At 47.3% G+C, this 141,109-nt stretch overlaps 5 protein-coding genes and 1 long non-coding RNA gene across 13 annotated transcripts; 2 read left to right on the top strand and 4 right to left on the bottom strand.

Annotated features, from left to right (window-relative positions):
- Positions 1–19,543: 19,543 nt before the first annotated feature.
- On the bottom strand, positions 19,544–64,045 carry Cdc5l (cell division cycle 5 like). Its single transcript, XM_004846443.4, has 16 exons — positions 63,846–64,045; positions 61,557–61,660; positions 60,003–60,164; positions 58,196–58,323; positions 56,575–56,674; positions 53,036–53,254; positions 50,576–50,720; positions 48,858–49,046; positions 47,539–47,687; positions 45,790–45,952; positions 44,273–44,437; positions 42,878–42,958; positions 41,962–42,204; positions 38,511–38,708; positions 26,025–26,237; positions 19,544–25,330 (listed from the first exon to the last, which is right to left on the bottom strand). The coding sequence occupies exons 1-16, from the start codon at positions 63,888–63,890 to the stop codon at positions 25,226–25,228; spliced, it is 2,409 nt and encodes an 802-aa protein (XP_004846500.1). The 5' UTR covers positions 63,891–64,045; the 3' UTR covers positions 19,544–25,225.
- Positions 64,046–66,176: 2,131 nt separating this feature from the next.
- Positions 66,177–89,013, bottom strand: Spats1 (spermatogenesis associated serine rich 1). Of its 2 annotated transcripts, XM_087184631.1 has the most exons (8): positions 88,827–89,013; positions 88,436–88,538; positions 83,715–83,862; positions 81,951–82,090; positions 79,542–79,703; positions 70,993–71,113; positions 69,956–70,018; positions 66,177–66,750 (listed from the first exon to the last, which is right to left on the bottom strand). In XM_087184631.1, the coding sequence occupies exons 1-8, from the start codon at positions 88,827–88,829 to the stop codon at positions 66,600–66,602; spliced, it is 891 nt and encodes a 296-aa protein (XP_087040757.1). In that variant the 5' UTR covers positions 88,830–89,013; the 3' UTR covers positions 66,177–66,599. The 2 variants fall into 2 exon arrangements, 1 of the variants encoding a protein (XP_087040757.1); XR_015440264.1 differs by lacking the exons at positions 66,177–66,750; positions 69,956–70,018; positions 70,993–71,113; ... (1 more) ...; positions 88,436–88,538; positions 88,827–89,013 and adding an exon at positions 79,782–80,148 and having other exon boundaries at positions 83,715–83,736.
- A 15,320-nt stretch (positions 89,014–104,333) lies between these two features.
- On the bottom strand, positions 104,334–110,388 carry LOC147825538 (uncharacterized). The gene is made up of 3 exons (XR_015440263.1): positions 110,233–110,388; positions 109,320–109,435; positions 104,334–105,789 (listed from the first exon to the last, which is right to left on the bottom strand). It is a non-coding gene; the product is annotated as an uncharacterized LOC147825538 (long non-coding RNA).
- On the top strand, positions 110,237–119,912 carry Aars2 (alanyl-tRNA synthetase 2, mitochondrial). Of its 5 annotated transcripts, XM_004846445.3 has the most exons (22): positions 110,238–110,537; positions 111,349–111,540; positions 111,957–112,102; positions 112,320–112,487; positions 113,191–113,335; positions 114,305–114,450; positions 114,569–114,677; positions 114,987–115,025; positions 115,107–115,218; positions 115,559–115,692; positions 115,962–116,106; positions 116,243–116,415; positions 116,525–116,638; positions 116,728–116,868; positions 117,403–117,540; positions 117,641–117,750; positions 117,877–117,985; positions 118,273–118,395; positions 118,489–118,599; positions 119,021–119,104; positions 119,195–119,305; positions 119,530–119,912. In XM_004846445.3, the coding sequence occupies exons 1-22, from the start codon at positions 110,295–110,297 to the stop codon at positions 119,692–119,694; spliced, it is 2,958 nt and encodes a 985-aa protein (XP_004846502.2). In that variant the 5' UTR covers positions 110,238–110,294; the 3' UTR covers positions 119,695–119,912. The 5 variants fall into 5 exon arrangements, with proteins under 5 accessions (XP_004846501.2, XP_004846503.2, XP_004846502.2 ...); XM_004846444.3 differs by having other exon boundaries at positions 110,237–110,537; positions 114,987–115,218; XM_087184624.1 differs by having other exon boundaries at positions 110,286–110,464; positions 114,987–115,218.
- A 1,271-nt stretch (positions 119,913–121,183) lies between these two features.
- On the top strand, positions 121,184–132,814 carry Drc5 (dynein regulatory complex subunit 5). Of its 2 annotated transcripts, XM_004846454.4 has the most exons (5): positions 121,184–121,395; positions 125,570–125,892; positions 126,706–127,277; positions 130,062–130,511; positions 131,923–132,814. In XM_004846454.4, exons 2-5 carry the CDS (start codon positions 125,655–125,657, stop codon positions 132,130–132,132), a joined length of 1,470 nt encoding a protein of 489 aa, XP_004846511.1. In that variant the 5' UTR covers positions 121,184–121,395; positions 125,570–125,654; the 3' UTR covers positions 132,133–132,814. The 2 variants fall into 2 exon arrangements, with proteins under 2 accessions (XP_004846511.1, XP_012928291.1); XM_013072837.3 differs by lacking the exon at positions 121,184–121,395 and having other exon boundaries at positions 125,470–125,892.
- On the bottom strand, positions 132,808–139,898 carry Tmem151b (transmembrane protein 151B). Of its 2 annotated transcripts, XM_004846453.4 has the most exons (3): positions 139,679–139,898; positions 137,447–137,887; positions 132,808–136,330 (listed from the first exon to the last, which is right to left on the bottom strand). In XM_004846453.4, the coding sequence occupies exons 1-3, from the start codon at positions 139,790–139,792 to the stop codon at positions 135,239–135,241; spliced, it is 1,647 nt and encodes a 548-aa protein (XP_004846510.1). In that variant the 5' UTR covers positions 139,793–139,898; the 3' UTR covers positions 132,808–135,238. The 2 variants fall into 2 exon arrangements, with proteins under 2 accessions (XP_004846510.1, XP_004846509.2); XM_004846452.4 differs by lacking the exon at positions 139,679–139,898 and having other exon boundaries at positions 137,447–138,444.
- Between the last annotated feature and the right edge of the window lie 1,211 nt (positions 139,899–141,109).

Raw genomic sequence — 141,109 nt, 5'->3', positions numbered from 1 at the left:
TGTTTTAAATCTTACTAAAATGATCAGTCCAAAATGAAACTGCCGGATGACCTTGTGATGTTACCACCAGTGAGTTTATCCAGGAGAAATAACACATCCAGAAAGCCACGCCTCCCTCTTCCATGGCTCCAACCTCCCAGGACCAAGACAAGGAGCCTGGGGACAGCGTGCCGCTCAAACTCAGCTCCCGGAGGGAGAGTGGCTGCTTGTGGGAGACTGATTTCCAAGGAAAGCGGCCCCCCTGGGCAACATCTGTCCCCAGTCAGAGGCAGGGAGCAAAGCTACCTGACATGCAGTCATCTTGAGTACAGTATTTCTGGACCACTTGGGCGGCTAGGAGCCCTGACACCCACCTCATACCTAGCAGCTGGTAGGGTTCATGTCAGGGTGGGGGACACCAGGCAAGAGCTACTGAAGGCTCAAGGGCACCAAAGACAAGCACCATACCGGGGAGCCAAGAGGCAGCCCCGGGGGATGAGGGCAGCCCCAGGCCCCTCTTCCTCTGCTTAGTGATACCCCAAAGTCAGCTCTGAACTCATCAAAGAAGTGGAATGTGTTAGTCAGCCTTCTGTTACTATGACAAATACCTGAGCTAAATCAACATGAAAAGGGTGTTATGGTTTAGTTCTGGGGTGTCTCCCAAAATCTGCATGTATGGAAGGTGATTGGATCACAGGGCCAATATAACTGACTTGCTGCTAGGAGGCGGGGCCTGGTTGGAGGTCGGGTACTGGGTGCTTTTCCTGGAAGAGTATCATCTCCCTCCCCAGCTCCTCCCTTCTTTCTCTGCTTTCTGTCCACCATGCCCTGAGCAGCTTTCCTCCACCCAGACCCTTCCGCCATGCCACTTCTGTGTGCAAGCCTGCTGAACAAGGACTCAAACTTCTGACACTGTGACCCAAAATAAACTGCTCCTCCTCTAAATTGCAGGGGTCCAATATGTTTTCCCAGTGACAAGAAAAGATGGTTAAGGCAAAGAGAAAAGTTTTCTTTGGGCTCATGGTTTTGAAGGTCTCAGTCCATGGTCAATTGGTCCTGTGGTGAGGGAGTACATCATGGCAGGGGTCCATGGCAGAGCAGAACTGCTCACCTCGTGACCGTGAAGAGCAAGAGAGAGAGACCAGGGTTCCATGTTTCCTTCCAACGCACTTCAATGATCAGAAGGCCTCCTACCAGGCCCCACCTCTTAAATTGCTGCCACCTCCCAAGAGCACCTTGCTGGCCCTTGGCCCTTTGACACATGGGCCTTTGGGAACATTTGAGACCAGGAGCAGAGAGACCAGAGGGTTCCCAAATCACACCACCAATGTGCCCCACCCACACCCAAATGAGGGGGTCGGGGAAGAGTTAGTGGCACCAAGCCAGAAAGCCAATGTGGAGACTTCGATGTCCACCAATGGCCTGGCACACAGTGGCTGCCAGGAAACAGCAGTGCACCCCCTTCCTCCTGCTGCCCCGAGATGATGCCTCCCTCCTACGTGTCAGTGCTGGGTGTGGACTCAAGCCCAGGGGTGGGAGAGCCCCTATCTCTCTGCCCAAAAGGCAGGTACAAGGGGCCCCTTCAAAGTCGTGGCCACATTCTCTACCTCATGCAGGCTGGCAGACAAAGTGGAAAATGATAAAATTATTCATTCACTGTTCACCTGAAGTTCATATGTAACTAGGCATCCTGTTCGGATGGATTTGTTTCATTTTGCTTATTTGTTTGGTTGGTTTTGCCACAGCTGGCTGATCTGACCTCAGAATGATCTAGGAGCAGAGGGCAGAGATGTCACCATCCCTCCCCTAGAAGGAGCACTCTGCTTACTTCCCAGAGCTGGAGAGGGAGAGCCAGGCACTGAGGGCCTCAGATTTCCAGATGGTCCTTTGCTCCCACACCAGTCACACCCCATCTGCCCCAGCGGCTCCTGGGGAGCTTTAAAGAGTACAAATGAGACTGGAGAGAAAGATGTGCAAGGACACGCTCCAGATGGATGGATGGGACTTCTCTAGTAGACTATGCTAGGAGGGGAAACTGAGGGCTGTGAGCTTCTGTCTCATGCTCCTTCCTATGCACTGCTTTTCTGATCCTAAAACTTAAAAAAAATGTACAAATGCAAGGAGGGGGCAGTGGGTACACTGGGGGAGTGGAATCCAACACAGGAAATGAGCTCCAGTCTACGGAGGGTCTCAGCCACCCACCCCAGGACCCCACAGTAGGGAAGTAACCAGACCTGCAAGTGGATTCCCTTCTGCACAGCCTGCACCAGCCACCCTCAGCAACAGCAGTGACACGGGGCAACTTGGACACAGGACACAGAGAAGGGAGAGGACCCCGAACTGAGCAGCGGTGCTCAGCCAGACACAAACTCCTGTGTAGTAAGGACTGGAGGAGACTGCACAATAGCACTCGATGGGACGTCTGCTGCCATCAAAGGACAGCGCGACCGGGGTCTCCTTAATCTTCTCAATGAATGCACAGAGCGAAGAGCTTTTGAAATCAAAGTGAAGATACATGAGTCTCACCCCAGTGGGCTAAGCCAGGATCAGGGGAGGTTAGGAAAGTTAGGAATCAGTGCTTTCAAAAGTCTGGGACCTTTCCTGCCCCTGTGGGGTTGCCCTCTGCTGGCTCCAAGAGAGGCTGGGAGGCTGAAGGAGTCCAAGCCCCCAGAGCACTGCCAGACAAATGCCCCTGGCCTGGGACTTCCTGCAACTAGAAAGAAACCATCCCCCTGGCTCCAGGGAAATCATTTTGCAAATGAAATGAAAAACAGGGCCGTGAGGATAAGACAACCCCAGGACCTGGGGACAGTTATCGCCACACAGGTGGCCACCGGGTGTAACCCAGGACAAGCAGCAAAAGCATCACCTGTCACTCTGCTGGGGAATGTGCAGCCCAGAAGGCCCTGGGCTGCCATGGAGACAGGTGTGGGGCCGCACCAGACCCGTCTGGTGACAGCAATGGTGACTTGGCTTTGTCACCTCAGTCAGGGCTCTGGTGGTGGCCAACATAGTGAGAGGCAGGACAGGTGAACCAGAAGGGCCCAAGTTGACCCCCAGGCCTCCCCCCCCACCTCATTCCCCCTCCTATACTGTCTGCGCAGCCTGAGGCCCCACAGGTCCGCTGGGCTGAAAAGAAATTTGGTTGGGGGACGGTATCGCTAAATCTCTAATTTCCCCAGACTGGGCTCAAACTTGCAATCCTCCTGCCTCAGTCTCCTGTGGTGCTGGGATGATAGGCATCCGCTCCCACAGCCAGTTTGAAATTCCTTCTGGATCAGTCAGTCCTTTTGTCCAAAGTGCTAGCCCTCAATGAGAAGGGCTCAACTATAGATTACACAGGAAGAATGATCAGAGTAATTCACACTATGATGTGAATGACTGATGAACAAGCCCTGTAAGCCACCGGAAATGGGCCAGCCGGGAGCCCCCTTGGGTATGAGGACTGCTAGGTACTGAGAGGTGTGGAAGGTGGCTAGGTGGCTCTGGACAGCCTCAGCCACGGGGCCAGAAGGCTCCTTCCCAGACCTCCCCATCGAAGGGCAATTACATCCCCACAGCGCGCCTTTGTCTCAAGCTCGGGCTGACTTCCCATGAGCAACTGAAATAAATTAAAGCGTTTTCAACGAGGGCGGTTGAAAGCAGCCCTCTTGGAAAAATCTCACCAGCTGCTCTTTATTGGATTATAACTAAGAGCAAAACACCCCAAACCACACAATCGCCAGCAAAGGGGAAAACTCAAATCAAATACAACATTGCTGCAGGCCCTGGAAAATGTTACCCCGGGAAGCCCAGCCCGGGGCCCTGGTCAATGTCCTCCAGCTCGGCGGCCTGAGAAATCTGCGGGCCACTCACTCAGAGGCAGGGGCAGTTTGTCTACACAGCAGGCAGGGCCCCGGCGTGGACTCAAGCAGGCTGCGCCAGGATGCGCGGGGCTGGGGAAGCAGGCTCTCTGCCGAGAAGGCCCCCAAACTGGGGGAGCCCACCCTGCCCACAGGGGTGAGAATGTGATGCCACCTGAGCCTCCAGTTCTGCAGGTGACAGAGAGAGCTGGGGACCAGAGACCGGGATGGTTCCAGGGACCACCTCTGCCATGGGAGTCTCAGTTCTCCAGCATCCTCACACTGGCCTCCCCTGTCCAAGGTGGAGGTGTCCAGAAGCCTCGAGCGAGAGGCCAAGGAGATGGGAGTCCAACCAGAGCTGTCAGCAGGGCACAGGGCGGCCCGGGCAGGGGCAGAGAGCTCTCTAGGCTGACCAGAGTGTGCCGGGTCTGGGCTGGGCAGGGGCAAGTATGTATCTGTCAAAACACCAAACCTACCTAGCCAGGTGTGGTAGTGCATGCCTGTAATCCTAGCACTCGGCGGGGCGGGGCGGGGGGGCGCCAGAAGCAGGAGAATGCAAGTTCAAGCCCATGCTGGGCAACATAGGAATGTGACAAGACCCTGTCTTTAAAATTTTAAGGTGCTAGAGATGTAGCTCTGTGTGAAGGCCCTGGATTCAATCCCCAGTACCACATTCAAAAAAAAAAAAAAGGAAAATTTACCAAACTACATTTCAGGTCAATGCATTCTAATATATGTAAATTATACCCCAGCTTTTAAAAGCGAGAGGCAAAATTAAAGTGCTGAACCAGCGCAGAGGCGGCTCTGGCTCCGTGAGAGGGGCTTTCTTGACCACCAAGAACAGGACACTCACGAGTCAATAAAGTCTCACTTCACCTCAGGGAGGAGATTATTTTGAAGTTCAGGTTCAATAGTTTCAGAAAACACATATGTTTGTGTCTAGTTCAAGCTGGTCGGGTAGGTATTTAAGAAAAAAACATTAGTTCAATTCAGAGTTCAGTCGAAAATAATAATATTTGGATTCGGTTTCGGGTTCAGTGAATTGGGGCAGTGTTTTCCAATTTGGGGGTCATGGTTCGGTTCAGCTCAAGTTCTTGTTAGAACAGCCCAGCGTAGGGGTGGCCTGGGATGCCGATTGCACAATGCCCACCCCCCTTCCTGCCAGCAGCTGCCCAGGCCCCGAAATTTCGAAGAAAGCAGAACTTAAGAGGAAAGGATAGGAGTTCAAGGCTTGTCCAACCTCCATTAAACCGAGATCCACGCATAGCCCGTGCAGGCAAGGGGCGGGATTTGTGCCCACGATGCTGGCACCTACCAGGCCAAAGGCAAATGATGGTGCCCTTGGGGACTCTGTGCCCTGGGCCCTGGGGAACGGGGGTGCCCGTCTTCAGGGTGACAGCCTCCCAGGGCTCCCCAGGCAGTGCCCGGGCAGGGGTCCTCCCAGCCCACCCAAGCACAAGACTTGCTCCTCTCCAGCCCTCAGCACCCTCTGTCTCCCAAACCCTGTGGAGCTGTGACTTCCTTTTCCAGCCCTGGTGCCCTGGCTTGAGGGTGAGACTCCAAGATTCCCAGCAGGCTGGAACAATGGGCTGAAGGCAGCTCGGACTTGTTTTGTCATGGTACTGAGGATTGAACCCAAGACCCTTCCCACTGAGCTGCATCCCCGGCCCTTTTTTATTTTTTATTTTGAGACAGGGTTTCATTAAGTCATTAAATTGTCCAGGCTGGGCTTGGGTTTGAGATCCTCCTGTCTCAGCCTCTCAGAGTGCTGGGATCACAGGCGTGCACCAGTATTGGTGAAGATTCTAGGAAGATCACTGGTACGGTGTGGGAATAAACCCCCTGGGGAACCTACAGAAGAGAAGGGACACTCCCTGCACCCTGTCCTCCTGAGTACCCTCCAGGGGCTGCTGGCAAAGCCAGGCTCTATGTGCAGAGGGAGACTGGGTAAGCCCCACCCCAGCTGCGGATCCTTCTGCCTCTCTCTTGTGCCCACTCAGGCCTGGTGCCCACCACCTTTCACTGATAGCCCTTCTGTCCCCAGGGCTATCAGTGCTTTCTGGACTCAGCCTCTGACAGCAGAACTGCCATATACAGTTGTGCATTTCATGCACTGCACAAATACGCCCAGCTAGGAGGTCATGGGGCTGAATGCCATTTGCTGAGGGCTGTGCCCAGTGAGCTGATTCCACCTGCTGAGCCTCAGGCCCTAAGTCCCTGCACCTTGGTGTCCATCGCAGCACAGTCAGCACCATGTCTTGAGCTGTGGAGGTCCCCAGGACCGTCCCTACCTTCCCCATATGGAGACCAACGATGGGCACCAGGTTCTGCCTCCCTCTGCTTCCCAGCTGCCAGCCCAGCGGTACCCTCTCTCCCACGCACCCACCCAGGGACCCGGGCTGCAGGCCTAGGGCTGGCTGCTTGTGTTGAAGGCCTGGGCTGGGGAGGGGCTGTCACCCCCACCGGCCTGGTCAGTCCGACCCACAAGGGTCCTCAAGTCCACTCTGCTCGTCCCCTCTCCCCACTGCCACCCCCAGAGGCTCCTGGGCTGCTGCTGCCCCAGCTCAGGCGGCCACCACAGCACGCGTCCCAAGTGTCCCTGCCCTGACCCATGGCGGCCTCCGTCCGGGTGAAGATCCGCAGGAGACTGCAGAGAGAACAAGGGGTGGCGGGTGGTCCGCCCTGGGGCTTGGGCAGCTGTCGGCCTTTCTGACCCCTGGTCTCTTCTTCCGTTCCGTGGGGTGCAGCACCCTCAGTGAGGTCACAGGATCAGGTCTGGTCCCCTGGACGGTGTCCCCTCGAAGGTGTCCCCTCCACCCCTCCACAGCCCCACCCCACCCCCACCCCCCGGCAGTACCGGACCCGGGCTCCGTGGCGCCGAGCCCTGGACGGCAGCGACCCCTGCCGGCCGCCGGGGATCCTGCAGGCGGTGCAGGCCGGGGCTATGGAGCTGCGAGGATAGTGGAGGAACCTGGACTGCGCTGGGGGGCAAGCATCGGGCACAGCCCCACCTTGTTCCCCTGAGAACTCGTCTATAAACGTCTCTGCCCTAAGACCCATCGCCCCTGCAGTAAATTCCCTTCGGGGTACCTCCCAGGCCCATCATTCCAGCAGCTGCTAAGGTGATGGGGGGCAGGGAAGGATACCACAAAGCCACCAGCAGGGAGGACGCTGTTGCTGCCTCTCTGTCCCCCAGCCCCGGCCCTGCGACCCTCACGAGGTCTCTACAGGCCCCAGGTCACAGGTGAGGCCGCCCAGCGGCACAAGCCAGGGTGTAAAAGAGAAGGGACCCAAGCTTAAGGAGGGATGACTGGGGGAGCCAACTAGAAAAATAACTCACACCCACCCAGTGAGACTGCTCTGATCTTGGAAAACAGCAAATAGAACTGGAGCCCAGCACTCGGGAGGCTGAGGCAGGAGGATCCTGAGGAGTTTGAGGCCAGGCTGGGCTACATAGGGAGTTCTAGGCCAGTCTAATTTCAAAGCAAAACTCTGGGGTTTCCAGCTCATCTCCAAAAAGAAAAAGAAAAAGCAGATACATCATATTTCATATGTAGCATAGTAATTATTAGACGCAGATTATGAAACAATCTGTTACTGTTCAAGGGGCTGAGAAGCTTGGGGTGGGGAGATTTAAGGAGAGTTTACCAAGGCAGTTTATGGATAGGCTTGGAGGAAATCCACAGGAGGGTGACGCCCTGGCCAGTGCCCACTCAGGGCGGAAGGGTCAGGGGACAAAGCTGAGGGGCCCCCGGAGAGGCCAGCATGAGGAGCTGGGAGCCTGAAGCTCAGCCCCGCTTGGCCCAGCCCCACAGGGTAAGTGCGCTCGGCGGTGTCTGAAAGGCGGAAACAGCCGCAGAGGGGAAGAGCTGCTGGACGTGGGGAGCTGTGTGCAGGGTGCTGTGGGGGACATAGGGGTCTGCAGCCCAGCTGTCCCCCTCAGCCCCTCCCTGACAAGCACCCGAGCCTGCTCCAGGAGGAAGGACCGGCCAGGTGTCTCACCAGGGGTCGCCTGCAACATAAGTCAAAGCACAAGCAGACCAGGGTGCGGGAGTGAGGCCCGGATCCCCGCACCTTTTCTTTGCATTATTTGAAAACAGCGGGTGAAAAGAGCGGCCGCCTCCCTCATTTCCTGCCCGCTCCCCTTGGCTGGGCAGCGACGCTGGCTCTGGGTCTCAGACTCGGTTTCTGTCTGGGGTGGGCGACCAGGCGTTCGGCCCCCGGAGGAGTCTGTACCGCTGGGAAGCACAGCCCAGTGCTTCCAGCTGCCGTCTAGGACCGAGCTGTCATCCCAGAGTCCCACGTGGTGACTCTGTTCACAGTGCCCAACAAGCAAATCCGCAAAACCCGAAAACGGAGGAGGCCCCGGCTGAACCGAAACGTTTTTCAAAGAAACACTTTGCATCTGAGGACGGCAATATCCTGGCGTGCTGCCGGCCTTCCTGCAATTAACTGCAATACCACCCAACGGCGATTTTGTTGGACCCCATTTCCCAGGGAAATACCTCAAATGCTTTTCCTCCTGGTGGGTCAGCAACCAGAGACCTGGAAGCCCACAGCAGCTCTCAAATGGGATCTTTGTCTCTTTCCTGTTCCCACCGCAGAGGGGCAGCCAGGACCAGCGGCCCTCGCTCCACCACCCTCCACGGCCGGGCGCCTCGGGGAAAGGGCAAGGGACCTGCTACAGGGTGGGCTCCGGGGCCAGGGGCCCTGGGCCAGGAGGGATGCAGGGATGAAGGGTGCTGACCAGCCCACAGTGCACCCCAGCGCAGACAGAGAGCCTCTGGCTCCACGAACTTGACCACCTTCCCATCCCCCAGCCTCCACTTCCCTACCTGTTAAGCGGGGAAGCAAAGCCTCGCACGGTCCTCTAGAGTCAGTAAGAGCTGGGAGCAGCAGCCTATAATGCCAGCTATGCAGGAGGTCGAGGCAGGAGGATGGCAAGCTCAAGGCCAGCCTGGACCGCATAGTGAGACCCTGTCTCAGAATAAATAACAAGGGCTGGGGCACAGCGCGGTGGTAGAGCCCCTGAGTCTGATCCTCAGTATCAAAAGAGAAAGCCGACAAGGTGAAGCTCACGCACGCTCGACTACGCACGTACGCTGCTCACCAGGGCGACGTTCGAGTTTGACTCCTCGGGCTAAGGTGTCATGGCTTCTGCTGCTCCACAGTGCTCGGGAGGGAGGGAGGGAGAGCCTTCGGGGTCCCCAGGAGCAGTGGGAAGAGAAAAGGAGGTGGCAGGGCTGGGCAGAGGGCCCTGAGAGCAGAGGTCAAAAACCCCGAGCTGGAAAGCAGCAGAGCAGTCCCATGGGGCCAATGCTAGGGACGTCCCCAACGCCCCACCCGGGAACCTGCAAAATGTGGCCTCTGACACCAGGGCTGTCACCAGTTTCCCCACCAGCAGGCTCCAGCAAGGGACCGGGCACGCAGGACCCGTCCCTCTGGCGTCAGGCCCCTTCCACCCGTACCCGCTGCTCTGCCAGCTGCCTTCCATCCACCTAGCCTCCTCCACCCGGCGAAGCCGCCAGCCCTGGTGACGTGAGCAGCCCGGTGTCAAATGCGCCACCCTAAAACCATCCAAACCAGGAGGAGAGGAGGCGAGGAATGAAAGGAAAAAGCAGAGGGAAGGGGGCTGTGGTGTCATGCATGGGGGGAGCGGGGGAGCAGAGACAGAGGCGCGAGACTGTGGCCTGAGGGCGAGCTTGGGTCGTTCCTCTTGGATACCTCACTTGGGGTTGTTGCCCTGGATCCTTTCTGGACTAGGCCAATGTAAAAATAGGAGATTTAATATCAAGCTAGGTGTGTTAAATCTAAACATGCTGTTTAGTCAGAAAATAATAACAAATTTGCTCTTTGAACTTTATTTTTATCTTTGGATGGAAAGCAGGGCTAGAAGTTGTAATTTTTGGTAAATCCAGCATTTTTACTTTCGTATGTTTTTAAAAATCAATTAAAATCAAAATAAAAGAAGAAACCTATGTTCTTACAGAACAGAACTCTAGAAGGTCGTGTCCTTTGGATGACTTCAAAGAAAGAATACTTCTGATTCCCAGCGCAAAAATAAAACAGGTGAGGGGGACACAGGGTGGCTTGAGAGGCAGAACACTCGTCTAGCATGCTCAAGTCCAGCACTATAAAAAGAGAAAATACTTTGCAGGGGATGGTGCCACACACCTTTAATCCCAGCATTTTCTCTCTCAAAAAAAAATGTCATTACAACTTAAAAGGTGGGGGGGGGGGGTTGTTTTGTTTTTTAGTTTTGTGAGACAGGGTCTTGACATGTAGTTCAGGCTGGCCTTGAACTCACTAAGTAGCCCAAGCTGGCCTCAAACTTATGGCAATCCTCCTGCGTCAGCCTCCCAAGTGCTGGGATTACAGGTGTGCACATATGCTAGCTTTTTTTTTTTTTTTTGGTACTGGGGATCGAACTCAGGACCTTGCGCTTGCCAGGCAGGCGGCAGAACCACTGAGCTAAATCCCTGGGCCCCTAACTTTTTTAATATCATACAGTTGAATCTTTTAAAAAATGCTTAGTCTAATCCAAGTTTTTTCTCTGAGACTTTTTTAAAGTTCAAGAGCATATAAAGAATAACAACAGTCACTCGTATGATGCCACACAGATTGGTTTTTCACTGGGACATTACTGGGACAGATGGGCTGCAATCATCATACCTATTTCACTTGCATCATACTCCATGGCACGGGAGCTGTGGGTGGACAGTACCCAGCTCTAGCAGTCTGCATAACCTTGAAGCTCTTATGGACTGGTGGGTGAAAAACTCTCAACACCGGGATCCTGCCCCAGGACCCTTGCACCTGAACAATCCAGCAACCTAGGAGTTTAACAGCTAGAAGGGCAGGGCCTCAGGGACCCAGGTTACTACCCTAGAGGTGCCAGGATGCCCTGGCTGGGGACTGCCTGCCCTTGGGGATCACCTTCCTTCCTGCCTGCCTCTCTGGCCATGTGTTGGCATCCTGCCACAGAAGTGACCGTTCCCCACACTACACCCCAGCCTGCAGCTGCCGGCTGACAGCACCGCCCTGGCGTCGCCTCCACCTGGCCACATGTGGAACTGCAGCCTCCAAACTGGGAGAGGAGGAAGAGCGGAGGATGCCGGGTCCACAGGGACAGCCAGAGTCTAGAAGCCCCAGGCGTGGGTGCTTCCTTCCTCAGTCCAAACCAGCCAGTCCAAAGACAGAGCCCTGGCGTTGAACCTTCCTCACGCCCATGGGAAGTGTAGACTTGATCTAATTCAACACAACTGCATGTCCAGGACTGAGTGTCAGTGATTTCACCCATCACACGGGTGCGGGCATGAATCCCAGTGAGGCCTGGAGGATGTTTCACTTAGTTGCAGTTAGTTTAGCAGAAGCTGGAAACAACCCTACACACGGTACCACTGATGTGCAGAAAGGCTTTCCACCTGTCCCAGACACAGTCACCTAAGGACCATGACTCACTAGAGGCACAGTGGGGTTGGGGTTAGGGTTAGGGTTAGGGTTCCTCCCCTCTGTCTGGCCTCGTGCCTCACCAACAGCTCCCAAAAATCAACAATTTGAGACCTGTGAGATTTGATGAGCCCTTCCTACTGCAGCTTAGAGACTGAAAGAGGATATGATGTATTTTAAGGATGCACTGACTGGATTCTGTGGTTCCCATCATCATTCAGTTAAACACTTGTGGGTTGATTCCTATCCCTACCCGCCCAGTAGCCAAGTGTTTCCTGTGAGTGACATTTCCATAACCCTATCAGCTGGATCCCCTTTTTCCTCAGTGGCCCCAGCATGCGCCCGCCTCAGCTGCACAGGCCCAGGGTCTCCCAGGTGTGGATGGTGACATGGAGCTGCTGCTCCCACTGCTCTCTGCAGCCGCCTCAATACTTGATATTGCTGGACTTCAGTTTTTGAATGAAAATGGTGTCTCACTGCTTTGATTTTTATTTCCCTGGTTACTGGTGCAGATCAGCATCTTTCCACATGAATTAACCTGAGGCTTCCTCATCTGCAGATTGCCTGCTCATCTTTTTGCTGTTAGGTTTTCTGTCTTTCTATTTTTATGCACTACCTTTTGCCACCCTTCAAATGAAAGCAGGTGTATTGTTCTTTCCATTTGTGGTTGGGGTGGGGGTGGTAATCTTATATAAGAACACTTCTCTCCCTCACCTGAGATCTTAAAGATGGTTTGCTTTTTTTTTGGTAATAGTTTCAGGATTTGCTTTGTATGTTAAGTTCTTGAAGCAGCTGGAATTTATTCTTGTGTACGGTGTAAGGCAGGGAAACAAGGAGACACAGAACCAAACGTGAGGTGAGAAGAAAGCCATTGAGACTAGTGCTGTAGAAAAGATTACCGACATGAAAATATTTACTGTTTACAGTGGTGCCTCAGTTTATGAACTTAATTCAAAATTCTGCAGGGGCCAGGGATTTAGCTCAGTGGTTCTGTCACCAGCCCCACAAGAGCAAGGACCTGAGTTCAATGCCCGGTACCAAAAAAAAAAAAAAAAAGAAATTCTGCAACCAGAATTATGGAAAGAATTAAGTTCATGAACCAGTGTACCACCATATTGCCACATTTTTTAAAATCAATTATGAAATTGCATGTCCATTGCTAATGCATTTTTATTAAGCATGTGTACATATTTTCAAAGGCTATATCCAGGCTGTATTTTGACTCCTCCTCCCTGTGATCTTCTACATCCAGAGCTTCTTTCAGAACAGAGCTTTTCTAGTCTCTGAAAAGGGAAGAACTCTGCCCAGGAGTCATCTTGCTTAGTGCTGGGATATCCCAGTTTGCTTGTGATACCCCAATTTTCCCAGATTTCCCATGTATTACCGACACTACTAATGATAGAGGGCACTAAGTATTCCAAATAATGTAAATAATCCAAACAAGGGAAATATTATAACACTCAACTGCTAGGTATTCAAAACGCTGAGTTTGTGTTCTCTAAAATCAAAGAATGAATTCTAGGAACAACAGAGGTTAAGAGTAGGAAGAAATTTACTGAGAAAGGTAGCTTCTGTCTAATAGAGACAGAAGGGGTACGGGAAAGTGGGTTGCCAGGGACCATTTCCCAGGGGGCTTTATGGAGCAAAGCCATAAGGCAAGGTGGGTACAAAATGGGACAAAACTATAGCCAACTAATAAGAGCCAATAAAATATCATCACAAGGTAGGACAAAACCATCATCAACCAATAAGATTGTAAGTACAGTCACCCAGGTAATATTGATTAAATGGGGATCAAAAGGGAAAACAAGTGGAGTAGCAAGTGTACACAGAATGAACAAGGAGTTTCCAGAAAGGAAAGGCTCAGGGAGATTTTAGCCCCCACTTAAGGTGATTGAATATTTAGAATATCAATCACTGCTATTTATCTCTAGGGGAATTATGTGGGTGTAGTATTTTTCTCTTTTTATAATGCTGACCCTTAGTGACTGTGTCTCGTATTGACTCCTTGAGGTCTGGTCGACAAGATGTCTGATTAACCTAGCCATCTACAATACTACAACCTCCTACTGACCCTGCATGATACCCTGAGCAAATCACATTTTGATACATCCCACTTTTTACATATTAAAAAAACCAATTAAGGGCCTGACCTGCTGGTGCACTACTGTAATCCCAGCACTCGGGAGGCTGAGACAGCACGATCACCACAAGTGCAAGTTGGAGACCAGCCTGGGCTCAGGCCCAGCCTGAAGTACATAACTAGACCCCATCTCAAAAAACCAACCGAACAAACAAAAACTAAAAAATCAATTGAGCTAAAGTTTGCTATTATCAAATAAAAATATTCCAACTTATCAGCTCCACTGTTTCCTAAAATTCTGAAAACAAAAATTCCAAGTGGTGGGCCGGGGATTTAGCTCAGTGGTTCCCGGTTCCACCGCCTGCCCTGCAAGCACGAGGACCCGAGTTCGATCCCGGGTACCAAAAAAAAAAAAATTCCAAGTGGTCACATCAAGCAGTAATTAAAGTAGCTCAAGCTGTGTTTTCCTCTTGACAAGACAAGGTGGTGGTATTTATTTCTGAATCTCACCCTTCAACCTGGGAATATCCTTGCCCCAGCTAGCGGCCTGGGAAGAGTTCAGAGCTTGATCTCCTGCCAGGTGTGAAACTAAGTCTCCTCCAAGCTGCCTTCCGTGTCCTGAGGTCACAGCACACAGCGGCCAGAGGAAGGGGGCAGCGGGAGAAGGGGGCTCCTCTCCTCTCAAAAACCTGCCTTTCACATCCGATTCTGCCTCTGCCCCATCAGGCCAGGACTTAGGCATAGCTCTTTTTACATGGGTTTTGCATACTGACTATTAAGAGCTCTCAGAACCTTCACTGGGAGCGGAAGTTGTTTTGAAAAAATACAAAGCAGGACTAGAAGCCAGGCTTGAGTAGGAAGTTTGAGGCTTGTAACTATGGATTCCTTTCCCTTCCTAAAACAAGTGGGGATTATTTATAAATAAGTGTATCGGTTGGGATTATGTTCAACTGTAAGAGAAAACTCCAAAGTAACCATTGTTTGGTTCTGCTTTTCATTTCTGAATGCACTAACAATGACCACGCCCTCCACTGGTGGGAGGCCTGCAGTGCACCCGGCAAGGCCTGGGTGCCTAGCATTTCATCCTGGCTAGACCTGCACAAGGGGCCGCATCCCAGAGAGGGGAGGTGACTTCTCCAAGGTCACTAAGCCTCTTTGAGGCAGAGCCGGCACGAAGCCATATTCTTTCCACTCCAATGACTGTTCCCGGGGGACTACACGGGGCACTGTCCCTCTTCTGAGCCAGCACTAGGGGAGGAAGGACACGTGCCAGCTACTGGACAGGCAAGGAACGTGCCGTCCCAGGCTGAGTCCTCTCTTCATCCACCAGTACCACCTTTGGGCCCAAGTGACCAGAACAGAGGTTCCTCAGTGGTTTTCTCTATGGGCTTTGCCCCTGAACCGCAGAGGTCAGAGGGAGGCAGGTAATGAGCTTCTAAGTGTGGTGCCCAGGTCACCAACCTGCCCTTGATAAGAGCTGTGACAGAAGTTTCATACTGGAAGGTCAGCCCCAAGTCACACAGCCTCAAAGTAACAGGCAGCACTCGCACCCAGAACTTTTGCCTCAGAGCCACATGCTCTTTTCCCAGGAGCTCCTCCCCAGGGCCTCCCCTCTTCCTGGAGCTGCACAGCAACTGTCGCGAACAGAGTTAAGGGTCATCCCCCGGGGTGGGTGCCAGGGATTCAGACTCAGAGGTGTCCAGAGATGAGAGGGAGAGGAGGAGGAGACACAGCAGGTGAGCGGTGCTCTTTCTGGGCAAGTGCTCAGGAGACATGGTTCTGAGGAAGCTGACCACCCAGGCACAATGCCACATGCCTGCAGGCCCAGCTACAAGGCAGGCTGAGGCAGGAAGATCACTTGAACCTAGAAGTTCAAGACCTGAGGGTGGAGGGCTAGACTCTGTGGCATGAGCTTGTCTCACTGGTAGACACTGGACCAACCCAGTCCTCCCCACCACGATGCTACCTCAATTTCCCTTGCGGTGCCAGTCCACCCGTGGGAGAATCCTACAGGCAGAGCTGCTCACACACGGTGTGTCCTCGATGTCACAAGTGCATTCTGTTCCACAGGATTTCACCTTCTCGGGGCTGGGGATTTAGCTCAGTGGTTTCGCCGCCTGCTGTGCAAGCGCAAGGAACCGAGTTCGATCCCCGGTACCAAAAAAAAAAAAGAAAGGATTTCACCTTCTCCATCCCAGGGCAGACCAGAGCTGCTCTCCTGCGTCTCGGTGGCTCAGCAAGGCAGTGACCTGTGCCCTGGTCATGGACATGAAGAAACATAGTGACATCCAGATGTGCAAGCTCATGCCAACCTCTCCAGACACACGGAGAGCAGTCTCTCTCTGGAGCTGTGGGTGAGTGTCCTGATGCATCGTTTCCGGGGGCCGTTTGACATTGTATGGGTAGGACACTGTGCCCCAGAAGGAACTGCCACGTCCTCGGGCCCTAAAGGTGAAGCTGGAGCAAGACAGAATTGGCAGTCACAGGCCCAGGCTGACCACGTGTGGCGTCCCATCTACTCTTGGACTGTTGACTTAAGTGTCCCTCAGCCAGCATACCCGCTAAGACATCACACCTGGGCTGACACAGCAGCAGTGATGCGTGGCCTCAACTGGGTTTGAAGAATACTGCAATATGCTTTCAAGGAACAATGCAAACACAGAGACTTAACTCCAAGGTGTGGCTGTCCCTGTGCCAGGACAACCAATCCTAGTGAGTCCAAAGGAAAATGACTGTACCCACTGACACAGAAAACACTGTGGGGACTGGTGCTTTGAATTAGGCGGGAAACAGACATATTTAATATATGCAAACCCTTCTTTGCCTAAAATGTGGAGCGAGGCAAGAATGCAAATTAACTTTGTGTTTAAAACTTCATTTTGTAGAGCTGCCAAACTAAGATTTCCTTAGGGAAAACAGCCTGCATTAGAGCTAGTTCCAAACCAGTTATAATTAAGTCTCAAAGGCCCCATTAACCTGGCAGCAGCTCATATTCTACCACGGTTACACACAAAACGCACCTCTGCCACCTCAAGCCAGAATTTCTCCAAGAGGGTCCTTCCTGCTGTTGTTTCATTTCCTTGCTGCTGTTTTATGTAACCAAATGAGGATTCCTAAAGGTTTTCATCTTTTAAGCCTCGCCTGCTGCACCTTCTCACCGGTCCCTCAGCCCCTGCCATTGTGACAGCCATCACGGTGCATAACGGACCAAGTGCTGCAGTTCTCTAGCACAACTCAGGGCTGACAAGGCTAGGTCTGCTGGCTGGGAGCTCCACACAGGGCCACAGCGCCTAGGCAGCGGCTGTGGCCACCAACTCTTCTCAAAGTATCACAGAGGGGAGCACCGTTCCCACATGAGCCTAGGGAGGACCAGCAGACCTCGGGCCCCCCTCTAGGCATAAACTGCCACAACTCAGGAGGCAATGTGTCCCACAGCCCACGACATTCCATAACCGCACTGTCCACAGGACTTTCTGTGATGGAGAAACAGGTGTTGAATTTTTTTAACAGCTGCACACAGCTAGTGGTTACCATATTGGGCACCACTGTTCTGGAAGAACCAGCACCTTTCTGACTTTCTCTCCTTGGTGTAAGCACAAAAGTGGGAACTCTGGCCACAGCAGAGTCCTGTACCCCCAAGCCCTCAGTTCCCTGCCTTCTCCCACCCCCTCCACCCAAATTCTCTAATTTCCTAAGGCCAAATACTCCCTCTAATAACAGCGCTTTCTCATTCTAGTTATAATCACAAACCCCTCTGGGGAGAAAGTGTTAGAGTACAACAAATGGCCTATCCAAAGCTTCAGAAAATCACTCTTTAAATGCTTTGAAGTGGAGATGCAGGGAAATTAAATAAGTATCGGGTGGTTTGCGTAAGTTAGCACGTTGGCCCCAGGAGTTCTGGGGTGTGTTTGGAGAGGCTTTTTCACTGGTTCCAAATAACAGACAAATTGTACATAATGAGTGACCGAGGGAAGGGGAGCTGCAGGCTTCGGAGCAGGAAAGCCTGTGCAGGGGTGAGAATATTATTCAAGACTTCTCAAGCACAGTGGCCCGAGGAAAACAAGCCGCTTCTTCATGCACAAGGCAGCTCCCCAGCTCAATGTGCATACACTGCACACCCTCCCCAGGGAATCCTGTGAAAGGCAGGTTCCCATCCCAGAGTGGTGGTACTGGCTCTGCTGGTTTTGCTGCTGCTTCCGGTCTCCTTGCCTCTCCCCACCTCTTACCTGGCCTCCAGCAGACCTTTGTACCAGGCCAAATTTCCACAAGAAGGGAGTCTATAGTGCAAACAAGCTCAGGCAGACCCAGAGCCAGGCATGGTGTCTGCATTGCCGGGAGTGACAGCGATACAACCATACAGAATCAGCCTTCCCCACTGGGGGACAATGGGGCTCGTGATTCCTTGGATGGTGGCTGCTGTCTCAAACTGTGCAGCTCCTGCTGAGCTTGAAAAGCAGACATGACATGACCCTTGCACCCAAGCTACCGAACAGATGTGTCTGCAAGAACTGAAGTCTTCACAGCAGGAAGCCACACGCGTGCCCCAAAGCTTACAAAAGACTCCAGATCCACGCGAGACCTCAGAGCCACGTCACAGTCCTGCATGGCCTCAAACACATCCACCATGTAAGCGGAGGGTGCAGCTGTCACCAAGGCGAAGCCCCAACCTTGACAGGCTCAGTCCACTGAAACCCAGGGAAGCTCCAGGTGAGATGAGCACCTGTTCCTCAGCAAGCACCTGTTTGCCTTAGGTTTGGCCCCCACATATTTGCCATGGTTTTGCCATCATGCAAAATCACTGCCTTTATTATCTACTAGGCATTCTGGACCTAATATTGTTTTGGCATTCATCTAGCTCAAAATGGAGTTTTCAATAAAGTTATTTTGCTTGAAAATAGTAGTGATAACTGAAAATGAATATGCTTTACTTCTCAGATTTGAAAGTTGAAAGGTCTTCCTCCAGTTGCTAAAAGCAACTCCTCCCCTAACCACAAGATGGGACTACTGCTGTGGTGCGCTGAGCCCAGGGAGTCCCTATCAGGGAGATGAAGAATTTGGAAAACGTGCGCACTCCCTAACCAGCTGTGTTAGTTACTTTCATCTCACTGCTGAGACAAAATACCCAACACCCAAAGTTAGAAGGGAAGGGGTTTATTTGGCTCACAGTTCGTAGAGGTTTCAGTCCATAGTTGGGTGGCTCCAAGACAGGGACACCAAACAGACACTGAAGAGGAGAAACCACATGACGCAAACAAGGTAGCAAAGGCAACTAGGGATTTTAACAGCATCTCCTGGCTCCCTTTACCTCATCCAGACTGCTGGGATGAGAGAAGGGCTCTACCACTCACTCACGTGTAGTGGTTTAGTAATCACACATCCTTAATCCCAGCATCACACACTCCAGATTCAGCTACCTCTAACCGAATGAGGCTTTGGGGGGACATCCAGACCCAAATCGTAACCCCAGCCATGCATGCAGGCTGGTTATCACCAAAGCAGTGGTGGAAATGAAACCAAATAGGCGACCGGGGAAATAATCATTCTGTCTGTGGTTCCACAGGAGTCCACCTCCAGGGGCACCCCACACATGCACCAGGAAAGTGGCAGCTCCCACCGGACACCTAAGTGCCCATGCCCACTATGGGGTCCTGCGGCTAAGATGCCACCTTCCCTTCAAGCTCAGCTATCTCCAGACCTCAAATGTCCATAGCTCATCAGACGACCCAAGACATCATAACCTTTAATGTGTATGATGACAAGACAAAGCTTCTAACATGAAGCAAAACCTGAGAGGCTGAGGCACAGGCTAATGCACAACCATAGGAAGTCTCAACAGACTCCAAGCGTGGAGCAGAACACAAGGAGAGAAATGGCAGGCCAGGAAAGAGCTGAATGCTATCAGCAAGCTGACCTTGCTGGCACACAGAGAACGCAACAGCCTGGGAAATATACTTTGTTTTCAAGTGGACAAGAAGAGTTTCCAAGACAGTCCATATGGGGGACTGTAAAACAAAGATTCAATAAATTTAAAGACTGAATCATCTAAGGTATATTCCCCAGCCAAAGCAGAATTAGAAATCAATTTTTAAAAATGGAACAGTGGAATGCAACAGAAACAGAACTCAAGCCACATACACAATTTTAAATTTTCATTTTCCACTAGTCACAAAGGTTTTGGAAACAAGTGGGCTTCATTTCAATTATTTTTTATTTAGCCATACACCCAAAATACTCATTTCAACATGAAGCAACATTAAAAAATGAGCTATTTACATTCTTTTTTTTTCCATGTCAAGTCTTCAAACTCCAGTATTTTACAGTTACAGCACATCTCAGTTTCAGCCAGGCCTGTTTCAAGTGTCAACAGTGATACCCAGCCGGTGCCTGCCACACTGGACCCCACAGTTCTACATGGCAAACAAACATGTCATTGTGCTTTCAATATTAATCCTTTACTGTTAGTTTTCTCAAATAAAAAAAAAATCACATTGAGATAGAACTAGACTTCAGAAATATTCAATTCTACCTAAAAGAAAAAAAGAGGAAAAAAGGACATTAATTCATTAAGTGGAGGCTGCTAACTTGTCTCCAAACCCTTGCTCCCTTCATTCACCCACGTCCAGAGGGTGCAAAACACCTGTCTCTGCTCCTGTTCTCAAGTGGGTTCTCGCTTTCCACAAGAGCCACTGGTACTTCAAAGTCCGACATCACTGCTTCTCTCTGCTTCCCTGCAGATGCCAAGAAATGCACAGGTCTTGCGCCTGCTGGAGTTCATGGGGGATCTTGTCACCCAGTTATGCTACTAATGTTATCCAAGGGCTTTTGGTTGCTATTTTTATGAAGAGTAAAAATAGGGGCCGGGGATTTAGCTCAGTGGCACCATTCCTGCCTCGAAAGTGCAAGGTCCTGAGTTTGATCCCCGGTACCAAAAAAAAACAAAGTAAAAACATACCCAAGAAATCCAAAACAAAGAAAACCCAAAAAGCCCAAAAACACACTAGCCATCACCATTTTCCCAGAATCTGACTTTGTAAAACGTATGCATTACTGATGAAAATAAAGTTTTAAAGAGAGATACTATTTTCTGAATGCCCTTCCTTGGCCTTATATCCGAACACAATGTGGAATAAAGGTGACCCAAAGAAATAATGAAGAATAAGGAACCAAGCAAGTACTTCGGACAAATAATCCAAACCTAGGAGGCCAGGCAGATGGAAAAAGTGGATCCCAACCCAGACTGGCCACCAGGGACAACACTCAGATGAAAAACACAGCCCGGAACAAGTGAAATAGGGTGCACATCCTGGAGGCTCCCCAGAGGCACATGAAATAATCCCTGACCAGGCACACAGGAGCTATAATCACAGATAACTGCTGCATTCTTACAAGTTAATAAAACGGTAGCCTTGAGTGTGACGTTGCAAAACAATGGCAGCTCCAAAATTACAAAATTATCACAAAAATCACAAACTGCCGAAACAATGGCAATCAGAATCAATGGTCTGCTCCAAAATCACCCTTTTTCCCTGCTTTGGGAAACTGGAGTTGGACCTTAGAAACCCTTCTGCTCTGTTACATGCTTACCTGTGTTGTGCTGCTCTAATGGAATAACTGACGTGGAATAATTTACAAAGAACAGAAAGTTACTTCCTGTGGTTCTGGAGGCCACGGCCAGATCGAGGCCCATATCCAGCACAAGCGTCCCTGCTGGTCATCTCAGGACAGAGGTGAGGGCAAGCAACATATGCAGAGGAACAGGGGGCCCAACCTGTCCTGCTACCACCCCCACTCCCTTGATAATAACTGACGCATTCACAAGGGCGGCTCTGAGCTCCTCTTACAGATCCCTCCTCTCAACAGTGCTGCAGTGGGAAGTCAGGTCCCCACCGCAGGATCTTGGGGACACACTCATGCTACAGCACCAGAGGACCCTGAGGAACACTGCATGATCACAGTAGATTAAGTCAGTAATTAACATAAATCCCAATGGAGTAGACTCTACTAAGATATAAGACTCTTCAAATGTGTTGAAACAAAATCTAAGATACACTGTATAAAAGACAACTAAAAATTATACTGTAAAGTTAAAAGTAAGTGTATATACAATTTTAGCAAGCAAATGTAAAACAAAAAAGAAAAACCTTTTAATAACCAAAATAAAATTCCAAAGCAAAAACATGTAGAGCAGAAAGAACAACTTGCCAGGCACAGTGGCAGATACCTAATATCCCACCTACTCAAAAAGCTGAAGCAGGAGGATTACACTTCCAGGTTAAGGCCAGCTTGGGCAACTTAGCAAGACCCTGTCTCAAAACATAAAATAAAAAGAGGTGGGAATGCAGCTCAGGAGTAGAGCACCCCTCATTCAATCCCCAGTACCACAAAAACAAAGGCAACTTTAGTCTTTCTTATGAATTCTACATAACAGATGTATTATACAGTATAAATAATAGCACCAAAATATACAAAGCAAAAGCTCTAGACAAATGAAAATGAAAGGAATAACTATAACATTTAAAATAACATTCTATAGTTTATAACCAAAAAATTAAATTTCCATAATGTAATTAAATTGGTTGATAAATACACATTTGCATCTGTCACATGCAAACTGAATAAACTTTCATTAAAACACCCACCGAACACATTTTAAAGATGTTAGGTCCCACCAGGTGTGGTGGCACAAGCCTATAATCCCAGCACTTAGGAGGCTGTGGCAAGAGGATCGCTTCAAGTTCAAGGCCAGCCTCAGCTATATAGTGAGTTCAAGGCCAGCCTGAACTACATAGCTATAGACCCTGTCTCAACAACCCCCCAAAAAATAAAAAATAAAGATGTTAGGTCCAAAAACCTCAATAAATTCTAAAAAAGCAAAAACCACAAATTCTATTTTCTTTCCACAATACAAAAATCCTACAAGTAGAAAAAAAATTTTTTTTAACCACTCAGAAATTTTTAAATATTCTTAACTGTTGAACTAAAACGTGAAAGATAATGATAAACTACTTAGAAAACAAGGATACTATACATCAAAATAGCTGGGATGTTAACATACCCCACCACTACCAGGGACTGAACTCAGGACCTTGCACTTGCGAGGCAGGCACAGCACCACTGAGCTAAATCCCTGGCCTCAATATTTTTTTAACTTTGAGATAACTCAAAAGCCTTCCACACAGTCATCTGCACATGAATCAAAAACAAGCATCACACTCAAATGTAAGAGAAAAAAATGTAAAGAAAATAACTATAAAATGAGAAATTATTATTTTAAATCACAAAAAGAATCATAACTGAAAAATCAAAACACTAGTTTTCTGATGGGAAAAAACTTATCTTTACCAAGACTAATCAAATGAAAAGTAAAAATGGTAGAACTAGGAGAAGGTAAATGTCTCAAAAGTGGCAAAAGTGGAAAGAGATTTCTACTAAAATTTTCTGTTGCAAATAAAATTGTTCAATTTCAACAAGATGAAAATTCTACTAGAAAAATATAAATTACATACTAAATATAGTAAATGAGGAATACATTTTAGAACAGAAAACCTTAAATTTAAAGTTGCTTACATTTAATAACAGATAAATCACAAAAGAACCTGACAATTCTAAAATTATTTCCAAACAGAGCGCTTAACTGTAAGGTTTTACAAGCACAATCTTTCCGTCTTCATGGAACAAACAACCCCCATGCAATAACTGCTTAGTGCACAGAAAAATGCACACAGCCATTCCATTTACTTTGTGGAGCTAGTAAAATCCCAGTGTTACAATTTGTACAATAGCCCAAAAGATTTCTCTGCTCGTGTGAAAATGTAAACTTCCACGAAACAGACAAACAAGCCAAATCCTGCACAGCAGCGGGTGGTCACGCTTGAGGACTCGGGATTCCTACAGAGGATGTGTACTGGACAGCGCAAGTCTGCAGCCACTGCAGTGCACTCTTTCTTTTATTTTATTCATTATTTCAGTATTGCCTCCAGTTTTTCCTGATCAGATTTACTTTCCGTCCCAAGTCACTAAGACGAACATGGCTTTCAGGACCAAGGTCTGAGTGCCCGACAGGAAGGCTGAAGCAGTTCCCACACAGACTGGGCTGGTGCAGGTGAGGGCCCGGCCCTCCAGGACACCCACAAAGGGTGCCGCATGTCTGTCTGCTAGTGAGTGCTGGTGCAGTGTGACAAAAGTGTAAGCAGTTCACCATGCACTGAGACTCCACTTTTAAAGCTGAAATTTTGGTGACTTTTTTTAGGTATAAGTATGAGCATTATTTCATTTTTTGAGAACAAAGTGTCTTTATTAATATTAGTAGATCAATTATTTTAAGCGTATATAATTCAAGTCTACACAAAATACAAAAATTTTAAACCCTGTAAATCTTTTATTCTAAAAAAAAAAATGAATATACCTGGTTCCAGAAGTACAGCAATGGTTTAATGCTGGAAAATCTATTAATATAAGTTACCAACACATCAACCAGGAAAAACCATATCATCATAACAGATGCCCAAAGGTATACTTGACAATATTCCAGAACCATTTCTAATTCAAACTCTTTAAAAACTAAAAACAAAGATACTACTTATCTAGATAACTAAAAACAGCCAATTTAAAAGTAAAACACAATGCACATTCCCATTAAAACCACAAACAAAACAATATCTACCATCAGCATTACCTAATATGGTCCCTGCCACAGGCCAACAAAACATGCAATGAAAATTTAATAGAACTATTAGAAGAAATATCATAAGAAATATCAATGTATTTCCTAGAAAACCCAAGAGAAATCACCAGAACCAATCGGATGCTGCATTCCTTTGTTCAGAATCTTCTCATAGGGTTCTGTCTTATGAATGCTCATTTCCAACACTAAGTGTTTGGATTTTAACTGTCATTCTCAACAGAATATAAACCCCACAAAACAGGAAGCAAGGCTACTTGATTCACTGTCCTATCTCCAAGGCTCTGGCAAAGGGTATTTATTCAACAAATACTGGTGTGTGAATGACTTAATCCCTCCTCTCTGCCTTTAGTCTCTAATATTTTGAAACCGGCCCAACTTTTTGGTAAGTCCAACACATCATTAGCCCATCATGAGCTTGCAAGCAGCTGACACGGTACTGAATCCTTTTATATGAATTATTTTAAAACTAATCTTTCCACTTCCACTCATTTTCCAAAGTTTGTACTTGTGTAATTGACTTGTTATACTAAGAAGTTTGATGGCCTTGTTGAAATAACTTTGCCTTTGTCAAAAAAGTGCTCACAAGAAATAACAGTCAAGAAAAATTATGTCTCTTAAGTTATAATTCAGAAACTATGTAAGTAGCCTGCAGAGAAAAGGCCCTTCCTAAAGTGATACCGAAAGGTCTCACAAGTGAATCTATCTTGGTGCAGAGGGATGGCTGCTCAGTGCTGAAGCCACAGGAGCCGCTAGACACTGATCAACCCTCGCTCCCCCCCAGAGTGACTCACTAAGTGACAGAGCACACAGTGCCTGGCTTGCGGGCACTCTTAAGCATCTACTTATTTCAAACAAAAGGCTACATTCTTAATTGTTATATTTTGTTTTTATTCAAGGGTTTAGTCACAGGCAGTACTTTAGAGTCAGGCTTTTTAAATTAAAGACCAAAACTAAAAAAACAATCTTGCAAATATGACACTGGTGAAAGAATGATCATCTTAATAATTTAAACCCTCATCTGTCCTTTGGAGTTAGATGTCTTCAACACAGGATGCATGTGATCAAGATCATTTAAAATAATCAAAAAACCAAAGGCAGTGGGTCAATTTATCACCAAGGTAACCATCAGCATCAGCTGTGTGAGGAAACCCTGCAGTTAATTCGCCCTGTGACAGAATAGACTGCATTTCAGAATTTTGACTCTAAAGTCTCCTTCTCCACCACCAAATCAGCGTATCTCTGCTGCAGCTCCTTTTCTCTTTCCTGTTGTCTTTGCACATCTTCTTTTAGACACTAGAAGAGACAGAAAGTCAATGATTAGTTCATATGTAAGTAAACTGAAAATTACTGCATCTTCTTTGAAACAGCTGCATTCATTCATAATTCTTGAGAGACAGATGTTCCAGAAAGAAAACAGAGCAAATGCTCCTACTGTGAAATCAGTCCTGCAGCCCCTCTCTGCTCTGCTCATACATTATCTCCTTGTAAAATCTCTGCTGCCACCTCAGACAAACAAGCCACTCCTGTCCTATCAAAACCCACAGATGCCCTAAGTGCTGATGGCCCTGTAACCAGACAGAGGCTCTCACACATACTTGGGAGAGAAATCTAACAACCTTGGCCAGAGGAGTCTGAAGTTCTGGAGTGACCAGCTAGGTTCCTGCACCCTAAGTTACCACACAAAGGTTTCCCCTCAAAGAAACATGAATGGGATGAAATTAAACTCCAGGGGGACAAATGATAAGAGCTGCCTACTCCACCACACCAGTGTACCTAGAGACAATGCAGAAAGTGGGTGCAGGGAAGGCCTGCCACCGTCATCTGTCTGTCCACCCTTGGACACACAGTGAGTTAGCCACATGCGAGGCTCTCACTGGAAAAAGCCTGCCAGACCCACTTCCAAGATGGCCTACGCAGGAGAAGAGGAAGTCTGTGCTCCTACTAGCTCTCCTGTTAAGCAAGGCTGCGGGGCAAAACTCCACATTACCTCCAACCTCCGGGGAATGGCAGAATCTTCATGCTTCTTGAGTTCTTCAAAAGTACGTAGCTCCAAGTGTGCCTGCTCAATTTGGTCCCACAGGTCATTCAGCTGCTTCATGAGCCCCATGGCACGAGACTGGTAGCCTCCCAGCAAAATTTTCATCTTCTTTTCCATCTTTGCAGCTCTCTTGGCTTCTGTTGTCATGTGACCCCTGTTTATCTGGGGAAGAAAGCAGATTATTAAATACCAGGGCTAAGGGGGTGCCTCTGGTCCATCTACCTGCCTCAAAGCAAAAACAAACCAGAACTCCTTATAGCCCAACTACCAAAACACAGTAACTTCTAAGTTGTGCTTCTAAGAAGGATTCACCCTGCATGCACTGGGCTTTTTACAGGCTAGTCTCAAATAATCTGTATAACTTCACCCATGACTCAATACCAAAGCAGGCTTGAGTTTCACAGTAAGGAAATCTTGTCTACTTTCTCAAAATAACTTCTACTACCCTTGATCTGCAGAGATTGTGGACTGGCAGCAATGCATCAGCATCATCCAGATCTCAAAAATGCACTTTCATATTCCACATCTGGTCCATTTTTAGTGAACAATAGTCCATCCGATTAATACACTATAGTTGAGACCAAACATAACCCCCTCAAACTACCAAATTACTAGATCCTAAATCTGGCATAAAACCTATAAACAGAAGAGAAAATCCATATCACATGTGGTGATCACAATGTTTTTTAAACACCAAGGAGTGAAAAGATACCATAAAATTAAGAGAAATGTGGGTTTCTTATTAAATATATACACTGAGCACAAAGCAGCTGCCTTCTCAGATCACTCTAAAATTACAGGAAAAGAATTAATAAATGTAGAAATTCTCCAAAGAACACGGGGGACAATTAACAGAAGAAAGATTTCACCAAATTCTGGCACATGTGAACTCCTGCAGCAGGACAGAGAAAGCCCCACTCAAAAGGCTAGAGGGCAGCCGAGTCCCTAAATGTGTCATTCTACTCCCCACAACACGACCTCTTCCTACTTTAGAGTGATCTAGAAAACCGTGTTCTCAACACACATTGCTTATGGTTACAGGGCCAAAGCCTTAGTTAATTATTAAATCTGTGTTAATTTCTTTGTGTCTAGAAGCACCTCCCCTCCCCCAAATTGATTCCTTCAAATGATTTCTACAAGCAACCAAAATGAGGTAGGATAATGTATACCCAAATGATACTCTATAATGTACAACAATACAAAACAATGTATCAAAGAGCACTCTATACCAAGGGAGACAGTGTGATAATATAAATACCTTTGTGTGTGTGTGTGTGCGCGCGCATGCGTGCCACACTAAATGTAGGGTCGTAGTATGTAAATAAAGAGAAATAGTACCATGGGGAAAATATTGTCAAATACAAAATGCTGACATGAAAACTATACCTAGGACGATTTGTTTATGTGTAGAAACAATATAATCACCAAAACAAATGTACAGCTTTCCATAATTCTGAAATGTCCACTTTAATGGATAACATTCAATTTCAAAACAGAGGTTAAAGCTCAACACCTATGGTTAGAATATGTAAGAATACAAAAAAAATTAAGTGTCCCTCAAAATGTAAACTACAATATACTTCTACTGGAAAAGGTGTACTTCATATGTACCCGGTTTAGTTTATTAAAAGTCAGTCACATAAGCTATGGTGCAGTGGCACTGCATATACAGTATGCGTCTTAGAAAGATGAAATGGATCTAAAATTATTTTAAAACCATTTCTTCAGCATTTTACAAAAGTTAAGCTTTTATTCTTCTGCAATTTGAAAAAATAAATCTATATAAACTCTTAATGTCCCATAAAAGTGCCATTTCCCATTACTAGGTACCAAATCAAAGTCAGGTCCATGGATCACGCATCTTCGAGGGTCAGTACAGTGCTGCAGACAGCCGCATGGCACTGAGTCTTCCTCCCTGCACACAGCACCTGACTACTCTGAGCTGATACAAGTTATTTAACCTCTGGGTCTCACTTTCTCCAACTGTAAAGACTGCAGTTTTACAGATACTGTGAGTTCAACCACTATGTTCTTTGATGACGAGGGATGAAGGGTGAGACTTTAAAAACATGGTTAAATTCCAACTTTAATAAAAGACTATGCCAACTTCTGTTGAGAATAAACCAAGGAAAAACAGCTATTCCTTTGTATAGGCCTTCTGAGAACCAGCAGATCAAATAGTTCACAGTGGCCCTCTGTCCTACAGAGTAAGATTACCAGAACACAGACTGCCGGTGTTCCTCGGCCCTACCGGAAGACTTTTTAACCCTGAAGTTCAAATGAGGCAACATACCCAAGCAATTTCTCTCCCAGTGTACACCCAAGAGAGGTGAAAACCGTCCACACAAAACTTGTAACCAATGTTTATAACACTATTTCTAACAGCCAAAAGGTGGAAACGCCCCAAACATCCATCAACTTAAATGGATAAAACAAAACATGCTACTTACTATCTACACAGTGGAATATTCCTCACCCATAAAAAGAAATTAAGTACTTACTAATACACGCTGTGTCATGGGTGAACCTTGAAAACAGTATGTTAAAGTCAAAGAAGCCAATCACAAAAGACAACACATTATGCGATTCCAGGTCTATGAAATGTCCCGAATAGGGAAATCTACACGTAGAAGAACTAGATTAATGGTTGCCTAGGGCTGGGCAGGCTGGGGGTACTAACAGTGACTGCCAACAGGTACAGAGCTCTTTCTAGAGTGACAGAAACGTTCTACAATTGATGGTAGCAATAGCTGCAGAACTCTATGACTATACTAAAACCACCAACTCCTTCATATCTCAATGAGACTTTGCGAAAACAAAGTAACCAAATGATAGATATACTACTTCCCGGAGAAAAAAGAAACAATTTTCATCATTAATTGTTCCAGATGCAAGAATGCATCCAGAATGTTTCCCCCAAAATCATACAGTATTCTCCATGTCTAAGCTTTAGAGGGTAGTAGGGAAAAGGAGCTATACTTCTTTTAAAAAGGCAAAACTTCCACCCTCATACATTTTACAGTACAATCCAGGTAAGAATACAGTAATTTGCACTCAGCCTTTCCCAATTCAAATACTCCTTTTAAACATATCTTTTAAACCAGTGGTCTTCAAGCTTGAGAATCCCTGTGGAGCTTTTAAAATCTACCAGTGCCAGTGCACTAGCCTCCTAATTCTGGTTTAAATTGTTTCAGATTTTTGTGTCTTTAAAACCCCTAATGGGGGGCCAGGGATTTAGCTCAGTGGCACTGCGCCTGCCTTGCAAGTGCAAGGTCCTGAGTTCCATCCCCAGTACCAAAAGAAAAAAAAAAAAACCCAACGGTTCTAACGGACAAGCAGGACAAGCAGGATGGAGAAATGACTCTTCCAGGCATATGCAACAGGCTGATAGCAGCTATTTTCTCAAGTACCCACCAAAAGGTCATCCTTCCCAACAAGAAATGAACTAACTCCATCAAATGACACCCCATTCTTCACCATATTCTAAGAATACTCATATTAAATATACTAATCACATGCAATTTCAAATACACATCCAAGGATCTTCAGAGCATACAATTTCAAATAAGAGTTTTTTTGAGTTAGTCATAAAATTAACATTTTCACAAGATAACTGAATTATCTTTATGGAACTCTATGGACATTCGATTTGCCATTTGGTATAACACCTTAATACCATTATTCAGAAACTCTTTAGTCATCGAAGTACATCTCATATTATTAATAGCCTGTGTTGGGAATTACCTCACCTTGTACAGTTGAGTCATTTACTATCCCCAAACCACCAGAGATTTTCAAACTCCAAAGTTGTTGCCAACAGTTACACTTCATCTAGCTCAATCCTATTAAAAGTCTTCTGGCTCAACTATACTGTGCTAGGATTCCAAGCAAACATAAAAAGCAGCTTATATAAAAATAAATTTAATTACAGGAAAAAATTAATTTCGTTAAATAACTATATAGAAAGTTGTAAGACATAATAAAAGACAGCTTTTAACATTCAATTTTAGTTATGTTATGCCTCCCATCTGATTATTAAAATGTGAAGGAAGGTCCTGGCAGGCTTTATAAAATGCTAAACCTAGGACTGCTCAATATACTTTAAAACAGGAAAAATAAAAAAAAAAAACAAAACCAGGCCATAGTGTTTGGTCTATTTCAAGCTAATAAATCTCAAGCATGAAACACACATCCATATGTGAGACAAAAATACCTTAAATCGGCCCCAAATCCCCACTATACCACACATACACATAACACATACACATGCACATACATGCAAGCACACATTGTTAAGTGCAGGAATATAAAACCTTATGGCATAAAATATGAGGAAAATCAGGCTGTTTAACCAGATTCAGATTTCTGAGTCCTTAAAAAAAATAAAAATAAAAAAACGATATTAGCAACTGCTCTAAAGGACAATATTTGTTTAAAGAGATTATACCCTATCCTACAGCTCATTTACCAAAAGTTCTCCAAAAAAAAAAAGTGCTTTCCAAACTAGTACATCTTAGAGCTTATTTATCAAAATAATTTTTTTAAATGCTACTCATCTCTGTACAGAGGATGAATCTACAGCCATACCACCCTGAAGACACCAGATCTCCTCGGCATACAGGATATTAACCTGAAACCTGAACTGCTCTAAAATTCACAATGTTTTGAGCAACTATGATCCCACAAGTGGAAAATCCCACACCTAACTTCATTTGAAAAGCTGCAGTCACAATGAACAAAATTATTTAAAATACTGTATAAAGTTATCTTCAGGTCATCTGTGTAAGATGGACATGAGATATAAATAAATCTTGTGTTTAGATTTGGGCCTCATCCAGATACTTTATCACATATCCACAAATAGTCTACAATCTAAATCTAAAACGCTTCTGATCCCAGGCTGGGAAGGTACATCTTGACTGTCAATCGGAGTGGCTGGAGAGGCACCTGGGAGAAATCAACACAATTCTAGGTGTGTCTGAGTGGCTCATGGAGGTGTGACTTGGGGACTATGTCTGGTCCCTGGCCTCCTCCTCTAGGTACACACACACACACACACACACACACACACCCCTCTCAATTTGCTTCCTGGCTGCCTGATGTAAACAGCTTTCTCTACCACGCCCTTCCACCATGATCTTTCTGCTTTGGCTCCAACTGACCACGGACTGAAACCTCTGAAATGTAAGCCAAGATAAACCTCTGCTGCTTTAATTTGTGGGTGTCAGGTATTTGGTCCCAGCAACGAGAAAGCTGACCAAAACATACGCATTTTGGATAAGGTACACTCAACCTGTGTGTACTTGTAAATATACTTCAGAGTCTCCTTAGAACAACTGACAAAGTCAGCAGCAGAGTTGGTGAGGCCAAGCACTGAGACCAGGTCTCACATAGACCCCCCTACTTAACCTCACCTGTCCCACATCCTCTGCAGTCATCAGATGAACTATGTGTCCTTCATTACTGTGAGTTTGAGAGTCAGTGAAAAGGCCTCGGGACAGCTGCCCCCCAGCAGCCTGCTCACTGGGTAATATGTCAGGAACTGATCTTTGTTCTTGAAAGCTGCAGAACTGAAAAGCATCTCCCAACCAGAGGATGAGGATCAGATCTTCTATATAAACCACACTGAAATCAGCCTCCAGGTAAGACGGACTTTGGACAAGAGTCCTCCATCTTCTCTGCCAGGTGGCTTTTCAAATAGTCACCTTTCTTCCCTCCACACTTTGTCTTTTAATTGGCCACTGGGTGCAGTGAGCACCCAGACTTGTGTCCAGTACCACTGGGATCAAATGCTCTGTTGTAATAACCAGACAAGTCTTTTAAATACAGCTACAACGGGGGAGTGTACAAGTCACTACTATGCTTTAAATACACATCAGCACAAAATTTCTAATCTTAAATAAAATAAAGTTCACTATTATTACATATATTTTAGGAATTTAAGGTAGATCAACATCTGACCCAAAATTGTCTTCATCCTATATGAAAGGGTAAAATTCAATCCAAAGCAGACAGATGAGAATATATTTAACATGTAAATATGAGGGGGGGCCAAGACGGAAAAATTTCATGCATCTTGATTTTATTTACGATGTGCTATCTGGGGTGACAGGTACAAGGGTGGCTGTGATCTGATGACTGCAGCAGCTGGGATGATACATGATGAATCATTACACTGGTCTTCATTGGGGCACGTCTGAAAATTCCTATGTTAAAATGATTTCTTCATTCAATTCCAATAACTACTCTAAAAGCTAACTATTTTATTAACTTAAGGCCATATACTATCAACCCTCAAACATCAACATAACTAACAATAATGGAGATATTAAAATTTACATGTCAACCATTTCAACACACTAAAATGTAAATAAGAAATCTTCAAATAAAATCCACAATGACATAAAAATCAATTTAAAACAGCCACAAACATTCATCAAAACTTACAGAATATAAAAATTTAGCTCATCTTTGTTCAAGTTAAAAGTATCTTCTTGATACCTCATCATATCAAAGCAAGTTTCATCCAATCATATTTAATCAGAGGGTACAGACTCTTTTTTGGGTTTTTTTTTGGTACCGGGGATCAAACTCCGGACCTTGCACTTGTGAGGCAGGCACCGGAACCACTGAGCTAAATCCCTGGCCCTCTCTCTTTTTCTTTTTTTGGTACCGGGGATCAAACTCAGGACCTTGCGCTTTCGAGGCAGGGGCGGTGTCACTGAGCTAAATCCCTAGCCCTGTTGGTGTCTCACTTAATCTTATAGGCTCTCACATCCACACATCCATTAAACAAAACCTATTACCCACCCCAAATTTACATTTGAGACCCAGAGAGGTCCACTGACTTGTCCTAGGCTACAGAGCCACTCAGTGATGATACTATGCCATCGTGTCCTGCTGTAAAGCCCACACCTCATGGCACACCTCAGCTAAAAGGAAAATGTCCTCCAGGCCCCACCCCAACATGCAAGCACAGACTGAATGGCTTAATACCACCAGGCAGCACACTGAAAAACAAATTATTCTAGACACATGCAAACAAGACCTTCATTAATGGACCTGCTCATCATTCTTTCCCTGACACAGACATTAACCTTTATGTACCCACTTATGAGAATTTCATTCCACATTTGACAAAAGCTTTTACTTTCCTCAGCTTATGCTTTAAAATTCCTAATTCTTTAATTCTTAACAAATTATAAAACTACAGGAAAACAAATATCTCCTGAAAAATTTTACAGAAAAAAAAAGTTACACTGAACAACTTTTTTTTAAAGTAGGGTAAAATATAACTAGTGTTAAAATTATGCAGAAGTTTCACCAAATCTAATCTTTGCAACGTATTAAATGAGAGCAAGGGATCAGGTTTTCTCTTTTTTTAAAAAAATTCCTATGTACAATATTATGCTGTTAAATGAAAAACAAAGTATATGATGATTCCAATTTAAACACTTTCTCCCTTCATCTACACATTGAAAGAGACAAGCCTGTGTGTACATAACACTGTTTGAGGTGACTGTATCTGGATAGCAGGTTTCTTCTATATTTTTTGTTTCTTTCAAATTTTCTACAAAGCATGACTATTATTTTTAGAAAAAGTCTACAAATGTTATTTTTTTAAATACATAGAAGAGAAACTGTCTAAAAAAGACTGGCCAGAGACCAGTGGAAAACTGATGGTCCCCAGGAGATGAATCAGTGGACCCGTAAGTGTTTCCTCGGGTCATTACAAAAGGGGGCTGTATGGGACTTATAAAAGTGTAATTGTTACTTTTAAGCTCACTGAGCTTGTTAAGGTTACTAAGCTTAAGAAATTCCAAAATAAACACAATCTCTTTGGGCCTCCAGTACTGTCTTCAGTGAGAGTCTGTTAGAGTGAAGTTCAGAAACATTAAGAGCATCCCTCACCAAAATGCGTGCTTGGGGGCCCAGAATATAATCTGAGACCACCATAAAGACAGGATTAAGACTACCCGAAATAAATACTCAGATTCAGCAGCTCCACTTCCTGGACATCCCTCAGCAACAGAACCCTTGAATAGTAAAGATGTGGTTCCATCCCCACATCTGTAAACAAGTCTGTGAGTGGCTCTCCTTTCACCTCTGCATGCCTCAGCAGCACCGAATTTCCAGTGAACTTTCTCTCCACTGAGAGCTGCAGGTCCAAGGAGGTGACTAGTGCCGGCATCTATCAGAAGAGCAGCCATCAGACTGTATCCCTGACCAGCAAGCTAACCAGCAAGGCACGCCCACTACAACCTTCCCAGGGCAGGAACACACTAAGGGAGCAGCGGAGCACTCTGCATCTGCACTGTTAGGAAGGGAAACAAACTCCCCAGAATAAGATCAGTGGAGCCCGGGAGTAACAAGTAGCCCAGGCAGCAGGGAGACCTCTGGGGTGGCTCTCAGTGTTCACTGGGGACAACTAAGAACTCTATCAATGCCTTCAAGGGTCATGGAGCGAGCAGAGCCCAGGAGAGAGCATTCTACAGACTGGGAATGTCGCCTCTGCACTGCACACCACTTCTCCCACGCCAAGGGAGCAAGAGCGGGAAGTGTGGCAACAGCGGCCAACATGGCGCCCTCCACCCACATTGTCCACCTACTTCCCCTTCACCCTCATTTCACTCTCCAACATTATGGAAATTTGTCCTTGTGTAAAAATAACCAGCTTTATAATGAAATCACTGAGAAAACGGGATCCATTGTGCAGCCAATTTTGCTGAAACATAATCCTCAGGAAAGTCAGGGGTCCTCAGAAGAGTTTTACAAAAACACTGCAAAGGATTTTAGATATGTTATCTGTGTTCTTTAAGTTACTTTATTTCCAAAAAGTCAGTGTTACATAATATTTCTTGAGTACCTTCACCAATGCCAGTAAAATTCAGGGAGATGTATTACTTCTGGACCCAGCTTCCACCTCTAAGGAAAGCTTTCCATTTTTATAGCTAACATGACAAAATCCACTTTTCAGCCAAGCTTCCTCAACACAGCAGTTTAGATACTATTTCAAATACTATTAAATTTAATGGCAGGCCTAAATTCAGACTTTTCATTTCACTTTTGCACCTACTGGAAATTATTTCACTCAAAATAATTATGTCTTCAGATGATTTCCTATTTCCACTTAAAGTGGAAACAAATTAGAACACTTCAAATTCTATTTGCACTTCCGAAATACAGAAATGACTCATTTATCTGGCATCATTAGAAAATGAAGTTCTCCACATTGGGCATTTTCCAGATAACTGCCACCCCTGAGAGCAGGAAGTGCTCTGTCCTGTCCCCAGCTACGTCCCCAGGGTCAAAAGCAGTGTCTGGTACACATCACACACTCATTAACACTCTCTGAACCTGAGTAAATAAAAGGAAAGTTCTTTTATTTTTAAACCAACTGATGAAAATTCTCCTACAAGGAGCACCCCACCCCTTTTTTGGAAGGGGTGGAGGTTGAGACAGGGTCTTGCTTTGTAGTTCAGGCTGGCCTTGAATTCCTGGCAATTCTCCTGCCTCAGCCTCCCAAGTGATCAGATTACAGGCATGCACCACTATGCTCAGCTTCTAGAAATGCCTTCTTTTAAAAAGAGGGAGAAAGGGCTGGGGATTTAGCTCAGTGGTTCTGCTCCCTGCCTTGCAACGGGCAAGGTCCCAAGTTCAATCCCCGGTACCAAAAAAATAAAAAAAATTTTAAAAAAATAAAAAGAGGGGAAAAAAGGCATTGAACAGAAATTAAGCTTTTCTTATTCCTTTGGGGATCAATAGAAACAGTGACTGCTCTACTCTCCTACTGAATACTGAATACTCTCCGTGCTCCCAGAAACCATTAAAATGCACAAGACCTTGGCTGCCATGTTCAAATGCCCTCCACGCTATACTCTCACAGCGTTCCCTTCTCCTAGATGAGCTGTCATTTCTGCTTACCGCTGCTGCCCCTGTACACACAAATGCCTGGCAAGGGTCTGAGTGAATTCTCCCTCTGAAGCAAAATAAAATGCATGGACTTGGTTACAGTTCAAAAGTCTTTTCCACTTACTTCTGACCTATGACTAGAGTATATGTTAACAGACTTCTTGTGTACATGCACGTGCATACACACATACACACACACACACTCTATGCCATTCTACATAAAATCTGAGATAGTTCTACTAGTTTTAAATGAGCATCTTAAGGATTTTCATTTAAGTACTGAGTTTCAAATATTAAATACAAGGAATGGCTCAACGACTAGCTCCAATATAAACTCCAGGGCATATTTTTTTCATCCATTTAGGAGCCATCAGCCACGACAGAGCTGGATTTCATCTTGCCTGATCAGGCCACAATTTAGAGTCACTGTTCCAAAGTTCATGGGAGCAAAAATCAAACACACTGGCAGCCACGGTGTGCTGTGCATGCCCAGAAAGGCCATCTCCCTGAACCCAAGAGTGGAAAGGATAATTTAAGTACAGCATTTGGTTTATACAATATAACTGGAGTTCCTTCCCCACAACAAACTTTGAATAATGTTTATAATTTAGCAATCAACTGAAATGATGAAAGAATTACCACAAATGAAATAAAATATTTATGTATTTCAAACCAGTAAAACTGTATCTTCAAAAGCTAAGAGAAACCTTGTTCTGAATCAGGGATGGATACAAATAAAATGGGGAATTTTGTTTATTTGGGCCTTTGAATTGCTTTTCTTCTTAAAGATTTAATGAACTTTCATTTGAAATAAGCATAGTTTACTAAATTAAAGGATCTGATTAAGTATTCCTTAAAAGTAACTAGCTGGGTAAACAATGGAGCAAGTTATCCAGGAGTCAAGAAGAGAAAAATTACTTCAGATTGTTTTATGAATATTCTTCCAAAATCCCCAATCCTTCAACAAAAATAGTTCAACGGAAGATTTCAGTTCCTGGTACTGCACTGAACAAAGAGAACCACATGTTTTTAATGGTTGCTCATAAACGACCCAAATAAATCTCCAAAAGAACAGCCGTGGTTCTTTCTGTATTTTTCCCTTCAAAACTCACAAGGCCAATTCAACACAGAAATAAAAATTACTGTACTTTATGGCACCACTCACTCTGTGACACATTTATTTGCTGTCGTGAACGTTAGTGCTTCAACAAAGTAAATAAGATTTAGAGAAAAATTTTCTTATTTGAAACAGCACAAAATATCCTTGCCATTTGTGGCAAAAAAAAAAGTTTACTCACCTCAAAGGAGAAAATATTCAAACTAAGTGAAAGACCTAAGTATTTACACATAATTGGCACAAGGAAGTTTTCCAAATAGCTTTCCAATCAATTAGGACACTGACTGAGATCAGAACTACAATTGCTAACTAGCATTTATAAGGAATGCAGCCTGCACAACACAAAGTATAACTTAAAATTTAACCACTCATTCTTTCTCCTCCCCCAGCTTTAACTCAGAATTAAACACAGAGCAACAGCACACCCTGCTGGAAGTAACTAATACAACTAGTGCAAGCAACAGCCCTGAATTTAAGATTCCACCAAGATGAGAATCATTTCGGAAGCACTGATCTCCCAATAACTGAAAACTGAGGTTCACAGGTATTAACCATCAGGTGCCTATACATGCAATCTTAAAGGTTAAATTAAGACTTAGAAAAACTCAAGTTAAAAAATACTGGTTTTTCCTGCTTGTTTCTCCTGCAGCACACAGCCCCAACCACCCCAAGTGATTTACTATATCTGGATTTAACCTAAATACAAATATTTTCAAATCTGCTTTCTCCAAAGAAAAACTGGTAAGAACATAAAAGAGGAAATTGAAGCCACTTTCTACATACAACTGTCTGAAGCCTGGCCTCAGAAATATCCCTAAAGACCACCATCAAGAATCCACAAGGCAGCCTGGTGGTCTGTGAACCGCAATTTACATGCCACTGGCAAAATGCCTACACAGATTCTGGCATTCAAAGCATGCAGACTATATTAAGAAACCACACGCCATGAAACTGCATCTAGAATGTGGCAACGTTTTCACAGACGAGGAAAATCATAGAAGCTATCGTCTGGTACTCCAGCTCTACCCTAACGCAAGCTTATTGGAGTCAGAGCACAGACCAGTATTAAAGACTTGTACGTGCACTCTCTGCCTACAGAAAGGAAACTGCTCAGTCCCACTGACCACCCTCCTTAGAGAAGAGACTGCTGTGGGTAACCAGTGTCAACTGAGAGGCCCCTTGCTCCCACATATGAAAGGTCCAACCTGCAGGGCACTCTTTGGAAGGCCAGCAATTCTGAAAGCCATCAACAAAGCCAATGAAAAGCAAGCGTTTCAGCATACTTTTCTTCAAGAACTCAAAGGCAATAAGCAGATCTATTTTACTGAAGTTGTTGCCAGTGGTATTACTTCATTCATAACTTCAATCAAGATACATGTGAATTAAAATTGTAAAGGGATACCAACCTCCAGCCTCTTTTCAAGCGATTCGATCCTGTCCTTTTTGCTAGCTAGGTTGGCCCGTGTGTAGCGGCTCTGCCCAGGAAGATATAAAACTTGACTGTAGCATTCTTCCCACACCTGGTTATAGGCTTCACTGGAGAGTTCTCCATGACTCATTCCTTGTTTGACCACTTCCATCTCCTGCACCAGAATGTCCTGGGCCTGTTCACAATAACAATTTCAGTAAGTTTAAGCACAACAAATACTTGACATCATCAAAGGGCATTAAAAGCCTAGTTTCTGTCCTCCTTGGCCAAACAGTGCTAGTTGGTTGTTTCATCTTGTTAGGGCTTCAGGGGTGGGGAGAGTTAAGTCAAATACATCTCCAAATATCATAACCATCTTATGAAGGAACCAATATGGCGACCTCATCCTAAAGCCAGTGAAACTAAGGCTCAGCAAGATTGAACAATTTATTCCAGACCACACCACTAGAATAAGTAAGCAGGTGAGACAGGACCCAAGCCCAGCAGGACCAGCGCTTGGGTGGGCTCCATCTGCTCCAGCACCCCACGCAGGACTCACAACCACATAGCATGGGCACAGGGACCCAGGCATCTTCTTGACATAAGCCTGTTTTTCACATTCTGAAGGAATGCCCCTGAGGTTGCCAGAACAGGATTAAGGGCACACACTAGATAATGATGGCTCGTATACCAGCTTTAGTTTACTCCTAAAGAAACTCAGTTCCAATCACAGCTTTACCATAGAAGTGGCTGTCTGTCTGAATGGCTTAATTTCACCGAGCCCATTTTTCAGCTGAAAAATGAGAATAACGCCTACCTGACACACTTATCATTAGGATTATGTAAATAATATACATTAAGGGCCCAGCCCAACACCAGAGTTCCATGAGAGATCACATAGCCCTCTCCCAGCCCTCACATAATGGCTCCAGAAAAACTGGCAACCACCTCAGTGGCTTAGAGAAGACTTTCAGTCTTTCTAATAACACTGGAAAATAAACATGTCAAAAATGCATAAACAAGAAAAATGACCAACAACCTAAAATGTGAATAAAATAGAAAGTCATTTTGATAGAAGATAAAGAATGGGTACTTTTTTGTTGCTGTTTTTGGTACCAGGATCTAACTCAGGACCTTGCACTTGCAAGGCAGGCGCAATGCCACTAAGCTAAATCCCCAGCCCCAAGAATGGGTACTTTTAAATAATAACTCTTAAGAGAAATAATACAAACAAACCTGTTTTAACATACTTGATGAAATTTCTGAACTCTATTAAAAGAGAAATGATATTTCATTCTAAAATTATATAGTCAAAATTTTTAAGTTCAGCTCTTGTCATTAGGAGAGAATGCAGCTAAGTTATCTTTAGAGAGTAAGAATAAAGAATCTGGGGCTGGGGATTTAGCTCAGTGGTTCTGCCACCTGCCTCAAAAGTGCAAGGACCCGAGTTTGATCCCCAGTACCAAAAGAAGAATGGGAATGGGCTGGGGATTTAGCTCAGTGGCACCGCACCTGCCTTGCAAGCACAAGGTCCTGAGTTCGATCCCCGCTACCAAAAATAAATATATAAATAAAGAATCTGCTTCGGGCCGGGGATTTAGCTCAGTGGTTTCGCCGCCTGCTCCGCAAGTGCAAGGACCCAAGTTCGATCCCCGGTACCAAAAAAAAAAAAAAAAATCTGCTTCAAATTTTTTTGGGAACAAAGAAAAATACAAAATAAAATACTGGAGAATATTTATCATTATTTGTTCCAAATAATCCCAAAGCAGTACTTAGAATTATTATCTTCAAAACCTGTATTAGAATTTCTCCCCTCAAAACCTCTAGGAGCAACAATGTGATCCTTGTTTCAGGTTGCCATACACACAATAAATTTGAGAAAATTTATTTCCTAAATTCCTTCTCCTCCTCATATTTTCACTCTAAAAAGAGGGAACTATGCAAGTATTGATTTCGGAGCCTGGCTCTCCGCTCAGTGATTAACTAGCCTGCCAGTACAGGCACTCAGCAGATGTCAGTTTCCCTGTCCCACTCACTAAAAAAGGAAGCTCAAAGGTGCCCAGAAATCCAGGGGGCGAGATGTTGAAATATAAATCTAAACTCTCCTCCCCTTTCTCCACCGTCTCAAAATCCTCTAATAAATATGAATGACGTGTGCAATAAGGAGCCCAGGAAGTGAGAATCTGAGGGAGTAGAGGGAAAGTGAGCAGGAGAGAAGACAGAAGAAGCCTGCAGTGCCTGCCAAGCGTGCAGTCTACCACCACCTCTCAGAGCCAAATACAGCAAAGGACACCACAGCATGGCAGACTTAGAAATTTACTCTTCATAGATCTGGGGACCAGGAACTTCAAGATAACAGGGTGCATTTGGTAAATACTATAGCAGAGGACATCACCCAAGAGAACTCACTCACTCCAGGGATAACACCTCTTGGAGGGGTGGAGCCTATGACCTAATCCCTTCTTAACAGTGCCTCCTCTTACTTATACTGTTACAGGGCAATTAAATGTCAACCTGAGTTTTACAAGAGACAGTCAAACCACAACAGCTTCCAACCAGGAACTGTCTTTATTTTCTTATACTACTACAGAGATTTCTACTCATAATCACAGCTACTTGCTCTGTCAAGCATAAAGAATGAAATGTATACCAAGGAAGAAGCAGGACACAGACTATACAAGAAACTTTCTTCATTATGAAAAGTGTACAGGGAAATCATGGGAGAGAAGCAAATTCTGTAAAAGTATTTCCTTTCCTTGAACTGGTGAGTGGTTTAATCTGTCAATACTTTTAATGCTGACAGTCACCAACTGATACTTTGACTTTTCGACATTACGATGGTATAAAGGTGCTATGCATCCAATATTTTGAATTCTGACCTGTTCCCAGCCTATCAACAGGCAACACAATGAACTCTCGTGAGAGGCTGAGCAAGAGCTCCTGCCAGCTGTGTAGTCCTGCAGGGTGCAGTGCTGCCATGAGGAGTGGTACGTTAAGGGTAGGAAGTGCATTTTCAAAATACTATTTTCAATTTATGATGGGTTATCAGAGCATAATTCATCATAAGTCAAAGGGTATCTGTACCCTTGGTTTTTCTTATGAGTCTAAGTAAACGAGCTTTAAGTATTAAAGGAATTCAATTCTATTCTGAAAGAGCAGAGTGGAACCACAGGAAATGGCAATCGCTGCAACTGTCAACCAAGCCAACAATGCCCATTAACCCAAAATACCTTGCCACCAAAACCAGTGTGTATCTGATAAACATGGGGCATGAAGTTATTTAAAGTCTGTCTTTTCACACACCTAATATGAACATTTATGTCTTAACCACATGCTTGAGCTGCTCCTGAGTGCCAATGTGGCAAAACACATTCATGTTTACCCATGACACACATAGCACCCAACAAATGCTTAAATCTCATGACAAAAACACTTCTGCTCAATCATACCTTCTTCAGCTCTTCTTTGGAGAACTTTTCATAGGGATTATGTTCCAGATAGGTGATGTGCTCTGAGTTATTGGTACCAAATCCTACAGTTTTTCCTTTCTTATTTCCAGAAGTTTCGTAGGGGTGATGTAAAAGGTCATAATGAAGCATTGTAATCATTTCTTTTTTGATTAATTCTTCACTTTTCTGTAAATCTGTTAGAGGTGGTTCTACATTTAACGGTCTTAGAATAGTTTCATTTACCTAAAATTTTAAAACAAGTACAATTAACAAATATACCACTGTATGCTACTGCTTTTACAGCTTGAATTAAATACCAGTTTTACATTTTCAAAAGCTATTTTATTTTCCTTCTAAAATCGTTACTGGGTTCAATACGTAACGATTACATTCACCATGAGGAGTTGGGGCATGTGTATAACACATCCTAGTTTTTTTACCCTTCCTCCCTCCATCTCTCAGTCCCTTTCCCTTTGCAAAAGATCTATCTCCCTGTTTCCTATTATCTACCTTTTTTTTCAGTGTAACATTTTAAAGACTGGATTGGGAACTACTTTCCTATATTCCAGAAGGCAGATGAACTTTTGTTTATAGTCTTTATGAGTAATATAAGAAGCATCAATCATATGAAAAGAAACTTAAAGCCTGGTGTAGTGGTGCGTGCCTAAGTGGTGCACTCTCAGAGACTGAGGCAAGAGTATCACCAGTTTGAGCCCAGCCTGGGTAACTCAGCTATTTAGGGAGAATATGTCTCAAAATACATGTCCAAAAGGGCTGGGAAGGTAGCTCAGTGCAGAGACCCTAAGTTCAATCCCTAATGCTAAATAAATGATGGAAGGAAAGAAGGAAGGAGAAGGGAGAGAGGGAGAGAAAAGAAATGAAACAAACTTTCTAAACCAGAAATTTCAATACTTACTTCAGATGGTCTTGGCAAATCTTTCTGGACAGCTTTGTGCATTCGTTTCATTTCCTTCACACGCTCTGCCTCACGTATGGCCTAAAAAATGATTTTATATCCCTTAGTGTATTTGACACTTCTCAATAAAGCTGAAAACACTTTAGTCTATCAGATCAAAAATGTTCAAAACGTAAAGCTGTAGAAATCTATGTAAGTTTATAGAAAGGTAATGTTAAGGCCACAGACATCGCTTCTCGGCCTTTTGGCTAAGATCAAATGTAATGTTAAGGCCACAGAGATCCCTCAGTCTATTTATTCTTACTACAACAGAACCTAAGAATTTCCAATGTCTACCAGAGCACTTCCCAAATGATTGGCCTCCATGCATCCAATAATCACTTTTCTGTCTAAATGGCAGTCTGAAACTCAGAGGAGACTCCTACAACACAGCCTTGCCCTTTCACCCCAAAGCTACTGACTTTTAACAGCCAGGAAATGTTTCCTGATTGTCAAGTTATGAACAGTGTGGTAGCACATTAAAATTTCCATGCCATTTCTGAGAAAGCAAATGTAATTCAAACTAGCTGAGAGCGCAAAATGCAAAAAGTACATCCATGGCTTCCCACCACAAAGCATGTTCATGTTATGTGGGTCCCTCAGACAAGGATCTCCACTGATGTCACTTACACAAGCCCCCTGAAAAAGTTAACTGAAGTCATCCTGAGTCATAATCTCACATCTAGTTCAGGAGTCAGGACTTAGCAGCCACAAGACTTGGGAAATTGAACTTAATTCATCTGAGCCTGTGTCCTCATTTCAAAAGTGGAGCTAACAATACATCACTTGGCTGTTATGTATAAATGAGAAAATAACTATAAGACATGTTAGTACAATGTGTTACTAATCTTCTTTGATACATTCTGTAGACTTCCAAATCCATGTTTTATTAATTTACACTTGACTTAAAACTACTTTACTCAAGGACCGGGGATTTAGCTGAGTGGTTCCGCCACCTGCCTCACAAGCGCAAGGTCCCAAGTTCCATCCCCGGTACCAAAAAAGAAAAAAAAATTATTTTACTCAACTAGCCCAAGATATACATGTTTTTAACATCTTTTCTTCACTAGACTGAAGCGATGCCTAAATGACTACTTACGTGTATTTTAGCAAAGCAAAATGAATTTGACAGTAAATTTCCATATACATTTCAAGAATGACTATCAAGATATTGTGAATATATTATCAATTACATCAATATATATTATTAACAATGTAATCTAATTCAGGATAATTACTTTAAATGCTGAAAACACTTCTAAGTAAAAACTGAGATATTTAACAGTGACTTTTCATTCTTCAAGCCTCCTGACACACTCAGCCAACACCCACACTTTCTTCTCCCACCTCACCCACCTGCTTTCGAGCGTCCACATCAGCAGCATCTTCAATGTACGTGTCATCCACTTCACGTTCTTCCAGCTCCTTCTCAGCATTTTCTGGCAGAACAATTTCAAAATCGTTCTTGGGTGCAGGAAGCCCCATTAATCCTAAACGAAGATGTTCACGAGATTCTCTTTCCTGTAAGAAAAAAATGGTTTTTCTCAATTCATACAAAGGAAGGGGTCAATCAGTTTTCTACAAGAGTCTCTAAAAACAATAGCCTAATATTAATTCTAGAATAATGATTTTGACTGCAGAACTATGCTTTTTTTAAAAAATGTTCTACCTGCCTATGTTCCCTACATGAAGACCAATCAAAATGTGACTTGTGATCAATGAAGACGCTCTAGGATAATCCAACAAAGTTTCGAAAGCACCTCTATAAGTGCAGAAAAAAGGCTACTTGGATTTTCATAGAAGGAATACATTTCTGACACTGAAATTTAACAGCAAATGAAAAGAACAAATAAAAGTTAACTTGTCCTTCAACTAATAAAACCAAACCTAGAAGATGCCTAAATCTGTGTGCATGTCCACTTACAATGGAAATATTAAATCACAGGTAGATGAAAGGCAAGAGTCCAAAGTTTCCCAAGAAACCACCCAAAGTTTTTGCCAATGCACCCTTGGCTTACCTCCCAGGCTTGTTTCCCAGTCCCCCTAAAAATAAAAGTCACTGAGACAATGGACATTTTTACTCAACTTCAGACCCCCTCAAGTGTCCAGGTGCATGTTTTATACCCAGTAGTTCCCACTTTCTTTATATAGCCATTCAGAGTCACCATTAGTTGATATCAATTTAGGCATTAATATAATTATAAATTAAATCCATACATTAAGTTAGAATTAAGTTATAAACTGAAGACAGGTCAGGACCATTGGAATTCATTTAAAGGAAAACTTGGCAAGGATTTTCTATGGCATCAGATAAGGTACCATAGTGAAGTAACATGGGCAGAAGCAAAAACTGTAGTTTTTAGAATTAGTTTTCCATATCACGGCAAAATATACAAAAGAAAATGTCACTGAAATCAACAAATATCAAATTAACGTGGATTTAAGATCTAGGCTGTCCTAAATACATGAAATAGAAGAACTCACGCTCAAAAATCTAATTTATGAGGCATGTAAAACTTTAGAGCATTAAAAAAATGTATATCCTTTAAAAAAGTATTAATGATAAAAGTTAAAATTATAAAAGCATTACTTTGAACATTGTTAATATTCGCAAACATACTAAGAGTGAAAAAAATGGCTAATAAACCCAAAATGTTCCCCCCTCATCTTACAAACCACTTTCCTTTGCTGGTATCAACAGATGTACAGATATGTACTGATGGGGAGAATTTTTAATTTGGTACCCATGATACACTAAAAAAAAAATTTTAGGGCTGGGGACAGAGCTCAGTGATAGAGTGCCTGCTTAGCATGTGATCTCTGGTACCACAAGAAAAAAAAATTAAGAGTATTAAAAGGAAATTGACATTTACCATCTGCTTCACATAAGAGGGATCATTGTAGTCTGCCATCCCATCCTCGGGATTAATGTTTAACTTATCTCTAAGTGGAGTTCTACCCGGGGTAGAGTTAACCACTGGTTTGGGGGTTGTTCCACTCCGGGGAGTCAGCCCTTCTGCTCCATTAGAAGGTGTCCTACAATAACAGAAATCCCAATTATATTAACTATCATTTACACTTGGATTGTGCTTTCAAATGTCTTTCACATAAATTATTTCACAGGGAATGCAGAACACAAGGAAGAAACAAAGATGCCAAAAATTCTGTCTGCCTAGTTTTAAATTAGTTCTCTAATTAAAAATAATGGTTTGAGGGCCAAGGATTTAGCTCAGTGGTTCCACCTGCCTCAAAAGCGCAAGGACCCAAGTTCAATCCCCAGTACCGCCCCCCGAAAAAATAATAATAATGGTTTGAGTTCAATCTCCAGTAATGGCAAATTAAGAATTTTTTTAAAATAAAGATTTGGTTTAGCCAACATAGTATGTACACACAATATTTTATTGACTTCTAATGGTCATTACATCTGACATCAATTTGGCTTCCTAAATAAGGTCCACCAATAATTATTTCAACCTTCCTGCTGTGTGAGGGTGGCTAAGAATGGGCAGTGGGGAGGAAGGCTGCACTCGCGCACCAGATGACTTCTGAGCTCAGTGTTCCCCTCCTATCATTCTTCTCCCTCCCTGCCAAGTGGCTGCCTATCTTGTCCAGTCATTCCTTCCACTATCATCAAAGTGCACAATCACATCTGGTATGAATAGGCTGAGGGCTAGGATACTCCAACAATAAAGTCCATAGAACAGAATTTGCAGCAACTTATACTTTAATTGGTCAAAGACTTTTTGCTACAGTTGTTGTTGTTGCTTACTTCCTATATGGTGACTATGTTCCAGACTGGTGGTGCTGCCACACAGCTGTTCCCAATAAGTAGGGTGTTATCATGAAAAACATGGTCCCTGCCCCACAGAGCATATGATTCGTTGAAGAGGGTTAGGCTCTCTTCAGCACTGCAAGAAGCATTAAATGTTCAACAAGCCAAGGCCATGGTGGTCCACACCTATAATCCCAGATGCTTGGGAGATTAACTAGGAGGACTGCAAGATCAAGGCCAGCCTGGGCAACTTGGCAAGACTCTGTCTTAAAATTTAAAAAGGCTAGGGATATAAATGGGAGTAGAGTGCTGGCTAACCATAACAAGGACTTGGATTCAACCCCCACTACCAAGAAAAATTATGTAAAGAGTGGCTGCCAGTACTGCTTGATTCTGCTGGCATGTAAAGCCTGAAGTCGGAGGGGCTTTCCATACTAGACCCGCAGGAGTATATATAGTCTTACAAAGTTAACCCCAATACCTAGCCCTTAAAAGCTAAAATTCCATTTTAACACAGGGTGCTTCTGTAACATTTATATCTTAAAGATTCTTTTTAAAAAACAGCAGCTTAAAAAACAAAAGAAATGCAAATAAATACTAAGCTCTAGTTAATGATATGCATGTAGAATGTTTAGGCATGAAAATTGGTATCTGCTAATCCTCTGAAGTGCCTTAAAAAATAAGATGATGGGTGGATAAGTGATAACATGAACACAGTACTGTTAACAATCATGGGTAGATGAATGTTCACTACCATTCTTTCAACTTTTCTGAATGTTCAAACATGCTGTGTCCAAGTCCTTGAATTCACATTTTTCTAAAACATAAAGCACGTTTATTTTTACAATACCTGAATGGGGTAGAGAGAACTGTATTTGGGGTCTGAACAACTTGCCGCTGTGGAGTCACACCTGAGAAGTCGCTCTCATGCAGGGGTGTGTTGAGTCCTCCTTTTAACGGGGTGTCCACATTGGTCAAGGCCATGAGGTTCTGGGCTTCCTGATAATCAAGAAGGCAAAGAGTTATGTTTAGCAATTTCAGACAGATTACTAGAAATCTCCTCTCCCAGTCCTATTATACAAATCCTGAAGCAGGGAGCATTCTTCACATTTTCTCATGAAAACCAAGAGAAAATGAGTACTGGGCCATGGCAGCTTTTAATACATTCATTCTTTCTCAACCTAACATTTCTGATAGGATATGTCTCAAGATCCAACTTTTTAAAAGGAGTAGGGATGCAGTTCAGTGGGAGAATGCTTGCCTAGCATGTGCAAGGCCCTGGATTCAATCCCTAATGTGAGATGAGGGGTTGCCCTAAAAACAATACAATTTCTCTTAAATGATCATTACGTTATCCAATGATGTAATTTGTTACCAAAATAAAAACAGCTTTTTTATTTTGCTTAAAACTATCAAGTGTCAATAATCACACTGCAAACATTTTCAAACAGCACTACTGAAAGAAGTAGGAGGCAAAACATTTCTCTCTGCCAAAGAGGAGATAGGCAAGGCATAGATAAATTAACCAAACCAAGAGAGTGTCATCTCTTTCTATCAGCAGGAAATGAGACATAAGGGTGTCAACTCCTCAACTCCTCCATGGCGTTTTGCAGGGTTACACAACCCCCAGCACACAGGGAGGGAGCACGGAGCTGCTCACACCCACCTGGAGGGAGGGAGATGCAGGAAGTGCACTACCACCACACTGTGTCAGGCCAAGGACAGAAATGTGAGGAAGTCTGAGAAATTGCTGACTACACGTGCTGACTTCTTTCCAGGATCACTAAGCTATGTGACACTATTGCTTTCCCAACAAGTACAAAAGGCTACTGCCAACAGAAAAGCTGACTTCAAAATGTTACAAACTAATACACTCAGAAATGAACCACTTAATTACCGAATCTGCTGATTTGGCTTCTCTACTACAGAAACGCTCTAGGAGCTGAGCAGCCTGGATTCAGTTTGACATTGGTGGCCCTAAAAAAAATACAGCCAAGGGCTGGGGATTTAGCTCAGTAGTTCTGCCGCCTGCCTCGCAAGCACAAGGTCCTGAGTTCGATCCCTGGGACCAAAAAAAAAAAATATAGCCAAGCCAGTCTGTTCTCCTTCGTGACACCTTGAAGGATAATACAGTGAAAGGTCTCTCTACCACCATATGTGATGCCACACCTGCAGGATTCTGTCCTGGGAAGCTGGAGTCCGTGGTGTTCTAAGGGCAATGCTGCTGTTGGTGACGTTGTACTCAGAAAGGAGCGTACTGGAAGCAGAGTTTGTGATGCCAGACTCCTCGGCAGTCTGCCGGGCAATTTCACTTGCTTGGCCCACTTTTACCACTTCCTGGAGTTCTGCATCTGAAATCTAAAAGAGACAATGATCATAGTAAGCACTACTTTAGTTGAGAACCAACACAGCTTCAAATTAGCATATTCCAAAAAGATGAGTCCCTGAACCAGCGTGATGGGTACACAGGGTTCACTTTCTAAGGCTCTGAAAATTTCCACAATAAAATTTCAAAAAGCCTCTCCTACATAATATGGAAAAAGAATTCATATATGATGTAAACTCAAGCTAAAATGGCTATATTTCATACTGAAATCATTTCAAACCAACACATTAAAATACAGAAGACATAAAATAGTAATTTGCACAAAACTATCAATATGGGAAGAGTGAAAACAAATTAAAACATCACTCACTCTAGAGTACACCGAGCCACAAGATCCCTAAGAAAATCTGCTGTTACCTTAGTAATTTAACAAAATAAATATCCTAAGTATTAAGAAAGAAAAAAATCACATCCAGGCATGTAAACCCAGCACTGTGGAAGACTGAGGCAGGAGGACTGCAAGTTTGAGCATAGCCTGGGCAATTCAGCAACTTAACAAGACCCTGTCTCAAAATAAAAAGTTAAAAAAGGCCCTAAGTTCAATCCCCAGCATTAAAAAAAAAAAGAAAAGAAAAGAAAACCATAAAAAAATTCAATCAAGAAATATCATTACTAGAAGTGCAGCCTATGACTACATTAATTTCCGCTCACCCACATATCTCGAGGGGATGCAACCAATGCATCCACCTGTGGAAAGCAGCTCTGCCAGTCTCCTCAGCCCTCTCCTCACTGCACTACCTGACCAGGCCTACCACACTGAACTCCTCAAAACAAGAGGGGACTTGGGCCGGGATTTAGCTCAGTGGTTCCACCACTTGCCTTGCAAGCGCAAGGACCTAAGTTTGATCTCTGGTACCAAAAAAAAACAAGAGGGGACTCAAAGTTTCCATGTTTCTGGGGCCGAGGATTTAGCTCAGTGGTTTCACCACCTGCTGCGCAAGCGCAGGGACCCGAGTTTGAACCCTGGTACCAAAAAAAAAATTAAAAAAAAAAGTTTCCATGTTTCTGACCAACTTTAACTCAAAGGACTACAGTCTGTACTAAGTTGAATGAGGTAATGTTTGCATTTCTAGTCTCCACAACTCTCACAGTGATTTTTTACAGCTGTTATCTCAAAAAGAAAAGTATGACACAACAAAGCGTTCCCTAAAAGAGAGCCATGAAAGTCCACAGAGCCAATCATACCTATCCTGGTCAGCTACAAGAGGGCAGGAGCTGAACCTGCTGACAAATCGCTGAGTGCTGACAGTGACTTACCACATGATCGTGGGCAGTGTAAGACCTGATATAATCACTCATACAGAGAAGTGGCTATATATTTTCCATACTGTATCACAAATTATATTCATGTGTGCATTTCTTAAAGTTACACAGCACAAGCCTGATCATGGCACTTCACAAACTTGCTAAATAAATGAGATAAGCATAAACAATAAACAGGAAATAAATAACAATAAACAATAAATACAAACAATAAAAGGAACTGCTTTTATCAGATTACCTGAGGAGCAGGAAGTACTAGTTTGCTTCTCTTTTTAGTAAATTCAGAAACACCACTAGTTTGGAGAATAGCTGATGGTAAATCAGATTCCTTTTTCCGTTTCAAATGCTGTTTATCTTTTTTTCTGTCTCTTCCTTCTTTTTCACTGTCATGGGCAAGGAAGAGAAGAAAAGATTTTGAAGTCACACACAGACAACAACACTAAAAGTCTATATTAAAATACACCTTAGGGACCGGAGATATAGCTCAGTGATGTGGCACCGAGTCTACCCAGCAAGAGCAAGGTCCTGAGTTCAATTCCCAGTACGAAAAAAAAAACAAATTAAAATACACCTGAACAAATAAACCCATTTCTAACAAAATAAGTTTTAAAAGACAGAAACAGCATATATTAAGCTGTTTACCATAGCATTACTTACCTACTATATTTAAGAATACAAGCTTAGAATAGCAATAGCATTAATAAAGAGAACATTATTAAATGTACCTACATTTTGTACCAATGTAGGTACAAAAGTTAAATCATATAGAGGTTATGATAAACAAAACATTGCATATAATGTCAAAAGAAAAACATAAAACAGCTCCTACCTACATTGTGATTATATATTCATATAGAAATGTGTTTGCACATAGGGAAAGGTTGAAGATGAGTATGCCAGAGAAGAAACAAATACATGAAGGAGATGGAACTAAAACACACTGTGACCTTTTAAATTTCTCCTTGAGGGCTGGGGATTTAGCTCAGTGGTTTCGCTGCCTGCTGCACAAGCTCAAGGACCCGAGTTCGGTACCCGGGACCAAAAAAAAAAAAAAAAAAAAAATTTATCCTTGAAACGGTCATTAAATTGTTAGGTCTTTTAATATTCACAAGACTTTTTGAAGGTGTTTAGTACTGACAAATGATACCCAACAGTTGTTAGGAAAGCTAAAGGCAGTCTTTCAAAGCTCTAGCAAAACCTTTTCCCCTTCTCCCTATCTTCCTTTCCCTCATCTTGTCTAGTCTTTCCAAATAATTACAAAGTGTGATTGAAAAATAGTGAATGAAGCCCAGGGATTTAGCTCAGTGGTACCACCCCTTCCTCCCAAGTACAAGGTCCTGAGTTTGATCCCTCGTATGCGGGGGGAGGGGTGTGTGAATGTTTAAATTTAAAAATCTACTATAGTAAGCAACACATTGCCCTCAATCCTGCCCCTTGCTTCAAACAGACTTATCTCACTGTTCTTGTACACTATCCCACTTCTGCAGCAGTTCTGAAGTCCTCTTTCCTGAGTGTCTTTAGTGGGTGGTACTGCCATGGCTGGTTCTATGCCATGAAATGATTCAAAACTTTTACCTTTCATGGTCATTTTGACTTTCGGTAAGACCCAGAAGTTGCACAGTGCCAGAGCCAGTGAACACAGTGCATGAAGACATGGCAAAATGTTTTTACAAGCCTATCTTTCCCTTGGATGGCACTCCACAGATGTGTTCACGTTAATTTTTTAACCTTATTTTTGATCATACCTCATAAAGACATTCACAAAAGAGGACTTCTAGAACTGCTTCAGAAAGTGGTAAGAACAATGGGGTAAGTGTGTTCGAAGCAAGAGGAGTACACTGAGGATTAATGGTGACATGTCTTTCACTATATAAACTTTTTTTTTTTTTGGTACCGGGGATTGAACTCCAGACCTTGTGCTTGCAAGGCAGACACGGGAACCACTGAGCTAAATCCCCTGCTGAACTTTTTAAAATGTAAGCATTTCACAGTACAGTTTTCCTTTTTAATCTCTATTTCTAGAGCTTACCTAAAGAAAGGACCTAATTTGAGAAATAAATGCAATGGTGTATATTTCAAGAAAATGCTGTTTTACATAGTAGCTGAAACCTATGCAGTAACTGGTATCAACATAAATGGAAGGTCAACACAGAAGCAAACTAAAAATATTTCTTAGCAACCATAACATGTTCTCCACATAATATGTAAATATAAGATTTAAAGAAACTAAAAATCTCTAAAAATAGCAAAATCCTCTGGACTCTCAGACATTAACATTCATAAATATACCTACTTTTCCTCATCAAGTAAAAACATTAAAGAATTTTTCGTTTAATTTCATTTAAATAAAAACAAGATAAAATTTTTCACTAAAAAACCCACAAAGAACCAGATTAGATTTTGACAGACTTCCTCAGAATCACCAACTTGTTCTGAGATGTACTGGAATGTGAAGATGTGCTTCAGGGAACAAAATGCCCACAAGACTGTTCTGGAGCCGTACACAGGACCAGGTGCTAAAAACACGGCACCCAGGGTCATGCGTTCTCAGGAAGGTGAACCCATTAAACAAAAGAAAATGTGAACAAGCCATGTTCAGCTGAATAATAAAAATCTGGCTCTGACAAAGGCAATACTCGACCCTTCACAGGATCCGTTCCATGCCTATCCATTTCCAAAGTCAGAAAGGCCAACTTACGATCTCAGCTCTCCATCGAGGTCCTGCTGCCTTAATTTCCTGAAATCTGCATCCAGGGCCTGGTAGTTTTCCTCAGAGGTGTCATAAAAACCAAGGGCAGGCTTCTTTTCAAATGGGATTTCAGCATTATAATCAACTCCTCTCTTCTTTTTTCTTTTCTTTTGAATTTCTATGCCAGCTGCTCGAAGTTCTCTTCGTTTTTGGAGGGCAGCAAGACGCCTGAAGAAAAGAAAATGAATGCATCATCACCTTGAAAATCATTCCCACGGGGCATGGAGGGATCATGCCAGTTAAAAGAACTATCTGGGTATATACTGGAAAGAAATATAAACCCTTCTTCACACTATTTATCAAAATGAATTCTAGTTTTCATTTAAAGGCACACAAATACACACAATAAAGCAAAATGAAAAACCAGGAGGAACTATAACTAAATTTGTGTCTTATTTCTGGATGAGATTGTACTTCTTGAATACAAATTAAATACATGGCAAAGGAAAAGATCAACAGCCTTGAGATTTAAATTTTATAACTAAAGCACTACAAAAAATAATGAAATTAGCGCAAGGACCCAAGTTCAATTCCCCGTACCAAAAAATAAAAAATAAAATAAAATAAAAAATAATGAAATGAAAAGGCAAATAACAAGAAAAACTTTTTGCAATATTACAAATGTTGTGTGTTGTTTTTTTTTTTGGTACTGGGGATCGAACTCAGGACCTTGCGCTTGCGAAGCAGGCGCCGGAACCACTGAGCTAAATCCCCACCCCTATTACAAATGTTGTCATTAAAGAATCTATGCCAAAAGGCCAGGGATTTGGCTCAGTGGTTCCCCCGCCTGCCTCACAAGCACAAGGACCCAAGTTCGATCCCCAGTACGAAAAGAAAAAAAAAAAAAAACTTTTGGGCCGGGGATTTAGCTCAGTGGTTCCGCTGCCTGCTTTGCAAGCGCAAGGTCCCAAGTTTGATTCCCAGTACCAAAAAAAAAAAAAAAATCAATGCCAAGTATGCCAAATTTTTTAAAAATTCACTCCATGGGGAAAAAAAGAACTCCAAAGGAAAATAAACAGTTCATAAAAGAAAACTATAGCCAGACACAGTGGCACATGATTGTAATCACAGCTAGGAGGGAGGCTGAGACGAGAGGATCACAAGTTCAAAGCCAACCCAGGCAACTTACCAAGACCCTGTCTCAAAAAAATAAAAAGGGCAGGGTGTAGCTCGGTGATAGAATGTTTGCCTATCATTCAGGAGGCCTTGGGTTCAATCCCCAGTATCACAATTTAAAAAAAAAATAGAGGGCCAGGGATTTAGCTCAGTGGCACCGCGCAAGGTTCTGAGTTCGATCCCCAGGACTGGGGAAAAAAAAAAAAAGAAAAAGAAGCAAATAATTAAAATTACAAAATAAAAACAATAAAAGTTTTATTTAACTGATAATTTTTAAATCACAATTTAATTACCAAGTACCATTTGTGCATTTTTAATTATCACTCTTTTGTATTCTTTTACTGGCAAAGGTGGAAAATGTGGGCAGTCTCCCACAAGAGGATAGCTTTCTCCAAAGAGAAGCTTACACGTTATACATTAAAAGGCTGAAGGGCCAGGGATTTAGCTCACTGGTTTCGCCGCCTGCTGCACAAGCGCAAGGACCCAAGTTCGATCCCCAGTATCAAAAAAAAAAAAAAAGGCTGAAGTTCCTCAAGTTTTTTTAAGCCAGAAATTTCATTCCTTAGCCTTTACCCTGAGGAAATAAATCACAACATGAGTGAAGACTGAACTTGAAGACTGTTCACCAAGCCCTGCTCTAATGCTGGGTAACTGGACACAAACTAAACATTCATTGATAAGATAATTCGTAACACAGCTGAAAGATATTATACAGCCATCTATATAACCTTTAAAAAGGCTGGAAATCTATTCTGAAGGAGGCCCAAGACACAGGGCTCTGTAAAAATGTTCAAAGTTCACATGTTAGAGTAACATATAAAAATTATACACATATGTACCCATCCATGAATTTTTAACAATGATAATCACTGTGGGGTAGAATCCCATTTACTTCTCCCTTCTTTCTTTGTAGTTTCCTATGATCCTATAATTTTCTTTTTGTTGTTTGTTTGTTTGATGCTATAATTTTAATAACTGAATAAGAAAAGTTATCAGAATATGAAGGGGAAGAAAACAAGTCACAAAACATATAAAACTTACAAAGATGTGTAGACTACACAAAAAAATCTACAAGAAATGTTAAGGTGGGCTGGGAATTTAGTTCAGTGGTTCTACCACCTGCCCTGCAAGCGCAAGGACCCAAGTTCGATCCCCAGTACCAAAAAAAAAGAAATGTTAAGGTAAATTAAAATCTGCAAAAATGTATTTAAAGCAATCAATGCTGGCCAAAATTGGGAGATTTTTCACAAATGCATCTGCTAAAGCCCTAAGCCCATCCACATGGTTAAAGGACTCTAAAAATTGAATCCCCAAACAGCTCTGGGTAAAAATGAAAGAATTACTTAACCCAGATAGAACTGAAAAGTGGCTAAGACTGGGTAGAAACTTAGCACCTCATCCTGGTTTGTGTTTGCTCTGGTAGGCCATCACCTTCCCATCAAAAGTTAACCACTTCCTCCTGCCTTGTAAAACCTAGGTCCTGAGTTTGATCCCTGGTACCAAAAAACAAACAAACAAAAAAAGTTAACCACTCCCAGCTGAGGATTGGCCAGTATGCCAACAAGCACCCTCAGACATGAAAGAATCTCCATCCAGGACCTGGCATTTCAACACTACCACTGGGGAAACCACCAACACAATGCTACACATCAGGTCAAGAAGCACTTCTCCATCAGCCAGGGACATGAAGGCTGGGGGTTTTTCCCACTGCCTGCATCCCAAAAGCTAATGAGCTGATAGTTCAGATGGTGTCATTATTAACTTCTCTAATGGTCTCTGGGCTATTAGAAGTGCTACCCCAACCATGGTGTAATCAAAAGGAAAGAAGAATAAAGCAGAAAACATCCTGGGTATAAGACAATGCCTAGTATGCATTCACTCACTTTTTAAATGAAGATTTCTATGAGACCCTAAAACTTGTTTGAAGGCTCATTAAGGCCGTCTCTGTACAGCATAGATTCCTATTACACAGCCAGCACCTGCCCAATATTAACAACAAAAAGTAACTCACTGGTTGTCACACCTTGTGTGTCTTCCAGGCATTTAACCCCAAGATGCCTCAACAGATGAAGCTCTGCTATGCTAAAAGAACAAACTCAACATATGGGGTAAGTAAGGTATGCATTACTCCTACTATGTCTTATAAAATTTTTTAGAAGATCTACTTTTTTCTGTAACTAGTACTCCAAAACGTTTAGGAGTAAAAAATACAAGATTTTTTCAGAGTAAAAAAGCTAAAGAATATAAGCAAAATGGAATTGGACAATTGAGATTTTTATTCACCAAACAGCACTGACAAATCGCACAATTTTAGTGGGCTAAAATTAGAGGATGCATCCTCTAATTGTTGAACACAGAAGGAAAAACTGTACCTTGCTTCTTCCAGCTGTTTCTCTCTTGCTTTCCTCTTGGCCTTCTTCCCCTGGGTATTAGCCAGGCGTGCTCTAGCTTCAGAAAGCATCTCAAGTTCATCTGCAAAGATAAAAAGTTCCTCTCCAACATAAGCAAGGTACATGAGTTACCCCACTGCTTAAAATGAGAGAAATACACTCATTAAATGGTGTAGCATAATGGAAATACCGTGGGTTTTGAAGTCAGAGAAACACAGATTAAAAACCAGATCCAAGGACTTAGCTCAGTGGTTCTGCCACCTGCCTCACAAGCACAAGGTCCCGAGTTCGATCCCCGGTACCCCCCCAAAAAAACACACACAAACAAAAAGACAGATCCAATGCTTTCTAGCTATCTGACCTTAGCCTTTTTTTGGGGGGGGGGGGTGGTACTGGGGATTGAACTCAGGACCTTGCGCTTGCAAGGCAGGTGGCGGAACCACTGAGCTAAATCCCTGGCCCCCTATTAGCCACTTTTTTATGCTCTTTGAGCACGCTCCCCTGTAAACTTGGGATAACAATCTCCACTTCTCAGTGATGTTGAGAAGAGCTAAGTGAAATGAAATACATAGGCATCTAGCAAGTACTCATGAAATGGAGGCTGTATTACCTCTCTCATTAACGTCAACCGACACAGTACAATTGTGAAACCCTATAAAAACTATGAAGGAATTACTAGTCTCCATCAGCTACATTCTCCCCCTCAGAACTCTTTTTCTGTGCCAACACATCATTCATGTCTCTCCAAAAGAGAATCATAAGTGTCTTTACTGATGCCTTAGGATCAATCTCTACACAAGGAGGTCCCATGAAATCACACGGGAACTTCTAACACCCTCAAGAATCCAGGATCACTGTCCTCACCTCACAGCCTCCCCTTTCCCAGCCAACAAGCATTCTTGCTCCATATCTCCTGGGGAAGCCCTGGAGTCTGTATTTAAAAATTCCCTAGGGAAAAATGGATGTGTCACAGTCTGTCTTTGGGAACTACCACCTTAAAATTTTACAATTTAAAACTCAGCAAAATTTGCTGAGAGCTTATAATAACGCTGTGAGGCAAAGTAGATACTACTCTTCATCTGGCAGGAAAGACATCAAAGCTGACACACTGTATAACTCAACTAAAGTGAGAGCACTAATAAGGACAGACCTGGGTCTGCAATCTACTTTCTCTGGCTCTTGTTTCAATGTCTCACAGAATCATCATAAGCCTCCATCACAAACTTGCAGTGCTGCCTTCAGACAAAAAGTACATGATGGCCCCCAAGTTAAAGGACTAAGGTCCAATATCCTGATTTCTAGCCTGTCTTCATGGAACAGGAATGAGAAACAGTAGCTTTCGCTTCCAGAAACCTACCCACTAGTATTCTACTACTTAATTTATATCTAAACTAAAGAAATGAGACCAAAAGATCACAATCCAAAAAGGGTAACTATTCTCTAATAGAAAACTGGACACATTTGGAGAGATACTTAACAATCGCAATAGAACTGGGTTTCGAAAATGTCAGAGTTCAAAAAAGAGCAAATAAAAGTGTGAAAGAGGCCTGAGCAGTCCAGGTAAAAAGAAACCAATTGCTCTCAAGCACCCTTGTGTGCTCACCCTCATCCATATCAATCGGATCAGGGCGTGCTGGCTTTGTCTCTGGATTTGGATCTATTTCTCCAGGTTTAAGTTTTCGTGGATCGTCTGTGGTTTCCTCTTCATTGTCTCTTTGGGCAGTTCTGTCCCTATTAAAAAAACCCAGATGAGTTAATCGCAGTATCACACCATTTATTATCAGAATTACCAAGTTTCTTAGCTGCGGCCATTTTTTTTCCCAAAAAAAACCCAAGAGATGAGTATTAACAAAGTAGCAGGGTTGAATGGAATTTCTATTGCATCATCTGGAATAGTATTAAAATTCTAATTTCACCAAGTGCTTCCACTCAGTACAAAACATGATCCAAGCAGTCCCTTAATCATAAATGCCATACAGCCATACAAATAAAAACACTACTTGTAAAGAACCAAAATATTCAAAGTTAATTCTCAACAGTGTGGATTATGGATGAATTTATTTCTTCTTATACTATTTTTTCCCAAAATTTTCTTTTTTTAAAATTTTTTATAGGACAACCTATGTGGGACCCCTTCTAACTCTCAGGAGCTATTCTTATTCCCCATTCCTGTTCCCCAATAAATTTTCCTACCCTTAACCTCCGATGTTTCTTAGAATTCATTCTTCAACTTCAGAGAACATGAACTCGGAGTATCTGACATCTAGCATGTTGGGAGTTACATCTATTCCTCCTATATCAGAACGACACAGATGTCACAAAGAGCTTGCTATTGTGGCTTTCCTCATAGTAGCCCACCCTGTATCCTACAGGATGTACTTTCATCTTGCTTTTTCCTCCTTTACTCAGCCCAAGCACGCTCTGCAGAGCCAGGGAGGGGAAGGGGATAAAATAAAATTAAATAAATAAAGATGTAACTCAGTGCAAAAGCCCTGCATTCAATCCCCAGTACTGCAAAAAAAAAGTTATATATAACAGAAGACATAATTTTAATCAGCCACATGACATATGAAATATAGAATCCAACAGCTTTAGCTCCTCTGGTTTTAGTTACATCTGTAATTAAAAGATTTTTTAATTTTTTTTAAGAGTAGGAAGATTTAGTGAGAGAAAGATAACTTTTGTCTAAAAGAGACAAACGGGACTGGAAAATGGGTTACCCACTGACCCTGCTTCTCAAAGGTGTTTTATGGGACAAAGCCATGAGGTACGGTGGGCTCAAAATGGGACAAAACTATAGTCAACTAGTAAGATTGCAAGTACAGTTGCTTAAGTAATATTGATCAAATAAGAAATCACAAGGTGGACAAAACCATGAATAACCAATAAGATTATGACAAGTATAGTCGCTTAGGTAATACTGATTAATGGGGACCCAATGGGGAAGCAAGTCACATAGCAAGCATACAAGGATTTTCAGTAAGGGTGGGTCAGGGATCTTTCCTCAAAAAGGTGGGTTAAGACCTTGGCCCCACCCAGGTGACTGATACATATTTAGAGTATTAATCACTGCTATTTCTCTTCTTTTACAATGCTGGCCTTCAGTGAATGTGTCTTGACTGTCCTCCATGTTGGCTCAATTGTCCTCCATGCTGGCTCCTTATAGGCTGGCCCTGTCTAACTGCCTACAAGATATTTAACTTACCTATCCACAATACTCCTCCCTCTGAAGAAGTATCCCTAACTGCTGTGAGGGGGCAAGGGGCAAAGACTGTTCTGGCTGAAGAGGGTTATAGTTGTGATCTGCAGTCAGAGTGTAATTCAAAGTTTAAAGACAGGAAATGCTAAATGTTTGACCAGTGTCATTAACGTATATGTCTATGAAAACCTGCTTTAGAAGATTCACTTACAGGAGAAATTCGTAGTGCTCCAAGCACTGGGCCGCTGTTCTTCCAATGATTGGACAGATGGTCCTCCACTGAGTTGGCATCAACTTAGCCATGTGCAAGAGTTTTTCTTCCTCTTCTCTGGACCATTCTGTCTTCTTAATGCTTGGATCCAGCCACTCATACCTATCAAAAGATACAAATTCATCCACTCATCAGTCACCTAGGATATCCAGCTTACACATGCTCAGATCTCTACTGTCTGAGAAGCACAGCTCTCATTCTTTAATTACTAAAGCTGCCCTTTTTGACAACAGAATATTCACTGTGAGGCTAAACTTCTGCCAGTCAATATTCTCCATCTCCCTACATGCCAATGAATTTCTATTATGCAAGATTAGCAATGCTTAAAAAAGGTAACTTGCCTGAAATATGATCATAGGTCTTCTCAATTGTTTGTTTTATTTTATACTTTACTAGAGGCTTTGAAATGCCCTAGAAAAAGACAATGCCACCTCCTCTTTTTTACGGTTTCTAGTTTTCATAGTACTATACTTTCTCCTCACAACACTTTGGTTTACTACTTTAAACATCAGACTCACACTAAATGCTTTTCAGCATTGTAAGTCTTCATTTGGTATGTTTTTGAATTTAAATAAAACTGCTGTGGCATCCTCTGTCTTTCCTAATGTCACCCCAACCCGTCTTTCCATCCAGTACTTACCTGAATAAGAGGCTAGCAAACAGGATGTGGGTAAGCCCTCATAACCATCGAGTGGGAGCTTAGCATCAGAAACATAGAAATCAGAACTACTTCTTCAGGCTGAGAACCACCTTCCTTTTTAGAGTCCAATCTCTACATGGATCCTTTCTCCTATCTAGATGCCTAAGAAATTAGGTCACTCCTGTACAATCCAAAGTATGTCCTAGCAGGAGATGGGTTTGGGCTGAGGCCAGACTGCTCATGTAAAGAAGACATGTAAATAGTTTAATGTGTCCACTACCCTGTGATTTAAAAAGTGACGCCATAGGGGTAGTGTTGGTTTATGCTATGTTTTATGGTAGCAAATACACGTTATTTCAATTTTATAAGGAATTTCAATATTGTAAGCATGCCTAAAATTTAAACCAATCTAGTCAGAGCTTGAAAAAGTTCTAAAATAACAAATTTAGGGCTGAGGATTTAGCTCAGTGGTTTCACCCCCTGCTTTGGAAGCGCAAGGTCCCGAGTTCAATCCCCGGTACAAAAAAAAATTAATTAATTAATTAAAATAGTAAATTTATAAACTTTTGGAACACAAACCATTTATAAACTGGGGCCCATCTGTCCCTGAAAGATGTTATGCTTCACAAAGCATACATCAACTCATTCAGATGGAGCCTCTCACCTCCACCAGAGCAAAGAACTATTATCCCTAATTCGGGAAACACAGGAAGCAAGTGACAGCTGAGTCTAAATCCCTCCCTACTTCCCATTATATCATGATGCCTGCTTTCTTCAAGAGGGTTTAAAGTCCTGAGGTTTCCCTCCTCATAATCAAGGTTGCTTCTGTTTTCCATTTATTAACTGGTACATACCATCTGGCTTTGCACTGCTTTGCTGATTTCCTATGCAGCAGAGAGGCAATCCTAGACCACTGGTTTTTCCCATATTTCATTACTGCTGCTTTCAGAATTTCATCCTAAATGAATTATTAAAGAAAGAGTATAGTCAATCACAAAATTCCAACTGAGAAAAGATAAAATTTAACTCTGATAGGGTTGGTGTATAGATAAAGACACACATACACAAACATACACACACATGATAGGGTTGGTGTATAGATAAAGACACACATACACAAACATACACACACACAGGTGCTAAAAAATAGTATGAAAACTTTGTTGACTATCATGATAAATAGGAAGCAAGAATCAGCAAAATGTAAAACAAAGAAATCTCTTAGACGAGTATCTAATCCTCCCTTACACATACGTCCTTCAATAAAATGGAAGCGGGAACAGCCCGAGAAACACTACTTCACGATAGAGATTAACAGAAAGTATTCTCTAATATGTACCTATGATTCTCCTCAAAAAGGTATAGCTCATTCATTTATACAGTCATTCAAAACACACTTCCTGAACACATACCTTGAACCAGGTCTTGTGTGCTTGAGGAAACAGAATCAAATGGGATACATGGAGGCCTCAAGCAGCAACCCAGGACTCTGGTTGTGCAGGGCATTTCTTCTGCAGGCCCTTAACCCCCACCACGACCCAAGAATCCACATCTCAGGTCTAACCTAAAAATTAAATATCTCTTGCCCACCCCACTAGGCAGCTCTCCCAGTCTTCCCCCAGTACCTAAATACTATTTCACCAGGGTACCCAAATAAGGTGAAATGCACCAATCCCAGGACCAACTGGCAAGCTAAGCCACACACAACTGGGAGGATGAAGTCATAGATAAATGCACTTGGGCATTTTAGTTCTAGGCTTTTTTTACACTAGACTTGTGCTACATGCCTGTAGTTGAGCCTCTCCATTCTACCCTCCTCCCATTATCAGAAATATAAATAAACAGATAAATGCAGGGCTTTAACAATTGCACAGGAATCCTCCTGTTACTTGATTCTGTACATCTGTCTTTCCATCAAATGTTCTCTCTCCTCCAGCTGCAATAGCCTGACTCTCTCACTGCAAGCTGAGGCAGTTTTCAGAGCCTTAATTGTAACTCTGTTGAAGTATGGTACCAGTCTGCTTCAACACACCTGCAGCCAGGTACACACGGCCAGTATCCACGCTACTAAATTCATTCCCAAACATCTGCCAAGCAACCTACTTCATGTCAGTTACTGTCCTAGGCTCTACCGGTACAAGACTTGGTCCTCTTGCAGTGCTGTCTGATAGGGAATAAAGCAAGCAGCACTCACTGAAAGCCTACTTGTGTGCCCAACCAACTCTGTTCCAACCATATTAACTCATGTAATCCCTCAAAAGAGGTAGGTATTATCTCCTTTAGAAAAATAAAGGAACTGAGCCTTTGAGAGATTAAGAAACTTAGACCACTGGGGGTACAACTAACTTTTACAAGGTGAATGGGCAAAGATTTCAAGGTATGTTTCTGAACTATGTTTAAAGGATGATCAGAAGAAGGCCGAGCAATAAGAAGATAATCCAAAAAGGCCTAAGATGTAAAAAGACTGAGCTTCTAAAGATAAGATAGGTCCCAGAAACTAATAATTCAGCACACTCAATACAAATGCACTAAAATCTACTTTTTATTTACTTCCTTTCGGCTACCCCATGGCATTGTCCAAGGCACTTTTAGAAGCAAACACTACTGTAAGCGGTTTGTCCTGTGTAGCCTCTGCCCAGGCAATGGCGGAGTGAAAAAGAAACAGGCTCCAGGATCTGTCGGGAGGACAGGGAGGTTATGCACTGCGAACAGTAAGCAGACGGATTCAGACATCAACCAGTTCTTCCAAGCTGTCACTCAAGCCGCTTCCCCTCTGCAAGGCACTCAAGGAAAAAGCTGTGCCTATAGCAACTTCTTGGTGGGTGGGGCGTGTCCATCCCCCAGAAAAATCAACTCCCAGGGATGTTCCTCTCCACACCACCTGGGACCTCCTCCGAGGAAGGTTGGGGCGCGTCCTCCATTCACCAATGGCCTGTCCCACCCCTGGCAGCAAGCGCAGAGCTGAGAGGCGAGACGGTGGCATCCCAAGCCCGGTCCAGAGGGGTCCAGCCCTCGGCCCGGGTCGGCCTCGCTAGTATCCACGCAAACCCCGCGAACGTCCTCCTCGCCTCTCCACCTCAGCGCGCGTGCGCATAAAACACCATGGGGGCGAAGGGCAGCGGCCGGGGGTAAAGGGGACTCACCTCCGTGTTTCTCCACACGCCTCCTTTAATCATAATTCGAGGCATCCTGGCGGCTGAGCGTCCCGGAAAGCAGCCGAGAAGAGGTTCGAAAAGTAGTAACGTCGGTTCAGTCAAGGAACCGAAGCAGAGACTTCCTCCAAGCTCAACCTTCTGCTTTGAAGAGTTCTGCGCAAGCGTGGGGGGCGGAGGAGGGAGGAGCCAAGAAGTCTCGCGAGATCAGATTGACCAAACCATCAAGCAAGCAGGCCTGACCGCCCTGCGCCACGCGCATGACCAAACCACAGTTCTCGCGAGATTCTAAAAGTGGGCGTCGGCTGGGAACGCGGTGGTGTGATTGGTGATAATATACAGCGCTTTATGAAGCGTTTCACTGACAGAATTTTTTTTTAATTTTGGGGGGGCTTTTTTGAGGGAGTGTGTCTCTTGTAGTACAGGCTGGCCTTGAACTCACTGTGTGTAACCCAGGCTGGCCTCTAACTTGGGGCGACCCTCCTGCCTCAGCCTGCAGAGTGCTGGCACTGACCTCCGACTGTGTACAAATTTATATCAGTGAGCTGGTGGGGTCGGGCCCGTCCTCCTAGAGTGCAGCACTGGAAGGACACCCGTCATCTCCCACCTTTCCTAGACCCCCTCAAAAGTACATCGCCCTAAATCTGGGACAAGCCTCAGTCCTGGAGGAGGTGTTTCTGTACTCAGATGCTTCCTCTTGATTTTCCAGCCAAAAAAGAAAACCATCTCTGGGCTTCCCCCATGAGCTTGAGGGACTCCAGGTCTAAAATGTTTCACTAAGTCAAGTTTTATTTATAAGCAGTATTACACCTGCCTAGCTTTTCAAGGCCAGATGGCTAGGAGCAAAAGAAACGGTCTAACCAAACTGCGTTCCTCTTACTGGAAATGTGAACTGTTAGTGGAATCTGCAGAATATTAATAAATGTTTGAAGTTTAATACCTACTCTCATTTGACCTAGCTATTCCTCTTCTTGGTATCTTCCCTAAAGAATTAAAAGCATCATACCACAGCAATATATGCACACCCTTGTTTATAGCGGCACAGTTTGTAATAGCTAAATCTTGGAAACAGCCCAAATGGCCATCAACCAAAGAGTGGGGTTTTTTTATACAATGGAGTACTACTCTGCCATAAACAAGGATGAGCTTCAGACATTTATAGCTAAATGGATGCACCTTGAGACCATACTCTTAAGTGAAATAAATCGGACACACATGTTTAAATACCCCATTGTTTCTCTGGTGTGAGAAACTGAAAGTGGAAATAAGGACTAAAATGTATAAAAGATATTGGGAAATGGGAAGAAAATGTTCTAATGGGAAGAGGAACAAGGGAGGAAGGAGGGAGAAAGTAAGGAAGGGACATGAAAATGGAAAAAATGGAAACAAAGCTTATGTACATAGGGAGGGGAGGGGGCTTGACGGAGGAATGGGATCAAATAAAATTCATTTAAAAAATTTAACCAATGGGGCCAGGGATTTAGCTCAGCGGTTTCACCTCCTGCCCCACAAGCACAAGGACCCAAGTTCGATCCCCAGTACCAAAAAAAAAAAAAAAGACACTTTCTTACTAAAAATTTAACCAATAATATATTCAAGGGTGATTCTGAAAAAAATACCTACTAGAAATTTAATCCCCAGTACCACAGTCAATCAGTTAACAAAATGAGAATGCTTTTACCCCCAAATAATGAAACTCACTGCTATGATCTGAATGTCTATGTCTCCCCAGCATATGTAGGCTGACAAATCAAACCCTGAGGTGATGGTATTAGGAGGGGAGGCCGTCGTAAAAGAGACCCCCGAGAGCTACTTGTCCCCGCCACCATAGGACACAGGAGAAGGCTCATCTTCTCCTGTGGATCAGACAGCGGCCCCTGCTACACGCTAAACTGTCAGCACCTTGAGTTTGGCCCTCACAGCCTCCAAAACTACAGGAAATAAATTCCTGTTGTCAATGGGCCACCCTGTTTATGGGGTTCAGTTACAGCAGAATGAGAGGACTAATTTATTCACACAATGTCTGTTTTACCACTGATTTAAAGGCATCTGGGAAAATAAAATATAACTGAGTAAAACAGAATGTGGGGTGTGAATTAGTAGGACTGCATTAATGTTAAACTCTTTGAGTCTGATATTTGTGTGTCGCTGTTGGAGAATATCCCTGACTTTAGGGAGACACGCTGAGGTTATGTAGGAGATACGGAAGTGTACAGAGGTATGATATCCACCACTCACAAATGGTTCCACAAAGCAATAATAGTAATTGTGTGTGTGTGTGTGTGTGTGTGTGTGTGTGTCTGAGAGAGAGAGGGAGGGAGGGAGGGAGAGAGAGAGAGAGAACGTAGACAGATACTAACAACTGTGGGTAAAAGGTATCAAGTATTTGTTGTATGATTCTTGTAATATTTCAGAACCTAAAATTAAATGAGACTAAGCACAGTGATTCTTCATTAGAACCCAATATCTAGTTCAGAACAGTTACACTGTCAGCCCCAGCACCGGAAGATGCTCGTCAGGGCACGGGCAGCCAGGTCTCTTCAGGTTTGCCTGGGGAAGTCCACACCTGCAGATAGAGGCACAGGGGGGTTAGTGGCGGTGTCTCCCAGCTGACTGCCGTCAGCCAGTACACGTGACCCTGAATGCACAGCCATGATGTCTGCCCCGGGGACCACTCGGGGCAGAGGACACATCTCTCCAGGTTGAAGCCTCTCAGAATCCCGCTCTTCAGGAAGTCACTAGTGTTCACACTGTTGTTTTTTGAAGGTTCTTTGACATACCGGAAGGGAATAAACCTCCCATTAAAGGTGTTGCTGGGTGCCAATTGTCCAGCTCCTCAACTTCTCTTATCTCATTCTTCAGACGGTTGGCCTTCTCCTTCACCCAGAAAGGCAAGCTGCAGGAACAAGACGGTTCCCTGAGCAGGGGCTTGTCTGGTGTAGAATTTGCAAACACTAGCTGCAGATACAGCACGATGCAAATGCAAATGAAATAAAGTAAGAATCGTGATGGGGGGGCGGGGGTTGAGATAGCGTCTCGCTATGTAGCCCAGGCTGTCCTGGAACTCTTGGTGATTCTCCTCCTGCCTCAGCCTCCTAAGCGCTGGGACCACAGGTGTGTGCCACCACGCCCAGCCAAAAATTGTAATCTTAATACCTGGCGAGTTACAATTTAGGACAGATAGCATTAAATAATAAAAATAAAGCTGGGGATTTACCTCAGTGGCACCACACCTGCCTTGCAAGAGCAAGGTCCTGAGTTCCATCCCTGGTACCAGAAAAAAAATAAATAAGAAAAAAAAAGATAATATCAGACACAATTAACAAGGATAGGGAGGAGCATACTAGTATTCTGACATTTTAACACACAAACTCTCAGCCAAGTGGACAAAAAAAGAAAATATAGGGACTAAACAACATAACCAATAAGGGCAACCTTCTGAGTCTGTATCTAAACTTTGTATCCTGATTAAATACCAGTAGAATACACTTACCCAGGCATGGCAGCACACACCTATAATCCCAGTACTCTGGGAGGCTGAGGCAGGAGGATCATAAATTAAAGTTCAAGCCCAGCCTTTCTCAAAATTTTAAAAAGGGTTGCAGGGATAAAGTTTGGTGCAAAGGCCCTGGGGTCAAGAAGAAGTGCCAAGAAGGAGAGGAAGAGGAAGAGAAGGAGGGAAAAGAAAAGAAAAAGATCAAGCCAATAATAATTTAAAATAAAAATATCTTACAAATTACAAATGACTTAACTGCCTCCTAGTGTAAAGCTTGGCACTCTTTAAAAGAAAACAAAATCCATACACTCAACAATATGAAATTGCAATGTCCAGTAACCAAATAAATGTTACTAGCTTTGTCACAAGCCAAGAAAATGTGAGCCAGGTGTTACCCTTGTAATCCCAGAACTTGAAAGGCTGAGGCAGAAGGATTGCTGTGAGTTCAAGGCCAGTCTGAACTGCATAGTGAGACCCTCTCTCAAAAAAAGAAAAAAGAAAAAAAAAGAAAAGAAAATGTGACCCAAAACCAGGAGAAAAATCATTCAGTAGAAATATAAAAATACTAAGTAAAGAAATCAAAGATATTTAAAAATCAAATAAGCCAGGCACAGTGACTCGTGCTTGTAACCGCAGCTATTCAGGAGGCTGAGGCAGGAGGATTGCCATGAGTTGGAGACCAGCCTGGGCTACATAGTGAGTTCAAGGTCAGCCTGAACTACAAAGAAGACCTTGTCTCCAAAAACCCCAAAAAAGAACTTGTCTCAAAAAATATAAAGGGCTGGCAATGTGGCTCAGGGGTAGAATGGTTGCCTAGTATGTGCAAGGGCCAGGGTTCACCCTAACACTTTACCTCTCAAAAAAAATCAAGTGATATTTCTAGAGACTAAAAACACAACAGTCACTAAATGGGAATAGCAGCAAATTAATGTAGAATAATGAGTTGAGGAAACAATAAATGGCAAATCCAGCAACAAACTGACACTGGAGCCTTTATGGCTCCTGCCCCTGTACACATGACTCCTGTACATCCCCAACAGTGGAAAAAGTGACAGATGTGTCATTGAGATTTTTAGAACAATAATGACACTAAGGAGATTTAGTTTCTTTCAAAATGCCTACATTTTGACAACAAAAAGACCTACCAAGAAAGAAAAAAGAAAAAAACCCCAACAATTTGGCTATTTGCTTATATTTCAAAAGCTTTGTTTCAAACTGTCAAGCAATTTATACACTGTCTGAATACATGACAATTGACAAACAACTTGCATCATTTCGGGGTTGTTGAAGGTTTCAGCAATATATGCCAAATAAACCTTCCAAATATGGTATAAAAATACATGTCATTGTAGCTGTGAAGACATTTTACACCTTGGATTTAGAAATTTATCCCAGAACTCAGCCATCAGGTCTTTATTTGTGCAGTAATAAACCATAAGACATTGTGAACAGACTTGTTGCACCTATTTTAAAAAGTCACCCAAATGTCACACTTGAGAATTGGTTCACAAGTTACCCATTGATGTTACATTTGCTAAAAGAACACTAATTGACCAACACAGAAACTATTCAAGAACAGAGTGTTTTAAGTGGCTGTTGTTGTGGAATATTCTAGAATAATTTTTATAAATTATATAATACATATATGAAAATTCCTAAGTGTGTGTGTGTGTGTGTGTAGTGTAGTATAGTGTAATAATGCAACAGTATGAGGCCACTAAGGGCCCTGAGTTTAAAATAAAAGCATTTATTCCCACTAAATTTCGGGGTTTGCTCTGAACTCTGGTGGGTCTAACTCTGGGGCTCTTCTCCCTCTTTCTTCTGTCTCTCTCCCTGTCTCTCCCTGTCTCTCCCTGTCTCTCCCTCTCCTCTCCTCTCCTCTCCTCTCCTCCCCTCCCCTCTCCTCTCCTCTCTCTGAGGTCACAGACTTACTTAGGTAAATAAATGAGCAGAAGTATGAAGTTAGAGGGATGCTATTTGCCTTGAATCTGGAATATAGGCAAGCTCTGCTAGCTTTCTTCTGCCACTTGAAACTCTAACCATCCTCTATGGTAGCAATCATGTAAGTATGTGTCTTTCTTTTCTAACAACCTTTGCTGAGGATGGAACCCAAGGACTCAAGCATGCCCGACAAGCACTCCACCACTAAGCCATATCCTCAGTCCTCTGTATTTTGAGCCACAATCTCGCTAAGTTCCCAAGTTGTCCCGGGTAGTTAGGAACTTGCAATCCTCCTGCCTCATATACCTGAGTAGCTGGTTTCACACCACCATACCCAGCTTCCAACATACTCTGATGTTCTGGAAGCAGAGAGCTGGCCTTTTTTCCCAACACACTCCTATCCCAATGTGCATACCTAGCATGACACATGGCATGCAGAAGTTGGCCAACCTTGTCTGTTAGACACGTGTCCATCCCAGGTGCCAGATGCCACAGACATACAACCTCCACGTGTCTTCAGTGCCCTCCCTCACACTGCCTGTACTCCTGCTGGGGCTCAGAAGGTCCTTGGGGTTGCCCATCTATAGGCTCCCTCAGCAGAAGAGGGGGTGGCTGACATTTTCACAAAGGTGAGATACGATACAGTAGCTGGGGAGACACCTACCTGGGAGTTGGTGGAAGAGGTTCAAGTGGAACAAACGTGTCAAACTTCTTCTGGTACGGCACCCTGAAAACCAGACACCCTGAACTTGGTGTGGCTACGCCAGCATAGACATCAGCACATCACTGGGTAGCGTTCCAAGAAAAGATCTCAGGGCTGGAGATTTAGCTCAGTGGTTCTGCCGCCTGCCTTGCAAGTGCAAGGTCCCGAGTTCAACCCCCAGTACAAAAAAACCCAAAAAACAAAAGAAAAGATCTCATTTCCTTGTTATAATTTTCAAGTATGGGCTTTAAAACTGCAAAGGTCATAATTTGTATGGTTTTTTATTATTTTTCATTGAAATCATGTCACACAAGGTTCATTTAAAAATATTTTACTATAATACAACAACTATCTCCTTTTTATTTATTCATTTTTGTCTGTGTGTGTGTGTACTGGGGATTGAACCCCGGGCCTTCACACTGAGCTACATCCCCAGCCCTTCTTAATATTTGTTTTGAGACATGGTCTCACTAATCGGACTCGAACTTTCGATCCTCCAACAAGCCTCTCAGAGTGCTGGAATTACAGGTGTGTGCTGCCATGCCTGGATTCTCTTTTAATTTAATGATCTTCCCACATTCTTCTCAATCATTTGGTCTAAGTTTACTTCTGAGTTTAAGTCCACTAATCACTACCTGGCTCAACATGAAAATTCAAAAGTCTTCAAGTCTGTGGTAAAAGAGATAGGGAAAAAATTAACAATCACCTTTTTCTAGTCAAGATCTTGCATGTAATTGCATACATGTATTGAAATGTCCCACTGTAATGCATGAATTTGTAAAATTACCAGATGTCAATTAAAAATGAAAATATATTTTAAAAATCTTGGGTCCTTCATAATTTCAATCACACTCACCTGTGTGCCGACTAATTAAAAGTGAACTTTGTAAGTTTTTTGCCTGCTCATGTCTTGTCCACCCCTTCAAAAATATAATTTACACACAGCAGAGAAATCCTTTAAAGTTAAAGAAATAACCCTGGAATCAGTGTGTACTCACAAGGAAAAGTTTACTGGCGGCAGAGTGGACCCTGCCTGGTGGAAGCCTTTACTCTGCTCTGGGGACATATACGGATTGTCCCCTGGGGTTAACTTCGGGATTCCGTTCCTGGGATCCATATCTGTGGAAAACATTTGAGAACAGCATCAATCACTCAAAGGGCTGAAGGTGACCTGCAGATTGGGAGTTCTGTGGAAGTTTCTTGAAGTTCTGTGTGAGATTCTCTCAACTTGAGATAAAGATCAGAGTGGGAACGAAGTTTGGGACATTTCATTATGGGGGGGCATTTCATTATGGTGATCACTTTCCCCTGGGAAAACACAGGCTTGAGTTCAGATGGGGGTTTCTGTTTAACACAGCTGGTACAGGAAAGGGGGTCCGAGCAACATTTCCAGAGACCTCTGACTTACATATCTTTTCTTTTTGTTGTTGTTGTTTTTGTTTGTTTTTTGTTTTGGTATCAGGGATCGAACTCAGGTCCTTGCACTTGCAAGACAGGTGGTGGAACCACTGAGCTAAATCCCCGGCCCCCTACACATCTTTTCATTCCCAAGCATTTGTGCACTTTCAGTCCCTGGGTCCTAGAAAGCCCCAGAAGCAGCTTCCTGGGGGCTCCCGGGCTGGATCAGGGGGGAAATCTGCTACTGAGTGTCCTGCACCTCCTGCTACAAGGATGGGGCACCAAGCAGTCTTTGAATAAAATAACCCAGTAAAGGGCATCCTCCTGCCTCAGCCTCCCAGAGTGCTGGGATCACAGATGTACACCACCATCCCTGACTTTTTTAAAAAAAAATCCTTCTCTTTCAAAAGACTTTCCAATAACTAAAAGTCTGTGTCTATACTTCCTATTAGCTCTGTGTGCAGTGAAAGCACCAACTGGGCCAAACCTTGAGCACTGGTTGAGGACTCAAAGTAGGGAGAGGGGAGGGACCAGATCTTCTGAATAGCAAACCCAGGCATGGACAGGTGAGCATCAGGTGACAGTGAGAGGTGCTACGAAGGGTTTGGACCCCAGAGTCAGCCACACTTGAGTGCAAACTGAACTCTGCAATTTCTGGCTCTGTGCCTTTGAGCTGTTTGACTTCCGTACGCCTTGGTAGCCTCATTTGTGAACTGCTTATTTCGAATGTTGACTTTGCAGAGCTATCATAAGCGGGAAATGAGACTGGCACAAGCACATAACTGGTGCGCAAGAAAGGGTAGCAATCAATCAGTGTCATACAGCACATTAATAGAGCCAAGGACAAAAACCACGTGATCATCTCAATAGACACAGAAAAAGCATTTGACAAAATCCAGCACCCATTCATGATAAAAACCCTACAGAAAATTGGAACAGACGGTCTTTATCTCAACCTGATAAAAGCCATCTATGACAGACCAACAGCCAACATCATGCTAAATGGTCACAACCTGAATGTGTTTACTCTAAAATCAGGAACAAGACAAGGATGTTCACTATCACCATTCCTGTTCAATATAATTCTGGAAATGTTAGCCAGAGCAGTTAGACAAGAGAAAGAGATAAAAGGAATATGGATAGGAAAGGAAGAAGTTAAATTATCATTATTTGATGATGACATGATCCTCTACATAGAAGACCCCCAAAACTCCACTAAAAGACTCCTAGAATTAATAACCAAATTAAGCAGCATAGCAGGATACAAAGTCAACACTCAAAAACCTATAGCACTCCTGTACACAAATAACAAATTCATTGAGTGAAACAATGATTTTCATAATAGCATCAAGAAAAATGAAAAAAAAATTTTTGGTACCGGGGACCTTGCACATATGAGGCAGGCAGCAGCACCACTGAGCTAAATCCCTAGCCCAAGAAAAATGAAATACTTAAGAATCAATCTAACAAAGTGAAAAATCTGTACACTGAAAACTACTCTGAAAAAGGAGATCAAAGGGGATATCAAAAAATGGAAAAATATCCCCTGTTCTTGGATAGGCAGAACCAATATACTGGAAATGGCCATACTTCCAAAACTGTTATAAAAATTTAATGCAATCTCAATCAAAATACCAATAGCATACCTCACAGAACTAGAGAAAACAATGCTAAAATTTATATGAAACCAGAAGAGACCTATAGCAAAAGCAATTCTGGGCAACAGGGGCGCAACAGGGGCACAGCAGGTGCTATCAGAATCCCAGATTTCAAATTATAATACCAGCTGGGTGGTGAACACCCATAATCCCAGTACATCTGTAATCGGGAGGCTGAGGCAGGAGGATCACGGCAAGTTCAAGGCCAGCCGAGGCTACACAGTGAGCTCAGGGCAAGCTTGGACTATAAAGCAAGACCCTGTCTCAAAAAAAAAAACAAAAAAAAAAACAAAAAAAAAAAACAAGTTAAACTACAAAGCTACTGTGATACTGCATGGTACTAGCAAAAAAAAAAAAAAAAAAAAAAAAAAAAAAAAAAAACCCAAGGGCCAATGGAACAGAATAGAAGATGCAGAAACAACTCCAAGCATAGTCATCTTATCTTCAACAAAGGAGCCAAACTCTTTCACTAGAAGAAAGATAGTCTTGGGCTGGGGATTTAGCTCAGTGGTTCTGCTGCCTGCCTCGCAGGTGCAAAGTCCTAAGTTTGATCCCCGGTATCAAAAAAAAAAACCGATAGAAAGATAGTCTCTTTAATAAATGGTGCTGGGAAAACTGGCTTTCCCCATGCCAAAGATTAGAACTAGACCCATATCTTCACCACACACTAACCTAAAATCAAAATGGATCAAAGATCTAAATGTAAAAACAGAAACACTTAATCTGCTGGACGATAGAATAGGTAAAACTCTTGAAGACATAGGCGTAGACAAAGACTTTATGAACAAAACCCGATCACACAGGAAATACTACAAAGAATCAACAGCTAGGATCTCATCTTATTAAAAAGCTTTTACACAGCAAAAGAAACCACCAACAGAGTGAAGAGACAACACACAGAATGGGAAAAAATTTTTACCAGCTACTCCTCAGACAAAGGACTAACATTTAGAATATACAAAGAACTCAAAAAAAACAGACCCCTCAAATTTACAGACCCAATCCAAAAATGGGATCTGAAATGAATAGACACTTCTCAAATGAAGAAGTACAAGCAGCAAATAAATATGTGAAAAAATCCCCAACATTACTGGTCATTCAAGAAATGCAGTTAAAACAACAGATTCCACCTCACTCCAGGAAGAATGGCTGTCATCAAGAAATCAACACAAGGGCCAGGGATTTAGCTCAGTGGTTTCACCGCCTGCTGTGCAAGCACAAGGACCCGAGTTCGATCCCCAGTACCAAAAAAAAAAGAAAGAAAGAAAGAAAAAGAAATCAACACAATAACAAATGCTGGCAAGGCTGTGGGGATAAAGGAACCCTTCTCCATTGCTGGTAGGAGTGCAGACTGGTGCAACCACTGTGGAAATCAGTGTGAAGATTCTTCAAAAACTAAACCTAGAAGTTCCATTTGACCCAGTTGTTCCTCTTCTAGATATCTTCCCGAAAGAGTTAAAAGCATCATACCACAGTGATGTATGCATCCCCATGTTTATAGCAGCACAATTTATAATAGCCAAATCTTAGAAACAGCCCGTATGTCCATAAAAAGATGAATAAATAAAGACAATGTGGTATTTATGTACAATGGAGTTATGAGTCTGCCATAAGATGGATAAACTTGAGTCATTTGCAGGAAAACAGATACACCTCAAGATCATAATCTTTTTTTTTTTGCGGGGGCAGGGTACCGGGGATTGAACTCGGGTCCTTGCGCTTGTGAAGCAGGTGTCGGAACCACTGAGCTAAATCCCCAGCACAAGATCATAATCTTAAATGAAATAAATCCAACAAACAAGTTTAAATATCACCTTGTTTCTCTTGTTCAAATGCGAAGAGGAACAAGGGAGTGAGGAGGGAAGAAAGGGAAAAGGAAAAAACAACAGAATAGAAGGAAAAAAATGGAAGCAAAGTTTTGTAAATGGGGAGGGGAAGAAGGGTTGAAGGGAAGGGAGGAGAATGGGAAAAAAAGGATCAAGATATATTATGTACAGGTACAAATTCCCTATGATGAATGTGACCAACATGTGTGACAAATATGTACTAACAAAAAAATGTAGAAAAAACAGCAAAATAATAATAATACCCCAGAAACAACAACAACAAAGAAATGGTAGCAGTTATTATTCTTTGAAATCAGGACTGGAGTAATAACTTCCTCATCACAATTAGGTGTTTTTGTGGGGGTTTTTTGTACCAGTGATCGAACTCAGGACCTTGTGCTTGAGAGACAGGCACTGTGCCACTGAGCTAAATCCCCAGTCCCACAATTAGTTTTTTATCTGAGAAATCCAGTTGTCATTTAGCTAAGATAGAATCCTCTCCCTTGGGAATCTTACCTATTTGGGGGACAAGACAGATCAATAAGGACATAAACAATAACCAGAGGGTGGAAAATGTCACACACTATAGAACAGTAGCTCTGAGGATCATCTAAGAGCTTGTTGAAAATTCATCATCCTAACTGGATGTGGCGGTGCATGTCTGTCCTCTCAGCACTCTGGGAGGCTGAGGCAGGAGAGTTGCAAGTTCAAACCTACTCTGGGCAACTTAGTGACTTAGCAAGGCCCTGTCTCAAAATTAAACGTGAAAAAGGCTGGGGATGTAGCTCAGAGAGAAGATCCTGAGTTTAAAAAAAAAAAGCAAGCAGCTTTCTGGCTCTAACTGGAGAAATTCTGTTTCAGAAGAGCTGGAGTGTTTCCCAGAATGAGGGTTTTTTTGGCAAATTTTCTGATTGATTATGATGTAGGCAGTCTGAGGACAATGCTTGGAAAGACACTATCATAAAAGATCTCACAAGACAGGATCCACAAGTGGAGAAAGAGCCTGGATGTAAGTATGCTACTTTTCAGGGAACATCTCCCAAACAACTTCTGAGATTTCACATTTGTGTTAGCTACTAGGTGTAATGTGGGACCTTGGTGTAATTTCTGAATATTTCACAAAAAATAGGTGTCAGCCCGGAGCACTGGCCCATGTGTCCCCACAGCTGATGGCCTGTGACACTTCCTGGTCAGTTCCCTGCTTGTTACGATCTCAGACCATCCATCATCCTGGTGTTCAGATGTTCAGAGGTGGAACATGGGGCGTTCACTACATGACCTCTTCCACCCCATGCTTTCACCTGCCAGTGCACTTAGGCGGATCAATGGGCTGTGAGCAGACACAACGCGCGTCACGTCCAAGATTCGGTGTTTGAGCAGCTCACGTGTGACCTCTCAGCACTTTTTAGCCTGATGTGGCAACCTTAGAAGCCACTTGTAAGATGTGGAAAAGTCACAGGGTAGAAGCAGAGGGGGATCCTCAAGTCACTACCTGGCAGGGAACCCAGGCCTGGATCCACAGAGGACTTTACAGGAGGAAAAAGCAAACTTTAATGATTAAACTACTGAGACTTCAAGATTCTACTGCAGCAGAATCTGTCCTATTCTGATTAATACAACATGCTATTCTCTAGGAAAAGATGTACAATTGAAAACTGGTATTTCCAGGCCTATTCCCCACAACCTATAACCATAGGTATCATACGTTCTTTCTTCTGTGGCAACCATTAGGCCTTTAGGGAATTCCACCAACAGCCTGGTCATGGCCGATGAGCTAAGACAGCATTATTTAATATATTCTGACTGATTTTTTCCTTATGATAAATATGTTGTATCACAGTTTAAAATGACAGCTGGCGGACAATTCCTGTCCAGTCCTCTGTATCCTGTCCAAGAAATAACAAAGGAGGAGAGAATCCCACAAAGGAAGATGTGTCCCGTGTGGAGCTTAAGAGTGTCAGGTGTGGCCATGAAATCACGGGGGACAGAAAGTGGAAAGAGGTGTTGAGAAGCCACTGCACGTTACCGCCTGAGAAGTGATCATCTGAAACAAGTAGAGTTTGGATAGCCTACTCCCATCTACAGGAGAGGAGAACCTGTTAAACGGCACGGGGAGGTCACTGGCAAAGTCCTGATTGTGGTAACCTCTCCAGGACAAAGGTCTCGTTTCTTCACCAAACTGCACTGAAACCATGAAGGAGGAACTGAAAGAGACCTAAGTGGCACTTAACTAATTCCAGTGTGTAGACTCGCTTGCCTCTGGCTTCAAACAAACTAAAATATTAAAAATTGCAGAATTTGTGAGACAATTGGGTTTTTGCACACTGACTGAATATTTGGTGAGTTTTTTGTTTTGTTTTTCTTTTAGTACTGGGGATCGAACTCAGGACCTTGTGCTTGCCAGGCAGGTGCAACACCACTGAGCTACATCCCTGCCCTGAATGTTTGGTGAGATTAAGAAATTATTGTTCATGGAATTAATATGAGAAAATGGAAAAATAGGAACAAAATCTTTGTAAATAGGGAGGAATGGAGGGGTTGAAGGGAGGGCTGGGCAAGGGTGAAAAATAAGAACCAAGAGAGACTATGTAAAGGTGCAAATTTCCAATGATGAATGTCATTATATTGTATACCTAAAATGTACCAATGATTAGAATGAAGAATCGATAATGTAAAATAGGAAGAAAAGGTCCAAAGGGGTAGGGGTAGTGGGAGGGGCAGGGAAAAGGAAAGAAAGGAAAGGAAAAATGATGAGAAATGGAAAAAATGGAAATAAAGTCTTTGTAAATAGGGAAGGGAGGCCAGGTAATGGGCAAAAAATAAGAACCAAGATGCATCATGTAAAGGTACAAGTTCCCAATGAGAAATGTAATTGTGTTGTATACCTACAATGTACCAATAAAAGAATTTTTTAAAAAAAGAAATTATGGCTCATTTTTTAAAGATACACTCTTCTGATGTGGTATTGTAATCATATTGATAAAAATAATACTTTTCAGACTGGGGACGTAACTCAGTAGTAAAGCCCTTGCTTAGCATGTGTGAAGCTCTGGATTCAATCCTTAGTACCATAATAGTAATAATAATAATAATAATAATAATAATTTTTTTTGGTACCGGGGATCAAACTAGGGTCCTTGCGCTTGCACAGCAAGCGGTGAAACCACTGAGCTAAATTCCCAGCCCAATAATAATTTTTAAAGTGATCCTTTTCTATGAGATGAGATAATATGGTATCTAGAATTTGCTTCAAAATAGCCCCATTATTGATGTTAACTGGATTTGTATATTGGACTTCATTATGCTATTTTCTCTACTTTGTCACCTGTTTGAAAATTTACCTAATAAAATTTTTTCCTTTTTCAGTAAATATAAAATGGGGTTTACCACTGGAGTTGGGGAGAAAGATGCAGTATTCAGGGAGAGGCGCATTGAAGGCTTTCAATATCAAGATAATATTCTATTTCTTAAATGGTGTGCTCAGTGCTTGTGGTATTTTATTCTATATATTCAACAAATATTTCATAAACATGGCTTTGCATTGACTCGGTACTTATATAGCTATAAATGGAAAGAAAGAAGGAGTGGAGGAAGGGAGATAGGAGGAGAAGAAAGGGAGGGAGAGGGAAGAAGGAAAGAGGAAGAAAAAATGAAGCAAACGAGGGAGAGAAGGGAAGGGAAGAGAAAGGGGAGAAGAAGAAAAACTCAAAATTTGTGAGCTAGGAAGGAAGTGACAGGGTAGTGAGGGTTTGGACCCCATGATAACCCCTTTCCTTTTGCTACAGAGGCACAGCTCAGGAGCTGGCAGAGAGCAGGACCCTCTGAGCCCCATCTGGCCCCCATCCCAGCTCCATGACTCTTCATGCATTCTCTGCACAAATAAAGAGAACCCTCAATTCTCAAAACAAGTTGTCGGGGCCGGGATTTAGCTCAGTGGTGCCATGCCTGCCTTGCAAGTGCAAGGTCCTGAGTTCGACCCATGGTTACAAAAAACAAAACAAAACAAAATACTTGTCTCTGCTTTAAGTTTAAAAATCTATGTTAAAACTCAGAAATGAGACTCTCTACTCTTTCTCTTTGTGTTTCTAGTAATCTCTTTCATCCCTGAACTGCTGGATGCCTCCTTTTGCCTGGGGGTTTCTGGAGGATGGTGGGCCATGAATAGTGTACTGGCTCTCAGCGGCCTCTTTGGATCTTTTGAGAAGTCCATTATGGGTAACTTGGGCAGAGAACTCACCAAGTTACAAACCAAAGACATACCCATATATATTAGATACATAATGTTTTATCTTAGCTGCTCTTAATTAAATAAGCTACAAAATAGTAACATGCACTTCAGGCTAAGATTTACAGGAAGTAAACCTTGTGGAAATAGAAAATACACTTCAAATGCATATATAACAGGCAGCATCTAATGAAACATAACCACTTTCTTTGGACTTCAGTGAGATTTCTATTAATAACAATCTGAAGGAACTCCTCTGATGACTTAAATGTCACATTAGCATTTTATAAAATTTTGAGAAAAAAAATATAGATCAGTTTGCCAAAACGTGTCACCTGCCAGTGATCCCCTCTGCTTTCCCATCCACTCAGCTGCACAAAGGTGACAGCTGTGGAAATCCGCAGTGGGGCCTGCCCGGAGGAGACAGAGGAAAGCGTTACAGTATCTCTTTCTCCCAAGGCTCTTGTCCACTGTCCTCTCAGAAACAGACCTCCTATTGCCCAGGAAGACCCCGTTGAAGAAGCACTGCTTCCCGACATGGTAGGTGTGGATACTGCAGCTGAACCTTGGGTAAAATGTCCACTCAGGTCGCTGCCTATCTCCTGCAAGACATCAGAGAACCCCCGGGTAGCACAACACCCGGGGTCAGGGTGCCAACAGGGGACAAAGCTTGTGAGAACTCCCCGGTGCTACCCAGCAGTACAGCTTTACCAGCCTGTGGGATTCCTTCATTCCACAATGTGGGATCAAAATATACAATGTGTGTTTAAATCTTTTAATTTAAAATTTGGTTACAGTAAAAGACACACTGCCATGAAACCCCTTCAAAATTGCCCCCCTCCCTTGCTTTGAACACACATATCCCATTGTTCTTGCGACTTTCTGTAGCAGTTCTGGAAGTCCCCTTTCGTGAATGTCTTTAGTTGTGCTGTCTTGGCTGCTTCCATGTTGTGAGTCTATTAAAAAGGTTTATGTTGGGTCAGGGATTTAGCTCAGTGCTGCTGTGCCTGCCTCACAAGTGCAAGGTCCTGAGTTTGATCCGTGGTACTGCAAAACAAAACAAAACAAAAAAAACAACAGGTTTATCTTTCATGGTCATTTTCACTTTGAGGAAGATCCAGAAGTCACGTGGTTCCAGGTCTGGTACCTAAGGTGGATGAGGACACACTGCAATGTTTTTATGAGCCCACCTCTTCAGGGGTGGCGCTCGGTGGGAGCATTCACTATATTTTTTAATGATACCTTATAAAGACACTCATGAAAGAGGACTCCCAGAAACACTGCAGAAAGTGCCCAGGAAGATGAGATAACTGTGTTCGAAGCAAGGGGGAATATTTTAAGAGAGATTGATAGCAATGTGTCTTTTACTATAATAAATTTTTTAAAATTTAAACATTTGCTGTTTATTTGGGCCACACATACATCAGAAGTCAAGTCAACCACGAGGCACAAAAGGGCAGGAAGTGAGGACAGGGAAGCTTCCTTATAGGCTTCATATTTATTTCCTTTTTACCCTCTCCTTCAAAAATAAAGCTTGGAAAAAAATTTAAAAATAAAGCTTGGAAGTTGTATGTAGGTCGGGAACCACAGGGCCAGTCTCATAAGCACCGATGATCCAACCTGTGATCCCCTTAGATCAACGTTTGGACAAAACAGAAAGCGCATCCAGCAGGGAAGGGCAAGGCCACTTGTGGCATCCCAGCTGGGTGGGACAAGTGTTGGCACGTATGTGTGCCTCAGGGACACATGCGTGCATAAAGCTGCCACGTGACAAAGACCTCAGGCCGGCAACTGGACTTCGGTGCCTATGTGGCCATTAACTTTTCTTGCAAAATTGCTAACAGTGACTTTAAACAATAAAAGACTCCCATAGCCCTAGGTTGCTTGAGCAGCACTGGGGACTGGAGAGGCCAAGAAAGCACAGGCTTTGGAGGCCAGTGAGTTCGGGTTTGAATCATTTGTCCCCCTCTGTGAAACAGTTAGGTCTATAGTAGCCACGTAGACCTAAATACACTGACAAGGAAAGAGGCCCCGGTCTATTTACTGTTGAGTGAGAATGGTTTGTATACTCAGACTTACTGACTTCGTGTGTGTGCATGCGTTGCGTAGCTACTGGAGAAAAGTGTCATTAGGGTACTTCACTGTTGTGTGACTGGCATGTGCTTACACAAACCGGATGACACGGGTCATCAGATGATATGGATCACTCGCTTCACGTGGCCTCTGAACCTGAGATATCTGAGTCAAGTGCCAGCAGAACATGGCACTGACTGACAAAAAGCTTTCCTTAATAAGTAGGAGGAATAGCCGCGTGTGGTGGTGCACCCCTGTTAATCCCAGCACTGGGGAGGCTGAGACAGGAGGATCACTGAGAGTTTGAGGCCAGCCTAGGCTACATAGTAGGTTCAAGGCCAGCCTGAACTATATAGCAAGGCCTATCTCAAAAACAAAATAATAAGTAGGAGAAATACACTCTAAAATAAAGGTTAAAAGTACATTATCATATAGGACACTGGGTATATAAGCCAGGAAGGCGGTCATTTGTCACCATGCATTAGGACTGTGTGTGCTATGCTTCCCATGCCTGCCAGCACAGTGGGCTTGCCACAGCCTTAGGACAGCAGTGAGGTCACTGGTGACAGGAACTCCTCTCCATGACAGCCTCACGGCCCCACCGTACATCACTACACAGCACAGACTGTGTGTGTCTATGGGTGGGGATAAAACACACATAGAGCAGAGGAAGTGAGTCCTGTCCCTGGCACAAGTGACTCCCGACCATGGCCCACAGAGGCAGAGCTGTGCAGGGTCCTGGCACGGAGGCTCATGGGGCATCTGTGACCACTCACTTGTCTGCAGCCTAAGCAGGACAAACTCCGAGTGCTGTTGAGCCTTGTGGGCCTCGGGCACCGAGGCTTCCAGGGAGGGACGGCAGCTCGAGGAGAAGGAAGAGGAGGAAGAGGACTTCTGGCCCGGATCCACAGCAGTGCTGGAGAGAAAGCAGAGGGAACAGAGTCTTCCACGGGCTCCAGCAGGAAACTCAAATCTGACTCACACATCCTACATTTCTCACATACAGAGCTTGGCCAACTCCTCTACAAAAGTCCCCAAGACACCCTTTGTTTATTCACAATGCAAGGGGGAAATGAAACATATTCAAAAGATAGATACACTCTTTAAATGTTTTAAGACAATTTGGTAGTTCCTCAAAAAGTTTAATATGAATCACTATATGACCCAGAAATTCTGTTAGATGTATATCCAAAAGAATTGAAAACAGAGACTCAAATACTTATACATGAATGCTCATTGTGGAATATCCACCATAGTCAAAAAGCAGAAACAACCCAAGTGTCCATCCATAGATAAATGGACAAACAGAAGTTGGTTTATAAACACAGTGGAAGATTATGCAGCTGTTAAAAGGAATGAAGTTCTATTTCATGTTACAATGTAGATGAACCTTGCAAACACGCTAACTAAAAAAAGCCACTGCTGTGCAAGCACAAGGTGGAGTTCGATCCCGGTACCAAAAAAAAAAAAAAAAAAAATGAATGTTTTGGGCCAGGGATTTAGCTCACTGGTTCCATTGCCTGCCTCACAAGTGCAAGGACTGGAGTTCAATCCCTGGTACCAAAAAAAAAAAAAGAAGCAGCCAGATACAAAAGGGCAAATATTATATGACCTCACTTCTATGAAGACCAAGTCATTTATAGGTCTCCAGGCTCTGAAGAGAGGGAGAATGGTGCCTTATTTCTTAATAGGTTACAGAGTTTGTATTTGGGATGATCAAAATGTTTTGAAAATAGACAGTTGTGAGGGTTGCACAACATTACAAGTATAATTAAACATGGATAAAGTGTTATATGCTATATATATTTTATCATGCTGTTAAAAAAAAGGAATAACATACCAATCTTCTACAACACAAATGACCTTGACAACATTGTGGTAACAATGACACCAAGGACTACATGCTGATGACTTCATTTACATGAAATGTCCAGAATAGGCAGCTCTATATAAAATAAAAAGAAAAAAGAAATAGAGCCAGGAATTTAGCTCAGTGGTTCTGCCGCCTGCTTCACAAGCACAAGGTCCTGAGCTCGATCCCCAGTACCAAAATAATAATAGCAGATTTTACAAAAGAATAGTATATGTTCTTAATTGTAAAGTAAATATATTTAGAAAAATAAAAATTTTCTTATATGTTAAAAAACTAATATCAGGACTAGAGGTGTAGCTCAGGGGCAGAGCACTTACTTACTTAGCATGCATGAGGTTCTGGGTTCAGTCCCCCCTACCACAAACAGCAACATCAAAATGTTAACATGTCTTCTCTGAGATGTGGAATTACTGTGACTTTTAATAGTTTTTTATAATTTTAAATTTGCTACAGTAAGCTCACTTTTATTATAAATATTTAGAAAAGATTTTTCAAAACTCTTTACTGTTAAGGAAATGCAAAGCAAGTGGCAGAGTCAGGTTTCAAACCCAGACGTCAGACTCCAGATTCCATTTCTTGCCAGCCAGGCTGTGCTATCTCCTGGGCTAGGGACCTCTTGAGCACAGCTTCCACCAGCAGCCATGGCACCTCACCAGCCCTTACTTACACCAGCTGGGCAAACGTTCCAGGGACGCCTGAAGGCTCGCTGACCCTCAGACCTGTCCTTGCAAAAGGTGAGGAGCTGGCGCTCCTGCTGGGGGTTGTGGTGTCCACAGAGCAACCCTTGGATTCTGAGAGATTATCGTGGGTACCACCTGCAACACATCGTTATCATTGCTTAGTCACATTATTCAAGTACCTGCCACACCCTGTTGATCCCTAGATTGTAAATCTCTTCTTTAAGAAAAACAGCTCACAATATTGCGCGGTTGCCATGTGCTAGGAGTGACACTAACCCAGTACATGCCATATTCCATTTTATCTTCCTAAGGATCATAGATGCAGGAGTTATTCATCTCTCTATCACAAGAGGAGGAAATGGGCTCGGATTATGCAATTTGCTTGTGATTCATAGAAAATAAACATCTAGGACCAGGTTTGATCACCTTTCTTGTGACCCCAAAGTCTAAAATTCTAACCACTACACAGACTGCTTGTCCTACACTGCTTGTCCCTTCCACTAGGAGGAAGAGAAAAGACCTGAACCCAGCTGTCTGTCACTGTAGGCTGTATGGATCGTCTGAGGACAACTTTGCCAAGTGTGTGGCCTGCGAAGGACTGTGAATATAGCTGGTGGCCACGAGCAAAGGACTGCCCTTCAGAAATGTCTGGGTCTCTTCCCGCCTCAGATTCATCGACTACACACCTGTCCTTCGCACCAGACTCCATCATACTCGTCTTAGTAGCACCCAAAGTATTACCTGGCACTGAGTGCCAATCTTAACAAATATTTAAATGAATAAAGAATGATAGCTCCCCAATCACCCCCAATCACAAAAGAATCCTGAAAGCCAGTGACTGTCAGACAGAAGGAGTACCCATTATTTTAATTTTTCTATACAAGTTTTATTTTATAAAAGTCAATCTGTTCTCTTTTCATTTTATATGAGTGTGTGCCTTGTCCAATTATGCAAAGAAGGAAGATGAATAGACACTGCCTTTCTTCACACACAGCTTCATACACGCAGGAGCTCACAGGCTCAGTGTAACCTCCGGTTATAAGGAAATCACGAGGTGTTCCTGGCTTTTTAGACTAAGCACTGTGCCACCCACAAAGGCTCCGTGTCACAGGCAGATGGTGTAAGCTATGTACGCTCTGCAAATTCCCACCACCCAGCAGCAGAACTGTGACTGAGGCCCTTTATATCCATTTCCTCTAAAACTCACAGTGCAAGTGAATCACACCCATGCTTGTCAAGTCCCCTCCGTATCACCAAACTCTTTACTCTTAGGAAGACTTTGCGTGTGAGTCCAACAGACTTTAAAAACCAACTAGGCAGCCAGGGATTTAGCTCAGTGGTTCCGGCGCCTGCCTCACAAGTGCAAGGACCCGAGTTCAATCCCTGGTACCAAAAAAATTAAACAACCAACTAGGCTATTTCCTACCTTCAAAATCCTCCCATTCTGCAGTTTCTCAGAATGTGGTATAAGGACTATCGAAAGCCTGTTAAAAATACAGATTCCCAGATCCCATTGCAGCCCTACTGACTTAGAATCCTGCTAAGTGAGTCGTGGGAACTTGCCTTTCCCATAAGCCCCTACCCAGTAGCTCTCAGAGAGTTTGGCCCTGAGCCGTTCTCCCTCCCCCCGCAAGGCCAGTTCCTTTGCTGCATCACATCCCATCCTGACCCTGCCCAGCATTTCCCAGATTTTCGAGATCATGAGAATTACATTCGAGTTGCACAGCTCTGAACAGGACCTGTAGGAGAAACCCCAGGGTACAGTATGTTTAGGATGCACCTCAGGAGGAAAGTGCTATTCTGGAATGTTCTGGAACATTCCCCAGACCTCCGGGCAGCCCCAGGCATGGTAAGGCCCAGTGCTTGCTCGAGATGTGAGTCACCAGGTCAAAGCCAATCCCAGCAGAGGGGCAAGAAAGGAATAGAGCTGGCAGGAGAAGAGGACCATCCCTAGAAGCCAGAGGAGCAGGTACCCACTTACCAAGCCATAGAAGAAGTGTCAATAAATACAATACAAATCATGCTCTCTCACCACAATGCAAAACAATTATAAATCAATAATAAAGACAGCCAAGAACATCCACAACCTTTGGAAACTCAAACCACACTGCTAAATAATTCATATAAAAGAAGAAATCATAATGGAAATCATGAGGTGCTTAATGATCAATGGATGTAAGCACTATATATCAGAACCTGTAGGATTCAACACAAGCAGTAATTAGAAAGCTGGAATCTCAAATGCATACCCTGTATTTCACGGACTGTAAGACACCATCTATTTTAATATTATTATCTTAGCTACCACAAAGAACAAAGGTTGTCAATTCAAAACACAATGCCTTATCATTTAAAATTTTATATACTAATTGAAATATTCTTTTAGACTTTGAGATTTTAATCACACATGACTTATATAAAAAATAAACAGAAGCAAAGTGAATTGTTTACATTCAAAAGCCTGACAACTGATGTCCACCCTTCCACCTAATGCTGACCTCAGGGCAATGTGAACACAGGTGACAACATAGGTGACAAACAGTCTCTTAACAGAGTGGCCCTGCTGGCCTCTGAGATGTGCTGTCCAGCCACAGAGGAGCTCCGCAGACTTCACTGCTCACGAAACAAAGACCATGACAATGACTTCACATCTACAGGTCAGACCAGTCCCAACCTCAGAGAGGCCAACGGACAAGTGTCCATCTCAGGACATTACAACAGCATCATAGTGTTTGAGAACATAGGTTCCAAAACTAATGAGCTAAGCTCTCAATGGAAGAAATAAAGGGGGCAACAAAGAGCAAATCTCCAAAATAAGGAAGGAAATCACAAAATAAAAGGATAAATGAATAAAATAGGATTATCAGAACTACAGCTTCATTAAAGAACTAATTATGTAAATAAGTAAGAGTCAAGAAAAAAATTTAAAACACAAGTAAATAGTATTAGAAATGAAAATGAGACCATAATTACAAATATAATAGAAATAACTGTACAGAGAAATGAACTGAGTTCCAGAAATGTCAAATAATTCACTCAGGGTTACACAGCTATGGATTATAATTTATAAAATGCAGTTTACTATTGTAATATCTGTGGAACTCAAGATAATGGCTGCCATTTCTTTGGGCAGGAAGAACACCTTTCATAAGCACACTTGTCATCTCATGCCCTTTACAATAGTCTGCCTGGAAGGAAAAGAAATAATACATCCAGCTGTGACAGACCTGCAGTTTCCAGTTTCCATGCCTGGAATCCACTCAGCAGAGCCAGTGTGTGTGTGTGTGCACACACACACGTGTAAGTGTCTTTAATTGATTTGTGAGAAACTTTCTTCCCTCAAACCCATGGCTTCCATGTGAAGCTGAACTCAGACATGGTCTCCTGGAATGGTCACAGCCTCAGGACAGAAAAAGAAACTGCAGGCTTAGGATAAACACACCCTGGTGACCTAGGGCCTGGTGCCTTTCTGGTACCCTTAACTCAGAAGTATAGAGCCTCCCTAGCTCACCTTTAAAACACCAGCTTCCTCCTTTGCCCCCAACCAAATTGGAAACTGCAGGGAGTTCTCGGGCTTGAGGTTAGAATCCCAGAATCCTTTTCTTCTTCCTGTCCAGGCCACATTGGGGAATTAAAGGTTCTAACTCCTCCAGTTCTGCTGGGCCCACCCAGCTCACACCTGGGTGTGGGAGTTGTACCTCCCTGCTCTCTCTGCACTGAGAAGGAGAACCAGGAGATCACAGATCTGGGATCTAGGAGGGCAGGTAAGATCCGATAGGGCAAAGATGGGACATTCTCCAACCCCTTTTTGCTGCATGCGGGCCACTCACCTATACCAGGTGCGTGACATCCTGACCACGCACTCAGCCTGAGGTTTTCTGAGAGACTGTCACTGCCCTGCTCCATCCTGCTAGGCTCCAAAGGCCCATACATCCTCCTCAGTCTTGAGAATCAGTGCTGGAGCAGCCAGCCATGATGTAATTTAGCCTTTCCTTAAAGTGTTCACAATCTCTTTTGGCTCAATCCCAACCAATATGCAGTGCCACAATCTGAGCAAAGGGGAAAATGGAAGGGGATGGGCTCTGGAGACGAGGAGACTTGGGTCAAATCCCAGCCTTATCATTTATTAACCAAAGGACTTGGTGGGTCAAACCTCTGGCTCCCTCTACTCATCTGTGAGCTTGGGCCATTAGGAGACACAGGAAGGGAATTCACAAGAATCTCTGCTTGGATGGTGCTCTGTGCCTGATCAGATCTCGGATTCATACAGACAGAAGCTCCCAGCCAAGCAGCTCTTGTCATGTGCCCCCAAACTAGCTGCTTCACCTGGACTATGGGGTGTCCCCACTGGCCCGTATGTTAAATGCTGTCCTCAGTCTGTGGCACGACTGGAAGGTGGAGGTGGGGCCTGCTGCAGGTCCCTGGTCATTGGGGTGCAACCTCTTCTCCTTCCCACCTCCCAGCCATGAGGTGAGCGGTTTTGCTCTGCTGCCTACTCCCCCCAGTGTGTGCCACAAGCCCAAAGACGTAAACCTCTAACACTCCAAGCCAAAAGAAAACTTTCTCTTTAGAGGTCAGTTATCTCAGGCATCTGTTACAATGGCAGAAAAATACGCAGGCCTTCAGACATGGCCTCCTGGATTGAGTACACTCGGATACGGTAGGGGATTTGTCCCCAGCCCTCCTTCCTGATCCCTTAGAACTCAACTGTATCTCCTTTCTGCCTCGGTCACACCGGAGTCGCCATCCTCTGGAATCTTCTCCAGCTCTCCAGCACAGGCTGCTCTTGAGATGGAGGGAAGCCAGGAGCCCTGAGGAGCATTTCAAGAGTCCATGGACTCATCCTATGCACAGGGTTTGATTTTAAACATTCAAAGAAACCCAGCGACCAAGAGAAGACCTTTGTAAGAAAGGAGGCTGAGACAGGAGGATCAGAAGTGTGAGCCTAACCTAAGCAACTCAGGGAGATCCTCTTTCGGATTAAAAATAATAATAAAGGGCTGGGGAGGTGGCTCAGTATGAAGTCCCCGGGCTCAATAGGAAGGAAGGGAAGGAGGAGAAAGAAAAGTCATCAGTCACAACAAACATACTCCACAAACCATGGAAAGTTGAGAGGGCGGGGCTGGTCTCTAAATCAGAGACGGCCTCCTCCCAGCAGGCGGTTCTGGGTTCAGAATTCCCCGGCCTCTCCAAACTGGGCTCCTTCGCCACGTCTTTCCAGGGGACCCTGGGTCTCCCTCCAAGGGCAACACCAGGATGCGGTCCAGACCCACGCACCAACCGCAACCGAACTGCTGAGGACTGGTGGGGGAGCCCAGGGCCAGGGAGCTTGGGTGCCTTCATGTGCTTGGCAGGTTGCCCAGCGTTGCCAGGACACCGCATTGCCTGGATACCGCGTTGCCAGGATACCCCGAGACTCCCGCACTTCTTCGCAGCGTACCTGGCTCCCTGGCCTCAGAAAGGAAAGGGCAAGGCGATTTAGGCAAGGGCTCCAGAAAGGCCGCTTAGTGGTGTTTTTGTTGTTGTTTGTGGTTTTTTTGTTTTGTTTTGTTTTCCCACTTGTGGTTCTTTTCCGGGTCATTTTCTTTATTAGAAACGGTACCCTCTGGAGCAGTGAAAGATGCGCCCTTCCTTCACTGGTCTCTTCCTTCCGCACCCAGCTGCAGTTTTCAAAATAGAAAACTGACTTTGAGCAAGGGCTTGCTCAAGGTCACCCGGAAAAACTGAGATGGCTTTCCAAGATTTCTTCCCAATCTACCCCTCTTCCCAGCTCACCAACTGAAATTTATCTTCCTAATCCTTCCCAGTATCTAATAAATCTTGAGTAGGAAGCTTTTTTCCAAGTTGAGCTTAGTTCCTACATTTTTATTTAGACCTAGTTTCTTCCTTAATGAGGTAGGGAAAATTGTAATGTGTTTTTGTTTTTGATAATTTTTTTTCACTGATTATAAAAGAAATAAATGATCATGTGGAAATCTTAAAAATATATAAAGGTACTGGTAAAAACTCAGCCCTGCAATCTAGAGGTCAACCACTTTTTCTGGATATCTATTGCTAAATAAAAAATCATCCCTAAATTCTGTTGCTTTAACGACAATGATCATTATGATCTCTCGATTCTGGGGTTGGCTTGAAAAGCGAGGTGCTCACGCTTGGGGTCTCTGTGCTGCAGACAGAAAGCAGCCAGGCCTTCTTGGTTCACAAGTCTGACAAGAGATGTTGGCTGTCTGCTGAGACCTCCACTGAGGCTTTGCCTGGCCTTGTACACGTGGTTTTTTCATGTGCTTCCTCCTGACATGGTGTCTGTGTTCCTGATACAAGCACCTCAGAGAGACCAGGCAGGGCTATTCCACCCCCACTGACTCAGGGAGAGGAAGCCACCTCTCACTGGCAGAACCAAGGTCATAGAGTATGAAGAGCCTAGGGACTGGGAGATCTTGTGGGCCATACTAGGATAAAACATCTGCCACACTGCTACTTCTGTTTAACAGCTATTTCCTTCTTGTGCCTTTTCAGGGCACATGTATGTTAACATAGGTAGAATCAAACTATATGTGCAATTTTGGATCAGGCGTCCTAAAAATCTCACATTATGTCCTGAGCATTTCTGTTTATTAAAGTTTTAAAACACACACACACACAAATTGTATCCATTTAATGATGTCATGGTAGAAAAGATAGGAGCTGTTTAATAGCGACATAGTTATTAATGGCTTTACCCAAGCGGCTGCAGTAACAGAAAGCCAGAGATATTTGTTTGTTTTGTTCACTGCTATATGCCAAGCGCCTAGCACAGTGCCAGGCATGTGTAGACACCCAGTTACCACTGGCTTAATGGATGGTTGGATGGGTGGATGGGTGGATGGATGGATGGATGGACAGATGGATAAAATGATCTGAGCTGAGCCCCTCCCTCTTCTGTTTCTATCCTCCTGACAAGAAAGATGCCAAGTCCCTAACAGCACCACCAGGCTCCAAGATATCCAGGCAAGTCTGTTCCATGACTGTGAGGCAGGCTGGTGAATCCCAGGAAGGAAACTCTCTCATCCTTGGTGCAATTTATAAACCTTCTGTCACTCTGTAGCTTGAAACCTCCCAGGCCACTTTGCCCTTGGATGAGTTCAGATACCTGCTGTGTGGGCCTGGTTGGCTGCTGTCCCTGAGGTTCAGGAATCACCTCAGGGCTCCTTGCCTAGGAGCTGCTTCCACTCAGCTTGGCCTCCCACACAGCCCTCACCACCAGGATTTGTAGCCCAGATGGGGTAGGGATGCTGGGTGTGTCCAGAAACACAAAGCCTCCTAAAGCCTCCAGAAAACTCTGCCCACTTAGTCAGGAGGGCACACACCACCTGGCTAGGAGGGCTTTTCCAGGGTCCCCTCGCCAGCTCCCACTGCACACCCCAAACCAGGCCCAGCCTAGAGGTCACTGGAGAACCCAGGAGCGGGGGCGCCTGACGTGGGGAGTGGGGTCTGCCTCAGCCCCTTAAGACAAACTTGATCTTCTGCCTGTTTTAAAGACCGACTCTCTCCCTTGTTCTCCAGTCCAGGGTCCAGGGTCCTGCTCTGAATGGGCCTAGGAAACCTGGACTTCAGTCTGCTGCTAGCATGGAACAGAGTTCAGATGCAAAGCATCACATTGTAGCATATGAAATGGCTGTCTGAGAAGCTAAATATGGTTGCACTTTGGCAATGTCATGTGATTCAATTTCAGTCGTAAAAGGTGGATGCTTCTATCTGCTTCCACAGCCAGGTCAGACGAAGACGGGGCAGCCTGGAGCCTCCACTCTGCCTCTTGGGCCCCCAGGACTCCACTTCACATCCAGCGACCAGGAAAGTGACTCTAGGGCAGAAGGACAGGCATTGAGGCAGCAGCAGGCAGCTGTGGACCCAGATGAGACAAGCTTGTGTTTTCCCTGCCTCCCATCCTTGGGAGCAGCTGGGACTGCAGTCAGAATGAGAGGAAACCAGGCACCAGAGTGGGAAAGACATCAGTCAGAAAAACGCTATCCCACTCCTCCTGGGTCTTGGTGAAAGAAAAGGTGCCTGCAGTGGATAGAAACCTGAGTTATTTGATGACTGCGGAGCCAGGAGCATGGTTAAAAAGCCTCTGTGTTTGCTAAGCCCCAAGAGCTGCAAGCTACACTGGGGGGAGGGGTCTCACACACTACCCCTTCCCCAACAGTGCTGCAAAAGCCCAGGCAGAGGTCCCTTCCCTCCCCAATGTCAGGTGAAGGTCACTCACCACCAGCCCTCAGTGAACATGCTGTTCCCATTACTACCACCAGAGGGGAGTGCAAACTTAGACATAGAAGAAGGTGGGCTGAGATTCTCCACCCCAGCCTTCAGGAGGGGCCTCCACGGCCCCTGTGCCTGGGAGGCAGCCAGGAAGTTGGGAGCAGAGGGAGCCAAAAATATGAAAGATGGGGCACGAGGGCAGGAGCTACCCAGAGCGGCCCTGCCAGCTCCCGCACTTTCAGTGGTCTCACCTTTGGCACAGGTCAGACCCAGGTTACAGGGCAGGGGATCAGTACTGCGATAGATGTGCCAACCTCTGGACACCTGTCATCTCCCCTAAGCCTCCGCAAGGTGAACGCTATCAGAATACCCCAACACCATTTACAGGAGGGCCGTGCTGGGGAGGTATGCAGTGACCCATCCAGCTGCTGATGGTACAGCTGGGCTTTCAACCCAGGGTCCCAGACACACAGTGCCAGAGTGTGTGCTCCCCACTGTGCTCCCAGTACCACCCAGCCATCCTTGCTCTCCTCTCAGCCTGCTGGGGTGCCAGGAGTGGCTTGGTAGGGTCCCTGTGCCTGGAAGCACAAAACCCCTTCGAACTTGGATTTCAAAGTAACGTGAATCAACAAGTGAGGCTTCAGGTTCTATTTAGCACACGCAGCCTGTGAAACAGACACCAGAATCAGGGTCCTGTGGGCAGTTTGATCCCTGTTGTCCCAGGCCTCAGATGCAGAGGTTAAGTAACTTCCCCAGATCCCCAAGAATGCAGAGCATGGCTCATAACAGACACCTCTGAGCTCTGCTTTGGAGGCTGATTCTCTGTGTCTTCTTGGGGGGAGGGGTGTTGAGACAGGCAGGGTCTCCCTGTGTAGTCCAGCCTGGCCTTGAACTTACTATTTAGTCTACCTTGTTCTTCTCAGAGGCCTTTCCCACCTGCTCTCTGCTCAGACCCCACCAGCACTTCCTTCCAGCCTCCCAGGTCAGCCATCTCCATTCATCCTTTTACTCTCAGCTCCTATCATGTGCTCTGTGTATTAGTCAGCTAGTGCCATGGTAATGTTGTGTAACAAATGACCCCCAAACTCAGCAGCCTGTAACAAGCAGCACATAGTTTTTTCACTCATGAGTCCAGAGGCAGTTAACATAGATCTCCTTCAGCCTGAAGGTCAGCTGGACCTGGCCCCTGGGGACCGCAGGCTCAGGTTTGCACCCTAGGACCTGTGTCTTTGCCCTGGGGTTGGCAGCTCCCAAGGCATGGTCTCCTCGTGTCAGAGGGCATAGAAACAAGAGATGGAGTGAAAATACACAATGTCTCTTGAGACACCGTCCAACATTGTCACACCATCACTTCCTCCATATTCTTTTAGCCAAAGTGAGTCAAATGGGACACGCCACATTACAGAGGTGACAACATGCACCCCACACACAAAGCCATGCAGCATAGGGAGCATGCACAGCTGAGGACACTGATTTAATCCACTGACTCATCCTCTTCACAGTCCCTGAAGGACACCCAGGGTGGAGTGCCCCAGGGCTGCCGCCACTTGACAAGGCCCTTCCTTTTCTGTCTTCTCCAAGTCCCAGGCTGAGCTGTGGTCCGCTTCATGGTGACTGGACCCCTCTTGGTGACAACTGGCTCTACAGACAGAAAGGCCCACGGCCACCTAAGCCAGGGTCTTCAGGGCTCCCGAGCTCTGGAGGAAGACATGAACATGTTCTCCCCACACACTTTTATCTTCTCAAATTCCTATCCTGCTCATTCGTGTCCCAGAAAGACTCCGAACTGCATGTGCCGATCTCTGGATGAAATGAGCCTTTCACATTTCCAGATGTTCCTTGCTCAGCGAAACAGGATTCTGATTTAGGGAAAGGGGAAGGACAGAAAAAAGGCAGAACTGCTTGCTTGACACATCTTTTTTTAACAGACACTCTTTTAAACCTACATAATTAGGAAGAAATCTGTCAGAGCAGATGAAGAGGAAAATTTAGAAACCATCACTGGTATGGGCAGCGTCCTTTAAAAATGGCTTTGATGGACTCTGAGACCCCCCTGCTCCCCCCACCGCCTGCAGTAAGCAGGACCAAGGAAGTGGAAGGACTCCACTTGTCACTGTGCCCTGCGGGAGAGGTTAACTATGCAGTCACCGCATCATATCAGAAGTCTGTGACCATATATGAGGTCCCTGGAAGGGACAGAGTCACAGAAACAGAGGGGAGGCTGGGCCAGGGGAGGAGAGGGGAGCTCATGTTTAACAGGCGCAGGGTGTAGTTTGGGGAGATGAAAAAGTCCTAGAGATGGACAGTGGTGATGGTTACACAGTGATGTGGATGTATACTTTTAAATGGTGAAGACAGTAAATATTATGTTGTACATAATTATAGGCAAATAATTTTCATTTTAAAGATCATGACCACTTAGAAATCCATCCCACTCTCCCCCAGTGTGCACAGTTCCACGTCTGTTCTACTCCAGAGGAAGGTTTTAAAGAGCAAGGAAGTAAATATGAAAATAAGGGAGGGAAACAGTGCTACAGGGAAGACAAGACAGACAAGGAGAAGGGAGGAGGGAGAGGCCAGGCCAGGACACTGTGTGCAGCAGACCAGGCTATGGATTTCTTTCTCTCCCAGAAGAACATGAAGGAGGGCCGGGGATTTAGCTCAGTGGCACTGCACATGCCTCGCAAGTGCAAGGTCCTGAGTTTGATTTCCGGTACCAAAAAGAAAAAACAAACAAACAACAACAAACATCAGGGACCAATTTCATACTTTTATTTTTGCAAGGAGAAGTTAGATTAAAATTGAAGTACTTACTATAGGGCATAAAATATTTACAGCTCAGGAGCCAGGGATTTAGCGCAATGGCACCATGCCTGCTTTGCAAGCGCAAGGTCCTGAGTTCAATCCCTGGTACCAAAAAATAAAATAAATAGGGCCGGAGATTTAGCTCGGTGGTTTCACTGCCTGCTGCGCAAGTGTAAGGACCCAAGTTCAATTCCCAGTACCAAAAAAAATAAAATAAAATAAATAAAATATTTACAGCTCAATATATTCATGTGTTATGTCAAAGAAGACAGTGTTAACTCATTCAGGACAAATAGAAGACTTCTCATTTATAAGTAAAATTTCATTTCAGCAAAATTCAAGGGCTTTCATTTGGGTACTTTATTCTATCTTAGAATCTCTTTAAACATCTGGTCGCAAAGGTTTTTGTTTTGATTTTGGGGATTGGTTTTGTTTTGAGACAAGGTTTCACTATGTACTTCGGGCTGGCCTCAAACTCCTGCCTCAGCCTCCCGAGGGTTGGGATGAGACGCATGTGCCACTACGCTGGGCTTGTTTTGTTTTAGTGGGTGTTGTTCTTGTTGTTGTTGTTGTTTGGTCACAATGCTTTGCGTGAAAAACAGGTATACTGAATCTTTGTAAAAATCAAATGGATATGTTCACATATGCGTATCGTACAGATGTGTGTATGTACAGAATGCATCTCTGTGTACACACACACACGAGTGTATATACAGTGCCTTCCTTTATATGAAAAAAAGCAATTTTCCTTAAAATCATTATTTTATTAAAAGAATTTTAATTTATTTTATCTTATTAATTTGATTTTATTAAAATAAAAATCATAGGGCCAGGGATGTAGCTCAGTGGCGCCCTGACTGCTTGGCAAGCGCAAGGCCCTGAGTTCGATTCCTGGTACCGAAATAAATAAATAATAAAAAATAAATAAAAATCAGAGTCAATTTCTTTTAAAGTTCAGGACCATATGCTGCTGGATTTCGGCACTGACCTAGAGCTTGGCCAAAATCAAGCCCAAGTCTTGGCTCTAGAACACTGGAGAGACATGGAAAGGGTTTGCGGTGAAAGGCTGGAAATTAGCCTCAGATCGCACTGGGGGAAGATGCTCTCGTGTCTGAATGGCCTCTGCCTTTTCTTGATTCCCCCTCTGCCCCTCTACCCACCTGCCCTCTTCCTGACTCTCCCTGAGGTCACACTGAGGAGAAGACGGTGACAAGTGTTTCCCAGCCTGCAAAGTGATTGATTACTGGCTGTTTTTCTGGTCCCCAAGTGCCATCTAATGCCTTCAATATATCATTCCCTCCGGTCCCCCACTTAGGAAGGGTAATGTCACTATCCACAGAACTGGCAGCAGAGCCCTTCCCCTGCCTGCCCTGCCTGTCAGAGGTCTGCACTGTCTCAACCCCTCAGGCCTGGCTGCTCCTCAGCTTTGATCACTTCTTAAGACGGAAGGAAGAGACTCTATCACCAAGGAGCCTTCCGATTCCTGGATGATAGGGCAAGGTAATACCTGCTTACCACGACCAAGAGGACACACTGGGACCCGGGTGTTGTAGCACATACCTGTAAACCCAGCACTCAGGAGGCTGAGACAGGAGGATCACGAATGAGTTCGAGGCCAACCTGGACTTCACAGTGAGGCCCTGTCTCAAATAAAGAAGAGAAGGCACACTGGCCACTCTAAAGTCAACTGGTGCTTCCCCACAGTGGGAGGAGCTTGGGGTGAGAAGGAAAGGGCAAAGGAGGAGCCCAGTTTCCGCGGTCACACTTCTCCAGGCAGAGATGCCTGCCTGGGCTTTGCAGCTTCAACTTGGCTCCTCTTTTATGGGAACTCAGCACAGCGCACCAGTAAGGCCTCCCAGGCCGACTTGACGGTCTTTTCAGAAAGCCTCCCCCTGCCTGGGATTTAGCTCAGTGGTTCCACTTCCTGCCTTGAAAGTACAGTGTCCTGAGTTCGATCCCTAGTACAAAAAAAAAAAAAATTTGTGTACTCTTTAAAAAATATTTGGGCCGGGCCAGGGATTTAGCTCAGGGTGCCGCCAGCTGCCTCAGAAGCGCAAGGTCCCGAGTTGGATCCCCAGTACTCCCCCAAAAAAAATGTTTACAGAGAGCCTCCCCCAGTGCCCCAGGTCCAGGTCACATTATGTACTCTATCACCTCTGATTTTTATTTTTCTACTTACTTTATTTAATTTACTGCAGTATTGGGGATTGAAATGAGGGTCTCAGCACTCTAGGCAAGTCCTCTACCACTGAGCTACTCCCCCAAGCCCTTCTTATTTTATTTTATTTTTTATTTTGGAACAAAGTCTTGCTAAGTTGGCCAGGCTGGCCTTGAATTTTGAGATCCTCCCCCCTCAGCCTCCCATGTAGCTGGGATTACAGGTGTGCACCATTATGCCCAGCAACCACTGGTCATTTCGTAACCACAATCTCATCTCTCTGTGTCCACCACAACCACTGCAGGATCCAATTTGAACCGACTGCATCCAGGTAGTTCCCCGCACACTACAGATAAATCTAGAGATAAACCAAGCATATACCAGCTCAAATGAAAGTCATTTTTGTCCTGACCACTTTACAAGCACCTCCTTCTGACCCAAATCACAGGTATCCAACCATCTGGCTGCCCTTGGCCACATTTCTCTCAGTTAAGTCTCCATAAACTGCACCCTGCTGCCAGCCACAGCATCACACACCTGTAATCCCAGCACTCTGGGAGGCTGAGGCAGGAGAATTACAAATTCCAGCCCACTCTGGGCAGCTTAGTGAGATCCTGTCTCGAAATAAAATATGAAAAAAGACTGAGGGTGTAGCTCATTGCGAAGGCCCTGGGTTCAATCCCTAGTACTAAAAAACAAAACTGTTTTCTGCAGCCCTGGATCTGTCTGCCTTTTCCTTCAGTCTCAAGGCACATCTTGGTCAGTTCTTTTTCACCAGCTTTTCCCAAACACTCTCAGACTGGAACAACCCACATACACACCTGGCAGGACTTGAACAGACTTCCTGGCTACAAAGTGGCGATTCCACAAACATTTGCAGAACTGAATTAATTTCTGTGCTCGCTTTATCTCATCAACCAAATAATATATGCCTCCTTTTCCTGCCATCATTATAAGTTTTTCCAAGGATATTTCCAGGTAACTAAAGTCTCCCTATTATGCCCCAAAGCTTGGTATCACACTCTTTCTACAATGCTTTGAATATTTCCCCGGCTGGTTAGCAAAAAGCAGCAAACTCAAAATACCCTTTCTTTCACAATGCCGGCGTCTTCACTGGCTTGTGAGCTAGCTGCTCTCACTGAGATTTCAAGTGGTTCCACCAAGGGAAGCTCCTCCTCCCCCATGTAGCAGCACAGGCGGCAACAGACCTAGCTGTGATGGTGACTCCACAGGGCCAGGGACACAAGCTCTTTCCACCTTCTTATTCCGTCTCTAAGGACACGCCTCAGCCTGGAAAGAGGGACAAGCAGAAGGTCAGAGCTTGCATGCCCTGGCACACTTTTCTCCTGCTCCTAGTCCAAGGAATAACACATAGCCATCTGGCTATGCCTACTAGCAAGAGACTCAGCAGCTGTGGTCCATGTCGAAGTGTCCCTTTTTTTCTTTCTTTCCATTTTTGTATTTCTTATTTTGAGTCAGGGTCTCACTAGGTGGCTAAGGTGCCCAGGCTGGCCTCAAACTTGTATCCCTCCTGCCTCAGCCTCCCACGGTGCTAAGATTACAGGACTGTGCCACCACACCTGGCTAAAAGCGTCCCTTGATGTGGTGAGCGGGCTTGTTTCTAGTCATCCTAGTTCCTAGACTTTCAAGAGTTGGTGAACCAGGCCTGGGGATTTAGTACAGTGGCACCGCACCTCCCTTGCAAGCACAAGGTCATGAGTTCAATCCTTGCTACCACAAAAAAAAAAAAAAGAGTTGGTAAACCAAATATGCAAGCTTTTTAGAATTATGTGACTTAAACACACACATATGCACGCACATGCACAATCAGAAGGTTCAGGCTCTAGAGCCAGGCTGCCTGGGTTCATATTCCTGCCTTACCGCTTACTGTCTGCATGATAGGTAGTAAGCAAGTCTCTCAGCCTCTTTATCTGTAAAATGGGAGTAGCAATGACTGCATCGGGTTGTTGTGAGAATTAAAGGCGTTATTACATTAAAGCGTGTAACCTGGGGGGGACTGGGGGAGCTTGGTGGTACAGCGATTGCCTAGCATTGCAAGGCCCTGGCTTCCATCCCTTGCCAAAATAAAACAAAGTTATCTGGGCTGTGTCCTGGGCTGTGTCTCTCCTGGCTTCTGGCCACTGGAGCCAAAGGACCAGAGAAGTGAGTGCTCTTGTGAATTTGAATCATCTTAGATTCAATGTTTTATCTCACATCCTGCATCCATTTTTAATAGCATCTTGAAGATAGTGGAGTAAACTGATAGCAAATGAGAATTGCATTAGTGTTAAGACTCCTAATTCTGCATTTGTATTTTCTTTCTGTAGATGTCCCGACAGACAGAACCCCCATTTCAAGAAGGGACAATGAGATTCTGCGTTCCAATTCATTAAGTACTTTTTTGCAGAAATGCTTTCTAGACCAAAGCCAGAGGAACTAGCTCCACCACTAACAGCTCAGGGACCAGGAGAAGGAAGCCCCAGGGACCAGACACTCTCGAAAACAAGCCCATTTGGCTGCCAAGAGCTTCATCTATCCATCCTTGGAAGTATATGTTCTAGAAGGCAATGATCACTGCACCCCAAAACCCCACTTTTAGGAAGGGGTCTGCCTAAGTATCTTTGTAGAAGGACCAGGATTTGATGATAAACTTCCCCATACGCTAAATAATCGTTGCTTCATATTATTCTACACACATCCTTTTAATACTTTATCTAATTTTGAACAGGAAATCATTTGCATATCTTGCAAAATCCGGGCCTCCAAGGAAAGCCCCCTTCCCACCCCCACATCCAGCCAGCCAGGCCCTCCCTCTTCCCCATCCCAGGAGAAACAAATTATTTCTCACGTGTCCCTGCCACCGCCACACATGCAAATGTGACTGACTATGGGTGCTTTCTCTGTCCCTTTGTCCACAGTGAAGCATCTAGTCACACTATTCTGAGTGCTTTTATTCTTACTTTTGCAGATGTGTCCATAGCATTATCCACAGAACATTTTTACTTCAGATTTCCTCAAAGTAAGAAGAAATGCTACCCAGGTCCCCCAGCTCTGGCCAGTTCTGATGACAAATAGATTCTTAATTGTGCAGTCCCTAGGAAAGCTGCTCTGATACTTCCCATGTAAGCTTTATCACTGATCCACTGCACACCCGGCTGAGAGAGTCACACTCCTGTGTGCACTGTACCATCTGAACCACTCTCCCTCCTCTCACAGCAGATAAGCAGCTCGGGCCAAGACTGCAAGGTGGATTCCTGAACAGCCCAACTCTGGGACTCAAAACCACCCTTAAAAGAAGGTGCTCTTACTTTACACATGCACTTCAGCCTAGGGGAAAAAAGTTAATATAAGGGCTTGGGGCTGTACCTCAGTGGCAAAGCACTTGTCTAGCATCCCAAGGCCCTGGGTTCTATGTCCAGCACCACAAAAAGGGAGGAGGAGGAGGAGAAGGAGGAGGAAGATGAGGAGGAGGAGGAGGAGGAGGAGAAGAGGAACAAGAAGAAAGCATTTATAAGTCATGGTGCTGCATGAGCCTGTGACCTAGAACTCTGTGGGATTTTGAAATTTTTATTTTAATTGATAAATAATAATTGTATGTTTTGGGTTGGGGATTCAGCTCAGTGGTTCTGCCACCTGCCCTGCAAGTGCAAGGTTCCAAGTTCGATCCCTGGTACCAAAAAAAAAAGTATGGTTTTATAGATATGATGTGATGTTTCAAGAAATGTATATATGACACAATTATTAAATCAAGCTAATTAACATAGACACCTCATATACTTAATACTTTTTTGTTATGTGAACATTTAAAATTTATTCTCAGGGCCAAGGATTTAGCTCAGTGGTTCTGGCGCCTGCCTTGCAAGCTCAAGGTCCTGAGTTTGATCCCTGGTACCAAAAAATAAAAAATAAAATAAAATTTATTCTCAGCAATTTTCAAATATACATTACACATTGTGCATTAGATCTAAAAAATTTATTCCTCCTGCTCACTAAACTTTATAATCTAATGACCAACATCACCCCATTTCCTACCACATGCAGCCTAGAAGTTGGTCTTTTTCTCCACTGTCAACAATGAATAGCTTTAAATTTATCTACCCTTGATGAATTTGAAAGTAAGCTGCAAATACCGGAAGCACTTTAGTGTGTGCTTGTACATTCCACAACTAGATTCTGTGTTCTTTTAGGTTTTTCTTTTTTGTAAGAATTATACACCATGAAATGTTTTGGCATGAGACTTGACAAATGCATACAGTGCCTCTGTTACCCAAGGTAGTGATGTTCTATAATTTTCTACCTGCCAGTTAGGTAAAGAATGCTCACGGGCTGCAGCTGAGATAATGAAAGAAAAGACCATTAGAATCCACATCAGTGGCAAACAGGGACTTGTTTTAGTTCGAACCAAAGATGCATTGTACGAATAAACTGTACAGAAAAATGCCAGTTTCCAGGGTATCAAAAATGGGTTCCAGGGACATTTCTCAGAAAAAGAAGTAAAAGCAGCAAATAAAGATATGAAAAAATGTTCAACATCACTGGTCATTCGAGAGATGCAAATGAAAACAAAGCTGAGATACCACCTCACCCCAGAAAGAATGGCTGCTATCATGAAATCAACCAATAACAAATGCTGGCAGGTGTGGGGAACGAGGAACCTTTCTCCATTGTTGGTGAGAGTGCAGACTGGTGCAACCACTGTGGAAATCAGTGTGGAGATACCTCAAAGAACTAGGACTAGAGGTCCCATTTGACCCAGCTATTCCCCTGCTGGGTATCTTCCCCAAAGAATTAAAAGAATCACACCACAGCGATAGATGTGCACCCATGTTTATAGTGGCACAGTTTGTAATAGCTAAAGCTTGGAAACAGCCCAATTACCCATCAACTGGAAACTGGATATTGAAGATGTGGTTTTTAAATAAAGTGGAGTACTACTCAGCCATAAAGAATGAGAAACTAGAGACATTTATAGCTAAATGGATGCATATTGAGGCAATACTCTTAAGTGAAATAAATAAATTTACATGTGTAAATACTGAGTAGTTTCTCTAGTGTGAGAAACTGAAAGTGTAAATAAGGATTAAAATGCTTAAAACGAATAATTGATAATTTGAAATAGGAAGAAAAGGTCCAAAGGGGTAGGGAAACTGGCCAGGGAAGGGGAAAGGAAAGAAGGGAAAGGAAAAATTATGAGAAAAGGAAAAAATGGAAACAAAGTCTTTGTAAATAGGGAAGGGAGCACAGGGAATGGGGAAAAAAATAAGAACCAAGATACATCACGTACAGGTACAAGCACCCAATAATAAATGTAAATGTATTGTATACGTAAAATGTAACGATAAAAGAATTTAAGCAAAAAAAAAAAAAAAAAAGGTTCCTAGATCAGGGATTTAGCTCAGTGGCACCATGCCTCCCTTGCCATCACAAGGTCCTGAGTTTGATCCTCGGTACCAAAAAACAAACAAACAAAATGGGTTCCTGAGGCCAGGCATGGTGGCGCATGCCTGTAATCCCAGGACTTAGGAGGCTGAGGCAGGAGGATCACTGAGAATTTGAGGCCAGCCTGAGCTTCATAATGAGACCCTGTCTCAACCTCCCCCAAAAAAGGGTTCCTATACCAGCTGGAAAGTGGGGTTCCTGGAAACTCACAGGATAAGATCCAAGCAGAACCCACAGAGATCACAGGATTAAATAGTTCTGTCCACAGCTGGCTATCTAGCTCTACCATCACCACTTTCGCTTTCTTAGCCCTCCTTCCCCACCCCCATCCATGGTTTATTTTCATCCCACTGATTCCTACTGCAGGAGGCTCACAAAGGACTGGTTGAGAAGTCATGAAAAACAACTGTGGGATAACTGAAGTGAGAACTTTATCCACTGTGTCCTGTAAAGAAAAATTCGACCAGCAGAAGCAATATGGAATCTAGAGGCAAGGAGTTTAAGATGCAGGGGACTAAGAGCCAAGAATAGGAAGCAAGGTGTAGCTGTGCATGCTTGTAATCCCAGCCCTCTGGGAGGGTGAGACAGAAGGGTCACAAGTTCAAGCCCAACCTGGGTATTTTGGTGTCTTAGCAAGACCCTGTTTCAAAATTTTCCAAAAGGGACTGGGATGTAGCTTAGTACAAAGCTCCTGGGTTCAATCCTCAGTAACACAAAATGAATGAATGAATGAATGAATGGGAGGATGTGTCTCCAGTCCCCTCCAGGAGAGAATGTGCCACAAGTTGGGCCATCACGGACATGGACATTTCAGTTGGTTTACAGGCGTCGACCCGGCCACCTTGGTCAGTGATGTCAGTCTCTGAGATGTCATTACGCTCACTCCTTATGATGCTCAGCTTGCCACAGAAGCTTCAGAAAACACTTGCTCCCTACACCCACAGGAAGGGGCTGAAATGATCGTCTCACTACAGGACACGCTGAAATGCATCCTAAAAGGATGGACTGACTGATACATGGAGATGTGGCATAGTGACCAGGCAGACAAGGAAAATGATACCATTGTGGAGTCTTGGTGGAGCACAGGCACCTGCGCCCCTTGGCAGCACCATGTCTTACCACCCTGCTCTGTGTAGAAATCCATGAAACAGGCTGGTGCAACCTGAGTACTCATGGGGCCACCTGAGCACTATAGCTTCTGGACCTGCAGTCCCAGAGCCCAACCTTAAGTTTTCAAATCCTGCCCAGGGCCAGTGGCCTCCCTTAGTTCACCTGCTGTATTGATTCTCAAGAGCCGTGCCACTCAACTTCCCATCCTGTGACAAAATACCTAAGGTACAAAACTGGAAGGAAGAAAGATTTATTCTGGCTTCAGGGGTTTCTGTGCAGGGTCACTTGGTCCTGTCATTTGGGGTCTGATGCCACAGTACATCACGACAGTAGTAGGGGGTAGAAGACCTGTTACCTCCTGGAAGCCAGGAAATAAAGAGAAAGGAATAGGAGGGACCAGAGCCCAACATCCTCTCCAAGGGCAATGCCCAATGACCTAACTTCCTCCCATCAGGCCCCACCTCCTACAACTCCCAACACCAGCCATCAGCTGGGGACCAAGCTTCCACAGGAGGACCTCTGGGGACACTTAGATCCAAACCATAATGACAGCTGTAAGAGTCTAAAGCAATAGCAAAAACAGAGGGCTCTGCAATCCCCTTGTGGAAACAGCCTGTCCCAGATGGACATTCAGGGTGGGGACACCCATTCCTCACACTGCTCTCAGGGTCCCTGATCCTCTGTTTTCCCCTCTCCCACCCTGACACATGCACCTCCAGGGTCCTGAGTCCTGGTCAGTAGTTTCTATTCTGCTCCCCTTCAGGCCTCTATTGCTGCTCAGGTCTTTCAGCCTGTTGGATCCACATTCACTAGAGGGGTCTCAGCCCTTCACAGCAAAACTTCTCTAAGACACAGAAAGTGCCCCAAAAAGATTTATTATGAAAGTTCTCAAATATACATAAAACTTCAAAACATGTATACACCCAGCACCTAATACCACAACTGTCAACACCTCTGTACAGTGGCTCGTCATCTTGTCACACGTCTCTCCATTCATTCCCAGTCCACCCTCCCAATGCATTTCAAAGCAAACTGCAAATATCAGAACACTTCACCCCTAACACATCTGCTCACGTGTCATCAACTAGACCCAGAATTTGTTAAGGGCTTGGAGTTTGGTTTTTATAAAAATTTCATACTGTGATACCACCTCACACTTATTAGGATATCATAGCTACTATGGGGTGGGGGACAGAAAATACCAAGTGTCACAAGGATGTAGAGGAATTGGACCCTGTGCACTGTTGGTGGGAATGGGAAGTGGTGTAGCCACTGTGGAAAACAGAATGTCACCTCCTCCAAAACAGAGATTAAGGGCCAGGGATTTAGCTCAGTGGTTTCGCCACCTGCTATGAAAGTGCAAAGACCCGAGTTTGATACCTGGTTCCAAAAAAAAAAAAAAAGAAGAGATTAAAAGAAAAATAAAGAGGGGCCAGGGATTTAGCTCAGTAGTGTCCAGTGCCTGCTGCACAAGCACAAGGTCCTGAGTTGGATCCCCGGTACCAAAAAAAAAAAAAAAAAGAAAGAAAAAGCTGGGTGTGGTGGCACACACCTGTAATCCCAACACTCGGGAGGTTGAGGCAAGGAGGATCACCACAGGTTCCAGGCCAGCCTGGAGTACATACTCCATAGAGAGACCCTGACTCAAAAAGCGAAAATAAATAAATAAAAAAGAAGAAAAGGATGGTGAAAAAGAAGACCATTGGATTGGGTGGGAGGGGATGCAAGAAGGTGGAGACAGCTCTGGAAGGTATTGACAACTCTGGAAGAATTTTTCAAGGATGGCAAACAGCAAAAGAAAAAAAACATCTAGTGCAGGCCAGGAGGGATTGTGGGCTCTGGGGAGTACCTTGCTTATCTTTAGAACAGCAGCCTTAAAGCTGTTTGTGTGATGCACAGATGGGGACTATCTAGAGCAGCGAAGAAAACTGATAATCAAACCGATAAGGTGAGAGGGACAAGGGATTATGGCCGAGCCAAGGTTTTAAGTATTTGAAGACATGAAACTAAGAACAAAGCATTCTACTTTCTGTCTCTGTGATTTTTACTGACACCTCATTTAAGTGGAATGATATTTGTCTTTTTGTGACTGGTTTATTTCACTTAACATAATGTCCTTGAGGTTCAGCCATGCTGTAGTATATGTCAGAATTTGCTTCCTGTTTAGGGCTGCACAATATGTCATTTTGACGAATTTTCTTTATCTATTCGTCTATCGTGGACACCTGGGAGCTGCTTCCAGTGAATAATTCTGCTGTGAACATGGAAATACAATCTCTTCCAGATTCTTCAGAAAGTTCCTCTGGGTATATCCCCTAAAGCAGAATGGACAGATCACAAAGTATCCTCTGGGTCTACCCACCAACAGTCTGTTCCTGCCCCCAGCTGTCCTATCCGAGTGAGTGGCACCTTCCACCCCAGTGGCTCCGTCATCACCTTAGAAGCTGGCCCTGTCCTCTCCGCCTGCATCCACCCATCACACCCACAGCTCCGCCTCCACACTGCCCAAGAGGCCCATCTCTGTCCTGGCTGTCACCACCGACCCCTAATAGGCCTCCCTGCTTTCCACTGGCCCACACATCCTTCCCCCTAGGTAGGATGATCTCTCAAACGCATAAATAAGATCCCCTCGCTTCCTACTCCAAATCTTCCACCAGAGCAAATGCAGAAATCCGCAAAGCAAATTTTAAAAGGAAGAAACAAAGAGCAAGACTGTAACATCTAAGGATACACTTTTGGGTGCTCAAAGTCTCAAGAAATGCAAAGTGGTGACTACTACAGAAGTAGGGTTGGGGGGCGGGACTGTGGAAGGAGGGGCACCCCGCAGCTCGGCTGGCATTGGAGCAGAGGGTGTGCGGGCCTGGGGTGCTGCCAAGCCCTATCTATGACCTGGGTGGTGGAGCCTCACTTTTTTTGAGGCACTGGGGATGAACCCTAGACCTCTTAAAAGCCAGACAAGCCCTCTCCCCTTGAGTTACACCCCCAGCCCAAGATGTTTGTTTTCCAATAATTAAACTACACATGTGTATACATTTGTTTTAATTGAGTTTCTGCACCTGTGGTTTGTGATCATTTAAAAAGGATTTTTAAAAAGAACGTCTAAGGCAGAGATAGATAAACTTTTTAAAAGGGCCAGATGGTAACTATTTTAGGTTTTACAGGCCAAGAGACAAAAATCAAGGATGTTACATAGGTACTTACATAACCATTTAAAATATAACTATTTAAACATGCGCAAGGATAGCCGGGCAGGAAGGTGCATGCCTGTGACCCCAGCTACTAGGGAGCTGGAAGCAGGAGGACTGCAAATTCAAGGCCAGTCTAGGCAGTTTAGGGAGATTCTGTCTCAAAATAATAAGGGTGGAGGATATAGCTCAACAAGCAGCACTTCCCTGGATTTGAGTACCTAAAAAAAAAAAAATGAGGATAACCTCAAGGACCCAGTAATCCTTCTTTGGAAAGGGGTATTAAGAACTGAACTCAGAGACAGGCAAATGCTCTACCTCAGTCCTACTGATTGGTTGACTATTTGCCAGGGTCTAGTTAAATTTTCCAGGCTAGCCTTACTCCCAATCTTCCTGCCTTAGGCTCCCCAGCAGCTGGGATTACAACATGGAACACCTCACCCAGCTCCCACTAACTCTTAAATTCTGGATCCCAGAGGCACCCATGCCTCCAACCCCAAGGTCCATTGCCTTCACCCCTCCCTCTCTGGTCAGCATCATCCTCCGGTCTCCAAACAACAGGCGGAGGTACAAGTATGCAAGCGCCAGACGAGCCTCACCCATCCACTCAGGGCCCCACCCACCTGCTCAAAGTGGGCGCTGGTCCGGGAGAGAGCAGAGAGCCCAGGAGCACTGAAACAGTAGACCCGGGAAAAGGCAAAGGAAACATCCTTTGAGCCTGTGTCCAGACTGTCCCCCAACTCTACCAATCCCTGTCACTGAGGGCACAATCCCACAGACTGAGACTGGCAGAGACAACAGCTTCCTTGGGAACCTGCTGGGCCTAGACAGGGACCCTCCTCACTGGCTAGAACACATCCCAGACCTGCCAATCAGAATCAGGGTCTGTATCTTCAGCAAGCTGCTAAGAGCCAGGACGCCTGGTTTGATGGGCATCCCAATAACACATCAAACCAGGAACACCTCTTATAGGTTAAACTTTTCACCTAGATGCTAAAAGGCAGCATTTATAAGCGGAAGTTCCTGAAGCTGGACTCCCTGTGCTCAGCACGGGTGGGAGAGGGTCCTTTCACATTCCTCATCCATCAGCTCTGGACAGAGGTCAGCCCAAGAGGAAATCAGAAAGGCCAGTTTCCACTCCCAGGATCCTTCTGTCCTTTCTTTCCAACAAACAGAAAAGGAGGGAGCCCAGAAAACTGGAGCCTTGGACCTGCCAAGATAAGTAGGTCACATGGCAACATAAGAAGCCCCAGATGGAAGGATGACAAAGCACCACTATCTTTAACAACAGTGGAGGAGCGGGGACAGTGCCCACAAAGCCCAGATGGAGAGATCCCAGAAACAGACCCATTTGCATGGAAAGTGCAGAATGAAATTGCTGCAAATACTGAGACAGTGGATCTGTACCCAGAGGAGTTCCCAGGTCAGTAACTTCCCTGTCTGGCGCCTTCTCTCTGCCTCCATCTCCCTTGGGTTTAACTTCCCCATCAGGTGACAGTGCGAAATCAGAAAAGTCACACCCAGTCCACCAGGAACCACTTTGCTTCACTGGGAAATACTAAACCGAAGTCACTCACCAAAGAACACATTTAAAGGGAGAAAAAAATAACAGCAAGAATAAATAATAAGATAGGGGAAAATCTATTTCAAACAGAAAACAATTTTTTAAAAAATTTTAAATCCATGATACCTGCTACCACACAGAAGCTGAGGCAGGAGGACTGCAAGTTTGAGTTCAGCCTAGGCAACTTGGGCCCTCTTGTCTCAAAAATAAAAGGCCTGGGAATGTAACGTGGAGCTAGGTTCAATTCCCAGCACCACCACAGAAAGAAATAAAGAAGGGGCGGGGGGGTGGGGGGGAAAGAAACATTATGCTAAATGAAAGAAGCCAGTCACAAAGGACCTCATGTTACATGATTCCATTTATATAAAATGTCTAAAAGGCAAATCTACATAAACAGAGAAAGCTGAATAATGGTTGCCTGGGGCTGGGAAGGACGAAAGGATTGGCAGTTAATGGCCAAAGGATGCCAGGGTGTTTTGGGAGGTAATGAAAATGTTCTAAAGGTGATTGTAAAAGTGGTTGCACAATTCTGTGAATGTACTAAAAGCTAAAAGATATTTAACTGTATGCTTTAAATGGGTGAATTGTATGGTGTGAATTATATTTCAGTAAAGATGTATTTTTTAAAATTCATGGTACATTAGATCCAGGTTAGCCTAAAACACCGAGTTCCTCCTGTAACACAAAGATTCTCAGGGTAGCATCTGAAAAAGAGTTGACATTCATACTGGGGAGAGATCCTGCTATATTTATCTGGCAAAACACTCCCAGCTCAACTTGGGAAAGAATTTTGCAGTCTTTCTCAAGGTCATCAATCACAGAAATCCCCATCTGCCTTCAGGTTCCTGTTCTAGAAGCACTGGAAAAACCAAAACACACTTTCAAAACAACACCTTTAACTGTGGACAAAGAAAGAAAAAGGATCCTCAAAGTTGAGAATTCTCTATTGCTATAGAAACACAAGTCCAAAATAGACTACATAGTGCCCCCAAGGAAACTGTGTTTCAAACGACTCCAAATAACCCAATGCACAAAGAATGGCGGCCAGAGCCTTCTCTCTGATCATGCTTTTCTCAGATCTGCTGCTCCTACTGACCTTTGACCTTGGCGATCTCTGCTTTTAATTGTCCAGACTGAGGGCAGAGGTCATCATGAGAAGCTGGAGGACACTGGCTGCATCCACAGGGCTTGCTGTTGGCTTCCAAGCCACAGCTGTTATCATGGAGAGAAAGACAGAAAGGAGGTGGGACAGGTGTCTTCCCCTAAAGCAAAACACACAAACCCTAGGATGTCAGGAGGCTCCTGAGAGAAAGCTCTGTTGTTTTTAGCCTCCAGCTTTGTCCTAACCTGAGGACCTAGATTCTTTCTTATCCCCAGCCAAATTAAAAGACCAAATGTTATTAAGCAATTAATAATGGAGCAGATGCTATTTGGCATCTATGTCTCCGACAGACAGACTCCAGCTCCCAAGGGCCTCCTTCAGTCCCTAAGGACAAAAGGACTCTCTCCAATGCCAAGTGCAAAGGGAACTGGCACGTGCCTAGGACAGTGCCTGGCACGTAGCAGTCTTCAATAAATCGTTACTGAATGGCTCTTGACTGAATACTGACATTCCCTTGGCATTCACTACCTTCTTCCCGTGGTCTGGAGACACACAAAAGCACAGACAGACAGACAGACACACACACACCCCCCAGAACCCACATCTGTTCCCTGCAATCTCACTTATAACCTTGCAAAATCAGTCTAACAATTGCTGCTAGAATCTAGATTTCAGAGGGCAGGGCAGTTTATTAATTTTTTCACTAATGTACCGTAAGCGCCTAAAACAATGCCTAGCACACAGTGGGCTCTCGAATATCTGCTTCAAGCTAAATGGATCAAGAGCCTGCTCCACGCCAGGTTCAGGCTGCCCCGACCTCTTCGTCCCTTCCTTCCCAGCCATTTCCGCCCAGCGACAAGGCTGCTGTGAGTCCTCCCGTCGCCAGGGGCCGATAGGGGCCGCTTACAGCAACGCGCGCCTCCTTTTACATCGCTCTTTGACCCCGTGAAGCCACCGCCCGGAGCTAAGATGGCGGCGTCAGTGGCAGGGGTAGCCAGGCGGCTGCGGCGGGCCCTACGAAGATCGCCCTCGTGGTTGGGTCCCAGCCGAAAGCCGCTATCCACCCTGCCCCCTCCAACCCAGGGCTCGGCCGTGCGGGACGCCTTCCTGAGCTTCTTTCGCGATCGCCATGGCCACCGGTTGGTGCCCTCTGCTTCCGTGCGGCCCAGGGGCGACCCCAGCCTGCTTTTCGTCAATGCGGGCATGAATCAGGTGGGGCGGGGCGAGGGAAGGGGGCGGGGAGAACGAGGGCGCGTGATTCGGTGAAGCCATTGGGGGCGGGGCTCTAAAGGGCAAACTGGGGGGTAGGGATTGAGTTTTAGATTTTGACGGGGGAAAGACCATTCGTGGACGCATGCATGCATACATTCGTGCATTCATTTTTTCATGCATGTATGCGTGCTTGCATGCATTCTGTGCTGTGGATCGAGCCCAGGTCCTTGCACAGACTAGGCAAGCGCTCTACCACTGAGCTACATTCCCAGTCCTAAAATTTTGATCTTTAAACAAAAATAACTTGTATATCAAATAAATGCTTAGTGCGCACCTACTGTGTGGTAGGTACTATTCTCTAAGTTTTTGACTTTGAGCAACCACCTACCCCCTCCAAATGGTTCTCAAAGTGTACATTAAGTTGAATGGGAGGGTAACTTAGAGGGTGTTCAAGTTCCTTACTAAATGCTGCTGTTCTGGTCAGTGCCTAGTACCCTGTGGTCCTTTTTTGCACCCTGAAAGTTTGGGATGTGGATAAAAAGTGAGATGGAAGATTCTACCTCTCAGTCTCCTGTTTTCAGTCACTCATACATTCCTCTTCCTTTTACCTTTCCTGTTTTCCTAGCAGGTCTCTGGTTCATGGTTTATTTACCCCTCCTCTGCCTCACACACACTAAAGATGGCCGCCCCAGGCTCCCAGGTTGCCCCCTAGGCCAGGACCACACTGCAGTCTCAGGGTCAGTCAGCCTTCATTCTGAACAGTGACCACTGTGTCAACTGAGATGTCCCCTCTCCCTTCATGTGCTCTCAGTTCAAGCCCATCTTCCTGGGCACTGTGGATCCACGAAGTGAGATGGCTGGCTTCCGACGTGTGGCCAACAGCCAGAAGTGTGTGAGGGCCGGAGGACGCCACAATGACCTGGAAGATGTGGGCCGAGACCTTTCCCACCACACCTTCTTTGAAATGCTTGGCAATTGGGCTTTTGGAGGTGAATATTTCAAGGTGAGTCTCCCATCAGCTCAGGCAGGGTCTCATTCTAGATGCAAAAGCAAATAGCTAGAGGGATGTGTGTAAGAGGAATGCATCTCACTTCTCTGATTGGATTCTAAGTGCCTGCTGCCTAATGGCTGGTCAAATGTGCATGAAAAGTGGTCATACAGCAATGCCAAGTTACTAACTGGAGTCCACAGTCACTCCAGGCCAGGATGGGGAGAGGATTTCATAGAAGGGGGACTTGAAAGAAGGGAGGCTTTAGGAGAGCAGAAAAGCTTTCTGGGCAGGAAAAGACACTGAAGCAGAAACGATCACAGTGTTCTGGGAGCAGGGCAGGGAGTGCAAACAGTTTTGTCTTAGACTGAAGTGTGAGCTATTGTGGCTTTATTGGCATGGTGTGGGCCTCCAGCTAGTTTCTGCCACAGGAAGAAGCTTGCACCATGGCCTGGGAACTGCTGACTCGGGTCTATGGGATCCCTGAGGACAGGCTGTGGGTCTCCTACTTTGGTGGTGACCCCAAGGCAGGACTGGACCCAGACCTGGAGAGCAGGGACATCTGGCTCAGCTTAGGGTAAGTCACCCCCCTCCTCAACCCACTCCTAGAGAGCAGGAGGACTGGAAACAGACCTAGCACCAGTCCTCAGGGCCTCAGCAAATCCCAGGGTGCTGTGAGGCAGCCTTGTTCTTCCTCTTGCTGAGTGGTTACTTGGATGGGGGCTCTCATGGCAGAGAGGGTCCCAGCCTCTGAATCTTCCTGTCTCCTCCCACTTCCTTGGCCTTCTCCTCAGAGTGCCTAGCAACCATGTGCTTTCCTTTGGACCACAAGAGAACTTCTGGGAGATGGGAGACACTGGCCCCTGTGGGCCCTGTACTGAGATCCACTATGACCTGGCTGGTGGGGTGGGAGCCCCCCAGCTGGTGGAGCTTTGGAATCTGGTCTTCATGCAGCACAACAGGTAACAGGTGCTGAAGCAGAGAATGCCTGGATAGAAGTGAAAAAGTAGCACTCGGGGCCGGGGATTTAGCTCAGTGGTTTCGCCACCTGCTGCGCAAGCTCAAGGACCTGAGTTTGATCCCCGCTACCAAAAAAAAAAAGTAACACTCAGAAGACTGATGCACTTATAAAACAAACACACTGGGGTGTAGCTCAGGTAGAGTGCTTGCCTAGCATGCATGAGGCCTGGGTTCTCTCCCAAGCCCTGCAAAAAACAAAAACAAAACCTTAAAGGACACTTAGTGTATGTCGGGAACATTTCTAAACACTTTTCAGATAATAACTGATTGAATCCTAGCCTTTGGCCATGACAGATTAGTCACTTCGACTCTCTGGCCTCTTTCACGAGTATGATGGAGTTAAACCTGACGATCTCTAAGACTCTCTTCTAGCTTTACGCGTCTCTCTAGGGCAGAGAATTCCATCCAGTAGGCAGTGTCCAGGTCCAGACAAGGGTCCAACAGGTGTGAGGGTGGGAGTGAGAGTGGGATTGACCTCTTATGACAAAGGACAGGACCCAGGGCCTTCTTCATTTGCCACCGGGTGCGTGGTGGTGGTGAGGTGCCCACCTGGTTCCTCCCACTGTCGACCCCGAAGGACCCTCCCATTACTCTGCTGTACCCTCCTTACCCCCTAATCCTCCCCTTGCAACTGTCCCTGGTCAGAGAGGCCGACAGAAGCCTGCAGCCCCTGCCCCAGCAGCACGTGGACACAGGAATGGGCCTGGAGAGACTGGTGGCTGTGCTGCAAGGCAGGTGCTCCACCTACGACACTGACCTCTTCTCCCCGCTGTTCCACGCCATACATCAGGTGAGCAGAGGCAAATGGCCATAGGGACCTGTGAGAGGAATGTGTATCAGCAGTGTAGTGGAGATGCTCATAAAGGCGCAGCTTCCTCCCTGGGCCTCAGGGAGCTGAGTGCTGGACCCAGAACAGTGCCCTTTCCATTGTATCCTGGGGACCAGAGGGAGTCACAGGGCCACCCAGGCTGGAGGGGGAGAAGCAGACTCCATCCTGAGATGAGAAGCAACTATATGAAGTCATATTGCAGAGTGGCATGTGCTCAGGACAGGCCGTTTTTGCAATCTGTGTCACCGAGAGGAAAGCAGAAGCCAGACCCTGTGGGCCCTGAAGTACAGTGTGAGGCTTTGTCCTGGATGCAGGAGGAGGCTGGGCTGGACCAGGCAGGGTCCCGGTGCACTTTGGGAAGCTGTCCCTGTTGCTGTGCAGAGGGGGCCTGGGAGAGACAGGAGTAAGAGTGGGGAACCAGTTGGGAGGCTGTTATCAGTGCAGGCGACAGCACAGGTGAGGAGGTTCGGGGAAAGCAGAAAAAAGCAGGTCTTTTTGAGAGCTGCTGAGAGGGAAAAGAAAAGGAGTCACTGGGGATTGGAGCCTTAGTCACGGCTTCTCCTTGGTGTAGTAAAGTGCGGCAGAAGCAGGCTCCGGCTGGACAGGTCAAGCTGTCTGTAAGCACAGTGTGCACCCAGCCCCGGAGGACTGGCGTCAGGACCCCATTCCCCATGTCACATATGCTCCTGCCGAGTGGTGTGGCCTGCCTCTCTTCTCCTGAGCCTTAGTTTTCTCATCTTGAAAGCGAGGATAGTAATGCCTCCCGGAAGGGCTGTTTTCAAGATGGATGCCATGTCCTTCAAGGACCCACGGTTGTGACAGTAGAAGCCCAGCAGGTCGTCACAGATGTGTTCGTCACCTGGGCCAAGCTGACCCCCGTGAGGGCACCAACGGCACCAGCAGCCCATCTCTTTTCCTCCCACGTTCCAGGGCTGTGGGGCACCCCCATACTTGGGCCGAGTAGGGGCAGCAGATGAGGGACACACAGACACAGCCTACCGTGTGGTGGCTGACCACATCCGCACGCTCAGTGTTTGCATCGCTGATGGTGTCTCCCCGGGAATGTCGGGTGCCCCGTGAGTCTTGGGAACTACGGAGAGGGCAGGGGCTGCAGGGTTGCTGGGAGAGGAGGGGAGAGGTGGGGCAGGCTGACTGCACAGCAGCTGTGGAGTTACCCTGGGCTCTGACCTCTAGGCTGGTCCTTCGCCGGATCCTCCGTCGAGCTGTGCGTTTCTCCACTGAGGTGCTTCGGGCACCACCTGGCCTCCTAGGCAGCCTGGTGCCCGTGGTAGTGGAGACACTGGTAAGGGCAGGGCTTCCTGGCTGTGCCCCAACAGTACCCCTGGCCTGGGCACATGGGGCTTCCCTTCCTCTGGTGCTAAGTATCCAGCCCAGCACCTGTCAATGGGCTGACAAAGCTGTACTTGATCACAAGAGGCAGGGACGCTCCAGGAAGCCCCCTGCCCGGGCTGCCTGTCATGTGACATTGGGACCCCTGTGCCTGTGTCCCTAACCCACTGGAAATCTGGTCCCTGTCTGAGCCTCCAGGATGTCCTCAGGGAGGCTGGCCCGAGGTGGAATGGGCCGTTATCTGTCATCTGTCCCTCTCTAGGGAGACGCATATCCAGAACTTCAGAGGAACTCAGCCCAGGTAGAAAACCCTGGGGATGGGAGAGCAGTGGAGAAGGGCTTCCTACAAGGGACCCAGCTCCACTGCCTCCTGCCTGGCCAGATAGCCAGCCTGGTGTCGGAGGACGAGGCTGCCTTCCTGGATTCCCTGCAGCGAGGCCGACGGATCATTGACCGCACCCTGAAACGTCTGGGGCCTTCCGATCTGTTCCCTGGTGAGTCGGACCTGCCCAAGGCAAGAGGAACTCACAGACATGGGGGCCAGCCACAGGAGGGGCTTGTGTCTGGGCCTTGTATCTCCTGCCCCCCACTGAGGGGCCTCTCCTGTCCTCTCCTTCCAATACTCGGTGCTGTGTACAGTGGGATCTCCACCCTGCTGTCCTCATCCACACTCCCAGCCCCCCTGCCTCCTGTCCCTGCCCCACGCTCACCCTGGCCCTCCTTCCTGTGGCATCTACCTACATGGTTAGAGCCCTGGCCTTCTCCCCTAACTCTTCTCCCCTTCCTTGGTCCCCCCACTGCCCATCCCTAACACCCTGTCCTCCTTCCCCAAAGCTGATGTGGCCTGGTCCTTGTCACTGTCTGGGAACCTGGGGCTCCCCCTGGACCTGGTGGAGCTGATGCTGGAGGAGAAGGGCGTGCAGCTGGACTCTGCGGGGCTGGCACAGCTGGTGCAAGAGGAGGCCCAGGTATGGGCAGGGACACCGTGATATGTCAGCCCCATGCCCAGCGCTGGGCTCCATGCGGATGACTAGACGGAGCCTCCAGCCCTGCCACAGCCTGCAGGAGGGAGCAGAGGATAGGGTAGCACAGCGCCCTAGAGAGGGGATAGGGGACAGCAGGGGCAGGAGGCCTGGTACCAGGGCACCCATGCTGTGGCTGTTTCTCCAGCCGGCCCAAGGGGGCAAGGCCCAGGGTGGCTCCCCAGCCAGCTGTGCCACGCACTCCCATTCTACAGCTCCGGGCCCACCAGGCTGAGCCAGCTCAGGAGCAGAGACTGTGCCTCAATTTGCACGCACTTGGGGAGCTGCAGCACCGTGGTATGACCCCCACTGATGACAGCCCCAAGTACAGCTACTCCCTACAGCCCACTGGGGAATACGGTGAGAGCCTGGATCATTCCCCAGGGCACAGGCTTGCCGGGTCACCTCCAGGGTTCACCGTGGCCCCGGCCATCCAGACCCATGGGCCACATCCCCAGTACGCGCTTGGCACTGACAGCCATCCTGGGCTCTGCAGAGTTTGGCCCCTGTGAGGCCCAGGTGCTGCAGCTGTACACGGAGGATGGGGCTGCTGTGGCCACCGTGGGGCCAGGCCAGCGCTGCGGCCTCCTTCTGGACAGGACCAACTTCTACGCCGAACAGGGCGGCCAGGCTTCAGACCGGGGCTACCTGGTGCGGGCTGGACACCAGGTAGTGTCCCCACACCAGGGTAAAGGCCATGAGAACAGGCTTGGTCACACCAGGCCAGGCACAGGGAAGCCACGAGCAGTCACTCAGCGTCCTGCCCTGCCCTTCCTAGGATGTGCTGTTCCCTGTGGCCCAGGCCCAGGTCTGGGGGGGCTTCATCCTTCACGAGGTTCTGGCCTCCGAGCACCTGCAGGTGGGGGACAAGGTGCAGCTGCATGTGGACAAGGTAAGAGCCCCACCATGCAGCCCTGTTCTCCCACAGCCCCTTCACCCTCCCCCTACCACCCAGGCCCCTGAGTGACAGGAGTGTTTTAGGCCTGGCGTCTGGGCTGCATGGAGAAGCACACAGCCACCCACCTGCTGAGCTGGGCACTGCGGCAGACCCTGGGCCCCAGCACAGAGCAGCGGGGCTCCCATCTCAACCCTGAATGGCTGCGCTTTGATGTGGCCACCCAGGTAAGCCGGGAGCTGTGGGGGTGGAGTGACCAGGCTGAGGGCCCAGCACAGCCATTTGGTCTCTGCGGCCCTCCAGCAGCCCCTCTCCCAGGCTCTTCCTGCCAGCAAGGGGGTCCTCCTGCAGCCCTGCCAGCAGCTCCCTTGTTCCTGCTGTCCCCAAGCCAGCCTTGCTTCAGCCTCAGCCGCCTTCCCTCTCTCCCGTCTCATCTGCTGGCAGCCAAATACATTTGGCTGACTGGCCCTGTGGCACTTGCCCTCTCTGTCCCCACAGCCCCCTCCTGCATCGCCCCAACCAAGCCACCCCATCTGAGCTCGCTGAGAACACAGCCTTCTCTTGGTGTCTTTTGCCAAGTATTTGGTGCCGGGGAAGGCCTGCAGTTTCCCGTAGGCCCCTCTCACAGGTGGCTTGGAGGCCTCTGCCCCACCAGTGGTTACAGAGGCCCTGTCTTGTGCCATCCATGCCCATCTGTGTCCCAGGAACATGGAGGGTGACACGCATGGGGCTGATGCTGTCAGTCTGCCCCCACCCCCCAGGCCCCCCTGACCCCAGAGCAGCTCCGGACAGTGGAGGGCACCGTGCAGGAGGCTGTGCAGCAGGATGAGGCCGTGTACACGGCAGAGGTGCCCCTGGTGCTCACTGCCTGTGTCCCTGGCCTGCGCTCTTTGGATGAGGTGAGCAGGGCCACCCTCTTGGTGGCAGTGTCTGCCCTTGGCATACCCAGAAGGCACCCTGTCCTCCACAGGACATTATAGCCCACCCCATCTGCTGCAGGTGTACCCAGACCCTGTGAGAGTGGTGTCGGTTGGGGTACCTGTGGCCCGAGCCCTGGACCCCATGTCCCAGGCTGCACTGCAGGCCTCTGTGGAGCTCTGCTGTGGGACGTGAGTCACCCCCTGCCACCCTGGACCGTGCCCTTCCTGGTCTGAGGAGCTACCAGCACTTGGCTCAGGGCCCAGGCTTCTCCCTACTCCCTCAACCCTCTGACTTCTCCCTCCTCCTGCCCACAGGCACCTGCTTCGCACAGGGGCTGTGGGTGACCTGGTTATTATCAGGGAGAGCCAGCTCACCAAGGGCACCACCCGCCTGCTGGTCATCACTGGGGAACAGGCCCAGCAGGTCAGCACAGCAGTGGGCCGAGGAGACTTCCGGGTGTGGGTGAGGCAAGGGCCACACACTGCAGACCCCCAGGCTCAGGGACTCCCGGCAGCAGAGCCAGCACTGGTGCATGCACACCGGCACACTGGTGTGGCTGTGCCAGCGGTTGGCATCTGGCTTCTGTTATGACATGCAGTGCTGGTGCTGGGTTCATTCCTGACTGTTCCACATTTCTGACTCGGCCCTGACCACCACTGGCTGCAAGCCTGTCCTAGGTTGGCCCTGACCATCCTGTCCCCACCCTGCAGGCCCGAGAGGTGGGTAAGAGCCTGGCCCAGGAGGTCGATGTGGCCGCAGAGCGTCTGAATCGGGGCAGCAGGGACCTGGTGGAGGCTCATCAGTTGTCCAAGGATGTGGGACGACTCACAAAGGTGAGGGCCACCCCGCCATGGAGCCACCCCCACCCTCTGTCAGCCGGGTGCTCAGGGACAGGGTGGGGGTGACACTGCTACCCCCGGCCGCAGGCCATGGACAGAGCTGTGATGCCTCAGTGGCAGCGGAGGGAGCTGCAGGCCAGGCTGAAGCTGCTGCAGCGCCACGCCAACACTGCCATCCGCAAGCTGGAGCTGGCCCAGGTGAGGGGACAGAGGGCACAGGTGGTCTGTGGGTGGCAGCCTCCTCCCTTCTTGCCAACCAAGACCATCCCCAGGCTGGTCCCACGTCCCTCCGCCACACAGTGTCCCCGCTGCAGCCCTCCCTCCTGAGGCCTCTCCACTGCCTACCACCCAGCTCTGCCTGCTCCTTGCCGCTTGCACCTGGCCTGCCCCCTTTCACCTGCAGGGATCTGTTTGTAAGGCCTGGAACTGTGACAGAAGGGAACAGGCGAGGTGAAGGAAGGACAGGATGGAACCTGAGCTAGGACCCAGCAAGGCCGGCCTGCTGCCTCTGCTCTGAGCCATGGCCTCGTCGGGGAGGGACTGCGGGGCTGGGTTCCGACATGGGGACTATGGCAGATCGGTCTCTCAGCCTGGCCTTCTGTTTCCCTCTGCTCTGCAGGCTGCTGTGAAGTCCCAGGAGCTGCTGAAGCAGCATGAAAAGGGGCCTCTGATTGTGGACACTGTGTCTGCTCAGTCCCTGTCGGTCTGTGCCAGAGGAGGGAGTGGGGGAGGGGAGGGGACATGTCCTCGGGAGGTGGCCGTGGCTCACCCACCCATCCCCTGTCTCGCCCAGGTGCTGGTGAAGGTAGTGCGGCAGTTGTGTGAGCGGGCCCCGGGGACCTCTGTGCTCCTGCTCAGCCCCCAGCCAGTGGGCAGCGTCCTGTGTGCCTGCCAGGTGGCCCAGGTAAAGGAGGCGGGGCCCTCGGCCTTGGGTTCCACACCTTTACCTCTCCCAGACAAGGGACTGGGGCAGGGGGAGGAGGCCTGGGGACAGGGCAATCTCCTTGTCCCCAAGACAGCCCTCCCCAACCCAGAAGGCACTGCGAGGTTCCCCGCCCAGCCCCCCCCAAAGCCTCCCCCACCTCCCTGGAGGGCCCCCTTGGGCTTTAACTCTGTCTTTGTCCCCAGGGTGCCACACCTGCCTTCACAGCAGTGGCCTGGGCGCTGGCTGTGTGCAGCCAGATGGGAGGCAAGGCCTGGGGCTCGCATGTGGTGGCCCAAGGCACCGGACGCACCATGGACCTGGATGCTGCCCTCAGTGCAGCTCGAGCCTACGCCCTCAACCAGCTCTGACCCTAGCGCTCCAGGGACCTACAGAGACCTGGCACCCTGGAGGAGCCCTACAGCCTCCAAGAGGCCCAGTGGCTGAACCGAAGGAGGCCACCTGTCCCTGCCTGACACAAGGAGACACAGGCTGGGGACGCAGAAGGGGCCCAGAAGCGTCACTCCCACCAAATGTGAAGACACGGCCACCAGAGCTTTGACTGCTCATTAAAGTGGATTTCAGAGCACAGCAGACTGGAAAGTTCTTTTTCTCAAAAAAGAGTGGGCCTTGCCCTCCCACCATGACACGGGCGCCCATCACCCGTGTGACCACTCACATGGGAAAGGCCCAGGCTCCAGATCTGGACCACCTCATCGCCAGAGTTCCAGGATGGTCCATGTGCCAGTGGGCACCCACAGAGACCCCAGAAGTGTCGTGTGGGATCACGGCAGCTGGGCTGACCCTCCGGGATCACACCCTCGCTAACAGTGACCCAGAAGTCCAGAGTTTTACTTCAGCCTCACTGTCTGGCCAGTCCCCTGAGCAATGGGAGCTGGTCAGCTGCTGGGCCTGGTGGCGCTTGCTTCGCAGGGAAGGCAGGCAGTGAAGAGGTGGTGTCAGATGGTGACAGAGAGTGCAGACACACCAGAGACTAGGAGGGTGGGGGCTTCTGAGCTGGGCAGTCAGGGAAGAGCATTCCAGGCTGGGAGACAGCAGGTGCCAGGTGACAGGGTTGGGGCAACTGTGCTGCTCAGCACACGCCCAGCCCGGGTGGAGGAAGCCAAGGTGGCAGTCAGCCTCCTCCTGCCAGGTGGGTCGCCAGCTCACAGCACTGCTGCTAGGTATAGGGGAGATCCAGGCGGCGTCTCCAGGCCAGGACACTCCGGCCCCCAGGTGCTGGCCGTCCAGTGAAGCCACGTCCTCCTGAGGCAGATGGTTTGTGGGCCTGGCAGCAGCACCTCTCAGGGCCCCCGGGGGGCCACCAGGGTGAGCTTGGTGCCCAGCGTTACTGATGAGTCACCTCAGTGTCTGTGGCACTAGGTAACACAGTCACCCGGAGCTGCAGTTCAAGGAAGCTATGCCTTCCCCTGAACCCTCCACCTGCAGCACAGTTCCTTTTCATGGCCGCTCTTGGGGTCTGTCCCTCTGCCCTGTACTAGGGCTGGAAGTGGCTGGTGCCAGCCTAGAGCTGTGGGAGCTGCACAGGCTCCTTCCAGCCTCAGCCTCCCCTGAGAGGTCCTGAAGAGGTGGAGTTAGCCCTTCCACACTCACCTCCCGCCATTTTCCGGGCCCTCTCAGCAGGAAGAGCCCAACCGATCCTGAACATGCCCCACCCCGCCAAGCACACATTCCCAGGTACCCCGCATCCCACACCGCGGATTTCCTGACCTGGTGGACTGCCGTGGGCCCTTGGGAACGGTGACTTGAACGCAATCTCGTGCCGGGACCGCCCCTGGCAACGCAGGCGTCCCTAACGACCTCCCAGGCAACACCAGCGTCCCTAGCGACCACCTCCCTAACTACAGCAGGGAGACCCGCCACCGCCCTCAGCCCACTGGGGCCACTGCGCGGCCCCACTATCAGTGTTGGAGACCCCCCCCCGGGGGGGACAGCGGTCCTAAACCCTGGGGGCCTCAGAAGGGTGACCCCTCTCCCTGCAGCCCCACAAGCCCCCCCTACCCCCTACGATGGTTCCCTCCATCACAGAGAAGCCAGAGTCTTCACTCCAGGTAGGGTGGGGAGCACCGGGGGCCTTTGGAGCCACCTTCTGCTGGGGTGTCTGAGGGAGCTGAGAGCCAGGCCACTGGAGCCCCTCTTGAGGCAGCAGACTTAGGCAGGAGTTGGGAGCAGGCCCTGGGGGATTGAACGCCATGATTCTCATGGGACCAAACACCAGCTTGGCTGTTAGAGAAACTCTTACCCCTGTTCTCAGGCTACAAACAGACTATTTCATCACCTGACAGAATTTTCCCCATAATTTCTCTCACTCACCAAACTGTGAGCCTAACAAAACTCTGCTTCAGCAAAAGGGACTTGGAAGCAGCAGCCACATACGGTCTCAGGGGGGCCAGGGTTGTAGCTCTGTGGCACTGCACTTGCCTGGCAAGTGTAAGGTCCTCAGTTCGATCCCTGGTACAAAAAAAAAAATAGGTCTAGGGCTATGGAGGCATCAGGGTTTCTGGGGTCTCAGGGACTAGGAACGGGGAGGAAGGTGCCAGGGTGCTTCGGATCTGCCATCCATCCCCTCTGGACTCACTCCCTCCAGCTGCAGGCAGCCCTGTGTGTGAGGGAGATGGCTCCCAGCAGCGGAGGCGGCAAGCCTTCAAGGACATCTGTCCTTCTGTCGCCTGCACTTGGACAAACCCAAGGAGGGCTCTGATTGGCTGGCACTGTAGCCACCCTCAAACCAATGGCTCTAGCCAATAGGATGGTCTTCACCAGCACTCACCGGAGCAAGCCTGAAATCCACGAGAGCAGAAGTAGGGAGCAGCCCCCACCCCTGATCCCCACCCCAGGCAGTGACACGGGTTGGAGGGTGACTTAGCAGGCTGGGGGACAGGAAAGCCCAGTGAGTGGTACTGAGCTGAGACCCAGTGCAGCAGTATCCCTTTCCCAGGTGAGGTGGCAGAGGCTCACAGTGTCCTGGGTGCAAGAGCAGGGAGGCCTCGGACACAGGAGCCAAGGAAGCTGCCTGTGCCCAGTCGGGTGCCAAGGGTTCCCCAGGCCCAGACATGGGAGGACCAGCTGACGCCAGGAGCTAACAGCTAGGCTCTGGTGCAAGCAGATGTGGAGGCAGCAGGAAAGGCCAGAGGGGGCTGGGGAGCAGGTGAGGGGAACCAGCAGCTGGATGTGGGGCATGGGCAGGACAGCTGGGACCCCTGAGCTCAGGGGAGAAGGGAGCTGGGCCCTGAGAGAGGATGAGAGGACCCTGGAGGCCTCAACACGTGCATGGTGGGCACAGTGCCAAGCCTTCATAGAGACCCAGGAGAGTGGCAGAGGCAAGCAGGGTGACACCTGCCTGGGGAGGAGCCACGTATCACACTACAGAGTTCATTTTGCTCATTATCCTTTTTTTTGGTACCAGGGATCAAACTCAGGACCTTGCGCCTTCGAGCCAGGCAGAGGCACAACCACTGAGCTAAATCCCTGGCCCCATTATCCTTTTAAATATACTTTGATCTATTATTTGTTTTGTTTTGTTTGTTGAGACAGGGTCTCCATATGTAGTTCAGGCTGGCCTTGAACTCACTGTGTAGCTCAGGCTTCCCTTGAATTTGTGGCAATCCTCCTGTGTCAGCCTCCCAAGTGCTGAGATTACAGGCATGCACCAACACACCCTGCTAAAAGTAGGGTTTTTGTTTTTGAGGTAGGGTCTCCCTATGTAGCCCAGGCTGGCCTGGAACTCATGACAATCCTCCTGCCTTGGCCTCCCAAGTGCTGGGACTAGAGTAAAAGCAGGTTTTCATTTTATTTATTTATTTATTTGGTACCAGGGATCGAACTCAGGACCTCAAGCTTGTGAGGCAGGCGGCAGAACCACTGAGCTAAATCTCCAGCCCTAAAAGCAGGGTTTTAAAAGACATTTGACCTATCAAAAACACTTTTTGTTGGGCCAGGGATTTAGCTCAATGGCTCCACCACTTGCCTCGAAAGCACAAGGACCTGAGTTCGATCCCCAGTACCAAAAAGAATAAATAAATTTTAAAAACACTTTTTGTTTTTTTCAGTACTGGAGATTGAACTCAGGGCCTTTGCACTAAACTACATCCCCAGCCCTTTTTTGGTTTTATATTCTGAGGCAGGGTCTTGCTAAATTGCTCAGGGTGGGCTCTAATTTGCAATCCTCCTGTCTCAGCCTCCTAGAGTGCTGGGATTACAGGTGTGCACTGCCACACCCAACTGAAAATATTTTCATAATATGTATTTTTAAAACATCAAGAGGTAGGGCCAGGCATTTAGCTCAGTGGTTCAGGTGCCTGCCTCACAAGCGCAAGGTCCCAAGTTCAATCCCCAGTCCCAAAAAAAAAAAAAAAGATTTGTACTGACCTTTTTATGCTATTATGCAGCTAATGATCCCGGTGTTTGCCTTAGACATGACACCAACCCTGTACCCTGGGGCTCCTGGCAGGGCTCCTATGGCAGCCTCTGGAGCAGCCCTGCCCCTCCCTTCTGCCACTGGTGAGGCCCTGGGATGGGTCCCCCTGCCCCAGCAGGGGTCTCCAAGGAGGAGGGAGCAGGGACTGCTGCAGACCAGGGCAGTGAGTCTGGGCAATAGTGCGGGCAACAGTGCCCACCAGGGACCCGCATGCCCCTGCCAAGCCTGGGCCTGCTCCCTGCAGTGCAGCCCGTGGTGTCCCCGGGGACTAACAGAACAGCCAGGAAGGGGCCCAGGAGTCCAGGAACAGGGCTGGCCTGTTACCTGACCTTCCTTCCTGCCTCCATGGTGCCATGCATCCAGCTGCCAACACCGCTGCCCCTCACCCTCCACCTCACCCCAGAGAATTGTCTCCAGGCCAAGTCCTCGGCCTGCCCTGGTGCTGTCACTTGCACCCACCCCTCAGCAGCTTTTCCAAAGATCATCAGTAGTCACCAAGTATCATCCCACAGGAGTCCGTGCAGTCACCCACACAGGAAAGAATCATTATCTACTTTATAGACATGGAAACCAAAGTTCAGATAGGTTGAGTAACTAGGCCAAGGTCACACAGCAGGTAACTGGCAAAGCAGGAAATGTGAAGTGAAGTTAGGGGAGGCTAAAGCAGCAGTCCCTTCAGCTGCCCTGTCCAAGGGGCCCTGAGTCAAAAGCTGGACCCAGCTGAATTTGCATTTGGTTTCCACAAGGGCTGTCACCATGCAGGGACAATGTCCACATACAGCCCAGCCATCAACCCCCTCAGCCAGGCTCTTCCTCCTGGAGCTGCCTGGCGCCAGTGAGCACCATCTGGTCCCTCCCTCTGCCAAGGACGCCTTTTCCCAGATCACCATGTCCCTCCCTACAGGCCATGCCACCCTGAGGCAGGTGCCATCTGAGGGCACTGAATGCTGGGCAGGCAGCCCTGTCCATCCCCAGGTCTCTGAGCACAGGACGGGGTGTCCCCAGACCCAGCCACATTACATCCCCTGTCCTCAGCCCCAGATTTAGCTGCCTCCTCTCCTGTGCCTGCTGTGCTCCAAGCTGCCTGGGATTCAGGGCCAGGAGAACCGGAAGTGGTCGGGGGAGGGGGGGCAGATCACAGGAGGGCTCCAGGCAGGAGACCCCCTGGGGCAGAGGTGAGGGCACCAGCACCTTGGGCAGGCCACGCCCCGTCTCCTCCTCTTTCTCTCTCAACCCGCAATGCCCTCGATGCTGGATGGCCACAGGCTCAGTGTGGTATGTCCCAAGCCCTTTTTGTTTTTTAGTTTGAGCACAATTCAGGCTGCCCTCGAACTTGCCATCCTCCTGCCTCAGCCTCCCAAGTATGAATGGATAAACTAAGTTTAAATCTCTCCTTGTTCTTTATAAGGTAGCTGTGCGATGCTGGGCAAGTCAATTAACCTCTCTGTGGGTCAGTTTCCCATCAGAAAACTACCTCTAAAAGGCTTTTGTTAAGATAAATGTGTTAATGTACATAAAGGAGTGTCCAGTGTACAGCAAGCACTATTTGACCTAAAAAGTGAATCACCTCAGTTGCTTGCTACATGTGCCAGACAGTTTACTCTGCTTCCTGCAGTCATTATTTCATTCCCTCCTCCAAATAATCCTCTTGGTAACTGTCACCCTTGTTTCATAGAGGCAGCACTGAAACCCAGAGAAGTTCGGTCACTTGCCCAAAGCCACACAGCTGGTTTGTACCAGGATCTACTTTGGCTCTGCACTCTCAGCTCCTCCAAAGTCTCCCCTCTCCCCACTTTCTCTCCCTCCAGGTCCCCGCCACCATCAAGGACCTGAGCAGCTTCTCCTGTCCAGCTCCCTGTGGGGCCTTCCGTCTCTCTCTCGCCAGCCCCCAGCATGCAGGCCTCCCGGACCCTGACCCCCCCACCCAGCCCCAGCCATTCCCCCTCCTCCTCCGGCCCTAGGCCCTCTGTTGCAGGCCACCCTCCAACCACAGGCCTGGTCTCTACCAAGGCCATGGCCCCAAATTTCCGCCGCATGCACAGGATCATTGCTGAGGACACCGAGTGGTCGCTGGCCATCGTGCCCCTCCTCACGGAACTCTGCATCCAGAACATCATCAGGAACTTCCAGAGTGAGTCTTTGGGGCAGGGAGGAGGGCAGGGCCCTACTTCCTGCACACCCCACCCTGCCTGCCCTCCACATCCCCAAGCCCCCTCCTGTCCCAGCCGGACACGGCTCCTCCCCACAGAGCCACTCTTCACCCAGAACCTCGCCCACTCAGATTCCCAGCACAGGTGGCTTCCTGGCTTGCTTGGTGCCCTGTGCTCAGTACCAGGAACCCGCTGCAAAGTTGGGGGATGGGTGGGGCAGCCTCTGCTCCCTAATGGGCACCCTCTGAGGACAGGGCCAGTGTTCTGACTCCAGCAACGACGGCCACCTGACCTCCATGCGCTCTTTCCACCTGTCTCTTCTGTCTCTGCTGGCTGGATTGTGAGCTCCCAGAGGTTGGGGCCCCCTGTCTCCCGACTCTTGGGGCTCAGCCCTCCCAGAAGTGTCCTGCGCACAGGAGGTGTCAGACAGATACACTTGGGGTTTTTTTTTTTGTTTCTGTTTTTGTTTTTGAGACAGTCTTACTATGCAGTTCAGGCTGGCCTCGAACTCACAGCAATCCTCCAGCTTCGGCCTCCTGAATGCTGAGTTTACAAGTGTGCACCACCACACCTGGCTCCAGATGCACTTGTTTGAAATGAATGAATCACACCAGACTGGGAGGCTCTGGAGTCAAGGACTGTCTCCTCCATCAGGCGAGGTGGCAACCATGAGCCTCGGACTGAGACTCCCCAAGAACAAACACTGGCAGTCCAGCTGCAGAAGGGTTGCCAATGTGGTGTGCCATGTGGGCCCCCAGAGCTGTGACCCCTTTTTCTCTCCTCTGGTCCCAAAGAAAACCCGATCCTGAAGCAGCTGCCCCCGGAATACCAGCAGAAGGTCCTAAGCCATCTGCCCCCTGACCTGCCGCTGGCTGTGACCGCCAACCTCATCGACGACGAGGGCTACTGGCATCGCTGCTGCGTGCAGCGCTGGCCCGTGTGCCACGTGGCCCGGCATGGCGGCAGCTGGAAGCGCCTGTTCTTCGAGCGGCACCTGGAGGGTCTGCTGCGGTGCTTCATCCCTGGCACCACGGACCCCAGCACTGTCCTCGACCTGCTGCCCCTTTGCAGGGACTTCGTGCGCAACCTCCGCGTGGACCAGCTCCTCCCGCCTGTGCGCCTGCCGCCTACGCCCCGTAAAATGGGAGACCAGTCGGACTCGGGCAGCGAGGGGGAAGCAGAGGAATCTAGCCCCGACCACTACCCGCTGGGCCCTCTGGTGGCCGGCCTGAGCCAGCTGGAGGAGTTGGACTTGGTGTACGGCGTCAAGGACTGTGGCATGAACTTCGAGTGGAACCTCTTCCTCTTCACCTACCACGACTGCCACTCCCTGGCGGCCACCGTCAAGGCCTGCCACACGCTCAAGGTACCTCTCGGCGCCCCGCCCCCGGTTCTCTGTCCCCTCCTCTGCCTCGCCTCTTGCCATCGCCTTCCTCCTGTTTCCTTTCCATTCATTAATGGAGCCGGTTTTGGTCTGGGGTTTTGTTGCTGGGGACTGAACCCGGAGCAGCTTAGTCATCTACAAACACCCGCACTCCGAGCCCTGTCCCGGGTGCTGAAGATGCAGTCAGGAGCTGACAGTCACTCCGCAGGCCTCTGCAGCTGCCAGTAGCCATGATGAAAGGCGCTGATTGCCTCCAGCTGCGGGTGGGGGCGTCCGTGCAGACTCGCAGCTGAAACACAGGGCGCCCAGTTCACTTTGTGTTTCAGGTAAACAGCAAGTATTCTGTAGGAGTATGTCCTGAATGTCACACGGGACACATTTATTTGTCAGAGATTTAAACTTAAGCACGTCTCCTGTTTTAGGGTAGTGTTTGTTTTTCATTGCTGAGCCATGCCCCCAGGCTGGGGATCCTGTATTGTTTCTTGGACCCCTAATTGGGATGAGTGCTGTAAAGAAAAGACGTGTGTGTGTGTGTGTGTGTGTGTGTGTGTGTGTGTATGTGCGCGCGCATGTATCCAGGTGTGCTCTACCACTGAGCTACATTCCCACCCCCCTCTTGCCCTTTTTTTTTTTTTTTTTTTTTTTTGGTACCGGGTATCTAACTCGGGTCCCTGCGCTTGTGCAGCAGGCGGTGAAACCACTGAGCTAAATCCCCGGCCCTTGTTTTGTATTTTTAAGACGAGTCTCACTAAGTCACTATTTTGCCCAGGCTGGCCTTGAACTTGAGATCCTCCTGCCCCAACCTCCCTCGGTAATTACAGTTGTGCACTACTAAGAAAGGACATTCTTATGTGCAGTTATAAAAGGCACATTTGATGTGCCAGAGAAGGCTTCCTGGAGCAAGTGTCATTGTGTAAAGGTCAGGAGGAGTGGGAGTTGTAGATAAGGAGAGAGGAAAGTCATCCCAGGGCTAGGAAGCACATCCAGGCCCCTGGGCAGAGCAACATGGCCTCTCCAGGCTGTGTAGATGGAGCTAGAAGTGGGGGGCTGGGGTGGATGGCCAGCCTCTCAGGGAGAAAGAAGGCCTTGTCAGGGGTCTGGCTTTATTTCAAGGTGCTCTGGGCACCATCTGAATTTGTCCATTCTCCGTTGCTGTCACAAAATATCTGAGGGCAGGCACTTTAAACAAAAGAAGGGTGTCTGGCTCACAACCCCAGAGGCTGGAGGCCTGTACAGCTCAGTGTCCGCCCTACTTTTCCTCCTCAACATGCCAGAGAAACAGAAAGGGAAATGAATGTGCATGAAAAAGACCAAGCACACGGTGGTATGGCCTCACGGTCTTGTGAGAACCAAGTGGGATCCTGAGAGAGCCTCATTAATCTCTTCCAGAAGTAATGCCCCCAGTGACTTAACCAGGGACCAGCAGGCCCCACCTCTTAAAGGCTCCACACCTCTCTCCATCACACTCAGGGACCAGGTCACCAGCACAGGAACCCGCAGGGACACCAGGGTATCCAAACCACAGGACCGTGCAAGGTCTTGTTGACAGGGACATTATGTTGTTGGGTTGCAGACATAGCGGGTCACTTAGGACTCCCCTGCCAAATGCAGACAATGGTGCACTTTGGCTCTGCCTGCAGAGAGGGGAGAAGAGAATGAAGGAGAGAGGCTTGAGCAATTGCATCAGCAGCCTTGCTGGCACGAGGAGCATGTGGAAGAGGAGGAAGGACACATTGGCCTCAGGCATTCCTGTCCGGGAGACCAGATGTCTGGGGGTCCACTGGCAAGATGGGGATGATGGGAGGAGGACTGGGTTTCCACTTAAGATGTCCTGGAGCAGTAACCTCCATCAGGGAGGGTCTGCAGCTCTCAGGAGAGGTCTGAATGAAGCATGGAAATGGGTGCCAGCCTCTCGAGTGTGGGCTCAGGATGGTGCTCCCAAGGGAGCCAGAAGAGGGGCATGAGACACTGGCAGGTGGCTCTAGGGGAGCCTGGCAGAAACCTGAGGCAGGAGGGAAGGGACCTGGCATTGCGTGCCCAAGCCCTGGAGAGCATGTGCCACTAGGAGTGAGCAGTGGAGAGCTTGGCACCAGAGACTGACTTAGCAAGCCGGGGGTTTGCTGGAGGAATTGCAGTGGGGTGCCAGGGCCAGGAGCCAGGAGCTGCAGAAGAGAGGAGGGGGTGCTGTGATCCACTCTGCCAAGAGCTTGACTGTGAAGGCAGAGAGCAGAGCAGGAACAGATGAAGGCTTTGGGTTTGCCTAAGAAGGAATTTGCAAGCCAGGAGTGGAGGCACATGCCTGCAATCCCAGCACTTGGGAGGCTGAGGCAGGAGGATCCAAAGTTCCAGCCTAGCCTGGGTAATGTAGTGTCTTTTAAAAAAATTTTTTTTTTTAAATTTAAAAAGGCTGGGAAGTAGCTCAGTGCAAAGGCCCTGGGTTCGATCCTCAGTACCACCACAGACAGAGATGGAGACAGGGAGAGAGAGAGAAATCGGCTGGGGCATCAGACAGACCTGGATGATTGAGTAATGGGACTTCCCTAAGCCTTCTTCTTCTCTCCCCAAAATGGAGCGAGAACTTGCCCGACTCCACCAGGGTGCTGGCGGTCAGGGACAAGGGTTAGAAAAGGTGCTGGCAGCATGCCCACACAGCAATCACTCCATCAATAGGGTCTCTTCCCCCACCACCAATTCTGAATCACTGGGTGGCGCTGCCCGCCCTGCGAAAGGTGTGCTGGCAGCAGGCTGTCATGCCTCCCTCCACAGATCTTCAGGCTGGCCCGCAGCCGCGTGGATGACGACAAGGCCCGCATTCTGATCTGCAGCCTGCTCAACCACCCGGCCCTGGAGGAGCTGGACCTGTCTCACAACCTCATCGGGGACCGTGGGGCACACGGTGCGGCCAAGCTGCTCAGCCACAGCCGCTTGCGTGTGCTGAACCTAGCCAACAACCGAGTGCGTGCACCCGGGGCCCAGGCACTGGCTCACGCCCTGGCACACAATGCCTATCTTCTCTCCCTCAACCTGCGCCTCAACTGCATCAAGGATGAGGGCGGCCAGGCCCTGGCGCACGCCCTGCTGACCAACATGTGCCTCACCACCCTGCACCTGGGTGGCAATGAGCTGTCGGAGCCCACGGCCATGTTCCTGTCCCAGGCCCTCGCCGTCAACACCTCCCTCACCAGCATCAACCTGTCCTGCAACCACATCGGGCCGGTGAGCCAGGCCTCTGGGAGGGCAGGCAGCCAGGCTGGTTCAGGCTCCCTGCAGGAGGAATACTGGAACCTCAGGCTTCTGGTGCTACGTGCAGTGTCACATACTCACATACGAATGCACGCTGGGCCAAGGGGTGTACCCAACATCTGCTCCTTTCCCTTTGTCTTCACAGTTATCTCATACGTGGGAGTTTCTTTTTTATGGTGCTGGGGATTGAACCCAGGTCCTTCTGCATGCTAGGCATGCGGTTTACCACTGCCCCCCAGCCTAGACTGAGTCTTTTCTAGACAAGCACTGCACCACCAACTCATGCTGCAGCCCAGCCTGAGTCTTCTGTGACAAACAGTGATTCTCAAACTTTCTTGAGCAAGCCATGGAAGAAGAAATGTCAGGTATACCAGGCCTGGTACTACACATCTGTAATCCAGCACTCTGGGAAGTTGAAGCGGGAGAATCGAAAGTTAGAGCCCAGCCTGGACAATTTAGTGACTTAGCAAGACTCTGTCACAAAACTTTAAAAAAATATTTTAAAGGGGGCTCAGGGTGTTAATTCCCATTTCTACGGGGGTGGGGAGGAAGCAAGTTATAGGAACACACACACACACACACACACACACACACACACACACAGAGCCATTGAAATCTTTTACTCCCTGTGATTTATGCTAATGTTTTCCTTTAGATTCTACTCTATTCATTTCTTGACCCATTACATTTGCTTCCCAACACAGTAGTGGCATTCATCCACAGAACAGCAGAATTCTGCCTCCCTCATGGGAGTCTTCACACTGACCCAGAAGAGCTGGGGTGGAGGACCTGCGGGAGGGGCCCTGTGTGCTCCAGTGAGACCCCCACTTAGCCGCCATGCAGCCCCTCTCTGCTGTCCCCACGGGGGTGCTCCTGCTACAGCTTAGCTGGGAAATGGCTTCTACAGGGGGGTCACTGAGTGCTCAGATGACCAGAAGCACAGGGCCATCCTGTACTCTGCCCATTGGCCCATGGCCATGGCCTCTCTGGTCCTCCTCTCCTGCTCCTGAGAAATGCTGCAGTTTGACATCTTGCCTGGCAGCAGGCAGAGGCAGGAAGGGACAGCGCTGTGATGCACCTCCCCGTTCTCTGGTCAGGGTAAGGAGAAGCTGCCCAGAGCTGTCTCCTCTGAGCTCCTCTTCCCCTGTCCCTAGACAGACTTGTCCCCAGGCCCCAGCTAGGGGTAGAGGAGTGTGATCACTGTCACTGGAGTGGGACAGCCACTTTAGCAGGTCTTGGCCACGCTGCCTGAGTGAATCGGCAGGAGTAGGTCAGTACACAGCAGGGTAATGGCAGCTGTCTCGGATGCATTTCTGGGTAAATGTGTGCGTGCCTGTCACCCGCACCACGATGCCCCATGACCCTTTCCCTTCTGCCCTCCCAGGATGGTGGGAAGCAGCTACTGGAGGGTGTGGCAGACAACAAGACCCTCCTGGAGTTCGACTTGCGCCTGTCGGATGTCACCCAAGAGAGCGAGTACCTCATTGGCCAGGCCCTCCATGCGAACCGGGAAGCTGCCCGCCAGCGGGCCTTGAATCCCAACCACTTTGTGTTGCCAGTCATTGCCAATGACCCTGGGAATTCTGAGGCATAAGGTGCGGGCAGGGCCGGGGCAGTGACTCCAGCCCTGTCCTTCATGCCCTGCACTTGCCATGCACTCTACTGCTAAGGGTCACACCGGTCCCGAGGGAGGGGAGGGGGGACCCAAACACACTCAGAGGGAACGATCAAGGGATAAATGTATAAAGACGGAAGGTAAGGAGGGTCCTAATAGCAGAGGAAAGCTATCAAAGTGGAGACCCAGCTGCAGGGCCGCGAAAAGGGTGTCACTAGACCCCTGAAAATGACCAACTTCTTCCAGGAATTAGGCAGGCAGAGGACCCAAGGGAATGTACACGCTAGACTCTCCCATGCACCCTGTCCACAGAGGTGATTCTCCTCCATCTCCCCACAATCCCATCTACTGATTGGATCCTCAACCTTCACACATGTACACACATGTGTGCATAAACACACATGCACACATTGTGGCTATACCACAGTGATGCTTGGTTCTTCCTGCCACACTCAGCCTACAGATGCCACCTCCCCATTGCTCAACTCTGCCTGATGTGACTCAGTTCTGCAGGCCACACCACCTCCTAATGCTCACGTGCTGTGTAGGAAGGGGACTCTGGGGGAGAGGGAGGCGGCCATCGATGGTGGCAGCTGGGGAAACACAGTGACACTCTTGCTGGAGAGGGGAAGAAGTGCCACACCAGAGGGGACATCGGTGAGTCATCGCAACTTTATTATCCACCAGTTAGATTTGTACAATCTTTGCGCTTGGAAATCCACCACAGAAAGGCCACAATGTGATGCACCCAATTGACAGGACCTGTCTCCTACCAGCCAGGCCCAGCCTCCCCACAGCCCTTGTCCCCGGACACAGGGAGCCTTCCAGGTGCCCTGCATGAGTCCCTGTCACTCTGAAGCTGCCCAGCTTGGCCACACCCACAGGAATCACGTCAGCCACAACGCCCAAGGGGCCCAATGGTCAAGCCCAAGTCCCCAAGGTCTGGGTCACAGGTTTCGACCACAACCCAGGAGTGCCCACTCTCCAGGGACCCCTTCTGGCAAGCAGACTCGAGCAGAGCACCACAGGGGGTTGGGGAGGTGACGCACATGTCCCTGTCCAGGTGGCCTTGCGTCCTTCTGTGCCTGACACCCTCAAGCAGTTCCAGAGTGCAAGCATGTAGGTGTGAGGGTGTACGTGTGGCCACCGCTGCTAGCAGAGGTTCTAATTAGAGAAACAAGAACATTCAGTGTAAAATTTAATTTTAGAGATTAATTAATTTTCTGGTTTTCGTTTTCCCTGGCAATCAATAAAAGCTACCAAGAAAACAGACCAAAGAATCGCTTTCTCTCTAAGTCTGTGCGTTTGTGGGAGGCAAGGCAGACTGGCAGAGCACACCTAGCAGAAATGGTCGATACAGGCGAAATAATAATGAGACCCTCTGCACCTCCCGAGAGGGGTGTTCCCACCACCAGGCCCCGAGGAGCACAGACTCAGGGTCCCAATGGGTTTAGGAGCTGGCAGGCTGGTGGGCGGCAGTGGCCTTCTGCCCAAACCACTCTCTCTGGCCTCTCCTTTCTCGCCCATCTCTGTGTGCCTGGAAAGCCTGACCACTGATGATTCATGGGCCATGCTGTCCCCACAATCTGCCCCCACCCCATGTCCCCCTGAGAAGGAGGGCAGGAGCTAGAGGTGATGTTGCATAGGTGGAGGCCACACTCCTAGACAAGCGCAGCCCACATCCTCAGGCAGGTGCAGGCCTGGCCAGCCAGGGGGAGGCCAGACAGGCAGCGGCCAGGAGAGGCCAATGCCAGAGCTCTGATGGCAACAGAGAAGCAAGAAGCATCTGGGGCACAGTGTCTGGGTGCCCAGGGTCATCCTCTCTAGGCTGAGATGTGAGCCCAGTGCCCAGGCACTAAGTCTGCTGGGAAAGGACCTGGGCAGCTGGGAAGGCAAGGGGCTGTACAAAGACATGCACACCAAGCACATCGGGGCAGGCGGTGGGGAGCATGAGGGAGAAGCATCAATGTGGAGCTCTGGGGAACAGGACGGAGCAAGCGCCCCCATGTGGTGGCAGGTTGCCTCTCTGAAGACCCCAGGAAACACAGCAGGGCTTCTGCTCAGGGCACAAGGGGAGATCCAGGAGTCTGGCAGAGTTGGATAATTTCTGCCTCTGACCCTGCCCCTGGAATCAGTGTCTCTCCAGCTTGGGCCAGTGACCAGGTCCTTAGCCCACAAAGGAAAGGGTGAGGGACAAGACCATGTCACTCCTTCCCACAGGTCTGGGGAGGCAAGGGCCCCCCTTTTAGAGGTCCTCTCTCTCTACTCTCCACTGCCCTGTGTGCCCCACTGCCCATCTGTCATCTAGGTGCATCTCATGCATCGCTCACCCTGGCCAGCTTTAAGGCCAGCCACCCCGGTGGTGCCAGCACCTGCCCAAGCCCGAGAGGAGGCTACGGAGTTTCCAAAAAAGGGCTGAGGTTCCCTGTCCCCAGGGACAGAGATGAGTGACGTGCGTGCTGTGAGCACAATCTCTCAGGACCTGCTCCTGGGGCCCAGTGACATAAACAGCAGTGCAGGAGGAGGCAGAAAGGAAGCCCCAAGCTCTGGGCCCAGTGCCAAGAAGACGACAGCCACATTGCCGCGGTGTGGGGACTATGTTGGGGCTGCCACCTGGCCCTGGCCTCAGACCCACTGAATAAATCAGCTGGGTGGCAGCCAGCCCTATTGTTCCCCTCAACAGAGGCCCCAAGGGGCAGGAAAGTCCCAGACACCCTTCCTGCGCCTCCACATCACCGCGCAGCCTACCAGGGATGCACCCTCCAGAGGAGGCTCAGCACGGGTCCCTGAACCTCTCACACAGTTGCCACTAACAGCAGACCTGCCAGGAGGCTGCACAGGAAATCTCGAGTGTGTGTGGAGAGGGGGAGTGGATGGAGGAGCCACTCTGCCTTTGACTGGGGTTCTGGAGAGCCACGCCCACACATCCTCGGTCTCTGTCCAGAGCAGGTGGCTCTCAGCCCCACAGGGTCTCCCAGTGCCCTCCTGTCTCTTCCCTGCCCAGTCTGGGTGACCCTTGCACTGCCCTGCTTCATGCGGGGCACAGAGTCCGGCTAGGGGCGCTCGGACCCATCGGGGGCCCGGGTCACAGTGAGGTCTCCACGCAAGAGCCGTGGCGGTGCAGCGGCCGGTGGCTGTGGCCCAGGCACCCCTCCTGCCTGTGCACAATGAGGACAGGGAAGTAGAGCGCGTCGTGGTAGGATGGCGGCGGCCCAGCTTCCTCCTCGTCGTCCTCCTCATCGTCCCCCATGCTGGCCTGGCTGGACAGACGGGTCTGCTCCGTGGGGCAGCTGGCCTCGTTGACGCTGCCGCTCCGGCTGCGCCACAGGCAGCTGCGCCGAGAGCCGTAGAGGCGGCCGAGGGAAAAGCGGCTGCCCGCGCCCCCCACGCCCCCGCCGGACCCTGGGGCTGCTCGCGGGCTGGCACAGATGCTGAGCGCGCTGCGAGAGAAGATGGAGGAGCTGCTGGCCGCGCGCTGGCACTGCTCGCAGCTGCGACGCAGCGGGGCCGCGCCCGGGCCACCCACACCGCCATAGCGACAGGAGGGCGCGAAGCCCCGGGCATGCGAGCCGCGGCCCGCCAGGTCCATGAGCACCGCCTCCGAATAGCTGGGCACCAGCTGCTGGTTGGAGCGGATGTGCCACTCGAGCTCCGTGCTGTCCACAGTGTCCACGCGCGGCAGACGGTGCGCCAGCGGGGGCAGCATCTCATCGCCAGGGCTCAGGCCGCCCGAGGAGCCCGGGCCCTCGAGACCAAAGAGCTTCTCCACATGATAGTGCGCGTAGGCTGTGCGGTACTCGGCCAGCACGCGCAGCGGCCACGACAGCGTGAGCAGCGCCGCCGCCCAGAAGGCTGACGAGCATGCGTACCAGGGCGGCCGCGCCGGGTCAGGGAAGGCCACCATGAACTCGCGGAAGTCCACGTTCTTCAGGTGCATGCCTTCACGTGCCTCCATGTAGTCATCCAGACCCTCGTTCTCGGCAAAGAAGCGTGCACGTTGGCACAGGTAGGCATTCTCCGCCTCCACGCTGGCAAAGCTGAAGCACTTGGTGAATCGCAGCCGCGTGGCCGGTGCACCCTCCAGCCCCACCAGCGCCTTGGACACGTCCCTGACGCCGCAGCGCGCGTAGTCGAACTCGGCCTCAGCCACGTGCGTGTTGACGCGCTCGTGGTAGACCTGTGGGCGAGGGGGCTGGGGTCTCTGTCCAACCCCGCATACCCCAGTGCTGCTCTTCCTGCCTGATCATCTGCCCTTGAGCCTGTCCCACTCTGGGTACCCGCTGGAGCCCCTCGAGATGTCACCATCTGCTTTACAGCTGAGACCCGCAACTTAACCAGTGTGTTAAAAACAGGACCAACTAGAACCCAGCCCTACCTGTGTGCATTCTCATTTTCAAGAAGCTCTGGGGCCAGGGATTTAGCTCAGTGGTTTTGCCGCCTGCCTAGCAAGCTCAAGGACCCGAGTTTGATCCCTGGTACCAAAAAGGAAGCTCTGGTTCCCCTGGGGTCTGGTCCTGGCCACAAACTACCCCTCGGGCTCACCTAACCCTTGGCCACCTGTACCTGCACTGTCCTGCTGCTGCTCAGCCACCATATTCCCCCTTCTTCCCTCTGACCAGTGTGTTTCCAAGTGGGCACTGGCTCCAAGGGAGCCCTCCTCTCCAGGCTCCTGTTTAGGCCTCAGCTGCCTGCACAGCCACAGGCTTTGTCCACAGAGCAGGAGGCCACCACCTCTGGCAACATCCCCTCAACCTAGGACCCAGTAGGTCTAATCCTGGAAGTGCGGATGACTCTGAGGAACCCCCACCAAGACCCCCACATCTACCTCCTCAGGGAGCCTTGGATGGGGCTCCAGAATCTGAGTTTAAGCCTAGCATTGCCACGCAGGAACTGCAGGCCTTGGGCAAGTCTCTGACCCTAGGTTTCCTTACCTTCGAGAGGGAACCCGGTAACCATTGCCTCAGGTGTGTGTGTGCTGTGAGAGAAGCCTGAGAAGCCACCTGCAGCCTTTCAGCCCTAAACAGTTTACACTCGGAGCTGTCACTCCCACATACTAGCAGTATAACCTTGGACAAGTACTTAACTTCTCCACCATTCGGTTTCCTCACCTGTAAAATGGGGACAATACCTATCTCATAGATTATTATGAGGATTAAATAAAAGATGTCACGTGTGTGAAGTCCTGATGGCATGATTCTGTCTGTGTCTGCTGCAGTGAGCTTATCACTGACCTCCTGTCCCCGCTCTCCCCACGGGGTCCAAGCACCCTTTCCCATCTTGAGAGGCAGCTCACCTGGGTGGTGGTATAAGCGTCTCCATTGCGGTACCTGGTGACCTGGCGGGTGCGGCGGACATAGTGGTAGCTGATGGCCTTCCACCAGATGCAGGGCGTAGCCTGCTGCATGCGGCCCACGCGCTCCCGCACGCTGCTCACATCCACTCGGTGCTGCAGCTCATGGCGGGCCTGGCAGTGCCAACACTCCACCAAGTAGACAGCATACAGCATGAGCAGGAAGGCCAGGGGGATGTAGACGTAGCCGTTGGAGCAGGGGCTGTCGTGGTACATGAGGCTGTTGCCCTGGTAGGCGCTGCTGAAGGTGAGGCGGGTCACTGTGGTGACGTGGCACCAGGCCACTGCCCCCAGGCAGCCATACATGAGCAGCGACAGCAGGAGGCACTTCCAGTGGGACTCACGGCAGAGGGACTTGGTGAAAGAGGGCTGGATGGGACGCTGCTGCTCCGACGAGCAGAGAGGGGCCAGGATGAGCAGGAGTTGAGGCGGAGAAATGGATGCAGGATGGAGAGGCAGAGGCAGAGATATAGGGATGGGGGAGAAAACAGGCCGAGATGGGATCCAGGGACCAGAGATAAACACAGAAGTGACCCAGAGGGCAGGCATCATGAGGTCAGGAAAAGGGACCAGAAAGCCAGTGCGGGAAAGTGCAGAGAGAGACGCCCCAAGGGGCAGAGAAGGATGAGAGCCAGGGATGGATGCCCAGGAAGCAAAGAAGACAGAGATGGGTAGGATGGCGTCCAGAGGGAATCCAAAGACAGATGCAAAGATGGCAATGAAATGGGAGAAGAAGTGGATGGGGGAGAAGGGAGGACAGACAGGCATCAGCAAAGGTAGGTCCCCAGCCCAGACCCCCTCCCAGTGTTCAAGGAAAGCGGGGAGGGGCCTCTGAGATCACCTGCACCTGAATACATGAAGCCCGGACTCTAGCAGAGACTTTCAGTCCGGGTTCTAGGAGCCACTCCCCTTTACCCACCCACCTCCCTAATGCTCACACATCCTCCCAACACTTCCTCTGGAGGACGAAGCCCACCCCGGCTCAGTGCCACTTATGGAGCCCCATCCACCCCAGATTCTTCGTGCCGAATCTTAACATCCTTTCCCCAAGTTCTAGACCAGGAGGGAAGGGCTGAGGTCCCCAAGCAGAAGGCCGTTGGGAAGGGGGGGATCCAAAAGGACAAAGGCATGTGGCTAGGGACAGGATGGGGACAGGGCCAGGGCAGGGGTAGGGAGAACACGTTTGAAGTCCAGCCTTTTGTCACGACATCTCTGGTCCTCTCCTGGGGCCTGTCTCCTACAGCGCTCGGCAGCTCTCCCCGGCTCTCCCCGGCTTGGCCGGTGAGTTGTTTACCACCTGGCAGGGCCCATGCCTCACCCTGCATCCTGGGTGCCTCCCATGGTGCTGCCACCCCGCAGCCTCGAGAAATGAGCACCGAATTTGATTTCTCGAGGTGGCCTAAGTCTCCCTCCCCATACATACACACTGCCTCTGGGATCCTGATTTGTCCCTTCAATTCCTCAGGCCTGACCTAGAAGCGGTCCAGCTGAAGGGATTAGGTGGAAAAGCAGGCACAGAGACAGGCAGGGTCCCTGGACTTAACACCCATAGGGAGCTGGGACTGGAAGGAGCACCATGCGCCCACCCGGGATGGGGACACAGGCACCCTCCAGGACCCCTGGGCCGAAGGGGCTCTGCCTGCAGGCCCACCCGCTTGCCGGCTGTGCGGCGTGCAAGTGTGCAGTGTGCAGTGTGCAGGGGAGGGGGGTTCTGGTACTTTCCTCGGTCTCTTTGTTTCCAGTTCCAGAGTAAGAATGAGCTTAACATCCACACTGAAGGGTTCTTGGGCTTAGGGCCCCTAGGGGGAGCAGCAGGACGCAAAAGGGAGGGTGAACCTCCCAGCGACCCCGGGGGTCTGGGCTCTCGGCACACCCCACCTTTAGTCCCCAGCCCAGGTGGACACCGCCGCCTTCCCGGTCCCCTCCCAGCTCCGCACCCCCCGCGTCCCTGCCCGGGGACAGGCGGGCAGAGTCCTTCTAGCTCGGGTCGGGGTTCACGAGGCCCCGCCCACGCCCCTCCCCTGCCCGGGACCCCCGGCCCCGCCTCCGCGCCCCCCGCCCCGCCCCGCGGACAGCCGGGCCGCAGGTGGGGGCGGCGCGGACTGCGGCTGCGGTGCCGGGCCGGGGCGCGGGTGCCGGGGTGCGGGTTTCAGGGCGCGATGCGGCCGCTCTCACCTCCTCTCGGGCGGGGCCCTCGTCCGCCGCCAGGGGCTCCTCCAGGACCCCAGGCCCGCCGCCTCCGCCGCCGCCGCCCGCGCTCTCTCCCGCGGCGGACCCGGGCGGGGACATGGCGCAGAGGGGGCGCGTGGCTCTCAGGATCTCCCGCGGGGTGGCCAGGAGCCGGGGGCATCCTGCGCGGGCCCGGGGAGGGGGCGGCGGGAGCGGGGCCCGCGCTGCTCCCCACCCCCCGCCGAGGGGAGAGGGAGTGCGCGGGGGGCAGGGGCTGGGGCCAGGGCGGGGGCCGGGGCCGGGCTGGGGGGGCCGGGGCCGGGGGCGGTGTCACCTTGAGGCCCTCGCGGCGCCGCTCCGCCTCCCGCCCGCTCCCGCCGCCGCCTTTTGTCTGAGCGGAGCGGAGCCAGCACGCCCCCCCTCTTCCTCCAGGCGCCGCTGAGCCCCGCCCCCGGCCCCCCAAACTCCGCCCTCCCCAAGCCTGCTTCCTAACCACCCCCCCAAAGGGGAGAAGCAACAGGGGCTCTCCGCACCCCTTCCCCGCGCTAGGCTCTGCGTCCCCCTCCGCGCGACCATCCGGGGAGGTCGATACTCAGCGCCCCCTCATCCTTCCCGGTGAGGGGCACCGCAGGGGACCTGACACCTTCTCTCAGCTCCCCAGGTCCTGGGGCTCAGGGTGGGAGGGGAAAGGGGCCCTGACCCCCGGAAAGCCCTCCTTGCCAGGTGCTGGGAGAGGGTCAGGTAAGAGCCAGGCTGTATGTGTTTGGGGGGGGGGAATGGAGTCAGGTACAGGGGAGAGTAGGGAAGTGGGTTTGAGAAAGGACTGACAGGACAGAGAAGAGGATGCAGGACCGGCCTCCTCCAACCATCTTCATCCCCCGAAATTCAGCCTTCTAGAAAGAATGAAGTGAGCACAGTGCCCTCGGCTGGAGGTCAAGGAAACTGAGTTCTGATTTTTAATCCTAGCTCTAGCACTAACGAGTTGGGTGACCTTGGGGGAGTATCTTCCCTCTCTGAGCCCTCATTTCTTCATCAAGAAATTCTTCAGAAAGAAAGTCAACTGCACAATCTCTGAGGCCCTGAGCTGTGGGTGTGGGAAGCAGACACACAGGCCACACGGGGCTGGGGAACTGCAGGCAGCCTACCTGCTCCCAGCCACCTAACCACCCCTGCATTCCTGGACCGACTGGAAGGGAAAGAATTCATTCATCCCTGCACTCCTGGGCACCTGCATCCATAAACAAGAACCAGGTAACTACTGTGTGTCCTGTGCAGAATAAAACAGTTCCCACCTTTGGGGCTGGGATATAGCTCAGAGGTAGAGCATTTGCCTAGCATGTGCAAGGTCCTGAGTTTGGTCCCCAGCACCTTGCCCCCAGAACTACAAATCTAATGGGGAGGGGAGAACCTGGAACCATCACTGTGATAGGATGTGGT

This window comes from Heterocephalus glaber, unplaced genomic scaffold (assembly GCF_053883595.1).
Source record: "Heterocephalus glaber isolate CG9 unplaced genomic scaffold, H.glaber_assembly_v1.0 deba00001497, whole genome shotgun sequence".
NCBI classification, from domain to species: domain Eukaryota; kingdom Metazoa; phylum Chordata; class Mammalia; order Rodentia; family Bathyergidae; genus Heterocephalus; species Heterocephalus glaber.
The sequence above is the reverse complement of the archived record's forward strand: the minus strand, read 5'-3'. Positions and strand labels throughout refer to the sequence as shown.

What these genes read in the sequence shown, in the direction of transcription:
- Tmem151b (XM_004846452.4), bottom strand. Translation starts at nt 138,271, where the DNA reads ATGCCTGTCTGTCCTCCCTTCTCCCCCATCCACTTCTTCTCCCATTTC. An exon ending in ACGCTTATACCACCACCCAG is followed by an intron (nt 136,331 to 137,446) that starts GTGAGCTGCCTC and finishes CCTCGCCCACAG; the next exon opens with GTCTACCACGAGCGCGTCAA.
- Spats1 (XM_087184631.1), bottom strand. An exon ending in GGAACGTTTGCCCAGCTGGT is followed by an intron (nt 82,091 to 83,714) that starts GTAAGTAAGGGC and finishes CTTTCTCTCCAG; the next exon opens with CACTGCTGTGGATCCGGGCC. An exon ending in CCTTGGGAGAAAGAGATACT is followed by an intron (nt 71,114 to 79,541) that starts GTAACGCTTTCC and finishes TGTTTTCCACAG; the next exon opens with ATATGGATCCCAGGAACGGA.
- Cdc5l (XM_004846443.4), bottom strand. Translation starts at nt 63,890, where the DNA reads ATGCCTCGAATTATGATTAAAGGAGGCGTGTGGAGAAACACGGAG. An exon ending in AAGCAGTGCAAAGCCAGATG is followed by an intron (nt 60,165 to 61,556) that starts GTATGTACCAGT and finishes ATCTTTTGATAG; the next exon opens with GTATGAGTGGCTGGATCCAA. An exon ending in CCCAGGACAGAATCCTGCAG is followed by an intron (nt 47,688 to 48,857) that starts GTGTGGCATCAC and finishes CTTGATTATCAG; the next exon opens with GAAGCCCAGAACCTCATGGC.
- Aars2 (XM_004846444.3), top strand. Translation starts at nt 110,295, where the DNA reads ATGGCGGCGTCAGTGGCAGGGGTAGCCAGGCGGCTGCGGCGGGCCCTA. An exon ending in GTCTTCATGCAGCACAACAG is followed by an intron (nt 112,488 to 113,190) that starts GTAACAGGTGCT and finishes GTCCCTGGTCAG; the next exon opens with AGAGGCCGACAGAAGCCTGC. An exon ending in TGCAGCTGCATGTGGACAAG is followed by an intron (nt 116,639 to 116,727) that starts GTAAGAGCCCCA and finishes GGAGTGTTTTAG; the next exon opens with GCCTGGCGTCTGGGCTGCAT.
- Drc5 (XM_004846454.4), top strand. Translation starts at nt 125,655, where the DNA reads ATGCAGGCCTCCCGGACCCTGACCCCCCCACCCAGCCCCAGCCATTCC. An exon ending in AGGCCTGCCACACGCTCAAG is followed by an intron (nt 127,278 to 130,061) that starts GTACCTCTCGGC and finishes CTCCCTCCACAG; the next exon opens with ATCTTCAGGCTGGCCCGCAG. An exon ending in CCTGCAACCACATCGGGCCG is followed by an intron (nt 130,512 to 131,922) that starts GTGAGCCAGGCC and finishes CTGCCCTCCCAG; the next exon opens with GATGGTGGGAAGCAGCTACT.